General features: G+C 36.2%; 1 protein-coding gene and 1 pseudogene across 4 annotated transcripts; both read left to right on the top strand.

The window, feature by feature from the left end:
• The first annotated feature begins 10291 nt into the window (after positions 1 to 10291).
• Positions 10292 to 10793, top strand: LOC102143115 (acyl-protein thioesterase 1 pseudogene; annotated as a pseudogene).
• Positions 10794 to 39568: 28775 nt separating this feature from the next.
• SLC13A1 (solute carrier family 13 member 1) lies at positions 39569 to 133375 on the top strand. 4 transcript variants are annotated; one of them, XM_065542519.2, is made up of 16 exons: positions 39569 to 39693; positions 48865 to 49000; positions 58352 to 58480; positions 67576 to 67712; positions 70205 to 70392; positions 70978 to 71035; positions 71117 to 71165; positions 92740 to 92891; positions 110793 to 110912; positions 115861 to 115959; positions 116390 to 116491; positions 119628 to 119734; positions 122054 to 122163; positions 126098 to 126259; positions 128055 to 128192; positions 132437 to 133374. In XM_065542519.2, exons 3-16 carry the CDS (start codon positions 58445 to 58447, stop codon positions 132596 to 132598), a joined length of 1620 nt encoding a protein of 539 aa, XP_065398591.1. In that variant the 5' UTR covers positions 39569 to 39693; positions 48865 to 49000; positions 58352 to 58444; the 3' UTR covers positions 132599 to 133374. The 4 variants fall into 4 exon arrangements, with proteins under 4 accessions (XP_065398591.1, XP_073891990.1, XP_065398590.1 ...); XM_074035889.1 differs by lacking the exon at positions 132437 to 133374 and adding an exon at positions 129977 to 131198; XM_065542518.2 differs by lacking the exon at positions 48865 to 49000 and having other exon boundaries at positions 132437 to 133375.
• Positions 133376 to 144179: the final 10804 nt, after the last annotated feature.

The raw sequence follows: 144179 nt of genomic DNA, 5'->3' as shown, positions 1-144179 counted from the left end.
ATAGACATGAATAAGATGAGTTCACAGATGAATGTAAAATTACAAGGTCAGGGAAGTCCTCCTGAGGAAATAAATTGAGATTGAGGAATAAACAGGAATTAACCAGACATAGAAGGGAGGGAATATCATTATTGTCACAGGCAAAGGAAAGGGCAGGCATACTGGAATGCTGTATTTGGGGTGGAAGCATGGTAACTATAAAGAACTAAATAAAGAGCAGAGCCACTGAAGCACAGGGACTGATAGCGAACATAATGTATGAGGAGGCTGGGGTGTGAGCTGGGGGAAGATCAAGCAAAGATTTACAGACCACTGGGCAGTTGTGTCTTTACCTTAAGGGCAAAGGAAAGTTAGTGAAGAGGGTGAGAGGGCAGTGGTGGATCAGACTTGCACAATGTGGAGAAAGGATTGGAAGGCAGCAATAGTGAGTTCAGGAAGATCAACTGGGAGACAAAAGGTGATGGTGGTAGTTTAAAAGAGGGTTGTATTGACAGTGTTGATGGGGTGAAGATGCAAAGGTACAACTGGATGAATTATAATGCATTCTCTGAGGGGACTATGTTCTGGTAGAAACACTATGGGTTTAGTTGAGGTATCTTGGATAATCCATGGAAGAATCTCAAGCAGTCACCGAACATGTGTTTCTTGATCTGAAGGAGGGTTCTGAGCTGGGCATATATATTTGTGACTCTATTGTGGAAGATCCACAGGATTCCAGCCTAATTCTAAAAGTGGAAATTATCTTAAGGCCCTTGTCTCAGTGGTCCAGCCACTATCTGCCTGAGGCCAAGATTCTGCCCAATATATATCCTCACCAATCAAGGATAACTGTCTGTGCTATTGATGTTTAGGGGTAGTAGGTAGGAAAGGCATATTAGAAACATTTCTACCATAATTTGATCTAAGAAACATTTAATGAATATCTGTTATGGATGAGGACTTTTACTAAACAACTCAGGAGTTGAAATTTGAGGTTTGGGATCTCTCCTGTTGTTAAATTATGTGAAATCAATGTGTTTGGTTCTCAATCAGTAATCAGTGATGACAAAAGCATGTAGGTATGTTTTTTATTATCTTTATAACATATCTTCTTCCTAAGTAGAGGAGAGGAATATCAAGGCATTGAAAACTCGGGTCAAAAGGATAACCAATATGCCAAGACCCTGAGAAATCACTCTAAGCAAAGGCAAGGGAGTTAGGAATAAAGAAAAGAGATGGATAGTTGCTTGTACAAGATTTGCCCAGGCACTATATAGAAGATTATATTTAGAAATGCAGTGCTCATATGCACAGAGATTTCATGACCACTCTGCCTTCTTTATTGGCATTTTTCATTAGAGTACCATTGATTTTAATACTCATGCCAATATACAGTATATTTCCATGTAAGGCAGAATTCCTGTAAGGAATTTGAAATGATAGAACAAGTGTCTTCAGTGCCAGTAACAATAGCATATATAGTATTATTTGGAAGAAAACATGTATCTGATAAAAGACTTGTGTTGAGAATATATAAAGAACATTTACAACTCAATAATGAAAATAACAGGTAAAGTAGAAAGACAAACATCCTAATTTTTAAAACTAGACCAAAGATTTAAACAGAGACTTCAAAGAATTTTTATAAATTACTAATAAGCACATGAAAATATAATTAACATCATTATTCTATAGGGAAATGCAAACTTAAACTGTATCAAAATACAACTACACACCCATGAGAATGATCAAAATTTTTTAAACTGACAGTACCAAGTGCTGACAATAATGTAAAAAGCTGGAGCTCATACTCTACTTGTAGAAATGCAGAATGATTCAGCCACATTAGGAGACAGTGTGATTGTTTTTCATTAGGTACTTTCCAGATGACTCAGTAATCCCACTTTTAAGTATTTACTCAAAATAAATGAAAACATATCCACAAGAGAAGTGTACGAAAATGTTCATAATAGTTTTACTCAAAATAACCAAAAACTGGGAACAATCTAAATGTTCATTAGATGATGTCTGGATAAACAAGTTGCATCTGTAAATGTAATACTATTCAGTAATAAAAAGGAAAGAACTACTGTTACATGCAACAGTGTGAATGAATCTCAGAGCCATTATTGCTACATATAAGAAGCCCAGCACAAAAGGCTATTGTATGATTCTATTTGTTATGAAATTCTAGAAAAGGCAAAATTATAGAGACAAAAATCAGGTTAGTAGTTATCAGGAGTTGGAGGATACAGGGAGAGGACTGACTGCAAAAGGGCATAAGAAAACTTCAGGGTGATAGCTGTTCTGCCTTGATTTGGTGCTGGCTATATGTCTGTACATATTTCACAAAGTTTATCAAAACCTATAGTTAAAATGGGTGAATTTAATTGGATTCTAGTTATACTTCAATAAAACTAATTGTTTTTAAAAAATAAAAAAATAAAAGAAGGGTACTCTTGGTATAAGAATAGACAAATTCATCAATGAAACAAAGTATACACCCAGGTGTATATGAAAATCAGTATATGAATGATTAAGGTAGTATTTCAAGTAATTGAAGATAAAATGGAGTATTTAACAAATGATGTTAGATTAATTACTAGTGAATGAAAACAATATCTAAAATAAAAGCCCTGCCTACTCCTGATATCAAAGTGTATTTTTATTTGTATATATTTAAATATTTAAAAAGTAGAATGAAATAAAATTAAAATTTCCTTTCAGGGTATACACATGTGTAACAGAGCATCCCCATAATCCTCAATATTTAAAATAGCATATAGCCAATGACCAGGAACAAAAAATGATCACTCATGCTTGCTGGACTCACACTGGCCAGGTGTCAGAGACCAGTACAAACTCCTCAGCCTGGCCTCCTGGCCCTACACTACCTTTCCCTTTTTGGAAAAGTTATTATTTTCCAAACTTCTGGCTTACTTTATCCTGCAATGTACTACACAATTCCTGGGAAAAAGAAAATGTCTCTAAAGAATGCTTTGTGTTTCCTGACTCTCTTCCCGATTATGCCATTCTTTCCCCAGGAGTTCTGTCCATTTCTCCTTCCTAAATCCTACTCATTCTTCAGAGCTAGCTTTACCTATTGTTTTTGCTAAAATTCTTCCAAAGTAATCTAATCCTCAATCTTATCCTCTGAATTCTGAAAGCATCAACTATCTGTGAATTTTAGCACTGTATTTTTAGTATATATATATAGATATATATGTATATTTGATTTTAACATATGTATACACATGCACATGTTGTAATATGATATAATACCCATATGTAATTATTATAATACTTTGTATAAGTTACTATATAAACAATTCTTGTAATTATTATTATTGCCATTGGTGTTTATATTCTTCCTACTCAACTGCAATTGCTTTCACAGATGTGACTGATACCTTAACCCGGCATTGTTTTTGTGTCCTTAGATAGAAAGCCTCAGTGTGTGTTTGAGCGGAAGGAATGTCAGAATGTGTGGGCTTTGGCCTGAAGTAACCAAGCTTTAGGGGATAACTTGCAAAAATATGGAAATGCCTGAAATGCTTTGTTTATTGCAAAAAGGACAAATAGCAGAAATAGCAAGTCAGGCAAACAAGAAGTTAGATTATGGTCCTCAAACCCAGAAGAAAAGAAATATCCAAAAGTTAGGTGCTGGGAAAATAGTATCTGTGTAAGGTGCTTTCCTATAACAACCAATGTCCTATTTAAAAACTATAAAGAAGTGTACTGAAACCCAAACCTCTTGTAGTCTGGTGTTGAGAGGGAAGGGATGGAACAGAAGAAAGAAAAGGAGGGAACATAGGGAGAGGTGAGGGAGGAAGGAAGGAAATAATAGAGGTTGGCCCAGTCTTCAGAAAATTTGTACCTTACAGAGCAACTGGGAAAATGAGTAGCACTTATGACTAAGATGTCTGAGCCTGAGGGTTTGATCCCTGGAAATCACAGTCTTAAGAGGAGAATTTCTGAAACCTGGGGGCAACAAATAAGTGAAACATTGCTGAAAATAATGTAAAACTTTGTTATTACCCTTCTGTGCCCACTGACTATAAAAAAAGGATCAATATGAAGAGTTATGGTTTTTAACTTTTAATGTCCTAAGTTTAAAAATGAAGTGGTAGAATCCACACATTGCAAGAAACTTTTGAGTATAAATATAATAGTTGTATTGTGAGGTTCTCTGAAATACAGATAGAAAGTCCATCAATATTTCAAAGGTAAATTTTTCTCTTTGAGCATGTTTAATGAGAACAGAATTATGTCTAGCTTATACATCACTGTATTCCTGTACCCAGCCTAGTTCCTTATATTTACTACATATACTCAAGACATATTTGCTGACTGTGAATGAACGAGTCAAAATTGACTCAGGATTAGTATGTGGGCCTAATTTACTTGAGCAGTCAACCTACAGAGCAAAGTCTCTGGTAGGCTACCTTCACAGGAGGTGATGATCCTATTGGGATATGAAGAAAGTGAGAACTATTGATCCAGTGAGGTCCATGTCTGCTGATAGTTTCAACCTCAAAGGCTGTCCTTGTTTGGACTCAAGGATCTGTTAGATAAGTCCAGCTCTCCAGTATGAGAGCTTTATCCACTCAGCATAACCTCTAAGAAGACTTGCACTTCCCCTGGTCATTGTAGTCTCCCTGTTAATAAAAGTTGCTGTCTCCTTGAAAGCCTCTGATTTTCTTCAACAAGCTCTTTCACCTGACAAATTATAATAACCAACATTTATGGAGAACATATTACATGCCAGGGTTGTCTAAGGTGTAAAACACTATGGGGTAGATTCTTTTTTTTTTTTTTTTTTTTTTTTTTTTTTTTGAGGCGGAGTCTCGCTCTGCCGCCCAGGCTGGAGTGCAGTGGCCGGATCTCAGCTCACTGCAAGCTCCGCCTCCCGGGTTCACGCCATTCTCCCGCCTCAGCCTCCCGAGTAGCTGGGACTACAGGCGCCCACCACCGCGCCCGGCTAGTTTTTTGTATTTTTTAGTAGAGACGGGGTTTCACCATGTTAGCCAGGATGGTCTCGATCTCCTGACCTCGTGATCCGCCCGTCTCGGCCTCCCAAAGTGCTGGGATTACAGGCTTGAGCCACCGCGCCCGGCGATTCTTTTCTAATTATATTTTATGCTAGAAGTGTAAAACCCTTGAATCTGGATTAAAGGATAGAGCAGATCTGGGACTTAAAACAAATGCATTTTTTAACATGATTGACATATAATAAGCAGTTATTTTATTAGTACAAAAATAATACAGTCATTTTTATAAGTCATATGACATTCAGCTTAATATAGACCAGGTGTTATTCTAAGCACTTTAACTTAATTGGTTCTCCCAATAAGCTTATAAGAAATAATATTATCTTCATTTTTGACAATAAGAGTGAGTAACCTACCTGGGGCCACATAGGTCTTAAATGGAGAAACTAGAATGTAAACCCAAGAAGCTTGAAGTAAGGGCCTTCACTCACCACTACCATGTACCATAACAATTCTGTGTACCTGTGCTACCCTTCACCTTTGTACCATGAGTCATACAGCTGTGAATACCTGCTCCACGCAAGAGCCAAACTTGGAAACAATAAGAATAGAAAACAGAGAAGGGATCCCACAGGGCAAAGCAAGCAGGCTCCAGGGTACAGGAAGTGAGCAGAAAGTGAGACAAAGTGGGCAGAAGGTGTGGATTCTCTTTCTTGTCATTTGCAGGTGAGAGGATAGGCAAAGGCAATTGGTGAGGACAAAGGTTAGATTGCCAGGAGGTGATAAATAAATAGAAACTGAGAAAGAAGAGAGCAAAAATACTTTTATGAAAACTAGAGATAAAAGAGATAATTAGAATGTTAATTTGAAAGTGTAGTGAATAGAAAGTGGGTTTGAAACTCGCAAGGTTCAGGGAATAACAGGGGTGAATTAAACATGTATGTAATCAAACAGATTGAAAATGCTAGAAAGAGGGAATAATGCATAGTATGAAGGCCAGTGGTGAATGTGGTTGTTTTAGAAAGGAGAACATATGTGTCATCTGCCAACATTAAAGCAGGGAAGTGAAGAGGTGAGAATATCGAACCATTTTTGAAGTGAAGAGTAAGAAATCTATCTTCTCAATATAACCTTATTATTGAATACCTGGAGCTATGCTTTATGGATACAGGGTTTTACTATATATAGTTCTACTAAGAAAAATAAGCAACTCATCTTCAAAGACACTATACAATGAAATAAACACACCAAAAATAGACCGTTTTTTCCTCATGTTGAGGGATCGTAACATTAAATTTTCCTCTGGCTTCTAAAACATTACTTGCCCCTTGCATTCTTTCCTTCAGCATATACAGGACTTTTTATCCAAGTAAATGATAAACTGAATCTCTTGCTTCCTCCTCTTTCCTTCTTTTCAGAGCTAACCATGTCACCGAATCCATTGGCTCATTACTGACCCTTTGAGACACTGCAGTCTGACGTCCACCCCCATGTCCTCAGTGACCAGATGAGGTCACTCACAACTTCCATCCAAGGACACATCCAAGGAGTATTCCTGTTGTAACTCACCCTGTCCTTGATCTCATCCTCTCTTGATGGTTCTTCTCCCATTTCTCTGATGGACCTGTGTAATTCTCGTATGATTTTCTATTCCATCTGCTCACTAAAAGCCAGTGTTCCCTAGGGTCCTCTTATAGGTCATAATATGCAACTTTCTGTATATATTAGGAACATAACCCAAAAGAAAGAAGCTTGAAGAGGAAACTAAGTTGTCTAGTTTCTGTAAGTAGAAATATATGCTAAACAAGAAGAAGAAGGGACAATGTTGGGATGATGAAAATTCTGGGAACTTTAAATTAAATAAGGTAAATTTAAAATGATTAGAAACCAAAGATAAAACTGTCACATAAAGACGCAGAAAGTTAGGACAATTTTTGGCACTTTTGTGTGACTGAACTGGAGATTATGGACAAGGCTGAAGAGTCTAGGTCTGTTCAGTTTGGGTCAGAAGACCTGATCAGGCTTCCTGGTCCACACCAGGCTAATGTTGCCACAGAGGTCAGTAGAGACTCCAAACTCCCTCTAGTAATGACCCCTTCTGAAAACTAGACTTCTTAAAGATGCTGATAAAAGCTATATTCTATATTGCTAGGAAAAAGCATATATTCACATAGATATGAATTCACAAAGTGTACAGAATTTTACCCTAAACTATGGAAAGCTCCAACTTTTGCAGGCAGGCAGAATGCCCCACACGTTAACAAGCTTATTTGTACTTTGTCCAGAAGTCCCTACTGATTAAATCATTGCAGTTCTTGGAAATTGATTTTTGAAAAAACTGCACTTTGTTCACTTGTGTTCCTCTAGTTACTATCCTATTCAGCTGCTCTACATTTAGGGCTAAAAAGGAGACAGTGATTGTCCTATTAACATATGTCTGCCTGATCTGTGAAACTCTGACATGTGTTTGGCTTCAATTCACAATAGATCTCAATTCAATTACTCTCTCACAACCAAATACTTTTGGAAAGCTTTCTCTATGACTGAAATACTGTTGTATTATCCAAGAGGGAAAAAAGGATGTTTAATTTTGTCAATAATAGATCATTATATGTTTCTCTCACTCAATAGAGAATGCGTTGGTATAATACATGGAAGTCATTGTCTTTCTTAGGGCATTCCCTTCTCACTCATATCTGAGGAAAATACGGTCTGGTGATGACAAGTACTTACTTCAATAACAAATGTTCATCTAACCACTCATTCAAAAACCCTTTTTTCTGTACTCACCAAAATGCCTGCTATGCTAGATCCACAGGCTACGAGAATGAATAAGAAAAGTTCTTTCTTTCAAAGGGCTGAACCTCCTAGCAGACATAGACATGCATATATTTAATACATGATAAGGACACAGTATAGTAATCAGTGGTTGTTAACCTTGGTTTCATATTAGAAACACCAGGGAGACCTTTTAAGAAATGATGCTGGGAAGAGGTTCTGGTTTAATTGGTCTGGGGCAGTGTCTGGACATCAGCATTTGTTAATGACACCCAGGTACATCTAGTGTGTAGCTTCTGTCATAGAGGAAAATACAAGGCACTGTGAAAGCATTTAGCATTTACCAAGGACCTAAAATAAATGTCTGGGGATGCAATCCCTGAATTGATTCATTCAGTGAAGGAATATCAAACTGGAGAGAAGGCTCTCCCAACCAGATGCATCAGCACATGCAATAACATGAAAATGTGAGGGCATATAGTGGGTTCTTCACTCTTTCACTCAAATACTTACTGACCACCTTCTATATCCAGGTACTATCCAAGGACCTAAGATCTAGGCCCCGTAACCATACAAAAATCACCCTGCTCTCATACAAATTATAGTCTGATGATAAATACTGACATTGTACCATTAATTACAATAATGTTTACATTACAATTTTGAGTATTTCTATAAAAAAGTTCAGGAAATAGGTTCTAGTTGCATCAGAACCCAGTCACTCTGGTGGGCCAGGAAGTTTTATATGAGGAACTGATATTTAGGCTGAAACTTGAAGGATGGGTAGGAGGTGGTCAGTAGAAGTGGAAATGGGACACAGAGAGTTGCTGGCAGAGAACAGTGTTGCAAAACCTTAATGAGGAATGCATGGCCAGTGGGTGCTCAAAGCACAATGAGTCAGGGGAAAGTGGTGGAGGGTGAAGAAGGAGAATGTTTCCTTGGGTGGTCAGATTTTCCAGGAACTTGTAGGCTGTGCTGAGTCCTGAGTAGATCACATGCTGCACCAGTGACACATCTGTAAGCGGATCTCTTGGTAGTTAAAACAGTATTTTCACAAATACCTCAATGTCTGAAATATAGCCCTGTCTTTTAGATAATGTTCAAAGATGCTAGTTGACTTGCCCAAGTTTACACAGCTTAAAATCAATCTGCAGAACAAAGATTAGAGCCCACGCCTGGTGACTCCATGTCTGAGCCTCTTGTCATCATATTACAACTAACACTTTTGTTTATTACACTACTTATATGCAACTAAGGAAAGATTGTTTTGGTAAATCTAGACTCACTTGTCTAGGTTTTATGACAGTACAAAGATGTCTGGAGCACTTTGTTGTTTGTTTTTATAAGAATGACAGAATCAAAAGATGAAGGGCAGATTTTTCAGGTCATACAACAGTAGCTAGTCAGAACTGTCTAGATGAAAGGAATCTATGAAGACAGATCTTTGTTCAGAGCTGGAGGGACCTCATTTACTCAAACTGCTTGTGAGAGGATATGAACACTTATGCTCCTTAGGCCCAAATGTGAAGAAAAGAAAGCCTTCTTGTCTAAATTTTTCTGATGAAAAGGAGCTTTGTCAAAGGTCCTAAGGACGCTATGGGAGCACTCAGGAAGCAGGCAACACATAGGCAGGCCTTTACACTGCTCCAGAGCCTCACCCTGCCTGTGTATCTTGGCCAGGGGCAGGGGTAGGGGCTGGCAAAGCTCAGGGGGTGGTTACGGAGCCGCACCTGCCAATCAAAAGCTGCTTCCACTTTGCCCAGGATCATGTTCACTAGCTGCCAGATTTCTGATGGGGACAGATCAGAGCCACAAACTCCCCCAAGTGACCCTTCCAGGAAATTTACATAGTGTTTGCCCAAGTGGAAAAGATTCATGTAGATGTGGGACAAATAGCAATTAATCTTTCTTGTCACTTTCTAACAGTTTGGATTGGATAGACTGTAGCAGCGATCACCTTAAAACAATGCAGAGATAAATGTTCTCTATAGACACTACATAGGGACACAAACCACGCATTTAAATAAGTAAACCACTGAAGAGCCAACCCCTAACTAGATAGAACTAAATACCAGGAAAAGTAACATCTGGTGACATGTTAAAAATGTCAAACTCTTAAATATTTCTATCTATATTCTAAATTTGCAAAATCTTAATGCATATCTATTCCAGAGAATAGAAGCCAAATACTTTTACATGTGGGTGAGCATCTCAATTCCTGGAATATAGCCAACGGCTTCTGAAATACATGATGATGGCGCTTGAGCGAGCACCTGGGTGAGGGCTGGCTGGACTTCCAGCTCACCGGCCCTTGGCCCACGCCCGCTCCACTTGCACAGTCCACGTAGTGGGTGGATGTGTGGCAATGCGTGTCTGCTCTGCAGCCCACCATAGGGTCTGCTGCCCTGAAGGCCACAGCAGTGGTGATTTTTCTTCATGGATGGGGAAATATTGGGCACAGATGGGCAGAGACTTTGCAGGTATCAGAAGTTCATATCAAATGTATCTCTCCACATGTGCCAATTGTGCCCATGACATTAAACATGAACATGGCTATGCCTTCTTGGTTTGATGTTATTGGGCTTTCACCAGATTCCTAGGAGGAGGAAACTGGAATTAAACGGGCAGCAGAAAATGTAAAACCTTTGGTAGATCAAGAGGTGTAGAATGGCATTCTTTCTGACAGAATTATTTCGGGAGGATTTTCTCAGGGAGGAGCTTTATTTTTATGTACTGCTCTTACCACACAGCAGAAACTGGCAGGTGTCACTGTAGGTGACTGCTGGCTTTCACTTTGGGCTTCCTTTCCAAAGGGTCCTATTGGTGGTACTAATAGAGATATTTATATTCTACAGTGCCATGGAGATTGTGACCCATTCGTACCCCAATGTTTGGTTTCCTTATTTTTTTCTTATTGTTTTATATTGGTAAATCTAGCCAATGTAAACTTTAAAACCTGTGAAAGCATAATGCACACTTCATGTCAACAGAAAATGATTAGATGTCAAGCAATTCATTGATAAAATTCTACTTCCAATTGATTGACTTCACTAAGAGTCCTTGTATAGAAGTACACCAGCAGTATTGTAGTGGAGTATACACTTTTTCCAATGTCTGCTCTTCAAACTTCTAAAGTTTTCAGTGTTAAAGTGTTTTGCAAATACATACCAGTGACACCTTATAGGAAATTTATCCTATGTCTCATGAAAAATTAAGGATCTTTTAAGCTTATGTACTTATATTCTTATAATATAGCTCAGAATATACTCATATTAAAATAGGTGAGGTAGCTAGTTTCTTTTTTTGCAAATATAATTCACCAAAGTAATGAAATACTACAGTCAGATTTTTTATTACATCACTTGAAAATTGCTGATATGCTTAATGTGAATTTGTTCAGGTATAAATGAGCAGTTAAGATATAAACAATTTACGCATTCTATGACTTTGTCTATGGATTTATTCCAAAATTGCTTAGTGTCTGTCTTTTTACATATGTATTCATATATATGTAATGATTATCATATATAAGAAGAATAAGGTGGCATTACACTAGTCCTCGTAATAGGGATAATGCTAAGTGTCAATAAAGAATAATATTCCTCTCTTCAATTAATGGCCCTTTTATTTCGGGAACAGGCTTTTCTCTTCCCTGATATCATTTCTATTTAATATTGCTTTCTCCTCTCAAGAAAAAAACATGTTCTTTCTTTATTGTCCTTCATAGCAGACCAAACATTGCTTCCCTGCCATAGACATTTACTGTCAACCCATGCTATGACTTGACATTCTGAATCACAAACATAAGGTATTTAAAATCTATACTTACTTCATAAAGAAACCAGACATTACTTAAAACTCACACTACTTATTTCAAGTAACTATGCCTTAGTCCAAATTTAAGCCTATTTAGTTATTAGAATCTTTAACCCACATAACAGGAATAATTATTTCATTTTATTTTATGTAAGCAACTGAAAAAATAATTAAATCATATTCTAATATTTTCTGAAAAATTTAAGGCTGATCCTGAAAACTAATTTCTAAGATAATTTTATCTCCTCATAGCATAATTTGCTTACTTGTTTTGTACATGTTTAAAGCCAACTGCTATAGAAAATGAGCAATCCATTTAAAATTTTGCTTTATATCTCTCGCTTTTTTTTTTTTTGAGACAGATTCTCACTCTGTTTCCCAGGCTGAAGTGCAGTGGCGCAATCTCAGCTCACTGCAGCCTTCACTTCCCAGGTTCAACCGATTCTCTTGCCTCAGCCTCCCAAGTAACTCGGATTACAGGTACCCGCCCCCAAGCCTGGCTAATTTTTGTATTTTTTTAAGGACAGATGGGGTTTCACCATGTTGGCCAGGCTGGTTTAGTACAGATGGTGTTTCACTATGTTGGCCAAACTCCTGACCTCAAGTGATCCACCCCTTCAGCCTCCCAAAGTGCTAGGATTATAGGTGTGAGCCACCATGCCCGGCCAAAATTTTGCTTTATTTATATCTGCCAATAGACTTACTTGAAATTTTCACCTTAGTAAAATGATTTTTTAATTAATTTTTTGTGCAAACATTAAAAATAGCAATAATTTGATTTTAGATAGTCAAAATATCCAGATTACTTGTAAAAACTATTTTTAAAAATTTATAGGTAATAAAGGTTAGTCAGAACCCGGTATATGTGGTACAATTACCATGCAGTTTTATATGTAGCAAAAATGTGTGCTTAATATTTCTGGCTTGTATTAGTTTTTCTACTGTATTCCAACTGACCAAAACAATGTTAAGAATGAATCTTTACACATGAGTGCTAATTGATAATGGGAACAATTTAGTAATGGACTGTATAGGATGTTAACAATGAATCCATATGTTTATATCTAGACTCAAAAATTTTAAACATTCACTTAGTCATTTTGTTTACTTTAAGGAACAAAAACTTGTTTCAGTTGTAGAAATCAACAAGATCTTATTTACAGCCAGAAATACTCTGTTGAAATGTTATATTGTTATGTGGAAAAATTTAAATGTTTTTCATGATTTCTATGGACGTAAAACAAAATTTAATTCTGAAATAAATAAATAAAATCTCATTTGGTCAGCATTGTTGAAAAACAAAATATCCGAAAAGTGAATTTCTAGATCACTGAAAGTAAATCTTTTAAATGTCAAAATATGTATTCCTCTGTTTCCACTTTTGCCATCCTTTAACATAATTGCCCTTCATTTTTCCTAGTTCTAGTTAAGATTAGCATTCTTCCTGTCTCTCAGGTTAGGTTCCATTTGGCTGTATTATCTCTTAGATCCTTTATCCAATACATTTTCTGTTCTATAGAGCTCACTTCCTAAAAGTTCATGTTTGGTTTTGATTTCTCTTTTCCATTCCCACTATCAGCAGAGTTCACATATCACCTGAACTATTGCAGAATGTTTTGAACTCTTCTCAAAGTTGCCTGTTTTCAATTTGTCATTAATACTATTGCCAGATGAGGTGGCTCTCTGCCACAGCAGCCCAATACCTTTGGGCCTTACTTGCAATGCTTGGAGAATCTCTAACACCATGGGTCCAACCTTCCTCAGGTAGAATCAGAAATCTACCTTCTCCAGATGCTCAGTAGCAATGGCAGAGGCATGAGACCTTGGCTCTATTAATTAGATTTATTCATGGCCCACTTGGATTGAGAAGTGAATAGATGGAGGAAGGACGTTCCCTGTAGATTATTTTGCTGGCTAGTGTTGTGGAAAGAGGTTTGGTTCTGGCAAAAGAGTCACGGTAGCATTCAGTGACAGCAGCATCTCAGATGGCCATTTTCTGCAGAGTCAATTCTGAGCATGATTTGGGGTGTCATTCCTCAAAGCAGTCTTGAGCTTAGTCTCAATTCTCCCACAGGTTCCATGAATCACCCAGTATCCATTCAGGAAAGTCAGCTGCATTTTCTTTCCTAGTAAATCCAGATTAACCTTTCTGAACGGTAAGCCTGATTATACCACTTTTCTTCCTAAACTCCTTCAGGACTCCCTAAAGCTTACATAAGAAAATCCAGAATTCTTAACCTGGCATTTATAGGTCCATTGTCATTTAGGTTTCATTGACTTTTGTAGTCTCTTGCCTGTCATTCTCCCATGCAGATCCTGTGATCCGGGCATACCAAACAACATGTAAGACCATGTATGTATCTTTTATCTTTGGTGCTATACCTTTTGCCCGGATTGCCCTTAACTCCACTCCTGTATTCTCAGAAAATGCCCCATTCCTCCTTCATGTCTTAGCTCACCCCGATCTTAATTCCCTAAATCCCCATGGAAGAGTTGTGTAATTTTTCCCTTTGTGTTCCGACCATGTGTCTTGCAAATCTCTATGTTAATACCTACCACATTGCTGAAATTATTTGCTTAGATTTTGGCCTCATGTACCAGGATGTAAGCATCTCACAGGTTAAGAATTATGTATTGTTCATCCTTGTAGGCCCACTCCTAGCACAGTTCCTGATACTCAATTTGAACTTTACACATTGTAAATGAATAGATGATTGAAGGAATTTACTCACTCCTTTTAGTTCATCATGCTTCACTTCTTTCAGAGTATCCCACTTACACCCCACCTAGTCTCTCCAAATCCTTTTTTTAAGATTCCACCAAATCTCAGGGGATCTGACGTTTCTACTTCTTGCCTGCAAAGTCCTTCCTCCAGATGCTCTCCTGGAAACAGCTCCCCAGTTAACAAGGTTGTTTCAATGATCTCTTTTGTCCTAAGCATCTCTGTCCTCCCTCCTCTTCACACAGTATATTTGACCACTACCTCTTCTGTGTCCAAAACGTCCCCTAAAGGGATTTTGATTAGTCTTGAAAACAGTTTCTTAATCTTGTTCACACATTGTGGTTTCTTTTAACTATACAATAAACTTTTGAGAATAGTAACAGTATCTTATTAATCTTCATATTCCCAGCACTAATTAAAACCTGGGAAATAAAAGAAGCTTAATAAAAGCGTGGTAAGTTATCTAAATGTTGCTACTACACATTTTCTGGTAAAAGTGCTATTGTGGAAGGTTTTTTTTTCTTGGTCTTTTATCTTTCTTTCCTTTTGCCCTTTACTCTAAGTACTCTTTCACTGAAAGGGAATAAATCTGAAGTAGTGGGGTTTGAAATATAGTTTTTAAGGGGATGAATGAATAGAGAGACAAATGGAAAGAATAAAATACTAAAAAGATGCTACTTCAAAAATTAGAAAGGGGAATGTAAATTGGTATAGCCACATGGGAAATACCATGAAGGCTCCTTTAAAATTAAAAATAGAATTACTATATGATCCAAAAATCTTACAGGCAGGAAATAAAATGAGCATCCTGAAGTGATATCTGCACTCCTGTATTCATTTTAGCATTATTTACAACAGCCAGGATATGGAAACAACCTGAGTATCCATCAATGGATAGATGCATAAAGAAATTGTGACACATATATACAGTGGAATATTATTCAGCTATAAATAGAAGGCAATCCTGCCATTTGTGACAACATGGATAAAACTGGAGGACATTATGCTAAGTGAAATAAGCCAGACCCAGAAAGACAAATACTGTATGATTGCACTTATATGTGGAATTCTAAAAGGGTTGAGCTTAGAAAGACAGAGTAGAACAGTATGCAGGGGCTAGAGGAAGGTGCAAATGGAGAGATGTTGATCAAAGGGGATAAACAATTAGTTGTACGATAAAAAAGTTCTGGATCTCTAGTGTAGAGCATAGGTGGTGATGAATGTGTAATCACTTTGACTGTGGTAATCATTATACAATGTATACATATATTAAATCATCATGCTGTGCAGTTTGAATCTATTCAATCTTTATTTGACAACAAATATTTTAATTTGTTGATTAAAGATAATAATCAATTTTAATTTGTTGATTAAGATAATAATTACAAGGGGCTGAAATTCAAAATCTGAACAGACCAAAAACAAGTAATGAGATTGAAACTGTAATAAAAATTCTTCCAGCAAAGAAAAGCCCAGGGCCCGGTAGCTTCCTGCTGAATTTTACCAAACATTTAAAGAGGATGAATACCAATCCTACTTAAACTGATCTATAAAATAGAGGAGCGAATACTTCCAAATTCATTCTATGAGGCCAGAATTAACCTGATATCAAAACCAGACAAAGACACACCAAACGAAGAAAGCTAATGAGGAACATTGATGCAAAAAATCATCAACAAAACATTAAAAATTCAAATTCAACAACACATTAAAAATAACACTCATCATGACCAAGTACAATTTACTCCAGGGATACAAAATGAATCACTTATGCAAATCATTCAAAGTGATACATTATATCAACAGAATGAAGGACAAAACCCATACAATCATTTCAATTGATGCTTAAAAAGCATTTGATAAAATTCAACATCCCTTACCGATAAAAATACTAAAAAAAACTGGGTGTTGAAGGAACATAGCTTAACAAAATAAAAACCATATATAACAGACCCACAGCTAGTGTCATACTGAATGGAGAAAAACAAAGCCTTTTTTTCCAAAACCTGGAAGAAGAGAAGGATTATCACTTTCACCACTCCATTGAACATAGTACTAGAAGTCTTAGCTAGAGTAGTCAAAAAGGAGAAAGGAAAATAAAGAGTATCAATGTTGGAAAGGTAGAAGTCAAATTACCCTTGTTTGCCGATACTATGATCTTATATTTGGAAAAACCTAAAGATTCCACCAAAAAACTATTAGAACTGATAAACTCAGTAATGTTTCAGAATGCAAAATCAACATAAAAAAATCAGTGACACTTCTATATGCCAACAGAACAATCTGAAAAAGAACTCAAGAAAGAAATCCCATTTACAATAGCTACAAATAAAGCAAAGTACTTAGGAATAAACTTAAAGAAGTGAAAGATCTCTACAATGAAAACTGTAAAACATTGATGCAAGAAATTGAAGAAAAACAACCAGAAAGATACTCTGTGTTTGTGGATCAGAAGAATCAATATTGGTAAAACATCCACACTACTCAAAGCAATCTATAGATTCAGTGCAATCCCTATCAAAATACCAATGACATTCTTCACAGAAATAGAAAAAAAATCCTAGAACCATAAAAGACCCAGAATAGCCAAAGCCATCCTCAAAAAAAAAAAGAACAAAATTGGAGGAATCACGTTACCTGACTTCAAAGTATAGTACAGAGCTATAGTAACCAAAACAGCATGGTATTGGCATAAAAGCAGATACATAGACCAATGGAAAAGAATAGAGAACCTGGAAATAAATCTATACATCTAGAGTGAACTCATTTTTGACCAAAGTGTCAATCACATACATTGGGGAAAGGGCAGTCTTTTCTGTAGATGGTATTGGGAAAACTGGATATCTATATACAGAAGAATAAAATTAGACCAGTGTCTCTTGCCATATACAAAAATAAAATCAAAATGAATTACAGAGTTAAATCTAATAACAAACTATAAAATTGCCATACAAAAACAATGGGGAAACTCTCCAGGACAATGGACTAGGCAAGGATTTCTTGAGTAACACTCCCACAAGTGCAGGCAACCAAAACAAAAATGAACAAATGGGATCACATCAAGTTAAAAACCTCTCCATAGAAAAGGAAACAATCAGCAAAGTGACAAACTACAGAATATGGGAAGATATTTGCAAGCTCTTCATCTACAGGAGATTAATAACCAGAATATTTAAGAAGCTCAAGCAACTAAATAGGAAAACAAATCTAGTAATCTAATTAAAAAATGGGCAAATGATCTGAATAGGCATTTCTCCAAAGAAGATAAACAAATTGCAAACAGGTATGTGAAAAGGTGCTCAACATTATTCATCATCAGAGAAAGGCAAATCAATACTGCCATGAGATATCATCTCACCCCAGTTAGAATGACTTTTATCCAAAAGTCAGGCCATAACAAATGCTGACAAGGATGTAGGTAAAAGAAAATCCTCATGCACCGTTGGTAAGAATGTAATTTAGTGCAACGCCTATGAAGCATAGTTTGGAGATTCCTCAAAAAACTACAAATAGAACTACTTTATGATCCAGCAATCCCACTGCCAGGTATATACCCAAAGATAGGAAATCAGTATATTGAAGAGATATCTGCACTCCCATGTTTATTGTAGTGCTATTCACAACAGCCAAGATTTGAAACCAACCTAAGTGTCCATCAACAGATAAATGGATAAAGAAAAGTTGGTATCTATACACAATGGAGTTCTATTTGGCCATAAAAAAGAATAAGATCCTGTTATTTGAAACAAGTGAAATAAGCCAGGCATGGAAAGGCAAAGTTCACATGTCCTCACTTATTTGTGGGAGCTAAAAAATTAAAATAATTGAACTCATGCAGATAGAGAGTAAAATTATGGTTACCAGAGCCTGGAAATGGTGGTTGGGAGAAATAAGAATGGTTATTGGGTACAAAAATATAGTTAGATAGAATGAATAAGATCTTGTTTTTTAGTCCAGGCACAGTGGCTCATGCCTATAATCCCAGCACTTTGGGAGGCTGAGGCAGGCAGATCACTTGAGGCCAGGAGTTCAAGACCAGCTTGGCCAACCTGGCAAAACTCTGTCTTTGCAAAAAGTGCAAAAATTAGCTGGAAGTGATGGCATATGCCTATAATCCCAGCTACTTGGGAGGCTGAGGCAGGAGAATCACTAGAACCCAGGAGGCGGAGGTTGCAGTGAGCCGAGATCATACCACTGCAGTCCAACCTCAGCAACAGAGTAAGACTCTGTCTCAAAATAATAATAATAATAATCATCATCATCATCAAGTATTTGATCGCACACAGAGTGACTATACTTAACACTAATTTATTGTACATTTAAGAATAACTGTGTAAAGCAGATCACCTTTCCCAATGTCATTGGGCATCATCTAATCCACTGAGGTCCTGAAGAGAACAAAAACGTGGAAGAGGGAAGAATTTTCTCTCTGCCTGACTGTGAGCTAGGACATTGGTGCCTTAGTTCAAGCTGCTATAATAAAATACTGTAGATTAAATTGCTTAAATAACAGAAATTTATCACATTTCTGGAGGCTAGAAAGTTTAAGATTAAGGTGCCAGCAGATCCAGTGTCTGGTGAGGGTTCCCTTTCTGGCTTTTAGATGGCTGTCTTCTCATTGTTTCCTCATGTGGTAGAAAGGAAAGAGCACACACTCTAGCGTCTTTTAGTAAGGGCACCAATCCTATTTATGAGAGCTCTACCTCATGACCTTATATTACCTCCCAAAGGCCTTACTTCTTAATACCATTACATTGGAGGTGAGGAGCTTAACAAATGAATATTAGCAGGACACAAATATTCAGTCCATAGGAATCAGACTCCTCTTGTCCTCAGACTGGAATTTTACCAGCAGGACTGCTGGTTCTAAGGCCTTCAAACTTGGACTAGAATTTACATCAATTCTCCTGGTACTCCGACCTTCAAACTCAGACTGGAACTACATCACTTGCTTTCCTTGGTCTCCAGCCAGCTTGCAGATCATGGGACTTCCCACCCTCCATAATCGTGTGAGCCAATTAATTCCTTGCAATAAATCTCAATCTCTCTCTCTCTCCTCTCCTCCCCTATATTCTATTGTTTCTCTGAAGACCCTTTTCCTAATACAACCCCCTTTAAAGTCATTTTGGAATCCTTAAATACTTATTTGTTTCCATTACTTTTATACTTAATTTTCCAAAGCCCCAATCTTAGCATCACTTGTAGAGTCCAAGGGTAGCAAGGGTTAGCTAGGATGTGGAGAAAGGGCCATATTGTTGGTAGAAATGTAAATTGGTACAATCAATATGGAAAACAGTATGGAGTTTCCTCAAAAAATTAAAAATAGAACTACTATATGATTCAGCAATCCCATTTCTGGGTATATATCCAAGGGAGATGAAATCAATATCTTGAAGAGTTATCCGTACTCTTATCTTTATTTTAGCATTATTCACCAGAACCAACATATAGAAATAACCAAAATGTCTGTTGATAGACAAATGGATAAAGAAATTGTGGTGCATATATATAATAGGATATCATTCATTCTTGAAATGTAGGAAATTCTGCCATTTTTGACAACATAGATAAACCTGGAGGACATCATGCTAAGTGAAATAAGCCAGACACACAAAGACAAATACTGCATCTTCTCACTTATATACAGAATCGAAAAATCAAATTCACTGAAGCATAGAGTAGAATGGTAGTGCTACGAGTTGAAGAGAAAAATGAGTAGATGTTTTTATCAAGAGACACAAGATTATGCAAGATGAATAAGTTCTAAAGCAAAGAAAAATGATAACTGCTAGGTGATGAATATGTTAATTAGCTTGTGATTATTTCACAATGTATATTTATATCGAAACATCAACTTAAATACCTTAAATATATACAGCTTTTATTTATTAATTGTACCTCAATAAATCTGGAAGAAAAACTATACCATGTTCTCATAGTACATTTTTGGAGAATAAATTTGTGTTTTTAAAAATATGTTATTTATGATAACATGTAATGAAGTTACTACTTTTGGTTTTTAACAAATTGCTGAACTTTTTTTTTCAATTTTGTATTCAAATACAGTGATTATTAGACAATTTTCACGTAAGAGTGTAATGATTCCTAAGAGTAAATGTTTGTGAACTGCTGATAAGGCTTTTGATACTTTGCAAATAATTCCACATTTATTATGTGATTTTGAGTAGTTTTATCTTTTATTAAATCAAGACATGATTCACATACTATAATATTCACCCCTTTAATCCATACAATTCAATTATTTTTAGTATACTCACAAAGTTTTACAATCATCACCACTATCAAATTCCAGAACTTTTCATAACCCAATAATAAACCTTGTACTCATCAGCAGTTACTCCTCCTATCCCTCTTTCCCCAGCCCCTGGAAACTGCTCATACACTTTGTCACTGTAGATTGACCTATATTAAATATTTGATATTAAGAGAATCATAATATGTGGCCTTTGTGTCTGGCTTGTCTTAGCACAAGGTTTTTAAGGTTTATCCATGTTGTAGCATGTATCAGAATTTCATTCCCTTTTATGGCTGAATATTTTATTGTACAAAAATACCACATTTGTTTATCTATTCATTAATTAAAGGATATTTGGATTGTTTCCAGTTTTTGATGCTATTATGAAAAATGCTGCTATGAACCTTCATATACAAGTTGTTGTGTATACAGATATGTTTTTATTTCCGTTGAGTATATACCTAAGAGTGAAATCACTAGGTCATAGTATAACTTTATGTTTAACTTTTTGAGGAACTGCCAAACTGTTTTCCAAAGAAGCTGAACAATTTTTTGTTCACAAGCAGTGTATGAGAATTCAATTTCTCCATGTATTAGTCCATCTTCACGCTGCTGATAAAGACATATCTGAGACTGGGCAATTTACAAAAGAAAGAGGTTTATCGGACTCACAGTTCCATATGGCTGGGGAGGCCTCATAATCATGGCAGAAGGCAGGAGAAGCAAGTCACATCTTACATAGATGGTAGCAGGCAAAGAGAAAGAGCTTGCACAGGGGCACTTCCATTTTTAAATCCATCAGATCTCATGAGACTTATTCACTGTCACAAGAACAGCACGGGAAAGACCCACCCCCATGATTCAACTACCTCCATCCGGATTCCTCCTACGACACATGGGAATTCTAGGAGTTACAATTCAAGATGAGATCTGGGTGGGAACATAGCCAAACCATATCACTCTATATACTTGCAAACACTTGTTATTGTCTGCTTTTTTTCATTTCAGGCATTTCAGTGGGCAAGAAGAAGTATCTCACTGTGGTTTTGATTTGCATCTCCCTTATGGCTAATGAGCTTGAGAATCTTTTCTGGACTTATTGGCCATTTGTGTATCTTCTTTATAGAAATGTCTGCTAAGATCTTTTGCCTATTAAAAGTTGTTTTTTTATATTACTGAGCTGTAATTGTTTTTATATGTATTACAAATACCAGACCCTTATCAGATATAAGATTTGCAGATATTTTCTCTCATTTTTCAGGCTCATGTTTCACTTTCTTGAATGTCTTTGAAGCTCAAAAGCTTTTAATTTTAATGAGGTCCAATTTGTCTAGTTTTTCTTTGGTTACTTATGTTTTGGGGTCATATCTAAAAAAAGAATGCCAAATTTAAGGTCACAAAGATTTAAATCTATGTTTCTTCTATGAGTTTTATAGTTTTGTCTCTTACTTAGGCCTTTGTTCCATTGTGAGTTAATTTTTGTATATAGTGTAAGGCAGGAGTTCCACTTCATTGCTTTCATGTGAATATCCAGTTGTCCCAGTCCAATTTGTTGAAAAGACTATTCTTTCCCCCACTGAATTGTCCTGGCCCCCTTATCAGAGTAGTTTTACTTCTGCCTCAATTTTTCTTACTTCCAAGTTAGTCTTGATTAATTATGTCTTTTGCCCAAGTTCAAAGTGCACATTCTCAAACAAAGAAGTAACTCCCAGGAAATTAGACAAAATATTTGGCAACAAACTCAATTCTAGGAAATGGTTTAACTCGATGTCTATTAAAATATCTTCCGGGATAATCAGTCATAGCAAGCTACTGGCTTTGTAAGAATATGAATAATTCTGTGTAAAAATTAACTTAAAGTTTCCCTTATCTTATGTAGACTGGATTTCCTAAGGTCCTATTAGTGGGCTGTGCTAAAAACTGTCTGATGCAGCAAATTTTTCGACTACTTGCTCGGATTGACTTCAGGTAGCTTCTTTTGTATTAAGTTTTTTTTTTTTTTTTTTTAAGAAGTGTAGCCACAAAGATTAGAAATGCATTGCTACAAAGAAATATCTGAAGCTGGGTAATTAATAAAGAAAAGAGGTTTATTTGGCTCATTGTCCTGCATTCTGTACAAAAAGCATGGTGTCAGCATTTACTTCTGATAGGGGCCTCAAGAAGCTTCTAATTATGGCAGAAGGCAAAGGGGAGCCAGCTTGTCACATGGTAAGAGAGGGAGCAAGATAGAGAGGAAGGGGGTACCAGGCCTTCTCAAACAACCATATCTCATGGGAACTCATGGAGTGATAACTCACTCATTACCCTGAAACCAGTGCCAAGCCATTTATGAGGCATCTGCTCTCATAATCCAAACACCTCCTACTGGGTCCACTTCCAACATTGGGGGTCACATTTCAACATGAGATATAAAGGGGACAAAACATCCAAACTATGTAATTAATAAACAGCTAAAGAGCATCTCCCAACATGAAAGAGTTTGCCTATTAGCTATTATAAGAATACATTTGCTGAGTTAACGATACTAGGCAGCAAGGAGCAAGCTTAAGATGAAAAGAGGCTTTCAGACTTTCATGAGGCTTTCAGGCTTTCCGACCAAGGGAGCATAACATCACAATGACAGATAAACATTAAGCAATAGGTTTTTTTTATTTTATTATATATTTTTTAAGGAACTTGTGGAATAGGGGAATAGCAGATAATTGCCATGAATGTTTTAGGTATGGAGAGAATACTGATGTTAGATTAAATTAAGCTAATAATAAAATAAAGTAACTCTCAAACATGTGCTATCATTTGGGGGAAGAGATGTAAACAAGGATTATACTTTTCTTAAAAGGGGGAAATCAATCCAATAACATTTCTTAACAATGGTTTGGATAGTAAGACTTTTGGTAGAACTGCAGTGTGTCAAGGCAAAGTCCCTCTATTCCCTGCCAACTTGTTTTATCAGAGTCACTTTCAAATGGATTGAGACAGAGTAATGCAGATTATGGAGATAGGGTAAGCACTATGACTGCTTAGCAGCTACACTGTCACATAAAGGAATAGAAAGAAAGGTCTGAAAAGTGTTTTTAACACATTCAAGTTTGCCCTGTTTACTGCTGCAATGGTATAGTTAGATGATGAATTTGAGTTGCTCAATAGATTTCTTCAGAATTGGAATTTAATAAAAAATTATTTGCATATTCTGAAAAAGTTGATTTGGCCTTGGCTTCCAAAGTTGTTTTGAACTGTGTGTTTTTTTAATTTGTCTTTATATATGTCTCAGAGAAGGTAACTGAGAATCAGATTGGTAAGCAGGTGCTTTTTAAATTCCATTTTCTCTAACATTTTACAGTCCTTCTCTCTTAGTCCATTTTCATGCTGCTTATAAAAACTTACCTGAGCCTGGGCAATTTACAAAAAAAAAAAAAAAAAAAAAGGTTTAATGAACTTACAGTTCCATGTGTCTAGGGCGGCCTCACCATCATGGCGGAAAGCGAAAGGCACTTCTTACATGATGCTGGCAAGAGAGAAGACTTGTGGAGGGAAACTCCCATTTAAAAAAAAAAAATCAGATCTTGTGAGACTTATTTACTATCATGAGAACAGCATGGGAAAGATCTGTTACCATGATTCAATTACCTGCTAGCAGGTCCCTCCCAGAACATGTGGGAATTCAACACGAGCTTTGGGTGGGGAAACAGCCAAACCATATCATTCCACTCTTAGTCCCTCCCAAATCTCACGTCCTCACATTTCAAAACCAATCATATCCTCCTAACAGTACGCCAAAGTCTTAACTCATCTCCACATTAACTCAAAAGTCCACAGTCCAAAGTCTCATCCAAGACAAGGCAAGTCCCTTCTGCCTACGACCCTGGGGAATCAAAAGCAAATTAGTTATTTCCTAGATACAATGGGGATACAGACATTGGGTAAATACAGCTGTTCCAAATAGGAGAAATTGGCCAAAACAAAGGGGCTACAGAGACCATGCAAGTCTGAAATCCAGCAGGGCAGTCAAATCTTAAAGCTCCAAAATGGTTTCCTTTGACTCCATGTCTTACATCCAGGTCACAATGATGCTAGAGGTAAATAAGCTACCATGGCCTTGGGCAGCAAGGCTGCTGTGGCCATGCAGGGTGCAGCCCTGCTCCTGGGTTTCACAGGCTGATGTTGAATGTCTGCGGCTTTTCCAGGCATGCGGTGCAAGCTCTTGGTAGATCTACCATTCTGGGGTCTAGAAGATGGTGACTGTCTTCTCACAGCTCCACTAGGTGGTGCCCCAGTAGAAACTGTGTGGGGTCCCCAACCCCACATTTCCTTTCCTCGCTTGCCTAGCAGAGGTTCTTCTTGAGGGCCCTGCCCCTGCAGCAAACTTCTGCCTGGGCATCCAGGCATTTTCATACATCCTCTGAAATCTAAGTGGGGGTTCCCAAACCCCAGTTCTTGTCTTCTGTTCCCTCACAGGTTCATTACCACCATGTGAAAGCTGCCAAAGCTTGGGGCTTGTACCTTTTGAAACCACAGCCTGAGGGCTACATTGGCCTGGGATGCAGGACACCAAGTCCTTAGGCTGCACACAGCATGGGGACCCTGGACCCAGTCCGTGAAACCATTTTTTTCCTTCTAGGCCTGTGAAGGGAGGGGCTTCTGTGAAGACCTCTGACATGCTCTGAAGATATTCTCCCCATTGTCTTGGGGATTAACATTCAGCTTCTCATTACTTAATCAAATTTCTGTAGCTGGCTTGAACTCAGAAAATGGGATTTTCTTTTCTATTGCATTGTCAGGCTGCAAATTTTTCAAATTTTATGCTGTGCCCTTTTAAAACTGAATGTCTTTAACAGCACCAAAGTCATCTCTTGAATGCTTTGCTGCTTAGAAATTTCTTCTGCCAGATACCCTAATCATCTATCTCAAGTTCAAAGTTCCACAGATCTCTCAGGCAGGGGCAATATCCCACCAGTCTCTGCTAAAACATAACAAGAGTCACCTTTGCTCCACTTTCCAACAAGTTTCTCATCTCCATCTTAGACCACCTCAGCCTGGATTTCATTGTCCATATCATTATCAGCATTTTGGTTAAAACCATTCAACAAGTCTCTAGGGAGCTCCAAACATTCCCACATTTTCCTGTCTTCTTCTGAGCCCTCCAAGCCGTTCCAACCTCTTCCTGTTACCCAGTTCCAAAGTCACTTCCATATTTTTGGGTATGTTTTCAGCAGTACCCCACTCCTTGTACCAATTTACTGTATTAGTGCATTTTCACGCTTCTGATAAAGACATACCCAAGACTGGGCAATTTACAAAAGAAAGAGGTTTAATTAACTTACAGTTCCACATGGCTAGGGAGGCCTCACAATCATGGTGCATGGTGAGAGGAGAGAAAACTTGTGTAAGGAAACTCCCCTTTTTAAAGCCATCAGATCTTGTGAGACTTATTTGCTATCATAAGAATAGCATGGGAAAGACCTGCCCCCATGATTCAATTACCTCCTACCAGGTCCCTTCCACAACATGTGGGGGAATTCAAGATGAGATTTGGATGGGAACACAGCCAAACCATACCACCTTCCATCATAGATATAAACAAAGAAAATGTCCTCTCTTCCTTTTCCCTATGTATGTCAAAGTTGTTAAAGTGAATGTCATACTGAGGGCAACAGTCAAGAAAGGAGGACCTCAGAGCAGGTGTCTAGCTGTTGGGAAGATCACCTGAAAAAGGTTTAAAGTCTGTGTCAGGCGTGGAAAAATAGAAGAAACACCAGTTTGGGAATCGGAAAGAAGAGATCTCAGAACAGTCCAATAATTTTGGGAGAAGCTTTAAACCTACCCCAAATTCTAAAATCTAGGCTTCATGGCTTGGAGAAATCACCCATTCCTAAGGTTCAAAGAGTCAATGAAGTAATGTCTACAATACAAAATACTCAGTTGTATTCATCAGTTCTGGCACTGCTATAAAGAAATACCTGAGATGTGTAACTTATTTACAAAAAAAAAAAAAAAAAAAGGCTCATGGTTCTGCAGGCTGTACAGGTAGCATGACTGAGGAGGGCTCAGGAAACTTTCAATCATGGTGGAAGGTGAAGGGGAAGCAGGTATGGCTTAAATGGCTGGAGCAGGAGGGAGGGGGGGGGATGCGCCACACACTTTTAAACAACCAGATCTTGCAAGAACTCACCCATTATCATGAGAATAGCACCAAAGGCGAAATCCACCCCCATGATCCAATCACCTCCAACCCACATTGAGGATTACAATTTGACATGAGATTTGGGCAAGGATATGGACCCAAACCATATCACCAAGAATCTATGAAACACCAGTACACATGAGCTATTATCAAAAATGAGCTTTTCAGATTTCCTAATAAGGTCAATATCAATGACCACTTTTATTAGTCAGCGTTCTCTAGAGGGAAAGAACTAATGGAATATATATAAATATATATATAATATATATAATATATAATTATATATATAATATATAATACAATTCTATATATATTATATAGAGAATATATAATATATATTTATATTATGATATATATAATTATATATTATTAACTCACATGATCACAAGATACCACAACAGGCCATGTGCAGGCTGAGGAGCAACGAGAGCCAGACCAAGTTCCAAAACTGAAGAACTTAGAGTCCGATGTTTGAGGGCAGGAAACATCAAGCATAGGAGAAAGATGTAGGCTAGGAGGCTAGGACAGTCTCTTTTCACATTTTTCTGCCTGCTTTTCATTCTAGCTGTGCTGGCAGCTGATTAGATTGTGCTCACCCAGATTAAGGGTGAGTCTGCCTTTCCCAACCCAATGACTCAAATGTTAATCTCTTTTGGTGACACCTTCACAGACACACCCAGGATCAATACTTTGTGTCCTTCAATCCAGTCAAGTTGACACTCAGTACTATCCATCACACCACTGTAGTAGTCTAGATATCTGATTGAACGCCTAAATAAAATCAATCAATTACATTCTTACCTTATATTCCTAAAAATATCTAAGAGCATTCAAAGGGTACATACAATGGAGAATAAATAAAAATATGTTAGGAGAATAAAGGAAAGGGCAAAAAGGGTAGAAAGAAAGTCAGAAGTGAAATCAACACTCAGATGCAGGCCACAGGACCCTTCAAATGAACAGAGATGGACAAAATCTTAGCTCTCAGTTTCAGGCAGCCAGTTTGAGAAGGGAATTCACCCATGTCGTGAGTCACAAGGTACCCAGCAAAACCCCCAGGAGCCATATAGGGAATCTTATCTCTGTGGATCTTCAGAGAGGGGACTTTGTAATAGAGTGAATAGTCTCCTCAACAACATCCACATAGCAAACCCAGAGTTTTATTCCATATAGCTATTTTGAAAGTCACCATTCTAAAAACTTTATGTGTATTTTCCCACTCAGATTCAAACAACCTTGTGAACTAGGTCAATTTTTATCTCCATTTGAAGGGAAGAAAACTTGGACACAGTTAATTAATCCATTTTCACACTGCTATAAAGGTACTACCCAAGATAGGATAATTTATAAACAAAAGAGGTTTAATTGACTCACAGTTCTGCATAGCTGGGAGGCCTCAGGAAACTTACAATCATGGCAGAAAGGGAAGCAGGCACCTTCTTCACAAAGTGGCAGGAGAGAAAAGAGTGAATGGCGAAGAGCCCCTTATAAAACCAGCAGCTCTTGCGAGAACTGACTATCACCAAAATAGCAAGGGAGAAAACCACTCCCATGATCCAATCACCTCCCACTGAGTTTCTCTTTCAACACGTGGGGATTATGAGGATTACAATTCAAGATGAGCTCTAGGTGGAGACACAGATGCAAACCATACCAGAGAAGTTAAATGACTTACACCAGCTACCACATTCAGTAAATGATGAAGGTGGAATTCAAACACAGGCATTCCAGTTTCAGAGCTGATCCTTCAAAATGAGTCAAATTATTCAGAAAAAACTATTTCATAAGAGAGTCATGCAAGACCATCTATGGAAGTAGCTCTGTAGTACTGTGGCTTAATTCTTGAATATAGCAGAGATTCTCAAACTTCAGCATACACAGGAATCTCTTTCATAGTTAACAAAGCTGCACAGGGGATTTTAATTATGGTAGACCATTTAAAAACCTTAACTAGAGCAGTGATTTTTCTAACATTAGAATGAACTAGAGTCACCTGGAAGGCTTGTTAAACCAGCAATCCCGCCCTCCTGACCCCTCCTCCAAGTTTCTGGTTCAATACACCTCATGGGGCCTGAGATTTACATTTCTGACAGATCCCCAGGTGATATTCATGGTGTTGATGTTCATGTTGGTAGGACCACAGCCTTTGGGCAATCATCATTAGTGATATTCTAAACAGTATTATTTGTTGATAAACAGTGAATATAAAATTTTAAATTAAATTAAAATTTTATTTTCTGAGAAATATATGGTTCCGTCTTTTGTTATTGGGATAAATGCTAAAAAATAGACTCAGTCCTGGTGCATAGCACATGGCCTGTAGACACGTAGGCATTTTGCTTTTAAAAGATTGGTGCAAAAGTAATTGCATTTTTGCCATTACTTTTAATGGCAAAGACCGCAATTATTTTTGCACCAATCTAATATAAGCTAAAAATAAAATCCTAAGCCCCTCAACCAACTGAATGGATACCTTTCTTGGCCAAGGGGACCCCAGAGAAACCTTAAATACTGAGTTTCTAGCCATGACTGGACAGGAGGTCAGACCTCATTATACCCACTCCCTTTTACAATTTAGACACAACAACTGACCAGCATTAACGTTAAAATAGAGATTATAAGACTGGCAGAATAGATTCTTTGTGGCAGTAAGATACCAAATCATAAACATGACCTAAGGCCATGCCATGCAAGGGTTAGGTCATGAACCCCTGCACTTAAAGAATAAACTGTGTTCTAACTGCCACATGGTTTTTCTTTTGCTTTATCAGCTGAACAAGCACTGACCTTGAGATAAGCAATATTGAAAGAATTGTAGCTCACTGCCAGATGATGACTAACCGACCCCTTATTCCACAGCTCATAACAACAGCTTTAATCGAACAAGGTACTGATTCCTGCAACTTTCCCATGATAAGAGACAGCAAACCAAGGACTGGTTCTGGCCAGTTTACACACTTGAGTGCCTTCATGTCTCTACTTCGTCTTTTGACCTATAGGGCATACTTTTAATACATTTAAATGTTAAGTCTTCTAATGGGTCCTATGTAACGTTTATTCAATATATATGCATTAGGACCACCTTCATGAATATTCATAACTCCTCCTGTAACCTGTTGAATATGTATACTTGGCCAAGATATTCAACATAAATCCCTGTTCCACCCTTCCCTCCCTTGAAGTGCCTGCTAATGGCTTTGACTGGAGGTGATGCTTCTTAGCCTGTAAGAATGGCCAACTTGCAGGCTGTAACCCTTTATAAGAAATAAAGTCTCCTTTCTGAATTTATAAATTGTGTGATTTTTAAGTTAACACTTTCAAGATAAGGGATTATACTATCTGACATAAAGTCTTATTCAACTGTTACACAGCATGGCCTTTTGGAAGTCACTTCCCACTCCAAGCAGTTTATCAACATATTCTTTCCAGCCACAGAGAAGACTTTCCCTAAAGACATTTTCATTAGTATTTATTTCTAGAAATTGCAAAATATTTTGAATGATGAATAGGAATTTCATACATGGACAAAGCTTGGAAGAATGTCTCAGGCAGAAGACAGAGGCTTGGAGGTGTAAGAGCACATGTTTTATTTAGGATTGGTTTGGTTTTTCTTGGGTAGGGTGTGCTTTATAGACAAGCATGAAGTGTGATGCAGGCTGGTGTAGGGAAAGAGGCTGATGATATAGGCTGGCATTAGAGTCTGTAGGGTCTTTTAAATTATGTAGGAAGACTCGACTCTCTCCTTTCCCAAGTGGAGAGCTCTTGACATGTCTGAACATTCTGTTTCTTTTGAGAAGAGCCCTCTGGTGGATTGTGGAGCATTCAGCATTGTGGAAGTTGTCAGGAATGGATACAGAGACCAGTTAGGAGACCCTGGAAATAGTGAGAGATGATGAGAACCTGAACAAAAACAGTGGTCATGGGGATGAAGGAGATGACAGACATTCAAAGGCAAGTAAAATCGAGAGCCCTTAAGGATGGAAGGAGGGAGGGGTGTGAGCGAGAGGAGAGAACCAATGTAATGTCCACATCTCTGATTGATGGGGTCTGGGTACCTTCTTGGTGCTATGACCAGGTGATCATATATTCCAGTTTGCCTAGGACTTTCCTAATTTTAACACTGAAAGTCCGGTGTCCCAGAAAATTCGCAGTCCTGGGTAAACTAACACAGTTTGCCACCCTAGTGATGAAACTGATGTCCTGGTCCTTGAGATCACTACCCGGCCCTTCCATGGCCACTAAACTGCCCTCTACCCCCTTCTCTGCCAAGTTTTCTAAATTAATGCATTTGTACCCTAGACTCCATTCCTGATCCAAGAACAGAATACCCACTGGTCAGGACAGCTGCTTGACTCTAGTACAATCATCTAGGGAGCAGTACCTCTACATAGCTTCCTCCTCTCAGTGTCTGCACCCTCTCTCTCACATTCTGACCGGAAATATACCACAAGACAAGCTTCTTGGAAGTCTCTCTAGCCCCTCTGACTTTAAATATCCTCACTTCTGGAGTCTTATGCTCTGTGTCCTCCTCATTAGTTGGCAACAAATTATGGTGCATATATGAAGCCAGAAATAGTAGAGTTAGAGGAAGAACACTAGCTTTGGAGTCAAATAGATCTGAATCTGGACTTTGAGTGAGTGAACTCAAGCAAGGTACTTAATCTCTTGAAGCCTCATCTATAAACATGAGATTGTTGTTGGAAATCAATAATATGACAGATACAGAATGCTAGCCATTCATCATTTGATTTTTTCTTTCTTAGGTCTTTATAATTTTAGATGTTGCCTTTTTCTCAAAGAGTCTGAAATAAATTCATTGTCTCAGCCTTAGTCCTTCCAAATCCACACTCCTTCTTTTCTCAGCAGCCTCTACTGAGACCCCTGGAAGGCTGTTGCTGAGTCTGCCCAAAACATAACATTTCTATAGGAGGAAGAAGAGTGATTGGGAGGACATATATTAGTAGTTTCCAATACTACTATGGTCACACTAACTCCATATGTGTTTTGTTGAGTGTCTGATTATGGAATCATACATGCATTCACCCATGTTTGGTTCTGATGTCATTTCCTTTCTGGAAAATATAGTTCTAATTTTTGAATAAATTATTGAAGGATAATTCTTCTTTCTTTGGAGAAATCAATGATACAGTAAGTATAATTGCTAATTCTTCTTATTCAGACAAATGCATATTTCAAAGTATAGAGGAGGAATTAGTTGGTGAAGCTGAAAGTAATTTATGCCTTAAAAAACTGTTTATATCCTTTTTAGTATTTATGCTAGTCAAGGAGTAGAAGGCTTTGTACAATCAGCCGAATAACCCAAACTTCTGGAAGGTTTATTTTATTGGAAATGTGGTTTTGTGCTCCAAGACAGGAGATGGGTAAATAGCATCTTGACAGTCAACAACATAAGCATTATTACTATTAACTCTATATCAGTGAGTTAGATGTCAATCTTGGGGCAGATTCTAGAATGGACTACTGAAAGGAGACAATTCTGTATACTCAAGTGTGAAAGGAAAATATCTTGGGCGCCTAAAATCACTAAGGAGAACTGAAGCTGGAAATTGCTTAGGGCAAACCTGCCTCCCATTCTATTCCAAGTTATCCCTCTATTTGATGCCTCTACTGAGATAGATGCATATCTGATTGCCTCCTTTGGAAAGGGTAGTCAGAAACTCAAAAGAATGTGAGTTTGTGTCTCACCTATCTGTGACCTGGAAGCTCTGTCCCTGCTTAGCATCTTCCTGCCTTTGCTTCAAGTTTTCCAGCCTTTCCAGATTGAACCAATGTCCTTCTTACATATATTGATTGATGTCCCATGTCTCCCTAAAATGCATACAACCAAGCTGTGCATTGACCACCTTGGGTACATGTCATCAGGACTTCCTGAGGCTGTGTCACAGGCACATCTTCAACCTTGACAAAATAAACTTTCTAAATTAACTGAGACCTGTATCAGACTTTTCTAGGTTCACACAAGTTAATAGTAGTACTCAAAAGCTTTCTAGTAAAAGAATTTCAACTTGAAAGAATATACTTGAAGAAGGGAATCTGTTGAGTATAATATCAATGATTTTAGATTAAAATGTAGAGGACACTATTACTAAATATGTGCATAGCATACATGTGATAAATAAGTCATGGCAATTCAAAGCATGTGTACAAACCTAACAAGATGAAAACAAGAAAAATGTGCCATATTTATCATTATGACAATGTAGAGATTACTTAGCTTTAATACATAAAAAAATTTTTTTGAATGTTTATTGGATAATAAGCTCAATACGTTTCTGCAATGTAAAAAACTCATGCAATTTTGCCTGCATTGCTATGAGAATCATGTCCAGAACCAAGGAGGTGTCAGTGTACTCCTGCTTTTTGCTGCCAAACAGAATCTGAAATAGAACATTCAACTCAGGAACTCAGCCAGAGTCAGAGAGATGAGTGCTCAGGATAGTGAAGAGATTTAAAATTTGAGATATGAGGAATAGTTGAAGCATATGGAAATGGGAGGACTTCAAGTATATAAAGACACATGGAAGAGAAATTCAAGTTCTCCCTCTCATGGTCCCAAGAAGCAGAATTAAAACAGTAGATGAAGCTACAAGAAGACAAATTTTGTCTCAATGGCAGACAGAAAGTAAGTCTAACAGAGAGGAAAGGAGGTATTTAAATATGAAATGAGGAGAAATGAGTCATCCATCAGTAAAGGTATTGAGAAAAAATGGGCTCTTTGACATGGATATGACATGGAGGCCTAGATCAATTTTCCAAACCAAAGTTACTGTGGTTTTCAGAAAGTCACACGAGGCCAAGACTCTTGCCATGAGAACTTGTAATTATTTTAGGGACTATGAAAATGGAGATGGTTATGCAAAATAACAGAGCATTCACAATTAATTGCCTCCAATTGCATTTGTCTTATGCTCTACTAAGTCACTTGGAGTTATTTGCTGTGAATAGGCTGTCTTTCCCTTGTGGAGGCACAGTATTTTATTCATATCAATTCACTCACTAGAAAAATCTGTATTTGGGTCCATTTTATTAACCTCATTTCTTTTAAAACCTCCTGGAGATGAAATTATTCACTACTATCAATTGTTTATCTGGGACAAAAGTATAAATCAAGCTCTGTCCTCATGGCCTATCTGCCAATTAATGTGGTTTAATGTACAATGATAAAAGTTGAGAAGAAAATATTGCTCTGAAAAATGTATCTTTTAGAATCAACGATAAGGAAAATGGATAAAAATGTAAGTATAAAGGACTCGTCAGAATAAATGTTGGTATGTTTCTTCGTGAGGTTGTAAGGCACACATTTTCTTTAAATACTGAATTTTCTTCATAAGCAACCAGTTTGAACCAAAAGCCACCAACCGCATATAATAAAAGAAGCCAAGTGGTGAAGAACAGTGAATGTTGTAGCTATGCCAACAGAAAATTACTGTGAGAGGGCAGCCTGGCTAACTTCCTATATTCATGTTAATAACATATTGTCAGCTAGTCTATGCTTAGGTAAAAAAAATTTCCAAAGATGGGTCAGCCTGACAGGAAGCTGGATTGTGTCAATGTCATTTATTACACTTAAAATAAGTTCACCATAAGAATTATGTTAACACTTTATCTCTTCATTGTTATCAGGGACGGGAGATGTTCCAAAGAGACAATATTTTTGGTGGTGAAAATGGCAGGAGAAATATTAGGGTTGTTTTTTTTTTTTTTCTGAAAGAGAAAAATGAACACATTTGGCCATGAGCAACAGTGAATTTGTAGCAGAATGGAGATGACCAGGGGAAAATGTTTCCTTCATTAATTTCTTTAAACTTGTTTTTTTCTAGCTATAGTCAAAAGCAGTTTCTGACTGGCTAGTCTGAGTTCCATGGAAGCCTTCTGACTTGACAGGAGGAGTGGACACTTGGATCAGCTGGGATTATAGGGTATTTCTCCATGATCCATTTCTATGGATTTCCATTTCTAAGAGTCCTAGAATCACAGCAGTCATCACCCAAGTACTGATGTAATAAATGCCATATCCAGGGGTCCTGGATTCATCTCTGAATATGCTAACATTTTCAGAAGGATTACAATACAGTTGCCTGTGTCAAGACATGACTGTGACACCAGGTGGCTGTGCAGGGGAGGGGGACACAAGCAGGAAGAGAAGTGGAGCAAACAGTGTTCTAGACATTTGAGAGTAGTTTTACTCAACTTCCCTTTTCTAATAGTATGTTAAGTGTCCTGGAATGTCCTTTCTCTTCCCTTCTCTACATTCCTAGCTCCTTGAATTTTCCTCTTTCACTTCCCAGAGAACCCAAGATTAAAATATGGTAAGGCTCGGCCAAGAGAAAATTATTCCTCCCCACCCTGATGGAGGGTGTGGCCAGTGGTGTCTTGGCTTCAGAGCTGACATATTCTGGCAGGTGCTGTTATTGCTAGAAGGAGGTCTTCCTGTTCAGGAATTTGCTTTCCTTTTCAGTTCATGAGCATTCAGGTCTTCACCTTGCAGGACACAGTTCAATCTTCATCTATTCAGTCAGTCATTTATTTCATTACACTGGAATGATAATTATTGAAATTTTGGTTAATAATAAATGATGTCAATTTAAGTTTTAGGGACTTGTGTATAAATATACAGTCTCTAGGGTAGATTATTCTACCCCAGCTAATTATTTTATCCTTTATCTTAGGAAATGAAAGTAAAAACTAATATAGTTAATCGACATCAACCTGGAAATTTTACTATATACATAATCTACATGTTTTTCTTTCATCAAGAAGACTCAATATCTTAAGGAATAGAGAGGTGAGCAGAAAAAGAAATGAAACTCTGAAAAGTGCTAATGTAAATGACTACAGGATGCTACTCAGGAAAAAAGATCATCTTAGTTTTAACAGTATCTAAAATGTTTGAGGATTCAGCTCATATACTCAAAGAGTATACCCTTCACAGCGCAGTGCTTGTAAGTTATGCAATTTATGAAGGTAACCAGAGTATATAATTAAGGGTACACTGTGAGTGGGTTTTTGCATTTAAGGGCTAGTCAAAGCTTAAGAACAAATGAATGTTGGGAGAAAATCTGGCTTACATTTTTTGGCCAATAATCTCAACAATAGCAATTGAATAAACCTGGGATGCACTTTGAACTCTAAAAACCCTAAGAGTGAAAATAGAAACACATAATTGAAGCAAACGCACTGTCTTTTTATATACAAATGCACCTGGCTGTTTTCACCAGCATAGTAAAACTGTATACTGAGTATGTACACTTTTTCATCTGAGTGTTTATATGTATGGGTATATTTGCAATGGGGCAAATATTTTCCATTGAAAAGCCATATCTCATTGCAAATCTATATACTCTACTGACAAACTGCTTGAGTAAACCATACTATATAAACAAGGAAGCTAATTGGTTTCCATTTATCTATACTCATAGGTAAGTTTAGAGAAAGTATTCTTTGAGTATTTACTTGTACCCAACACTTTACTAGGGATATAAGTGATGCAAAGGAAGTAGTCTGTACTTCCTTGTACTCAAATAATTAACAATATTACAGAAGATGTAAGATTTACATGCATTATTAAAATAGTAAATAACATCAGTCTACTCATAGGCCACAATGTGTCTTACAGATATTATCTATGATTTTCAAACTTTACTGTGCATTAAAAATTACACAGGGTGCCAACAAAACGTGAAGGTTTCAAAGTCACATTTAGATCCAAAGGGGCAGAGAATCTGCATTTTTGTCAAGCACCTGATACTATTTGAATACAGTTGACTCAAAGACCACCCGGGGTGTGTGCATGGAAACTCAAGGATCGGGGATTTGGGCAAGCACTGGGATTGTTAGGATGGTTTTGAGATGAATCTACAAGGTCAAACTTCAACAATGGGTAGCATTTAAAACAGAGATGAAACCATATTCTTGGAAGAAGGAAAGGCTTGAAGAACACAAATTTGGGAGTTAACATTATAAACATAAGCCTAAGAAAGAGATAACCAGAAGGTAAGCCTGAGATAAGCATGTGAGACAACTGGATAAAAACTAGTTTCCACTCCCCTCAGTTGGTTAGACAACTCAAGCATCTTGGACAATCTAACTTCTTTACTACCAATAAGAAACCCTTCATTTCCTCTGTGCTTGAACCTGAGTTTCACATAATTTACGACCATCCAGAGGGCTCAGTGGCAAACCTCAGAACTATAGTCCCTAAACTAACCAAACCAGGTATCTCCATACAAATTCTAGACTTGAAGATTTAGTGCTTAGTGCCAAATGATTATTCATGATGGTAGACCTCAAACGTAGTACAAGAAGCATTGCCTTAGGTGCCAGAAAGAACTGGATTCAAATGAATGGTTTTACCATTTAGTACCTGGGATATTTTACTTTACCTCTTTGAATGTTAGTTTTCAAATCTATAAAATATAAATAATAACAATACATATATACAACTTGTATCAAGTTTTGAAGATTAAATGAGGTACTAAATGTAAACTCTCTGGGACATAGGAGGTAACTATAACAATGAATGAATGAACAATATTTGTGATTGTTTCGGTAAACATGTTTTTTAATAAAGGGCTAGTCGAAGCTTAAGAACAAATGAATGTTGGGAGAAAAACATGTTTTTGTGAAAATCATGTTTTAAATGAACTGATTCATGATTATGTAATGGTGTGATTCAGTTTAGATAAAACGTAACACAATTATGATGTAGTAAGATTTATGATTTTCTGTACAAAGAGGTGAAATTTCACAACTGTGACTAATTTGTTCTAGGCATGGAACTAGTTAAAGCGTGATGTGATTTGAAGGGTACCTTAAGATATGTATCCAAGGGACCCCGAAGTCTCCCTTAGAGTTTCATTCCCCAGTGACTCTTGCAGAGACATTCAGCTCACATAAGTCATTCATGTTTAGTGCAAATTATTTTATTAGATTTTTTCTCTCGGTGACAGTGAAGAGAAAACCACTGAGGAATAAGAGGTTGGCTGAAGGTAAGGAGAAGGTGAGGGCATTTTGTAATAACGAATACCCATAGAAGATTCAGCTGGCTAGAGCCGAGACCATGAGAACAGGGTCCTGGAGCCTTCCTCTGGTGAGAAATGAGGACCTGAAGAGACTAGGGTACAGAAAGGAGGGACTGACAAATGTCAAGTGCTTTTCCCTTAGCCTCTGTCTGGTTCCAGTTCCCTACACATAGGCTCTCATTTCCTTTAAATGTCACGCAAATGCCTTTTCATTTTTCGGTGTCATCTCACAAAGTAAAATCCTCTAAAATGAAAAAGTGAGACTCAAATCATCTCACCAGGTAGCTGAAGGAAATCTGAGAGCAAAAATGGTTTCTTCAAAAAGTAGTAGTTTAAAAAAAAGCATGCAATGAACTATAGAACTGTACAGGGTGTTAATGGAAAAAAATAAGTACTACAACTGGTTTGAGTAAATCAGTTCATAAATTAATTTTAACACTATATACTATTGTTACCTATTGTCACTAACCATTTATTACTAATATCATTTGTAATTATCCTTTCATCTAAGAAATTCAAGATATAATAAGACTTTCTGGTTTGGAAACTTTTTTTTTCTGTTTACTATTCTGATTTTCCTGAATAATTATCCATAATAGATGCTTAGAAATTTAAATTTTTTACAGGAAGAAATGCTTTCTCATTTACATTAATATGGTGAGTACTGGTGAGAGAATTGTTTTTCTTGATGGAAAGAGAATGCAGAGTTATATTAGTATGAAATTAGAAATAAGACCTAAAAGCTAACTATAGATTACATAAGAGTAAGGCTATCTATGTCAAGAGAAATTGACTATAAATTCTAGTAGGGCTGGGAATGTGTTTCGTTTATATCTAAAGCTAAGTAGTAGTTGCTAACTTGAGGTTTTCTGTACCATCGATTTACAACGCAATGTGAAACAAACCAGGGTCCTTATCCCTGAGGATTTTCAAAATACATCCTCCATATTACTGTTGGAAGAGTCTCCATCTTCCCACATGCTCATGTGGAGACACCATACACACACACACACATATACACACACACCACTTGAATGTCCCTAATCACTCATCTCTATGCAGATTCTCTGATAATTATGAAGTCTGTATCAGCACAACAGTATCAAGTCGAGCCTTCAAAGGTCTTAAAATAGAGGGTTTATATAAAACACTTTATGGTTATTTTTGTTTCCTGTTGAAAGAGACAATAGGATCCAAGAAATACACAGAACTTTGCTTTTAAACAAAAAGGACATTTGCTATAAATTTTGTAGAAGGCTTTGCAATACATTGTCCAAGAAATCCCTTAAAAATCCATCTCTAAAAAAAGTTTCCCTTTCACTGCCATATACTGAAATTCAAATTAGTTGTTATTTCAATTTACACACTAAAAACATACTTCCTTAGAAAGGGCCATGGAGGCTGCCTGTGGAGACTCACTCATGGCACCACGACAATGTGGTAACTACTCCAGTTAGGGACTCTGGAAGTCAGAGGACATCAAAAGGGGTGGAGGCGCCTTATTGTGAACAAATGACCAGCTTCATGGTTTTGCCTTCTCCTAGGCTTGTCCAGTCCATATTTCAGTGAATGTGATCAAAGAAAGCAGGGTTTCTTTGAAAAACCAGAGGAGCAAATGGTCTTTGATTTCTCATGAAAACTCTTGGGTTTATCTCTTCGTGTTAATTGTGATAGTAAAACAGTAAAAAATGAGATTTAATTTTAACTTGTGTTGGTCGATATAGGGCAGTGAGTGAAGGTGACGGGCTGGAAAAATATTAATCCAAGTTGGTTATTTAACATCTGCTTTATTTGGAGGAGGACACTATTGAAGCCACCTGCTCAGAACAATGAAATTCTTCAGTTACATTATGGTTTATCGCCGATTTCTCCTCGTGGTTCTCACTGTGTTGGTTTTACTGCCTCTGCCCATCGTCCTCCACACCAAGGTGAGTGAAATTGGAGAACAGACTAGTGGATTTCCTGACTTATTTAATTGTCCTTTATTAAAACTGTTTGCTGTTTAACTGCCTGGCTCAGAGCTGAATGAGTGTTGACGCTTCATGCCTAAAGTCAGGATGGTTGTACATGATGCTTTGTCCATTTTCTCCCTTTTTAATAATTAACATTGGTTGATTCTTAGTATGATTAAACATAATTAAATAGAGTATTCAACCAGAATTGTTCTCTGCCTACCAGCTAGATGAGAGGAAGAACAAAAGAAGCACAACCTTTGAGATTTTGCAGTTCAAGTTGTCATTCTCCAGGGTGCATGCAGGGCTAGTGCAATCCCTTCCCCTGAGAATAGGCAGCAAAGCAATTGCTGGGGACAGAGGTGGAAGAACAAGGGAAATCCTAGGTCCAGCACAGACTAATTTACTTGTCAGCTCTGTGGCTTGGTCACAGAACTTCCTGGAAATTTAGTTTCCTTGTGGGAAAAGAAGACATTGAAAGCATAGAGTAATTTCCCTTGGTCAATCAGAAAATCTAATAAAGCGTTGTACCATGTTCTGATAATTTCAGGTTTTATTTCATTGTGGTGTACTTGTAAGCATTTTTCTGTTTGATTTTTAAGAGTAGTCAGGGTATTAAGTCCAGAACAATAAGCTCAAGCATGTTTAATTTCTTGGGAAAATGATTTGAATCAGCAAACATTTAACGAGCACCTTCTCAGTGTCAGGCACAAATGTCACTTGGTAGTAAGAGGACAGGCTTTGGAGCCAAATTCTCTGCTTCAGGTCCCAGATTTACCACTTACAAACTGTGTCACCTGGGCATGCTACTTAATGTCTCTGTGCTTCTGTTTTCTCATATGAAAGATGGGGACAGTAGCAGGCTTGTTGTGAGAATGGAATGAAGAAACGCTCATCCAACACTTGGAGCAGTGCCTGACACACAGTAAGAGTGCAGTGGCAGTCTCCCTGGGTGTGTTGACTCCACAGGTGGGGCAATTCCCAGCACTCCATTATACACAGTCCCTCCTCTTAGTGGGAAAGAACACTGCTGATGCTCTCCTCTAACAGGTACTCATCAAGGTTACACCAGTCTGGGTTATAATAGAATCATATTAACTATAATATGGTGGTCCCTCCAGCCTCGGTCAGAAATCTGTGCCAGTGATCTTGCAACCTCTGAAGGGAATTCATGTGAGCTAATAAAGTCCTTTTGGACACTGTCAAGGCCTCCTCTACCTGCAAAGCTGGAGAAGGGACTGGCCCCTGCTGTGGCATCCATGGGTTGTCTCCCACCAGGTGCAATCTTCCAGCTGCAGCATTCTTGGCTGGGTCTCTCCTTGTGCTGAGGTCTCACAGAGCTACATGGAAGGAAGGGAAAAACTCCCCACCCCTTTTGGTCCAAAGTTCTTCTAAGTCCTCAAATTCTTACAGAATTTGTAAATAATAATAATAACTAAAAGACCTAGTCAGCTGTTTTTGGCTTTGTTGGTTTTGTTTTTCAAATTCTGTGTGACTAACCCTTTCCTTCCCACCCTGCTACTCCCACCCCTGGCTACTTGTGAGGTCTCCTATATGAATCTCTGGCAGTCCCATCAGATGACAAATTCCAGCACAGAAATAGGGCTCTATTCTGAATTCTCACCCCACTTCCCTGCCAACATTATGATCTTCACTTTGCAACTCTCCTGGTCCCATGAGTCCTCTAGATTTGGCTGAATCCTGTCATGACCATATCCTGGTTCATACCTGGAGCTCTGCTATATTTTAATATTTTTGAGTTAGTCTCAGCATAGGTTCTTACTTATGGCAGAGAAAGTAGGAAATTAAACTAGTCAAGACAAATTTAGGTCATGACTACATATCATCTGTGCTGATCTTTTAACGTATAAATGCATGACAATTTGATTATCCTCCATAATTTTCAGAGAAATGAATATAAACTCTTTGAAAAACAAAATGAGTAAATAAATCAAAACCAATCATTTCAGTACATGATTCATTAACTGGGAAGTGTATTATTTTTAAGAAATGCGGCCACTGGTTATTTTTTCCAAGGTGCTATGACGAAAGAACATTACATGCAGGAACCAGGTGTCTGGCACCAAGTTGCATCTGGTGAGCTGGGTTCCTCTTTCCTTTCCTCCTAATCAACTCATTTGTTAAAACTCAATTAATGTTAATGGAGGATTTATTCCTAGTACAATAACATGATTTTATTTGTTGGCCACTTTAAACATATATTTAGTCATTCAATAAACTGCTAATTAAACTGAAAGAGTATTATTTTAACTGTTGCTTACAATGAAAGGAAATTTTTTTGTTAAAGAATGTAGGCCTTTGGAGGGTATAAAATTTAAGGAGACGTTTACTTTAACATAAATGCAAGTCAATTTACTGTTAACTTTTAGCTTACTAAACTGGAGGAGCCTATGCTTCTAAAGATACAATATTAGATTAACTAAAACATTCAACGGAAACAAAAATCCAAGCTTCTCTTTCAAAACCACAAGAAATCTACAGGATATAGAGCCAACAAACAATGAATTATTGACTAATTTCTTTCCTTCATTTTCCTACTGGTTATTGAGTTGTTCAATAGACTGGCCTTAACTTCTGTCTTAATTCCATCTAAAGTCAAAAAAGTGTCATGAATGAAGAAAGACCCTAACTGGTTTTTCAATGTATTATTAACAGGGAAGGAGAATAGACTGATTTGCATAGTCTGTTTCAGGCATTCTGCTAACTACTTTCCCCAAATTATCTAATTTAACCTCTATCACAAACCAATAAACAAGTACAAATGTGCTTCTCGTTTTACATTTGAGGGAATTGATGCTCAGAGACATGGAACTCACCAAAGGCCACCTACATGCTCCAGAAAGTAAATTTGAGCTTGGGTCCTGTCAGAACTCAGAATTCATGCTTTAAAAGTGATTTTGTTTTAGTCTTTTGTATATTTTTGAAGATTTACTCTCTCATGGCTTGTTAATCATGTATCAACCACACAGGCATTGCTGTTCATGAAAATGCTTTAGACAGGCCAAATGGATGAGTTATGTTTTAACCATTTCTTCAATTGACCTCATGGTACACAATGTCATTAAGGTAGAAAGTTGCAGTGATTCTAACCACTGAAGATAGGCTTATGAGAACTGAAGCTATAAAGGATATCACTTGCTGGGTGTCCCAGAGCCCCAGTTATTTAAGCCGGTCAATCAGTTTGTCAGGATACGGTGCCCGTTTTCTCCATAATTGGGTACAAATTAGAAATAGAGACAAAAACAGGCAAGCAGCTTACAAAAATCTGGTTACATAGATTTTTCCAACCAACTTTTGTCTGACTCTAGAGCCAATGATGTTAATCACAACTTGGTATCTGTGTCTTTATAGCTTCCATGGTCATAATAAATATATTCCTAGTACATTGGTGTGAATCTCACTTTGCTAATGAAATTCCATTTTCTTATTGATTTACACTGAGCATCAGAAATTCTTTTTGTCTCCTAAACATAATGGTAATCTCAGTCCTTACCCAATTAGTAGTTAATGATCAGTAAACAAGTCTGGAGTGTAATTGCTTTTTATTTGAATGAAATAATCACACTGAGTTTTTCTCATTTTGGAGAGAAATTTCTTTAAATATTTGCAGTTAAAATCTTGGTAAAACTGGTCTTGTATACCTGGCATAATTTCAGTAATATTCTCTGTGGAACTTTGTTCTTTTTTGACTATTTTGTTAATTTTTACTCTTTTCAGCAGTCAATACTATTTCCTTATTTTTCCAGTTATTGGATTATCTTTGTATTTTTATTCATGAAACAAAAAGAAGGCCAGATTTGTTAGAAGAGAGGAAAATCAAACAACAATATATTATATTTGTAGAGTGCAATTCTTCCAGGTACACCTACTCCATCTAGCTTACTCATTAATCAGGACCCCTTTTTAAGATCAGGAGACAAGGAAACAACTACACATGTACTGAGCAGCATTTCTTAGTTGATGGGTTGTAAAACCAGTACCAAATTTTAATTCTTTCTTCAGAAAATATTTTGGATTTCTCTAGAAAATATTTTATATTCTAACTTTGAAAGTCACGATATATTCACTTGAAGCATCATGACTTTCAAAGTGAGAATAGAAATAATAATAAATAAACAAAATGATACATAATGAGAGACTTATGTTGCTAGACATAAAAATAAAATAAACAGATGGGAGAAATATTATTATAAGGAAATATAAACTTTAAAAAGTGAAGCATCCCCTAGAAGGAGGAAGTGGTAGGTTGAGAAGTTTGTCAAAGAAAATGAAAATGAGTGGGAGATAATTTAAAAGGACTGTAAGTGAAAGAAGAGGGAGGAGAGAATTCTAAGAAAACAAAGAAGTTTTAAAGGGCCAAATAAAATAATTAAATATATTAACGGAAATAACTGATACTGTTTTAAATGTTGGCATAAAAATATTTTAGGGATTTAAGATAAAGAAGAAAATTCTATAAAGTGCAAGTAAGTGAATATTTTGGACACCAAAGAGTGAAGAAATGATGAAGAACAAGAAAAAAATAGAAATCATGCTAATAGCAATGTGGTAGCTCAACAAAATCAGAAAATCCAATTTTGATAATATATTTTTATTTCACAAATATTTTACAAGAACTTTCCCAGCCCAAAGTGTTGTGCCAGATTAACTGTGTGATATAAGCAGAAGTTTAAAATGTTTCTGTCTTTAAGTAGCTTGCAGAATTACTGGGAAGTCATTGTATAGGATGACAAACATTAATGGCAAAAGAAGGTTGTATGTAAACGCATGCCAAATAATTTAAAGAAATCATTTGGGTTATGAAGGTGTAATTAAAAAGTGGATAAACCACTAAGGATTCATCATCCTCCAGCCTCTCTGTTCCCCTAACCACATGCAGTCCCACTTGCCCACAACCTGCTGCTCCTTCTGTTTTCTTTATGTCAGAGAACGCCACTACCCTTCACTCCATTCACAGGCTTGAAAGCTGTGTGTCATCTCAGACACTTCAAATATCCACAAGCCCCCATCACTAATATGGTGTTTCATCTCCTTAATCTAAATCCTCCTAAATCTCCCCTCTCAATCTCATCTTCTCCTCTCTTTCCTTTCCTGTTGGCACTGCTTTCCTTGAAGCTGTCTTTATCTCTTTATTCCATAGACCATTTGTTTTTTACACACTTTCTCCTACAGTCTCTGGCCAGAGTACTATTTTTTAAATGCCAACTCAGTCCTATTGTGAAAAATCAAAATTCTTCAATGGTTCCCTTTTGCCTATAATGGAAAAATATCTAAACAAAAGATTGGTATGCTGATGGATACTTATGACTTTTCATTTATTTGTCCTAAAAGCCTCCACCACACAGTCCCCAATATCTATCTCCCACATTTGCATTTTCCTCTTTAACAATACTTCACTATTTGCAGTTTCTAGAATGCCTGTGATTATTCTTGTCTCTCTGCCTTCACATATGCTGTATCCTCCTCCTAGAATGCCCTCTCCTCTTGCCTTGGAAGGAAGGCTCAGGCTGTGATGTAAATGGAAGATCATCCTCAATGCTCTCATTGCATCATGGATACATTGGCCCCCATTACAGTGTGTCTTCCATTTTGCTTTATCTTTGTCTCTCTCTCCAGACTGTAAATATCTCAGGAACATGGAGTATAGTGTTTAAATTTCTGTCTCCTCCAGCACCAAACCCAGTGCCTGTCACATAGTAGATAGTTAATAACTGTGTTGGGTGAATGGATGATCTTGCATGGCAGAAGGATGTAAGGTTTTGGACCTGGTAGGAAGGAGAAAATGCAGGAGAAAGAGGTTGATGAAAGGAAGGAACTTCGATAGAGTGAAAATAATGATGAAAGGACAGAACAAGAAGAATGTAGGTGTAACCAGAGGCTGTCCCTTCCACAAAGCTCTTTCTTCCTCCCATAGTATGTTTTATACCTTGTTTGGTAACAATAATAAATGTGGATGCCCACTGTGAGCCTCATGGTGACAATTAGAAATAGTCATCCCCATTTTACAGAAGAACAGAAACTTGGAGAGGTCAAGAAATGTGCTCAAAGTCACACAGTCCACAAAGGGAGCAAGAGGATTTAAATACAAATCTGTCTGACTTCCAAGCCCATGATGTCATTGCTTATTTAATGATATTTATATCAGATCTTTAAAAGCTGTGCTCAGATTGCCTTACATCATTGTTCATGCATTTGCAATCACGAAAGCACATGTTGAGGTGATGCCTCTCTCAGCCTGGATCACGAAGTAACCTCTACCCATGATGGACAAATAGTATGAGTAAGAAATAATTGGTTGTTTTAGACTGCTGAGATTTTGGAACTTTTGCCACAGCATAGCTTATCCTGTCCTGATTAACATAGCATATTCTGAAACATTCCCCAAGTGACTCAGACATGCTACCCTTGGCTCACTTTTTTTTATTTATAAAATGAGCAAGGCTCTTTTTAAAAAGTTCCAAATGTTCCCCAGATTCACCTGCGATACTTGTGTAAAGTCACAAACTCTTAATGTGAAGTGTAGGATGCTGCACGTTGAACAAACTCCCCAGGTGATTCTGGAGCAGATAGTTCATGGATTGCATTTTGATCATATCCAAATGTATAGTCAGGTTGGAGAGCTGATTATTTCTGTATCTTTTTCCAGTTCCATTGTGTAAAGAGTACGAAAACAATGTGTCTCAGGTGCTGGTTAGGTGTGGAGGTTGAGTGGAAAGGAGGAACTAAAAATTTCCCAATAACTGGTATAGTGGGCCATCAATTGGTTTTCTCTGCTATCCATTTTGGCTAAAAACAAAAAAACAAAAAGAAAATTAAAAAAAAGCTAGTTATTTCTCCTTGACTTTGTAGTTAAGCTTATTTTTACTCTCCATATTCCAAAATGAAGATATTTTAAAGCACTTTAAACTTTGCAATTAATATAAATTGAGTCTTTTTATCACTGCTGCAGTAGGGGTAGGAATACCAAGAACCATACAAAGCCCTTCACAGGCTCTGTCAAATAATAATGGTGTTTTTCTTGTAGCACAGAGATTTAGAATGCATGATTTTTCTCCTTTTTTAATTGCTTTGTGTTCTCTTTAGAAAATCGATTGCGGTGATTGAGGTCTGTGATTGGCTCTGCTTTTCTCACGCTGTGCTGAGAAGAGATCATACCCACATACGTACTAATTCATCAGCCAAATTACTCCCTAATATCAGTCAGTATGTCATTTAAAGAAGCAGAAGAGATGAAAAAACTGTATTTTAAAGCCAACTTATATTCTAATTCCACGTGGGGCTATAATTTAAAAGAGAACCATGGTGATTTTTAAATATAATCAGCCACATTTTCTAAGATAACTTGACAGTCAGAACTTTGTGAGGAGGAAAAAGTCATTATCCAAATTGCCTAGTCATAGCTTTCTTTGCCTTTTTCACCCCTTCAGCAAGTGCCCTAGCTGTGCACTTGAGGTGGTTAAGATGAGATATGACTTTGATATTGTTAATTGGGGGCTGGGTAAGTGGGAATGTCTGTGATGGAGGATTTAACCTATGCGGGTAGACATTTTAGTTCCAATGCTGTTTGTTGGCAAGAGAGATGAGGGCTGCAGGAAAACTGTAAACATATTCACCCACTGGGGCAGGAGGCAAAATATCCAGTTCCAGGAAAGGAGGGGAGAACAGAGAAAAGGGAACAAGACAAAGAGAAAGAAATTTCTATGCTAAGGAACTTTATGCCTAACATATAGATTTAGTGTTTTATAAGATATATAAATACAAACAATATTAGAAAGAAGAGAAAGAAGAACCTTACTCACTCAGAAATATTACTGACCATATACTCTATGCCAAGTACTGCTTTAAATGTTGGGAACAGGGTAGTAAATTTTAAAAATATATACTATAATAGAGTTTATACGTGGACAAATCTCAACTCTACCACACGCTAGCAATGTGATCGTTGAACCTTAGTTCAGCATGGAATTACACTATGTACACCAAAGAATCTTGGTGGGGGTTAAATAAAATGTCACATGGAGTGCCAAGTGTTGTATCTGACACATGATAAGCATTCATAAGTATTACTTGCCCATACTATAGTCATAAGTCAGAGAACAGATTTATCTGTCTACTTACCAAATATTTTCACATCTTAAATAAGTTTTTCTATATATAAAGTCTATGATTAACAGTCTAGAAGAGGTTTTAGACAATTAGGATCCTCCCTTCCCAAGCTCCTTCTCCATTGGAAACACAAAGCAAATAAAGATCTCTGTAGATCAGGATGAGAAGGAAGAGCAAACAAGTGGCATGAAGGTGGAAAACTGTGGTTGAAAGCACTCCCATGACATTCAGAGGCCAGAGCCAGGTTAAATGCCAGAAACTAAGGGCTGGAAAATGGTTTTCTCAAACCTGTGAAAGACAGAAAGAGCTGGATTGACCGCTGGCTGTGGTGGCTCACAGGAAGCAAACACTGCCCAGCTTCCCAGCCAAGACATCACCCATACTACCCAACTCAGCTAGATGACTGGATCCATGCTATGCTGGCAAGAAAAGAACTCTAGGGTGTCAAGATAAGACACATATGAACCAGGAACTAGGAACTGACTGGAAGAAACTGTAAAAGTGATGAGAAACAAGGAGTGCAGAAAAAGAAAACACAAGAATAAAGCTACCACTCAGAATAAATTTGAAAATAAAATTTCAAAATACAATAAGACACTAGAGAAAGACTGACAAAATCTGCTCGGAAGAAATGAAAATAATAGGGAAATCAACAAGTTAGAAAAGGAAAAACCCCCCCAAAAAAGAGAAACAAATTATTTTTCAAAATATAAAGCAAAAACAGGAGAGTATAAAATAAGTCTAGTTAGATATCCTGGAATTTTGACACTGAGATTTAAAAAACAAACAAAACCCTCAATAGATGTGCCATGTTTGAGGCACCTGGGTGGTCCTAGTTAACCAGCTTCCCGAGGGGCAACTTCTCCTTTTTCATTTGATTCATGTCAAAGATGAGTCTTAGACACTCTAATGCTCAACAGCTCATTCTCAACAGCTTCTCCTTTTTCGTTTGGTTAATGTCAAATATGAGTCTTAGACAGCTTATTCTAATGCTCAACAACTTATTCTGACTTTTCCAAGATAAAGATGAAGAGCAGGCCAGTGGCATGGGCCAGATGCAGTCAGATGACTGACTGACCAGGAGGGCCTCCGTCCAGTGACCAGTCTCAGAATTTAAAGGACACTTCCCCTTTACTTATGCTTGTATTCAGCCCAGGTGAGTCACCAGGCATTTCTATCATAAAGGGAGTTTAAACAATTCTTGAAAGAGTAAGCCTTTTTTGTTTATGAAAGTTGCATCTGAGGTAGCCTTGTCTCCTGGAAATTCCCAGGCCAAGGTTGGAAATCCCCAAGCCAGGTTGCATCACATTGCTAAGTGACACTTAGTGTCAACCCTACTATGTGACATACTGCTAAGTGACATGTAGTTATCAGCAAGATGCCTGAATAAGCCTTATGGCTATCATTAATCTTATAACCAAGGTATGTCTCTTATAGTATACTACAAGATGAAATAAACTTTAAACTGAGTATCCTTGAAGATATATTCAGTGAACTGAGAAAGAATACTAGGAATTTGCCAAAAATATCAGATAGAATATAAAAGGATATTTTAAAGTGAGAGAATCATTTGGAGAATGATTTCAGAGCCCCAACATATGTATAAAAGACATTACTGAAAATGAAACACTGGAAAATAAGTCATATTCAAAGTAAAAATTACTGAATTCTCCAGAATTTTTTTAAAAAGATGAGCTCTCAAATACATTTGTAAGTACAAACAACTTAATTAGATATTAGTCCATATTTAGGCACATCATGAATGAGATTTCAGATTAAAAATAATGTGATTTTTTTTAAAGCTTCCAAATAGAGAAGAAAAAAAGCCTCCAAAAGGATAATAATTAGATAAATTTTCATTTCAACAATAATGAAAACATCTAATAAATATATAACAGACTTTTCTGGAGAAATCTACAAAATATTATAGAAGAAATTTAATAGACACCTGAAAGAATAGAGAAGTTCATAGATAAAAATACTTAAAGCTGTGTCTTACTCCATAGATTCTGTGTAATTTGAATGAAAATTTGAACAAAATTTTTACAACTTGAGATAGTAATTTTAAAATTCAAAAGAAAGAATGAAAATCTAACACTTTTAAGGCAATTAGAAAAACATATAAGATGAAGGAGTTGTTATACAGATTGTAAACCTTATTGAAAAGTTAGAAATGTTAAAAGAGCATAATTCTGCAAGAACTGATTTTTAGAAGGCAGCAGTGGGAGAGGGAGAGGACAAAATAAAGAGACCAGAAGCTTGTGTGTCTGCATTTGAGAACTTCAGCATAGAAAATATGTAGCAACATGAATTACTAGGCAAAAGATGAGCTCATTCAATTTAAAAAGCATGGCACTTTGGCTATTCATTTTGAGGAAAAAAATGTGTTAGATTCCTATACAAAAAATTAAAGCTCTACACTTGAAAAGAATTTAATCTTAGAAAAAATATGGAAATATATATAATACAGAAAGATTTTCTTATAAAATATGGTAAAAACATGAAACAACAGAAAAGAGTTTAAAAATCACTGTATTAAAATTAAAATCCTCCTGTCAATTAAAAATACAATAAAGCAAATTTCATAGACAAGCCAGAGACTAAGAAAAAATGTTTACAAATACATAGTTTATAGAGAAATAATATTAAGAATCTAAAAATAACGCCACAAATTCATGAGATAAAAGAAATAAATAACCCAACGGAAAAGTGAAAAAGAACTATAAATATAGAATTTGCAGAAGAGAAACAATTATGTTCAATAACTGTGAAAATACTTCACTGGTATTCAAGAACATGCAAATTAAATAAGAAGAACTTTTCATACCATCAAATTGTCAAATGAATAAATTAATCCAATATACCAAGGATGGTGAAATGGAACTTCTGAACATTGTTGGTGTTAACAGAAACTAGTATGACCATCTCAGATAGCTTCTTAGTTCATTTTTATACTGCTATAAAGAACTGGGTAATTTATAAAGAAATGAGGTTTAATTAACTCAGCATGGCTGGGAGGCCTCAGGAAACTTACAATAATGGTGGAAGGGGAAGTGAGGCATCTTCTTCACAAGGCAACAGGAAGGAGAAGTGCCAAATTAAAGGGGAAGGGCCCCTTATAAAACCATCAGATCTCATGAGAACTCACTCACTATTATGAGGACAGCATGGGGGAAACTATGCCCATGATTCAATTACCTCCACCTGGTTTCTCCCTTGACATGTGGGTATTATGGAGATTACAATTCAAGATAAGATTCATGTGGGGATACAAAGCCTTACCATGTTAGATAGCAAATGGGCAATATCTAGTAAAGTTCAAATGGAGTCCTTCCCATTTGAAGTTCTGATGCTAGTTTTCTCCACTAGCTAAGACAATCTATTTTCCATAGACATGCATGTGGAGATAGGTACAAAGATGTCCATAGCCTTATAATAGTAAAAAATTGGGGAAAAATCCAAACAAACATCAATGGAAAAACAGAAAAATAAATGGTAAAATGTTCATAAAAAGGAATACTATATCTGTTTAAAATGAAGTATCAATAGATCTACATGTATCAACATGAATGTATTTGAAGTACATAAAATATTGAGTGAAAAAAGCAAGTTGCAAAGTGACATATAGGGTAAACCTTAATTTTAAAACCACGTGTTATTAATGTATTAATGTCTGCATGTAGTATAATCACAAAAACATAAATGGAAAGGATACAAACCACATTCTAGACAGTGGTTAACTTTGGGAATGGTGGAGGAGAAGGCAATGAGGGAGTGGTCTTCAACTTTAACATCAGTCTTTAACTGAATATGGAATGTTTTATTTGTTTAAAAATAATTTAAGCAAATGTGGCAAAGTGTCAACATTTGTTAAATATGATAAGCTGTACAAATGTTTGTTGCATATTTTTACTATGTTCTAAATATTTTATAATTTTGAAAATGCTTTTAAAGAATACATGCCAAAAAACTTCTAATACATATATTTTTTAATGCAAGGGACCAGGAACTGTCCATACTATAACTTCATGTCTCTAGTAGTGTGAGGAAATCTTATACTAGGAAAGAAGGAGCTGCTATGAATGAGCCAAAGAGGTGCAGTGTATACACACAGAGCAGGTATCCAGGGTTAAGCAACATGACATTTCATATGATCTAATGGAATTCCACCTGGTTTCTACACAACTGCCTCTGTCTGGCTAGGTGTGGCTTGTTTGCTGAACTTCTTGATGTTAACTGTTGGAAGTGATAAGAAGTACAGAGATTTTTAAGCAGAAAAGTAGTATTTTTGAGGAAGTCCTCTGGACTTTTTTTTCTCTCTTTTCTCTTTATTTTGAGAAGGAATCATGATTTTTTTTTTTAAATTGTAAGGTCAGTGGTAGTCATAACTATAAATCATTACAGTCATGTCCTTCATGATAAATAAACAAGATAAAAGTACACATTATTTTTGTTGCTATTATTCAGTTTAAGAACTCATAATACTAAAATACTTCAGAACAAAATGTGATTAAAACATTTACTTATTATGGTTTCAGAGTAAGTTTTAATAAAGATATCAGATGTGTCAGCAACTTCCAGCAGAGTTGGGGGGTAGGTTGTGGGGGAGGAAGGATTAACTCATACTCTTAATTGACAACTTGTCTTCTTTTATTGCTGTTTGACTGTTGTTCTCTTGAGGAGGTAGTAGTGGTAGTGATTGTGTGTGATGGTGGTAAACAATTTGTGGTGGTTTTGTTTCTTAGGAGTAGGAGGTCTGTTAAGAAGGTGAAGAAAAAGAGGAAAGAGACAAAATTTGGAAGAAATTTACAAGAGACAGATAATATAGCTTGAAATAATGGGTCACTCTATGAATTTCTAGTGATGAAATGAAGCTACTTTATTTTCTGCCTCAAAGCCGGTCCTAAAATCAAATATCTAGGATCTCTTTTTAGTTGCAACACAGTTCCACAACTTCTGAGTAGTTTTCTTCTTCATCAGAAGAACTTGTCCACCAAAGATTACTCACCCTCATATTCTTTGTGTGCGTGTGTGAATAGATGTGAGTAACAGAAAAGAAGAAAATGGTTGTTTTCTTTTCTATCTCTTGTACTTTTCTTCTTCTTAGCAAGACTATTCACAGATCTTTGATTTTAAAGTGAACAAATAACCCTATATACTTTAATAGGGTCGTTTTTAAAGAAAATACTTGGTATTGTGTTTGAATTGACCTTCTGCTATTTAATGCCTAAGGACTTTGAAGGGAAAGAATGCTTTCCTGCATTCTTTCACAACACCAAGCATGACCAAGAAAAAAAATCACACAATAGAGAAAAGGAATTGTAGGAAGGAAGCATTCCTGGGATGAACCCAATAGGATGCTTGTTTAATTTATCAGCCAAAGAGGGACAATTTTGAAAATAAAAGGAAATACTAATGAGAAAGGAAACTTTACAACAACGCTGTCCTGAGAAAATTGGAGCAGATGGCTATCCTGCCCATTAAAGAGCACTCAAACAATCCTAAAATTTGTATTGAAACAAAAGGCCCCAAATAGTTAAAGCAATCTTGAACAAAAAGAACAAAGCTGAGGGGCATCACACTACCTGATTTCAAAATATACTGCAAAGCTATAGGAACCAAAGCAGCATGACAGTGGCATAAAAACAGACAAGTGGACCAATTAAACCACAGAGAAACCAGAAATAAATCTGTACATTTACAGCCAACTGATTTTCAGCAAAGGTGCCAAGAACACACAATGGGAAAATGAGAGTCTCTTCAATAAATGGTGTTAGTAAAACTAAATATCCACATGCGGAAGAATGAAATCAGAACCATATTTCTCACTATATGCAAAAATCAACTCAAAATGAATTAAATAACTAAATATAAGACCAAAAGCTATGAAACTACTGGAATATAAAACATGGGAATAGCTCCATGACATTGGCCTAGACAATGATTTTTTGGATATGACCTCAAAAGCACAGGCAACAAAAGCAAAAATAGACAAATGGGATTACATTATACTAATAAAACTTCTTCACTACAGACAAAATCAAGAGTGAAAAGACAACCTAGAGATTAGGATAAAATATTTGCAAACTATTATTCTGATAAGAGATTAATATCAAAAATATATAAGGAATTCAAACAACTCAATAGCAAGAAAGCAAATAACCCAATTGAAAAATGAGCAAAAAAATTTGAATGGACTTTTCAAAAGAAGACATACAAATGGCCAACAGGTACATGAAAAATTGCTCAACCTCACTCTTCTGAGAAATACAAACAAAAACCACAGTGAGATATTATCTCACCCTTGTTAGAATGGCTATTATAACAAGTGTTGGCCAGGATGTGAACACTGTTTGCAGAAATGTAACTTAGTACAGCCATTATGAAAAACAATATGGCGGCCGGGCGCGGTGGCTCAAGCCTGTAATCCCAGCACTTTGGGAGGCCGAGGCGGGCGGATCATGAGGTCAGGAGATCGAGGCCATCCTGGCTAACACGGTGAAACCCCGTCTCTACTAAAAAATACAAAAAACTAGCCGGGCGAGGTGGCGGCGCCTGTAGTCCCAGCTACTCGGGAGGCTGAGGCAGGAGAATGGCGTAAACCCGGGAGGCGGAGCTTGCAGTGAGCTGAGATCGGGCCACCGCACTCCAGCCTGGGCGACAGAGCCAGACTCCGTCTCAAAAAAAATTAAAAAATTAAAAAAAAAAAAAGAAAAACAATATGGCATTCCTTCAAAAAATTAAAAATAGAACTACTGTATGATCCAGCAATGTCATTACTGGATACATATCCAAACGTATATTGAGGAGCTATCTGCACTCCCATGTTTATTACTGCACCAGTCACAATAGCCAAGATATGGAATCAACCTAAGTGTTTATCAACAGATGAATGGATAAAGAAAATATGATATGTATACACACACACACACACACACACACACACACACAAACAAACACAAACACACACACACACACACACACACAGAGGATGGAATACTATTCAACCATAAAATGAAAAAAATCCTGTCATTTGTTATAACATGGATGAACCTGAAGGATATGTTAAGTGAAATAAGCCAGGAACAGAAAGACAAATAGCACGTGATCTCACTCATGTGGAATCTAAAAAAGTTGATCTCATAGAAGTGGAAAGTGAACTTGTGGTTTCCAGGGTCTGGGGAGATCAGGTGTCGGGACTGAGGAGATACTGGTCAAAAGATAGCAGGAATAAGCTTGAGAGATTTATTATACAACATGGTGACTGTAGTTAATAACATTTTGTATTCTTGAAAAATGCTAAAAAGAGTGGATATAAAGTGTTCTCAGCACAAAGATAATAATGATGTGAGGGAATGCGCATATTAATTAGCTAGACTTCGTCATTCCACTATGCATAGATACTTCAAAGCATCACGTTGTACATGATAAATACAGTACATACAATTTTACACGTCAATAAAAAAATAAGGTTTTAAAAAAAGAGCACTCAGAAGGGAGTAACTCTGTCTTCCTCCTTTTCCAGACCTTTGGTTTTCTTCAGATGTGAAAAAAGGGGACAATTTCCACAAATTATGGGAAGGCAGCTATCAAAGACAATGCAGATATGGTGCTTTAGCTAGCTGCAATTATAATCCACTGGGACTCCTATGAAAAAATACAAAATGTACATATGTGTGCAGGGTAAACTCCATGATGAGACATAAATTTGAACTGCAAATCAAAAGGTGGACAAGTTTTCCAAATGGGTTATACATTCAGGGATTCAGCTTAGGCAAAAGGAAACTACTTGGAAGCAAGTTTCTGGAACCAGATTTAAAGATGAAAGGGAAGGTCTGGAAAAGGGTATAGCCCAGTACTTCTCAAACTTTAGCCTAGATAAGAATAACCTTATGAGCTTGAAAATGCTGATTGATTCAGTGTGTCTGGGGAAGGTCTTGATGTCCTACATTCCTCACAAGTGCCCAGATTATGCTGACACTGCTGGTTCATCAACCTCACAGAGCAGCAGAGGGGAGAAGTCCAAATGCGCAATCTAAGTGTTGATTCTTGAATGACAAAGCAATATTTGAAAGGCAGAGCAAATAGGCAACCTTTTTCCTACCAGATATTTTACTAAAATGCTGACAAAAGCTGAGGATGTAGGAGAATAAGTGAATTAATATAGTAGTACTGTATAGAACTGAAAAAATACAAGTCAGTCTCTAAAGGTGACGGAGAACTGTTGCCATGGAAGAATATGATCCCAATGTTACCAAATATCTCAGTTTGTTAATAGAAGGAATTCAGACTTTACTTTTAACACTAAACCTGCTGATTTGTAAATCCTGACTCAAATTAAGCACAAAGACTTATAACATTGTGAATCAAATACAAAGAATTGCCTTGCTAGACTTGTCCATCAGCTTGTGACTGCTTCATCCAAATGATCAAACACGGTCAAACGATCTAGAATGTGAGCACAGGCAGGCAGAAACTAGCACGTAAAGGATCTGGGGGCTTGCTGGTATACCCACTGACTGAACACTATGAATTAGAGTTCAGAGAAAGGGATGCATTATGAGGAACAAGGATCAGAACTCAAATATCAAGAAAGTGTGTAAAGAAGATTCTTTGGATATAGAAAACTGATGTCAGGAGGTGTTGCGATAAGACATTATAGTCAGAGTGAAGGTGGATTTGAATGCAAAATGAGGATTCTTCAATTGTTTTCAATAAACAACTAAAAGTCACTGACTTTTGGTTGATTTAAGTCAGGACTGAGCTACTTAAAATACGGAAGGAGTCTGGGCCAGGTAATAATGTGATTCTTGAAATTTTGCTTTTTATTCTGTCACCAAAGTTGTACCATCTGAGTGGACCGTGACTCTCCACCCAAAGACCCATGTTGACATGGATGTTCAACACTTATGGCAGGGGGTGTATATGGTGAACAGAACCAGCTAGCACCTTGTATTCTATTTACTTTTTGATGTTTTAGCAGACCCTTATAGATTGGTGCTCCAGACAGTTGTCAGGGTGGCTAGGCCTCTACTCTGGCTTTATGCAAGGGAGTGCCAAATGCAAAATGGATTCTTGGAAAGTGACCTGATATTGGAATAGTTTTGCCTACAGTGGAGGAAGTGAGTAGAGGGGCAGATTTGAGAGATATAATGATTGGGGAATAAATAGGATCAAGATAGTGGCTAGTTGTAACTAGAGAGCAAAATAAAAAGTGCTCCGTTTTATCTCTGCAACCTAGGTTCTTACAAGTATGATGGAAAACATAAAGTCATAAGAATGAACTTTCAGGCTACCCATGCATTCTCATTAAGAGAAAATGCACAACCTTTCTTCCATACTGGCATTTTTAATTAAGCTAGTATTCACAATTCTTTCTAGAGCTGTTTAGGAAGATCCAGTCAAGGCTCAGCTTTGTTTCGTTGTTTTATTGTTTATCAAGATGGTAGAAGCAGACTCTGTATGAAACTGTCAACATCAAAACACTTTTATTCTTTCTCCTTTAAATAGATAACACAATAAAGATATTGCCTAATCCTGGCTTATTAAGGGTATGTTAGAAATGCACTGGAAGTGTAGGGATGCTGGTCAAGTAAACCCCAAGCCCCAAGGACTCACCCTGAGCCAGGTGAATCAGAAAGCAGCAGTGCTACACATAAATAAAAGCCTAAATAAATAGCTTAATTCAACCTAAACAGCAGTTCTTATAAATTTTTCAAATGTAACTCAGAATTTGCAGAGTAAGCAGTGTGAGAGCAAAATAGCGCCATTTGATAGCTGCTAACCTTTACTAAATACTTAGAACATTCCAGGTGATTTCATACCAAAGTTATCTATATAAGTTAAATATAATGATAAAAGTTTGACCATCTCTTAACAATGCCCTAAAACAGGAAAATATAGTTTTATACTAAGCAAAGCAACAGATCCTATTAAGAGTAGCATTCAGGCTCATCCATGCCACACAACTTGTCATGTCTTTTCTCTGAGACGCAGTACTGCAAAGGTTACTCCTAGGTTGGTTTTCTCCTTTTAGTTAGAAGGAGAGGAAGGCAGAAGTGCTTGGGTCCCACTCAACCAGACACTAAGGAATGCAGTTAGAAGGTAGGTTCCTGCCCCCAGGGGAAAGGCTGTAACTTGGCTATTTCTGTACTCCAGAAGTATGGGGGAGTGCATTTTACAGGCCAAATGAAGGTGAGTACAAACATCTATATACACTAATCTGAGCAAGAAGATGGACTAGATGATGTTGTCTATTTTGAGGGAAATGTGAAATAAATGTAATGAATGGGGATTTTTTTCTGTCTTTAGTTTTTTATGTTTATTAAATTTTGCTTCTTAGAACTTCTAAGAAATGAATATTTGGGGGCAACTCAAAGATGCAGAGGTCTTCGGATCTTCTTACTTTCTCTGTGACATGGCTCTATTAAGCAAACATGTTTGTGTTTGAATGTTGACTTCTCCGGTCTCATGATATCACCTTTTGCTTTGCATTTGTTCTTACCAGGAAACAGAATGTGCCTACATACTCTTCGTGGTCGCCATATTTTGGCTTACAGAAGCATTGCCTCTGTCGGTAACAGCTTTGCTACCTAGTTTAATGTTCCCCATGTTGGGAATCATGCCTTCTAAGAAGGTAAGTCCTCTTGCCAAAGTCATAAGTTGATTCCCTGTTTTGTACTGAGATTTCCATTGAGAAAAGTTATTTTTAAAGGGAGAAACCATCCCGTTGGTAAGGTTCCATGTAAGTCCCCCAAACTTCCAACTATTTCTCCTCTCTGGCATTCTGCATGTGTGCCCACCTTCAAAGAACAAACACAAGCTGCAACTTCTTGATTCATACATGTCAGTAGGAGAAATGTATGTCCCCTCTTCTCTCACTGACATCTATGCCTGGCGCCTCTCTCTCAGAAACAGGAAAATTTGTTGACATCCTCCATAAGCTTTTTATATTCAGCAGAATTCAGCCTCACGGTGTTGGAAAAACAATTTTGTTTTTAATGAAGAAAAAGTTTCCCTGTTTTCATTTCCAGAAACCCGCCATTTACAAAGATAAAGCCAAACTAATTTTCATGTATAGCTCCAGGAGTTTATTCATGCTAAGAGGTGTTTATTGGTTCTATACAATCTAAGAGTACCCATCTGAAGAAAGTGGATTTGGTTTCCCAAATGCATTGAAAACAGTCTCCAGCCACCCAGAAAACAACTATCTAAACCACAGCTGAAACAGTCTCAAGAGAGATGTTAAGTTAGAGATGCCAGTCAGTGCAGTTTATCACCTTTGGACTTCCATCTTCTGCCTGGGTCTAACATTGCTCTCTTGCGGCTCACCCGTCTTTCATTTTCTTTTTAATTAACCCTTGATTACATTTCTTCCTGTGAAAGGAATGGTTCCCTTCTTTATTTTCATGTCCTTCTTCCTGATTTTGGAGCCCCAGTAGATCTTTTTGCACTTTTTATCCTCTCCGCTCCTTTTTTCTACCTGGGTTTTCCCCTCCCACATAACTTTGAGTCTTTTCTATCTAATGACCATTGATTTGGAAGAGTGGCCAGGGCTGCACTTCAGATCCTCTTGCCTCCAGACTGACATTCTGCTGCCCCAAGGAATCTCAGAGCTATAATCTATTAAGCATCTTAAATGCCTCAACATGCTCTATGGCTTTCAATATCGGGAATTAAAAAAAGAAGGGGTTGATGAGTTGTTAAAAATAGGGTGTCAAATTTTTAACCCCTGTCCTACAGGCTTGGATGGTTCTGTGTCCAGAGATAGGTATGTTTAAGAGTTATACATTTGTCTCTTATGGTTTATTAACAATAAAACTGACTAAACTGACTGTTAAAAAGAGGCTGAAGTAGAAGTGAGATTCACTGGACTCATGGGGCATTTCTGTAACAAGCTGTTACGGGAAGAGACATACAAACATTAGAGGGAAGCAGGAGGAAAGAGTACCTGGGAAGGGCTGACTTCGTAGGAGCTGCCGAGGATATATATGTCTGCCTCTTTCTGGTGTGTAAGGGCCTGACTAAAGGCAGCAAAATTGTAGGTGCCAATGGCAGTTTTGCATCACTCTGACTGCAGACACCTGCCCAGCAGTCCTTTATCCCCAGACTAATTTAACAGTCATAGAATCTTAGATTTGAAAGGGAATTCATCTTGGTCACTTCTCCCCCAGAACAGGGATCCCATCCAATATCTCTTACAGATGAGATCATTCAGAAAGTGTTTAAAGGCTTTCTGGATTATGGGCCTCTAATATCCCTTAAGGAGATACACATTATTTTTGAATAATTTTAACTCATAAATAACTCAGCTTTATTGAGCCCACATCTGAAACTCAGTAACAGACTCATTAAACTTATTTCTAACATGTAGAACTTCATAAACAAACCTCACTTTTTTGCATGACAGTGTTGCTTGAATTTGAAAACTAATATCATTTCCTCCTTATTTCTTCCCACCTTGAGTCTTAGTGGTTTCCAGACCTCAACTCCCATCCTCAAATCTGCCATTTCCAACTCCATCAACACCACCATCTTCTTTTTTCTTCCTGAAACTATCTCTAGTTTGTCAATGAGACTTAATAATTAAATGAGTTAATAAATGTAAATTTCATTACATAGTAAGTACTCCATATATGTTAGCCAATTGTATTATTTATACATTCACAAAAGTGAATAGATGATTCTAGAAATATTTGGAGTGTTGCAAAGGTAAATTAGCCTATCGTCTTACCTATGGCATTTCAGCCTAAGTTTGTTTTAAACTTTATGTGATTCTCTTCACCTTGTAAGTTTAACTGGAACTTGCAGCAAATCATAGTCCTCAGAACTTTTAGTGGAGAAAACTGTTCTTCAGAATTGCGATCCTTTTTCCCAACAGAGTAACTTACCTTTTCCTAATAAGTTAGCTGACCAAAGCTACAGTCTATTATGAATCAGCTAGAGATTTAGTCATAAGGCCTGAGCTTAGAATTTGACATTTGTTGCCGATTACTTGGAGGACCCTGATCATGTCCTTTAATAACTCTTTTTTTTAATCATCTGTAAGTAGAATATGATAATGCTACATAACCCATTGTTGTCAAGATCAAATTAAATAATGTATGTTAAACAATGATACAAACTAAGTATCAAGCATTCTTATGAGGTTTAATATTCACAGTTAAAGTTTGTTTTGAGAGTTTTAAACTATAATTCCAGGCCACTGCAGCATCTTTGAATCTCAGATCTGTCACTGAGTAGGATACCATGTCATTAATGCCCTCATCTAAGTTTAGAGCCCTAAATACCTCTCTCTTTGGCCATCATAGTTATCACTTTACCTATTTTTTAAGCCAATCCTAAATACTGGTATCTTGCTGAGCCCATTACTATATTTGAAGACTATCAACAAATGTTAAACTTTTCTCGTATTTGTTGAACTGAACCTGAAACGCTAAAGTATGTAGAGTATGTTCAATTTGATATTTCAAAACAAGCATTAATATTATTGTCATCAAAAATATTTATATATAAATTTTACATATATGAATGTGAAAATACACATGTACAGATATATATATATACACACATATATATACACATATATATACATATATATATATTTTATATATATATATATATATATATATATATATATATATAATGTCATGTATTTTTCAGTGATTCAATAGATATTCACCTGGTAGTACCCTTCCAGGGATTTGGGAACATACCAATGAATAAAAACAGGCAAAATATTTCCTATCTTTCTAGAGGAAAGGAGGCAATGAATAATATATCTGATAAATAGAAATATTATACAGTATAGTGAGCTAGAAAGGTAATTTTGTGTTATGGAAAAAATGCAGCAGGATAATGGGGACCAGAGAGAGTGGTAATTTTAAATAACGTGGTCAGGTTAGACCTCCTTGAGATAGTGATACCTGAACAAAGACAGGAAATGAAGGAGTTAGCCATTTGAATATTTGGAGAATGACTATTGCAGAAGAGGTAACATCCAGTGCAAAGACCTTATTGCAGGTACATCTGCAGTGTAATTGGAAGAGAGTAACTAAAGAGGAGAATGATAGATTAGGTCAGGTAAGTAATGTAATGAGGCAATGGAACAGGCAGGGTCAAACTAGGCCATTGCAAGATTTTAACATTGAATAAAATGGGATCCTCTGAAGAGTTTTGAGCACAAAAGTTACATGATCAATTTAACTTTGATTTTAAAAAGGATAATTTGGGCTGCTGTGTTGAGAAACAAGACAGAAAGAAAGAAACAGTAGGTTATTGCAGTAGGTGAGAGACCATGGTAATTCAGACCAAGGGCAGTAATAGAGATATCGAATGTCTTGTTGATAAAATGTGAAGATAAAATCAGCAAACTTTCCAGATTGATTAGATATGGCATATGGTTGGAAGAAAAGTGTCAAAGATGCCTCACAGCTTATCTGACAATTGGGAAAATGGAATTGCTATCAACTGAAATGGGAAGATGATGGGAAGTGCAGTCTTACTCTAGGAGAGGGGCTGATACCTAGAGTTCAGTGCTGGACAGATAAGTTTGAAATACTCAAGTGAAGATATTGAGTAGGCAGTTGAATACAAAAGAGTCCAGAGTTCATGGGAGAGAGCTAATCTGCAGATATAAATCTGAGATTCATCAAAATATAGATGGTATTTAAAGCCCTAAGACTTGATAAGATCACTCGGGGAGTGAATGAAGATAGAAAAACAAAGAGGAGAAAGAACTGACCTCTGCATAGCTACAAGACTAAGAGGTAAATGAGAAGAGAAAGCACTAGCCAAAGAGACTAAGATGAAAAGGTTATTGAGGTAGGAGGAGAACCAGGAGAGGGTGTGAGCCTGTAATCCAAGTGAAGCAAGTGTTTTGAAGATGAGGCAATGACTATGTGTGTCAAATCTGCTGATAAGTCAGTTAATGTGAAAACTAGTTATTGACTATTGGATTTAGCAAAACAACCTAATAATTAACAAAGCACCTTTTAAAAAATATTATATCATTTAATTCACAAAGTTGGTGTGAGGTAATATTTAACTTTTAGAACTATTTATTGATTTGTAGAAAGGTTGCTGAACCGGTAAATTACATAACTAAGAGAGAACTCAGGTACTCTGATTGCAAAGTCCGTGTTTTTTGATGAAATCCTATTCTGAAACAGAAATATAACTATGTTTATTTTGCAAATAGATATCAAATATTGTTAGAAATTTTATTTGACATATCAATTTTGCCTTGAGAATAGTTATATTTATCAGTGTAATTTACAAACCAACAGTACCTTCTTCTATTACCTCCTGGACAAGTAGGCCATAACAAACACATCTGCCTGTAGCTAATGTTTCTACTCAAATATTCTGACTCTGATGAAAACCATAGAATAGGTACTACAATGAAAACAGAGAATGTGAAATTTTTTTCTGAAGTTTAATTTTATTTGGACTGCAGGCTATAGTTTGTTTGCATGGTCTATTGAGAAAACTGGCAAACTGTGGGCCTGAGGGCCAAATCAGCCTGCTGCCTAATTTTTAAAATAAACTTTTTATTAGAACAAATCCATAGTCATTCATTGACATACTGCCTTTGGCTATTTTGTGCCATGACAGAGTTGAATAATTACAGTGAAGACCATATGGCCAACAAAGTCTAGAATATTTATTGCTTGGCCCTCTACAATATGCTTACTCCTCATATAACCCAAATCAGTAACAACAAGAATGTCTCATAGTCTTGGACTTCTTTCTGTGTCTAATCATTTACTAATAATGGCTTGCTTCTATGTATTTATTTGTATTTTTAAGTCATTCTGCATTTATTCTTTCATTTCATTCTCAGAGTATTGGTGAATAGGGTATCTTAGCCCGTTCAGATTGCTATAACAAAATACATTAAGCTGGGTAAATGAACAACAGATATTTATTGCTCACAGTGCTGGAGGCTGGGAAGTCCAATATCATGGCACTGGCAGATTGGGTGTATGGTAAGGGCTTGCTCTCTGCTGCATCCTCTCTGCTGCTCTCTGCTTGCTCTCTGCTGCATCTTGCTGCTGCATCCTCACATGATGGAAGGAGCAAGGGAGCTCTCTCAGGGCCCTTTTATAAAAGCACCAATTCCATTCATGAGGTTGGAGCGAACATGTTTGGTTCCTTTTAGGTGCCAACATATGAATTTGGGTGGTAGACACCAACATTTAGACCACAGCAGTCAATAGGGCTTATTTCCATGAGCCAAACTGCAAAAGAGATAAGGGAAAATGAAAACTTAAATATTTATTCATTTTTCAATAATAAACTCAAGGATCAGGTCCTGTAAGAAGATTTTCCAAATCCCTCTAGGAAAAAAATTATCACCCCACTTACTTTTAAAATCTGAATTATATTTTGGAGAGGTTTCATTCAAGCACCTATAATACTTTATTGCACTTTTTGTTAACTTGTTTTTTCTCATCTAATAGCTTGTAAGCTCCTTGAGTGTAGGGACTTATTAAATTTAACATCTATTGAGTGTCAATTTGTGCCAGGCATGTGCTAAGTCCATAAAAACAATTATTAATAAGATACATCTGGCCTTCAAAATACATCTAGTGTAATAAAGGGGATAAATAAATGGAGAAATTATCAATATATAAATTAAGAAGTACTATAAAAAGGGAGATATTATCTAATCCAGTTTAGGTTCCTAGGGAAGATATCTTAGAAGAATTGACATCTTCCATGAAGGAAGATTAGAAGTATCCAAGACAAGGGGAGAGGGTCATTCCAGGTTAAATTACAAGCAAATGTTAAAGCACTTCTGTGTTTGGGGAACTAAATACATAGGAAGAAGTAGAGTGGAGTGGCAAAAAACTAAATTGGAGAGGTGAAATGGGACCAGATGATGAAGGGTCTTTTATGACATGTTGAAAATATTGGATTTGGTCTTTAAAACTATGTGAAGGTCTTAAAAACTATACTGAAGAAGTATAAGAAGGACAATTATGTGACCAGATTTACACTTTAGAAAAGGGGCTATGACAATGGTATGGAGTGGATCAAAAGAGATCGATCATACAGCAGCCAAGTGAGAAATAGCGAGGAGCTTAATCAAGGTTGTCATGTATAAACAGAGAAAAAGGGACAAATTTTAAAGATATGAAGGACCTAGGAATAATAAGACTTATATTGGAAGTGAAAAAGGAATCATGGCTGACCTTTAGGTCCCTGTCTTGGGCAACATTTACATTAACCACAAAGGGAGAATGTGTTTGAAGGATGGGGAGTGAGAAGACGTATGTTGAATTGTAGGTGTTTGTGGGAAATTCAAATGGACATAAACAGTTGGACATATCAGTCTGAAACTCAGAAGACTTATCTGTGTGGAAATAAAGACCTCGGTGTAGTCAACATTCATTTAACAAATATTCATTGAGTGCCCCCATGTATGTGCCAGGCATTATTTTAGTCCTATAAAGTTGAATCCTTCAAATTCAGTCATTGGATGGATAAAGCAAGAAGACTATAAAGACTATAGACAGAACCCTGTGGAATACCAGCATTTTGGAGGACCGAGATAACTGGATTTTCAAGTCAGAAAAAAAAAAAAAAAATTCAGAGGCAGGTATAGAACCAGCGAGAAAAAACAAAACAAAACAAACAAACAAAAAAAACTTCCTGACTCTGGAGGCACTGGTAAATTAATATACTGAAATACTTATACCTAGAGTAAGAGTTGAAAGAGTTAGGAGCCTAGGAGATAGAGGACAGAGTATAGAAAATTGGGATTTGAGAGCTCACAGACCATAGCTTATTCATTGTCCCTCCCTCCCTGATTCTTTCAGTGCTATTTACCAAGCTCTCCTACTGTGTACCAGCATTATGCTAGGTGCAAAATACGTGATGGTTAGCAAAACAGAGTCCTGGTTTGGCTAGCAAAACAGATTCCTGGTCCTCATGGGACTTTATGGTATAATACAGAAAACAATAAGCACATAAACAAACAGTATTTATGTAATATGTATACTATGAAAAAACCAAACAGGGCTCTACGATACAGAAAAATAATAGGACCTAATTAGAAAGGCCTGATATTCGAGAATTGAAGAGGTGCAAGGAGGAAAAAATATATGAAGCATTTATTAATGTATTCTCTGTTCCTATAATATTTTTGGTACATACAGATAATTTTTCAGTGAGTAATAAATGAAACAGTAAGGAAATTGATATAATTATTTTCTATTATCCAACTACTACAAAATGTAAAGAGATAGATATAAACCTTGAAAAACATCATAAATGAACATTTAATACAATATAAAAGTTGTCCACTTGCATACTTTTAATTTCAAGGACAATTATCAATTTTTGCTTTTTATTGAAACTAAGCCAAGCTTAGCAAGTTATGTTAAAAATGCAGATATAATTTAATACAGCAAAATTATCATAAGAATTGATTTTCCTTTTTGTTATTTTGTAACATTAGAATGGTTTTATTCCAACCCTTCCATTCCTTCTATTAGCTATTGTTTGATTTTTTTAGAGGGGTATTTACTCTTATAATCCTCTTTTCAGCACAGCCTTGTGATTCAGTTTAGCCAAGTGTTTCTTAAAGTTCTCTTGAATACCAGTCCCATGAAGTGCTCCACCTAAAAATTAAATAAAAATGTTTTTAATAATTAAATAAATCTGAAAAATATGCAGGATATGCTATCCCCCTGTTTAAAAATGACACTATACACTATTGTTTAAAGGTTTTTGCAAAGGCCTATAGGAGAGAAAATTCTGGTATTTCAAAATTCTGTTTTCTCAAGTTAGTCAATTACACAATGCTTTAAAAAAAAGATTATGTACCTAACGTATTTCAGAGTATTCTTTAAGAAGTACTGCTGCAAATGGTTGCTTAAAGTTCTAGGTTCTTTACTAATCTCTGAATGGTATTGACTGAAAATGGCTTAAAATGTTGAGTTTCATTTGAGGGAATTTGTTGAATTATTATTTTTTTTTTGAGATGAAGTCTCACTTCATCACCCAGGCTAGAGTGCAATGGCACGATATCGGCTCGCTGCACCTCTGCCTCCTGGATTCAAGCAATTCTTCTGTCTCAGTCTCCAAAGTAGCTGGGATTGCAGGCATGCACCATCATGTCTGGCTAATATTTTGTATTTTTAGTAGAGATGGGGTTTCACCATGTTGCCCGGGCTGGCCTCAAACTCCTGATGTCAAGTGGTCCACCTGCTTCGGCCTCCCAAAGTGCTGGGATTACAGGTGTCAGCCACCATGCCTGGCCTTATAAAAAGTAATTTCGAAAGTAAAATAATTCAATATATAAAGGCGTGACTGCAGTTGCAGCATAATGGGTCATGATGAAGACAGTAGCAAGTTGGAGTTTGATTGAAAACTTTCCCAAATCACCGTCATTGCCATTCCACTATAGATACATAAACAAATTAACCCCAATAGAAAAGCACTTGCCTGATGTGACTCATAGAAGGCACTTACCTGATGTTACTCAGCTATTTAAAAACCCTGAGTACTCTTTTTTCTGTGTACTTTTCCTTAACACCATTTCTGAGTAAGAATATAGAATATGTCTAAATTTGTATTCAAACACGTCTACATTTTTCTCAACAAAATAGAAAGATTATGCGGTTGAAGGTCAAAGTTAACAGCAGCATAATAATGTCTTTCTTGTGCAATGTTATTTTTCCCCACCAAAGTAAATAATCATGGGTTTAATTGTTATTTCAGGTGGCATCTGCCTATTTCAAGGATTTTCACCTACTGCTAATTGGAGTTATCTGTTTAGCAACATCCATAGAAAAATGGAATTTGCACAAGAGAATTGCTCTGAAAATGGTGATGATAGTCGGTGTAAATCCTGCATGGTAAGTACTGCATTTACTGCTTCCAGTTTACCTGATGAACAAACCATTTTTGTGCATAGCAAATAACCAAATAAGTAATTCACGCCCAGGAAATTCTTTGTATCACAGTCAGACTTAGGACATTTTTTTTCCTCTGCAAATATGAAAGTGATACAAAGTGTACTTGAGTTGTAGGAGGGGAAAAAAAACAACTTTCACTGCAGGTCTAGTTACAGGGTGGTTGGAATACGTGCACACAACTTTCTCATCTTTTATGCATCATAGAAGTCAAAGCTGAGAGAAGCTTTGAACCTCAACAGATAAGATTGATAGACTTCAGAGTAGATTTTCCTCCTATCTCGTTTATTTGGCTGATTACATATTCAGAACTAATTCAAGAGCGTCCTTTATCATCAGGGAGGATGTTACAAACCAAAGACAAAGACATTACTGACAAAATACAAATGTGTGAAGAAAAATTCCAAGGTGAATATTTTTCTTTTTAAACCAACTGTTGCAAAGTGAAACAATCAATTAAGACATTTCATCTATAGAATATGAAATCACTCATTTGACTGATAAAATTAATTGACTATTTTGGTTTTATTTCACCTCTTGCTAAGAACATGAATGTAAGCTAAAGAAAATTTCCGTTGTCATAATCATTTGCATAGTGGCATTTTGCATTAAATCCTTAGGTGTTTCTTCCCTTCTCATCTTTCTTTGAAAATCAGAATATTATATTGACTTATATTGCATAATTCATTCTAGGGCATAGCCACATCTGTGTTTTCATTTATGGTGCAAATTGTTTTGCTAAATACAAAAGAAAAAAATCAGTGACTCAGATGAGACAAATTTTCAATTTTTTTTGACTTAAAAACTGTATAACACATATGTGTTTAAGACATGTTGGCCGGGTGCGGTGGCTCATGCCTGTAATCCCAGCACTTTGGGAGGCCGAGGTGGGCGGATTGCCTGAGGTGGGGCGTTCAAGTGCAGCCTGGCCAGCATGGTGAAACCTCGTCTCTACTAAAAATACAAAAATTAGCCAGGTGTGGTGGCAGGCACCTGTAATCCCAGCTACTCGGGAAGCTGAGGCAGGAGAATTGCTTTTACTTGGGAGGCGGAGGTTGCAGTGAGCCAAGATTGCACCATTGCACTCCAGCCTGGGCAAGAGAGCAAGACTCTGTCTCAAAACAAACAAACAAACAAACAAAAACAAAAACAAAATGACATCATCTCACTCTTACAATGAAATGGGGCTCCCTGCCTTTTAGGGTGCTATAGAAATGTATCTCTTTTTCCTGACCCTCTGCTCGCTGTTCCAGAGGATGATGTGTAATGCACTTCACAGTTGGGCAGAAGTTCTGACCATTATGTCACTAAGCGGCTTTTCAATTTAAGGCATTTTCACCATCCAGAAGCTTTATCTGATCCCAGCATTTTTTATATGAAGATTTATTGTCTTGATAATGCCTTAAGAAGTTAAAAGTTCTTAATTTTCTTTTTTTTTTTTACAAGAACCATTTCTTGTGTAAGCAGATTCCTAATACATTTTCTTCTTTTTGGTTGTATGCATTGAAAATGTTCACCTTATCTGAGTCTGAAACTTACAGTGTGGCATTGTTCTTGTACATCTGTTTTAAAAGGGTGTCAGATTATTTCACAAATTGCTCTATATAGAAAGGTGTGCTTCCAAATGATTTTCTAGGCCCGCCTACTCAAAAGAGATAGTTTTTTCCCCAAGTGTGACTTTGAAAGTTTATAGATATGGCTTAAAATTTTGTAGTCTTAGGTATATTATTTTTAAGGAGAATAACTACTCTTTTTGTAAAAGAAGACAATGTATGTGCCCAGATCTTGACAATAGGAAAGGATATCAGATTCAGGAGAGCATATATTATAGAATATACAGAAAATTCAGAAACCTCATTTTAGTAAATGACTTGCACTATTTTCTCCACCCACCTTATATTGAATCAGTATAGTGAACAAGTAAAAAGAGGCTTTATAAATATTAATCTTTCTTCATCCTTGTACCTCCCTGACACCCCTATGAACAAACAAGAGTTATGGCTAAAAGATAAAAGAAAAAATAAGCGACCTTAAATTCGAAAGTTGATTGCATTTTCATCTTACTAGCATTTGAAGATAAGTGGTCAGCTCTGAAAAGCATTCAGATATTGGTGTAATATTATAAGCTGTTATGTCATATAACCACCTTGCAGTTTGTTTAGGTTGAATCATTTTTCTGTTTCTGAAGAGAAGATTTGCATGGCTCCCTGGCAGACAAATCTCTTAAGAACTCCACTTTTCCATGTGCAGCTTTGATTTCTACCTGGCTGTCACTGTACTCCAAGTTCATCATCTGGGCAGAATCTTAACCTTCCACGTTTTGAAAGACTTAATTTCCCAACTCACAAACCACATCTTAAACATCTTCCAGTTAAATAATACGGTGCTAGTTAAGCTAAGAGCACAGATCCACACTAACGGCTCTCTTGTTTCAGGCTGACTCTGGGGTTCATGAGCAGCACTGCCTTTTTGTCTATGTGGCTCAGCAACACCTCGACCGCTGCCATGGCGATGCCCATTGCAGAGGCTGTAGCACAGCAGATCATCAATGCCGAAGCAGAGGTTGAGGCCACTCAGATGACTTACTTCAACGGATCTACCAATCACGGACTAGAAATTGATGGTATCGCATGTTGATATGGCCAATCTGGGGTTTAGTCATTAGAGCAATAGACATAAACTCAAGAATTCTAAGTTGCATTTTGAATTAACTGTCCATACATGCATGATGTGAATTTAACTTCCTCCCTCTATAGTTCTCAGTATCTACAAAAATAGTTTTCTATAAATATTTTACCTAAATTGTTACATTTCTATTCGCTTGCAAAAAGAAGAATGCCTTTTCTATCCCTCAGCCAGACTGATGGAACACTCTCTCATGTCTTTATCAGTAGACCTCCAGGTTACTCTTTCCTGTCCTGAAATGGCTTTCCTGCATAATACTGGGAATCTTTAATTCCTACATTCTGTTTGGATACAGCATCAAATTTCACTGTGATTATTTCTGGCTCTGACAAACTGATGCAGTGAAAAAGTGTTGGGAGAATATTTGTATTTATAAAATACTTTAAGATGAATGTGATGTTAGTACACAGTGAATTTTTAATTTTCAATTTCTACTAATGCTTCCATTTTTGCATCCACATACAGGCAAACCCAATGATAACCCCTTATTTACATTGTTTTTCTTTTATTTAATGTTTTGCAGAAAGTGTTAATGGACATGAAACAAATGAGAGGAAAGAGAAAACAAAACCAGTTCCAGGGTAAGGAATGTTGACATTTTGATTAGGATTTTTCCAAATTCTATTTTAATAAAATTATAACTGGATCAATTTGTTTTTCAGATGCAATAATGATACAGGGAAAATTTCAAGCAAGGTGGAGTTGGAAAAGGTACATTAATTTGATTCTTTCTAAATAATTATATACAAAATTATATTAGAGCTATAGTTAGATACATATGCATTTTAAAACCTGTCACTTGCTTCCTTCTCTATAAATTATTTTGCTTGACTAAGTAGTAGCATGGTGTAATGGTCTGATAAGCTTTCATGAACAGACGGGAATCGACATCCGGATAGGAACCATTTTATGCTCTGAAAATTAGTATCATTATTTTCTCTTTTTATCAGAATTAGGATAATGGCAGTTAGCCAAGGTAGTTTAAAGAAATATAATTCCAGTCTCAGAATATTGCTTCATTTTCTTTTTTTTTTTTTAACTTTTATTTTAGTTACAGGGGTACATGTGCAGGTTTGTTATACAGGTGAATTGTGTGTTTTGGGGGGTTAAGATACAGATTATTTCCTCACCCAGGTAATAAGCATAGTACCCAATAGGTAGGGCTTTTTAAAATCTTTTTCTTATTGAAATCTTGCTGGCCTAATAGCCTGATTTTTATTAGGAGTATCATCATCATTTCTTCCAGGTTATGAACTTGGAGCAACTCCTATTCATGTAATTACAAATCATTATCTTTAGTGCTTCCATTGACACTAAAAAATTCAGTGCAGAATTCATGAGTTGCTTCTGTCAAATACAGGTGGAGGAGTTGTAGCCATTCTAGATATTAAAAGAGGGAAGAAGATCTTTGTAAACTATCCCATAGAATTCATTTCCCCAGAATAAATCAATATAAAAATACTATATTAGATTGCACTGGGAGCAATATACCTCAAGACCTGAAAAATAAATCCCGCATAGAAATAGTACTATAGTAACTACGGCATTAGGAATAGGAAAGTGGAACATATATTTCTTCATTCTGGCCATGGAATGCATTAACATGTAGCTCAACAGGAAAAAGAAAACCCTCTTGTTAATTACAGAAATCTTCTAAGAAAGAGCAATTTCTATGTAAAGAGAAAATGAATACAAAGATACGTTTTAAGCCATTAGCTACAGAATATATTATGGGGTTTTTAAGATGGGAATTGCATATATATTTATGAAGATACTATCTTTAGAGATAGAAGTAATTCCTTTAAAACATGAAAAATTAACAGTATGCCAGGTATGCTATAGAATAATACATTAGAAATGGGCTTTAAAAACTGTTGTGAAAATTGGCACACCTAAACAGAAAGAATATACATGCACTCAGTAACTTTCTCATGGTCATCTTTGAAAACCTAATTTTCTATCATAAGGCCAAAAGTTTCAGTCAAAACCCTTCAAATTGATTTGCTATCCAGATACTGTTCCAGGCATTGTAAGCTCCTTATTGTAAGCAGCTCAGAATCTAGTGGAGAAGATGGACTTATAAAAATAAATCTGACATAAATACCACAACAAAGGCATGCACAGAAGCCAACACTTCTAGACAGGAGCAACCAGTTCCATCTGGGAGTATTGCAGGGAGGGCGTATAATGTAAAGACATCTGAGTCTGGGAAGATGAGAGGCGAGCGCGTGCAAGCAGAAGAGTGCGAACTCATGAATGCAGGAACGTGTCTACCTTGTCAGCACTTTAAACTCTGGCACATTCCCATTGCCTGACACAAAGGAGGTATTCAATAAGTGGTTATCTTTATCGATTAATGAATGAGTGAAAGCAAAAGAGTAAAAAGAAGACGCTTTCTAATCAGAGAGTACAACTAATTCAAAAACCCAACTAAGTAAAGAACGGGGTTTTTCAGGAAACCTTTACAATGCAGATGCTAGAGATGAGCTGTTGTGGGGAATAAAATTATGGTATGGCTTTGCGCAGGTTATAAATATCTCTTCATCAAATACAAGGGAGTTTAGAGTTGATTTTATGGAAAACACAAAACCTTAAAGCTGCGGGGAAATATGGTAAGTTCTGCCCTTGGGACAACCGGAAAGTCAGTGGTGAGCTTTTTGATTAACTGAGCAACTGAGCTTTTTTATTAATTAGACATTGGGGATGAGGGAGAAAAATGTAGGAGATGCCTCCACTGCTCTAAACTAGGGAGTGATAGATTGTGATGCCATTGATTAGAATGCAGAACTCAGAGGTAGGAATAACCTCTCAATGGAGAAAAGTAAGATAACAGAGATGCATTTTTGGCAATAAAGATTAATATCTGAGTTTAGGAGAGGAAAGCGAGGCTTTCGAATGTTGATTCTAAGGTCTTTCTGGAATGCAATGCACAAAAATTTAGCTTTATCTAAAAACAGGAATAGTTTTTTGCTGCACTATTCTTTATAAGATGTGCATGAGATCATTATTTTATATATTGTACATTTACGATATGTTTTGATTTTTAACAATTACAGGTATATTTTCATGAATAAATGTATATATAGTTTGTGTGGCAATTATAATAAACGGTAGCTGTTCTTTGATAGATTTACCTTATATAATTTAACACTGATTATATGGAAGAATGTATATCTACTTCATCTAACCATAAAATGGAAAAATATTTATACTCATGATCTATTGATCTTATGCTTTCTTCTTGAAGTAGGTGGGATATTCTATTGAATTAAAATAAATCCTGTGAGGTTTGACTTTGAATTTGACCTACAAGTCAAAAAAAAAAAATACAAATATTACTCCCTTTTTGGGGAGAGTGGTATAAATTAAATTTCAGAGAGGATAAATTTCCTTCAGTTCAGCTCTGATTTTGATTATTTCTTGCCTTTTGCTGGCTTTGGGATTGATTTGTTCTTCCTTCTCTAATTTTTTCAGTTGTGATGTTAGGTTGTTAACTGGAGGTCTTTCTAACTTTTTGATGTGGGCATTTAGTGTTATGAATTTCCCTCTTAACACTGCCTAACACTCATGACATGAGTTTACCTATATAACATATTTGCACATGTATCCCCCAAACTTAAAATAAAGTGAAAAAAGGAAAGAGAAAGAAAATAAAAGGCTTAGTTTTTTTTTTTTTTTTTTTTTGGTAATCTGCATAATTTTGCTATGTTCCTGCAATAAAATAAATAAAATTTATTTCTAATGAAATTACTATAATTTTATTCATTTGAAGCACCATTTATTTAGTACAAAGCTAAAGATTTTAAAATTTTAATTGAAATCTCTTTACTAATATAATTAAATTAATCTAAGCTGATCAATAAGCTTACTTCAATTTTTAGAACTATAATATTTCCCCCCAAAGGCAATAACATACACTGATCCATATAAAATTTAGTGTGTAGTAAGTAGAAAGCTCTTAATAAGTAGAAAAAAAAAATAGCCCCCAAATAAATTCTGTACTTAGCAATGGCAGTAATATTAGTTAAGAAATATACATTTAACATTTGCTCAATGTCACCTTTTCAACAAGACCTACCCTAACCTCCCTATTTCATTGCAGCCACCATATCCCATATCCTTTCTCCTAATCCTCATGACTCTACCCTACTTTATCCAAAGCATGTATCACCTTCCTACAGAATATGTAATTTGCTTAATTTTTATTTATTTTGTTCATTGTCTTCTTTCTCCACTAAAATGCAAGGTTCACGGGGCAGAGATTTTTGTCCATCTAGTACACATCACAAATATCTTGAATAGTGACTGCTCTGGAGTAAATAGTAAATATTTGCTTATTAAATAAATAAATTCATTAATATTTTTATCAAATGATTACAATTAGAGTAAAATAACTCATGTTGTATGTAAGCTACACTAAGTGTCCAGTGTCTAGTTAACCATCAGGGAAAATTCAGAGAAGTCACTATGGACAACATAACCATTAAATTAAATACTGTTATTTTTGGCTGCTTAAAAAAAAACAAACTACACGAAGCAAAGAAACAAACTGATAAACATTTAAAGTCAACACTATGATTGCCATTCTAACTGGTGTGAGATGGTATCTCATTGTGGTTTTGATTTGCATTTCTCTGATGGCCAGTGATGATGAGCATTTTTTCATGTGTCTGTTGGCTGTATGAATGTCTTCTTTTGAGAAATGTCTGTTCATATCCTTTGCCCACTTTTTGATGGGGTTGTTTGTTTTTTTCTTGTAAATTTGTTTGAGTTCTTTGTAGGTTCTGGATATTAGCCCTTTGTCAGATGAGTGGATTGCAAAAATTTTCTCCCATTCTGTAGGTTGCCTGTTCACTCTGATGGTAGTTTCTTTTGCTGTGCAGAAGCTTTTTAGTTTAATTAGATCCCATTTGTCAATTTTGGCTTTTGCTGCCGTTGCTTTTGGTGTTTTAGACATGAAGTCTTTGCCCATGCCTATGTCCTGAATGGTACTACCTAGGTTTTCCTCTAGGGTTTTTTATGGTATTAGGTCTAACATTTAAGTCTCTAATCCACCTTGAATTAATTTTCGTATAAGGAGTAAGGAAAGGATCCAGTTTCAGCTTGCTACTTATGGCTAGCCAATTTTCCCAGCACCATTTATTAAATAGGGAATCCTTTCCCCATTTCTTGTTTCTCTCAGGTTTGTCAAAGATCAGATGGCTGTAGATGTGTGGTATTATTTCTGAGGACTCTGTTCTGTTCCATTGGTCTATATCTCTGTTTTGGTACCAGTACCATGCTGTTTTGGTTACTGTAGCCTTGTAATATAGTTTGAAGTCAGGTAGCATGATGCCTCCAGCTTTGTTCTTTTGACTTAGGATTGTCTTGGAGATGCGGGCTCTTTTTTGGTTCCATATGAACTTTAAAGCAGTTTTTTCCAATTCTGTGAAGAAACTCATTGGTAGAGGAAACAACAGGTGCTGGAGAGGATGTGGAGAAATAGGAACACTTTTACACTGTTGGTGGGATTGTAAACTAGTTCAACCATTATGGAAAACAGTATGGCGATTCCTCAAGGATCTAGAACTAGATGTACCATATGACCCAGCCATCCCATTACTGGGGATATACCCAAAGGATTATAAATCATGCTGCTATAAAGACACATGCACACGTATGTTCATTGCGGCACTATTCACAATAGCAAAGACTTGGAATCAACCCAAATGTCCATCAGTGACAGACTGGATTAAGAAAATGTGGCACATACACACCATGGAATACTATGCAGCCATAAAAAAGGATGAGGTCGTGTCCTTTGTAGGGACATGGATGCAGCTGGAAACCATCATTCTTAGCAAACTATCACAAGAACAGAAAACCAAACACCGCATGTTCTTACTCATAGGTAGGAATTGAACAATGAGATCACTTGGACTCGGGAAGGGGGACATCACACACCGGGGCCTATCATGGGGAGGGGGGAGAGGGGAGGGATTGCATTGGGAGTTATAACTGATGTAAATGACAAGTGGATGGGTGCTGACGAGTTGATGGGTGCAGCACAGCAACATGGCACAAGTATACATATGTAACAAACCTGCACGTTATGCACATGTATCCTAGAACTTAAAGTATAATAATAATAATAATTAAAAAAAAGAAAAAAAATAAAGTCAACACTGGATCAGATTGCTTTCATTTTGGGTAGAAAGACAAAAAAAGTAGTTTGTAACTAAACTTTATCAGCTCTAAAATTCTTGTTAAAAAACTGCAAAGTTCTCATACAGGTAATAATGATGATAATTTTGCTGGTGGTGATAAAGACTAGATGTTAGTGTTGAAGATGATGGATATTTAGTAGTCCAGGATCTTATTTTAAAGTATTTGTATCAAAGAGTCACATTCCTATGCTGCATATCTAAAAAAGAGATTTGTCCCATGACTTAACTTTTACGAAGTTCTCTTCTCATGATAGGTCATGGCCCAAATACTAACTGAGCTCTCTATTTGCCCAAAATAAAGTGGTGAATAGTTACCAAGCCAATAAATCCCACAGTATCCCCTAAAAGTAGCTGAAATATTTGTGAGAAGAAAAGATACTGGGAGAAGAAAGGAGTACCCTAAAATTACACTGACAGTACCTGAGGGAATATATTTGTCAGGTTCCATTGGGGTAACTGGTAAACCAACCACCACGCATAAAATTTCCATGGGAAATGAGTTCTAGGTATCCAAAAATCCATTTGTAGATACCAAAGGAGGAATAAAGTTCCTAGTTCTTTCTCTCCCCTGCAAGCATTAGTATCATTCAAAGAGACACCCCAGAGTTTTACATCAGCTCAATTTCTAAACCTCCAGGCATCTACAAATGAAAGCGACGGGAAAATCAGTACACTTTTAATGAAAAATCTGAGATAATTGTTTTTCATTAATTAATTTAACTTGTAATTCCTCAAAGGGAAAAGTTCAAAGAAAAAGTATCCTTGAACAAATTGCATCTTGCTTTTAATTAGGTATTGTTTAGTTTGGGGGTGAAAATCCTTATGGTTGAAAATCCAATTGTACAAGACAACACTTTTTAATGTTCTCCAGAAATTCAAAGGAGTCTTGTAAGTACAGTAATAAACATGGTTCATAATATTAGAAACTACAGGCATTAGTTCTGCCAAATAAGGAGATGTTAATTCTGGAATATCTGGCTCATAGATCAGATATGAAAAAGGTATTTTAGCTTAGATCACATAACAAACACCAGTTGGCTCTCCTTCATTATTCTTCCATTTTCCTAAGCTGGGAGAAATTGGATGGCAAAGGCAGTAATTAGTCCTGCTCAACCCTCACCTGACCCAACTTAGGTGTCTCCTTTTATTCATGCAGTGGTTTATACAGAATGTTTATAGAAGAGGTAAGCAAGGAGAGAGAGGGAGATTGTCACACACTCTTTAGGAATCACAGCAACAATCTGTGAACGTGACCTCACTCCAGATTTCAATCTTTATTAGAGTCAAAGTGCTATCTCCATTGATGGCCATTCTTAGTTGTGTTCTCACAAAACATTTTTCTATTAAAGAAACTATTGATTTTTGACAATATCGTTTCTCCCATATATATTTATTTTATGAAATACAAAAACTTAGTTCTTCGCATTTTGTGTTATTAAAATATTATCTAGCAAATAGCATTGCTCAACCATATTGGCAATATCTGTACTTTAACTCTACAATAAGTCCCCGCACTACATAACTTATTTGAATACTATATTTTGTTTCTTGAAATACTCAACAGTGTTCTCCTATGCATCTTCTAGTGGTATTTTCTACAAAAAGAAATATGTTTATTTTGTCTCCAAATTGATTTTTCTGTATTTTGATTATGAAATATTTCATGCATATATGCATTTATAAAACATGACTAAACATTTTAAGGAATAATAAAATGAATAAGATGATGTATACCACATCCCAGCTTAATAACTAGAACGCGATTTCTAAAATCTACATGAGCCTTTCTCTGATTCTATCTCTTTTCCTTACACAATCACCCCCAACCCCTTGTCGAGTTAGCTATAGTCCAAAATTTTGTGTTAATCATTCTCTTGTTTTCTTTTGGTTTATCACCTGTACTAGTTAAGGTATGGATTGGTCACCATAGCGAAGACCAAAAATAGCAACAATTTCAACAAGATAGAAATAGGCTGGTATGGTGGCTCCTTCGTCACCATGCCCCTGACTCTTTCTATCTCTTCTCTGCCATTTCCAGCACTGGAACCTTGTAATTCAAGATGGGTCCCCCATCTCCCTCCGTCCATTCTGTACCCCAGCTAGCTGCTCAAGGAGAAAGTGGAAGGCATATGTACTTAAAAATTATTCTATTACTCTCCTGGATTTAAGAGTGTTCAGATTTTCTATTTCAACATCAAACAGTTGCATTTTTAAAAAGAAATTTATGTGTTCCATGTTAAATTTACTGCTGTGTGGTAGTTTATAATATTTTCTTATATCTATTTAATTTCTACAGTATTTATAGTTATATGTCTTTATTTCTAAAATTTTCCTTGTGCCTTTAAAACATTTTTCAAATAATCTTTCCAAACTATATCTATTTTTTTAGTCTTACAAGTCTTGTCAAAGAACCAACTTCTGACTCTTTTCACCCTATTTAATGTATATTTCATATTATTATTAATAGTTTTCTTTATTACTTTGTTCTGTCTACTTTATTTGTGTATTTATGCTCTTGCTCTTTTGCTAATTTTTAAAATTTGACCTTTACCTTATTAGAGTTTTCCTCTCTTCCAAAGGAAGGATTTAAGGATGTGAATTTGCTTCTATTACTTTAGCTATTTTCCATATTTTTCTGTTTTGTGTTTTCGGATTTCCATTATGCTAGCTTTTTTTACTCAAAAGATGCTTAGAAATGTGTTTTGAAATTTAAAATAAATTAGATTTTTAACTACTTTTAAATTTTTTCTAACAATTTTTCTGGGGTCAGAAACTGTGGTCTACATAACAGTTTTCCAAAACTTGTTGAAGTAGCTTTTTGAACTAGCACATGATCGGCTGTAATAAATATTTTTCATTGTGCTTAAAATAAATTGTACATTTTCAACTAATTAGGTTCAATGTTTCCCAAAACTCTGTAAGATCAAGTAGCTAGTTGTGCTTCTCAAATCTCTGTGCCCTGACCAAGTTTTGTCTCTTTTTATTCAGCAATTGATGAGACTGTTTTGTTAAACTCTCCCTCTATCATGTGGATATTCTGTTTCTTCTGATGCTTCTGTCAGTTTTGGTTCCTCTGTATTGTTAGATTATGTTATTTTGAACCCATTTAGAATGTTTCTGTGTGTGTGATTGATTAACCTTTTATCATTTTGTGCATCTCTTCATCTATCTTAATTTTTTTGGTCTTTGAGTTTATTAGTTTATTTGTCTGCTGATAATACAGGACTACCAGCTCCCCTCCTCTCCCCTCCCCTCCCCTCCCCTCTCCTTTCCTCTCCTCTCCTTTCCTTTCCTGAGACTGAGTCTCACTCTGCCATCCAGGCTGGAGTGCAGTGGCACGATCTCAGCTCACTGCAACCTCCACCTCCTGGGTTCAAGCGATTCTCCTGCCTCAGTCTACCAAGTAGCTGGGATTACAGGCACCCGCCACTACGCCCAGCTAATTTTTTGTATTTTTAGCAGAGATGGGGTTTCACTATGTTGGCCAGGCTGGTCTCGAACTCCTGACCTCATGATTCACCCACCTCGACCTCCCAAAGTGCTGGGATTGCAGGCATGACACTCCCAGCTTTTATAAGGCTAGTATTTACCTGGCATTTCCTCTATGCTTTCACTTTCAGTATTTCTGTGTCCTTATGTTTTAGGTGTATCTCTTTTATTATGTTTGAAAATTTTTACCTTTACCTGACATGTTTTATCCATTTAAATTATTTGTGACATTGTATATTTAGAATAATTTCTACTGCCGGCTTTTTATTTTTTCCAAATATTCTTTCTATCTTTCCTTCCTGCGTTCCTATGCAGTTATTTTCTTTTTTTATTCCATGCTACACACACACTTGTACAGGTGGTCTATTCTACGCTTTGTGTCTGTTTTAGTTGTCCTAATCATTTTGCTGTATTATTAGGCAGCAAGGGTTGCCATAACAAAATACTACAGAACTGTATCTTAAATAATACAAATCTGTTGTATTTTCTGCCAGTTTTGGAGGCTAGCCAAGTACAAGATCAAGGTGTTATCTGGGTTGGTTTCTAGTGAGACCTCTCTCTCTGCCTTGTACAAGACCACCCTCTCATTGTATCCTCACATGATGTTTTCTCTGTGCACATGCAGTAGAAAGAGATATTTCTGGTCCCCTTTGCTCTTTTTATAAGGACATCAGCCCTATCAGATTAGGCACCCTTCTTTGTTTAAACTGAATTACCTCTGTAAAGGCCCTTTTCCAAACAGAGTCACTTTGAGTGTTAGAGCTTCAACATATGAATATTGAAGGACATCATTTAGTCATTAGTATCATGTCTACTTAATACATAAAAATTTAAAGATAATCCATTTTTTTCTCCTGAATGGTGTAAAGACCCTAGGATATTTTGACTTAGACCATCGCTTTCTATTCACATGCTACTATTTTCCAATTTTTTAGTTCTAGTCTATTATTCCTCCATAAATTACATACTTGTATTATTTTTTAAAATCAGTGCTCTGCAGAGTTATGTGCATATTTATTAATATCTTTGTTCACCATTGTATTTTGCTTCTCAGACCCCCTATCTGGGGTCATGTTCCTTCTTCCTGAAAATACTATTTGAATGTACTTCACAGAGTGATTTTGGTGTTAAATACAGAGTTTTTGTTTGATAGAAAGATGATAATTCTTGAATCATATTTTTATAGTTATAGTGTGCTAGATAGGTTATTATTTTTTATTTTGCACATCGAAATACATTTATATATTTCTACTGCATTTTGGCTTCTTTTTTTCTATTTAAAAGTCAGCTAGCTACCAGTCAAATTATTATTCGTTTGTAGGCAATCTCTTCTCTTTGGTTGCTTTAATGATGTGTGTGTATGTGTGTGTGTGTGAGATAGAATTTTACTTTGCTATACCTAAGTGAATATTTCTCCTGAATCTGTGTATTGATCTTTTCCAACAATTCTTGCAAATTATCAGGTGTTATTTTTCAATATTCAATTGCCTCATCCTAGTTCTCTGTATTCTCTCCCTCTGAGTCTCCAATTAAACATGCTGCACTTTCTCACGGTGTTTTCTAAGCTTCTTAGCTAACATCTGTTTTTCTTTTATGTGTTTTGCTGAACTTTATCATGAATAGTAACTTCTGATTTATCTTCCAGCTAATTAATTTTCTCTTTAGCTATGTCTATTTTGACCTATTTACTGAGCTTTTAAATTGTTAAATTTAATTATGTAAATTCTATTTGTCTTGTTTTAAGATTTGCCTATAACTATTATAATCTTTTTCATATTTTCAATTCCTTCTCTAATTTTATTAATCATATGCAAATTTAATTATATTTTGTGTCTGTGTCTAACAGCTCTGAAGTCCTTGTGGGTCTCTTTCTTTGACTTAGTTTTTATTTATTTATTTATTGCTGGTTCTCACTTTGTTTAATTATTTTCTTGCATGTTCAGTACTTTTAAACAGTGAATTTTTTTAGTTACTATGGAAATTCTTTAAGTCCTATGTTGCAGCTGCTTCTAAGAGTTTTCAATTATATTGCTATTTCTCTTTAATACACACAAAACATAAATTAATGCTTTAGGAAAAATGCTCATGGTTAGGAATTTTTAGGGCATATTGTTTTCCCTTAAGTCAGCATGATATTTTCTTTCTACTTCTGCAAAGGATACCAGCTTTATATGTGTTTTCTTATATGATTCCCCACACACATTTGACCTGGGGCAATATCTTTTATACCAAGCTCTCCTTGCAACATGATAAACTGAAATCTTATTTTAAATCCAGCTTTAAAAGTATTGTTGCACTTTAAAATATTGTTTTAAATATTTTAAATAGCATCTCATTTAGCAGGGAATCTGATTTGTCATGCTGCTGGATAGACAAATATGCTATGTTATTATATTTTGTTTCAGTCATTTTTACAACTAGAAAGAGCAAGGTTTTTCTCAGTGGCACACACACACAAACACACACACACACACACACACTTTTTCCTAAGAAAGTACAAGGGAAGCTTCTAAATAGTTAACATTTAGGACAATAAAATTTTGTAAGTAAATACTGGATTTAATCATGACTTTTAACATTTCTAAAAATAGAGTTTATTTATAAAGAGGACTTATGTCCTTAATGCTACATTTTAAACATTTCTTTATTCATCACACACACAATAAATGTTTATTGCTTTATAAGCATACCCAAATTCACAATATGTAATAGTTCTTTATTAACTATGGTGGATATAAATTCTATTTCAAAGAGTCTTATCGATAACTTCAATTTTACTAACTCCTCTAAATTCTTCAGGTTATTACTGATTATATTTTCACCAGATCTTCATGAAGAGTTCATACCAGCTGTAAGGGGAAGATCCTCTCCTACATTTTTTTGCTATTCACTTATCTAGTACTTTCATTCAATATTTCTTTACAGAAATAATCTTACAGACATTTTAAACCATTAGAACACTATAGGAAGGCTGGTTTAATTAAATAACATAATCTGTTATTCACTTAACTGAGGACCTTTAAACTCAATATGCAGACAAAAAGGACAGGTTCCCACTGTCTTAATTCCTCTGTGCACTATGGAACTTCCAGTCTTCTGTTCCCTTTTTAGTTACATCATCTACCAACATAGGGACCACAAAAGCACCAAGGTCAAAAGTGGGCATTAATTAGTAGTAAATATTTATTTCTTTATTTTAAAAATGTAAACAGATAAATATTGCATCTTCCATTAAGATGGCAGGTTAAATAGGCTCATTTGTTACTACTGTTCTAAGTCTTCATTAAAACAAGAACAAATAGACTTTCAAATATAATCAAAATTATATAAACATCAAGAGAAGACATGACAGCAAAATCATTTTGGAAGCTGGAAAGTAAAAGGTTGAGTGGAAAATAACCCTGTTATCCCCAGTAATCCCATGGAAGCTGAATCCTAAATCGATAATGAGAAAAGCCAATAAACAATTCAATTTCCATAGCAGCAGGCTTCAACATTTTTAAAATGTTGAAAAGCAGGAGGAAGAAAAAAATTGCTTATGAAGTGGTTAAATCTTCCACTTTCATCCCCAAATCCACATGGATGCAACAGCTTCTAATCCACGAAACAGAAACATAATCTTCAGACATGGTAAAACAGGATAAAGAGAACCAGATCCAGTTCTGGGCTGGGGGAGAGTGTCACAAGGAAAACAGGGGTACTGAGTGATAGTTTATAAGCTAAACGTGGAGGACCCGACCTTCTACCCACACTGGTCCAGGAGCCAGGTCTATGCCTTTCAAGTGTCAGCAGGCAGAAGGCCAGATGATGCTTCCTTGGAGAACACAATCAGAGTAAGAGACATGAAAACATTGACCTTAGAATTTTCTCAAAAAAAAAAAGGCCCAGTCAGATGACATTATAGTGAAGCTTACAGGCAACAACAAATCCAAAAACATGAGTGCAGAGCTTCTACACAGATATTCACTGCTGAAATGTGAGCAGACAACCAAAAATTCCTGGATATCTGATGAAAGCCTCAATTATGAAAGAGAGATTGCCAAATAAACAAAGAAAAAAGAGCAATCTGCAGGAAGCAGAGACTATGCAAGAAGAAGAAACTACAAAAAAGAAAATATCATTAATATAATCAGGGGGTAAACAAATAAATTACTCATATTTATGAAATACAAATAGTATTCTATAAAAGACAATAAAGAAGGCAAAAATATAAAACATGTAAATATAAAATAAAGTATAAATATAAAATATAGAGATATAAAAGCATAAATGGAAAATTCAGTAGACACAATAGGAAGAAACAGAATAAACAGGAAATAAGAGGAGTTTCCAAAAAGAACAGGAAAAATGAGAAGAGTATATAAAAAATTCAAGAAAGTTTCTACAATGGAAGAGTACAAGTTTTATGATTAAAGGACTCACTAAATGTCATCAAAATGAATGAAGCAGACCCACACAGGGCAGATCTGTTTTAAAATCTTTGAGATTTCAGAATACTATAAGATGATCCTAAAAGCTCTCAAAAAGGAGGGAACACTAATTCCTTACAAATGATCAAAAATATGAATGGCTGAATACTTCTCCCCAACAGCACGACTCAGAGACAGCAGGAAAACTGCCTTCAAAATTCTAAGTAACATATATTTCCAATGTAGAGTCAACATCCAGTCAGACTTTTGATGAAATAAGAGGGTAGACTTAAGTGTAGCTCTTTGCAGTTCTAGAGAAAAAATGACTAGATTTAGGACAGGAAGGGAGGCCCTGAAAGAGATGTCACCAAGACAATAAAATTGGTAGAATATTGATGTGAATTAGGTATCCTATCACTTGATTGTTCCAAGAGAATGTTTAAGCAACCAGGGAATATTTGGGAGTGATTCAGTAGCATGTACTTAAAAAAAATAAGCAAGTGAAAGAGGGAAAAGACATATTCTAACTTAGAGAAGAGGCAGGAAAAGTCACGTATATCATATTTCCACCTGTTAATAGAGCTCTAGGCAACATATTGAAAATTGAATTCTGTACTATAAGCAACGTTATGACAGAGCCATAATTGGAAGATGATACGAAGTATACATATTCAGTGAAGGAAGCTGTGAAATAAATCTGCAATTGCTGCCACCAGGTGGCAATAGTGAGTTACCTCTGGACCTGCAGGATTTCTGTTGTGACAGGTTCATTGTGATGATGTCATTGGATTCTGCATTTTGTCACGTCCTCGTAGAAAATTTTTCAGTTACTTGGAAGAAGATGTGGAGGGCATACTCCACATGTATGGTAGACAGAAGGGATTGAATAAAAACACAATAGGTTACCATTGTGGTAAAAGCAGTATGAAATAGAACTCAAATATAGTTTTAAAAATTCACCTAAGTATTCTGGAAGGCAAGTTGGTACAGGGGAAATTCACTGAGAGGGAACTCACAGACATGGATTCTGCTTTCAAGTCTGCGGTAATCAGCTGGGTCACACTTGAGACTCATTTTGCTCTTCTGAAATATTAGGTCTTTATACCAGATAATCTCTAACTACCTGTCTGCTCTAATAGTCTATCATTCCTTTACATGTTAAAAAAATATATATATATTTCTGGCTGTAAAAGTTACAAAAAGTATCAAGAAGGTGGAGGATACCCCTAATCGCATGATCAAGAAATAACTGTTGTTAGTATTTTGATGTATTTCATTTCAGTCACACACACACACACACACACACATACATATATATATATATATGTATGTTTCATTTCAGGCACATGTATGTATGTAGAAATATTTTTGCTTTAAAATTGTACATAATTTTGTACTTTTCATATCACATAAATTTCCTTATATATTATAACACAAGTGCTTTTCCATTCACAATATACCTGTGACAATGTCCTGTGGCCACAGGCTGAAAGTACAATCTGGGCAGAAGACTAAAGATTAATCTGCTGTGATACCTGTGATACCTGCCCGCTTTGTATAATTTCTGTACCACTAGTTGGCTCGATTATTGACTCATTTCAGGCTTTCCTAAGAGCCCTATTTTTTAGCTCAGTGCCCTGTACTACTGTCCCTCTGGTCCTCATGCTTTGCCCTTTACTTCAGTATCGTCTCTTCTACGAGTTCAGCCCAGTGAACACAAGCACTCAGCAAAAACAACGATAAATCTGAATGCATGGAGCTCATGTTTACTGGGTAGATAAAAAGTAGGGTGCATTCACCATTCCACTTCAAAAACTCTTCCTCTTAACCTTTAATTTGCATTATGATATATTAGTGTTAGCATTTACTGTAGCATTTTTTACCCTGAATTTTAATGCCTTTATAAATTGTCGATGATATTTGCATAAACATTAGCTCATGTGCAGTAACAATAATGTATATTTTAAAGGTCCTTATTAATAAAAAATGTATAGTTAATTCATAAGTCATAAAGCATGGCAAACATTAATCTGTTTCTGTTTTGATTTTTTGTTTTATATCTTCCAATGTCTTTTAATAATTCTCTATATATGCATATATTTTTCAGTTAAGCTTTTATATGAAATCCAATTTTTTCTTTATTTATATTTTTGAAAGTTTTAAGGTGGCAAAGAGAAATCATATAAACATTGCATATTTTAAGTTTCCATTCTTATTATCAATTTAATAATATTCAAATTATGCATCACTTTCTGGTTTGTGTTGAAGTCTTTCCTATAGTAAAATAGTTAATATTAAGCCCCAAATTTCAATTGTCACTTTGTATGATTCATAAGAATTTTTAAACTTATTTCCCTACCTTATTTACATACCACTTCTTTTGTGTCAAATTTCAATGGAATTTTTTATCATATGGAAAATACAAATGATTTCCATGTATAAATTATAAGGGAAAGGGAGACTTTTCTAAATTAGTTTATTTTGGGTGAAGCATAGAGTCCTTTGTGGGTTGACCTTAAAGTTAATTAGAAACTAGAAGGTAAATTACAATCCAATGCACCTGACGCTGCCATGCTAAATGCCATTTTCATATCTATGATGACTTTTAGTGAGTAGTAATTTTTTCCTTATCACGACTTTTCAAAAAGATATTTTAATAATGTCTCAAATAGCATGCTCATCTGTATGGAAGATGGCATTTCTTCTGTTCATCTTGGAGAAGAGAGAACGCTTGTACACTGTTAGCAGCAATGTAAATTGGTGCAACCATTATGGAAAACAATATAGAGATTCCTCAAAAAATTAGAAAAACAATAGAAGTACCATGTGATCCAGCAATCTCACTTCTGGATATATGTACCCCCAAAATGAAATCAATATGTCAAAGATATATCTGCTTCCCCATATTCGTTGCAGCATTATTCACAATAGCCAAGTTAGGGGAACAACTTAAGTGTCCCTCTATAGATGAAGAATGGATAAAGAAAATGTGGTCTGAGTTACTGTAATAATCCCTTTATGGTTGTCCTTGCATCAATTCTTGCCTATTTCAGACCTTTCCTATACACAGCAGCCTAAAAAAATGTACAAATGTATTTAAGAAATACGCAAACACAAGAAGACAAAAGATAATAAGTGTTTGCATATTCCTTAACTACATTTATATTTTTGTTTAAAGGCTGAAGTCTGTAGAATGAGTCTGTAATAAGCAAGAATTGATTCAAGAAGATCCATAAACACATTATTTTATTAACCTAGGCCGGAGATAATGTTGACTGAGACCAGGGTGAAAGCAGTGGAGATGGAGAAAATTGAACAGAGTCCAGGCATATTTCAGTAGATACAATTGACAGAATTTGATGGGATGAGGAAGATAATGTTTTCAAGGAAGACAAGCAATATATTATAGCAAAGTGGCTGAGAGTATGAGCTCTAAAGCAAGACTGTATGGTTTCAAAACCCAAGTCTGTCATTTTCAGGCTCTGGTACCTCGAACAATTCACTTAACTTCTCTATGTCTTTTATTTACAAAATGACGTTATAATAGTACCATAAAATGACGTTATAATAGTACCCACCTCATTATATTGTAAGACTTAAATGAATTAAAACATTTAATTGATTTTAACTTGGACCAGTGCTTATTACATGCTAAGGATGCTATAAGTATTTGTTACAATAGTGATGGTGATGACATTAGTTTATATAAGTGATCCTGACGAACTAGGTTTGACAAAAGAAGTAAAAGGCTTGGTCCTGAACATTTTCAGATTGGAGTTTTATTGCAGACATTCTCTCTCTATATATATACACACACATATATATATATTCAAATATATATATATATATAAATAAAAAGAGAGAGAGAGTTTTGTTTTGTTTTGAGACAGGTCTTGCTCTATTGCTCAGTCTGGAGTGTGGAGTGCAGTGATGCAATCATCCTCCGCCTCCCAGGTTCAAGAAATTCTCCTTCCTCAGTCTCCCAAGTAGCTGGGATTATAGGTGCCCGCAACCACACATGGCTAATTTTTGTATTTTTAGTAGAGACAGGGTTTTACCATGTTGACCAGGCTGGCCTAGAAATCCCTGACTTCAAGTGATCCACCTGCCTCGGCCTCCCAAAGTGCTGAGATTCCAGGCATGATTATGTTGAACAGGCAATTGGATACATGGGTCTAGATGGAGGATCCTGGCTGAAGACAGAAGTTTGGTGATCTGGCATAAAAATAGTCATTAAATCAATAAAAAATAAGATTTTTTAAAGGAGAACCATTAGAGTGAGGAGAGACAAGGGCCTGTGACAGTTTAAAGAAATTCCAGTTTTAAGGAAGGATGGAAGGCAAAAAAAAAAAAAAAAAAAAAAAACCTGGCAAAGGAGACAGAAAAACAGGCAGAGATAGAAAAACCCAAAGAGTGAGATATCACAGAAACTCAAAGCAGAGTTTTTTCAGTAAAAAGAAGAGATAAACTCTTTTAGATGCTTGCAAAGGGAACTACAAAGTTGAGATTGAAAGGTTCCTATTGAACGTAGCCCTGAGGAAATTACTGATAATCACAGGAAGTGCATTGTGGGTGGAATGAGGAGACAAGCTAGATGGAAGTGTTTAAGAAAATGGAGTCAGTGAATGTAAACAACTCTTTCGAGTAGTTTGGCTGTGAAAATGGAGATGAGGTAGGACAATAGTTTACTTGAGTGGAGGGTTAAGAAGTCTTTCTTGTTTTTCTTCTGTAAAGATGGCTCAAAAATAATTAAATGTTGATGAAAATTCCAATAGTCTGTAGTGGAAGGGTTCTGAGAAAACCTGAGAGTTCAGAAACAAGAAGTTGGAGGAGAAACATTGACTCTATTAATTATGTAAAGAACAAGAAGATGGGGCAAATGCAAGTAGGTTTCTACATTTCACAGTGATACTATTATATGCTGGCTTCTATTTTCTCTGGGAAGTAGGAGGCAAAGCTACTTGCAAAGACTGAGAAGGACCATTAAGAGGGATGTATAAAGATGATAAAGAAGGTTTTATATTTCCTTGTGGAAACAGGTAGAGTAATTTGGTTATGCAAACACGCTAGGGTAGAGAAGCAACATCATTACAGCATTGGATGTTTGTGATCATGAATGATCCCATCTGCTTTACTGTGCATGTAATTTTTAGCAACAGTAGTTGGCTACTCAGAAGCAGACATGACATGGAGAGAGAGAATGGTTGGGTTTATAAATCAGTTGGAATTTTCACAAAGAACTACCATTTAAGAAAAGACAAGAAAGAGAGTTCGGAGTTTTGTTAAGACAATTTATTGAAATGATGTACCATGGAATCTCAACTGAATAAAGATGGAAGTAAAGAAAGGAGAGGACCATAACTGGCCATAACTACATACTTCATTAACCTAGATTTGCCAGTGCAGTTGAAGGACTGTAGAGATAGAATTAATTCAGCAGCAAAGTTGGAAGAAGAAACTGTAATAACTATGCCAATTTATTGATAACTAGGATGGTTAAATGATACTCTTTCTACCCCTGAGTAAATATAATATCAACCACACACCTTAGGTATTTTTGCATTTCATTTCCACAGGACTTGCAAGTGAGGTGACCAAAAAACAGTTTTACACTCTTAAACTTAGTGTTTAAAATGAGAAGGCTGAGAGATGGTCTGCTTATGGAGAAAGTTGTAGTAGTTCCCTAATGCGCCGCTCCCTGCCACTTGTACCATCACAGTTGAAAGAAGGGAAGAGTCTCCTACTTACCAAGGTGCAATAGTTGTTAAGAAACTACTACTCACTTTGGGAGGCCGAGACGGGCGGATCACGAGGTCAGGAGATCGAGACCATCCTGGCTAACACAGTGAAACCCCGTCTCTACTAAAAATACAAAAACTTAGCCGGGCGAGGTGGCAGGCGCCTGTAGTCCCAGCTACTCGGGAGGCTGAGGCAGGAGAATGGCGTGAACCCGGGAGGCGGAGCTTGCAGTGAGCCGAGATCGCGCCACAGCACTCCAGCCTGGGCGACAGAGCGAGACTCCGTCTCAAAAAAAAAAAAAAAAAAAAGAAACTACTACTTACAGAACTTATTATCTACCACCCTAGACTTAGAAAAGGTCAATGGATTAGTGTTTGACACATTCTTGAAAAATTAGAAAGTAAAATGTCATGACTGAATTTCCTTACCTAATCAAGTTTCAGTTGCACTGTCACTGACAACACGACAGAGGTGACTATTTCCCTTGGACCATACGAAGGAAACATGTGGGAGGACTGTCATTTGGGATCATTTGAAAGACAACTTCCTCCAGGAGGGGATTTTGACAGCATAAGTTGATCTCACTATAAAAAGACCAGGCAGACTATCACATGCAGACACCATGAGTGTGTCATACGCCACCAGGCAGAAGATGTGTGTTACCTACATAGAAAGAACAACAATCTGATGTTCCTATTTGGATAATAGGAGTCTCATAAAATCCCATAAAATTGCCCACCAGAGGGAGTAATTTCAAACATTCACCATGCCTGGAAAGTACTAATGCCATTTTTAAATTAATAAACAGTCAAATAAGACCTCTCCTAATCCTTAGCACTCCTCTCCTGATCCTGTTCTTCTCTTGACATTCCAAATGTTGAAGGTTTAGAAACTGAGTGTAGCAAGTGGTGAGAAGAATTGGAACTAGGAGAGAAAGAGAAAGTCAAACTCACAAACCTCCTTCCAGCTATGGGCTTTCAAGCAGGCCTGATCTAGGGGACAAGAGAATGCTTAAGTTTAAAATGTGGGATTTTTCTTATTAAATAGGGCACTGTTTATTTTAACTACTCAAATGAAGCTATTCTTCTGACTAAACATAACTGAAAAACTATTCATTAAATGAAATGACCTTGAAAAGTTATTGTTTCTTCTTTGAATTTCACCACAGGAAGAGGAAGAATCAAACCAACAAAGTGTGTTTACAGGGTCATGGATGAGAGAAAGAATGAAGTTGCTTTTGGCTTGCACCCTAGAAAGTCATCTCGTAACTAAAACACTTACATTTGGTCTAGTGGTTCCCCAAGTGAAACCATTTCAGGATGTGCCATTGTTCAAGGTGTAACTACGGGGGTGGGGTGACTGAGGTGGAGAACTGAAAATTGTTGGAAGTAAGATCAAAACTGTGTGGGGCCAGGATATTTAAAGGGCTATGCATGAGCATAGTGTAGTCATTATTCAGTCGCTGACAAGATTTGGAGTAAGGAAGATGATTATGTGCTGAGTGCAAATGCTATCTTAAATGACAGCAGTGGGTGACCAGGAGATCAAAATATAATGGTCAAAGGAATGGGGAGAGAAAGAGATATCCAAGTTACATGATTCTTAAAAAAAAATGGATTTATTTTTTGTGTGAGTGGAGGATTAATGTTCTGGAAAAGACAGTGGGGAGCAAAGAGGACACTGACTTATCTCTCAATGCTGAGGTATATGGTGTTGAAAACATTCAATTTCAGGAGTGATATCGCCTGGGAACCATCCATTAAGGTGCATCGGTGGGAAACCTTTCCAAAAGAAGTTTAGGGACTTATTAAGTATGTACCATCAGTATCAACAGAAAAGCTTTGGGAGTAGTGGCGAGAAGGGAAGACATGGGGGAAGAGTTAAGTAAGGGACAAGAAAGAAGGATGAAGAAATGAATGAAATTGGATTTTTAAAATATTTCAGTGGTTTCAGCTTAAATACTGTTATTGCTACATCTGCATTGATGGAAAGATAAATGCTGTATTAGTGAGCTCACATCACCATAACAAAACACCACAAACTAAGTGGTTTAAAACATAAAAATTTATTTCTCACAGTTCTGAAGACTGGATCAGGGTCTGGCAGGGTCAGTGTCTGGTGAGGACTCTCTGCTGGCATTACAGACAGCCACCTTCTTGTGACTTTCTCCATAGCAGAAACAGAGAGAGAGAGGAATCAAGCTCTCTGATGTGTCCTCTTATAAGGACATAATCCCATCAGACCAGGGCCACATCCTCAAAGGAAGGGCCAGTATCTTCCAAATCTTCCAAATGAGGCCAGTATCTTCCTCATTGCCAAATACTATCGTGTCAGGAGTTAGGGTATCAACATATGAATTGGTGGGGGTGGTGGGACACAAACATTCAGTCCATAACAAATATAGAGCAGTTCTCATGGTACTTTTTTGTTGTTGTTGAACAGAACTCAGGCATGGGAACCAAATATCGAACAAAGAAGGGCCACATGATATGTAAACTTATGTGTTTGTGCATTGCCTACTCTTCTACTATTGGTGGACTGACAACAATCACTGGTACCTCCACCAACTTGATCTTTGCTGAGTATTTCAATACGTAAGTAACCTTATTGGATTGGTGATTTAACATATGGGCAGCACACAAATTGTAAAAATTATTCTTACCTGGGATTCAGAGAATCCAAGTACAGAGATGTTATGTTAACTCTCCTTTGTTCCCCTTCAGGACATCTATAGGTCTACAGACCTTCCTCTGTACTGAGAGTTAAGTATTTAGGAATACAGAGTTAACTTGTGCCAACAGATTTCCCAGGTCAGCTCAGAGGAGATAACTCTTGGCTGACCACTCTAAACAAACAGGAAAAACATTTTTCATTGAAAGTAATACCACATATGATAGTTAACTAAAGTGGAAGGGAATTATTTTCTTTGGATAATTTATGTAGGGTTTGGGGACCAACATGTGAACTTAAATAATGAATGGTAAACAGAGGTATTAATTATGGGAGGCTTGACTTTTGGAATTCAAAAAAGATTTGAAAGATTGAACAATTACAGTAAATGTCAGTAATAAAGTATTCTATAAACAGATATATGACTCTTAACATGTTTGGAACTGTGATGACAATCCACTGCAGAAAATGGGAATCTGTGGATTCAACAGGTAGAATACTTGGGTTAAAAAATCCTCAATTTGCAGGTACTTACACTGTGAATTATTTTACTTACTTATTTGTTTTGTTGAGACAGAGTCTCACTCTGTCGCCCAGGCTGGAGGACATTTGGTGCAATCTCAGCTCACTGCAACTTTCGCCAAGTGATTATCGTGCCTCAGCCTCCTGAGTAGCTGGGATTACAGGCATGCACCATAATATCCAGCTAATTTTTGTATTTTTAGTAGACATGGGGTTTTGTCATGTTGGCCAGGCTGGTCTCAAATTCCTGATCTCAAGTGATCCACCTGCCTTGCCTCCCAAAGTGCTGGGATTACAGGCATGAGCCACTGCACCTGGCCATATTGTGAATTTAACAACAACAAAAAGGTCCATGATTCTCCCAAGACTTATTTTTTTCATATGTAAAATCGTCATAGTTCATAGGGTTATTGTGAGAATTGCATAAAGTAAACTAAGTAAAAATATTTTGCACTATGTAAGTATCATTGAAACAATAGTATGAAAGTCCATGGTGTCATATAAGCACTCGGACTGGTTCTACTAAAAGAACAGATAATAACCAGAATTTCAAGAAGATAGACAGGATTGAGAAAGCGTAGGAACAGGATTTGAGTTCACAGAACAATTAGAGTTCAGAGGCAGGAGAACCATGCTCCGCGAAGTAGATTCATAGACTCTAGGAATTTTCTGAAATTATTTGCAAAGTGCAAAGTGTTGTGCATGCATAGATTCGCTAAGAAATCCAAGACTCAAAAAATGTCAATCTCCATTCTAGAAAGAATGGGTGTTTGTGTTCAAAGAACACTGGTATAGGAGTTTAGGATCAATATTACACAGACCTCCAAGAGTATCGTTTCTATGAATACACATCCATCATGTACACTCCAACTACTGATTTAGAAAACTTTAAAAGGCTTTTGATTTATAAATGAGAGGCTTCAGAAATTCACAGTACCAGTGAAGACTTATCTAACGGATCCCCTAATTCAAGACAGGAAATGCACCTGACATCGTTTTTAAAATGACTTATATCCTTTGTCATGAATTCTCCAAGGGAAGAGGTTCCACATCTTAGTTCCCCTCTGTGAATTTCTTTTTCTAATATCTAGACCAAATTCTTATGCTTTATTTTTGTTGATATTAGAGAACTGCTGGTTTCCATCATTCCCATGAAAGCAGTTGATACAGTCAATGTAATTAATATTGAAGTTGTTTTGGTCTTTGTGATCTTGCAGAGTATATCAACCAAATTTTGTTTAACTTTTCCCTTGATTTATTGGATGCACTAATCCATTTGTAATGACAGATTAAGAGCATTATAGCACTTTAAGCAAAAGGTTTTAGTAACTATTTTCACTAGTTATCTAATCTTCTACTTCTCCTAATCATGGGGATTCAGCCAAAAAGTCCTTTAAATTTAGAGAATGCTCAAAATATACTTTGAAACATAATATTGTTTGTCTTCAAAAGGTTGTCTTTATATTAGAAATTATATGCAAACTGGAAAAAATTCAGAGAATTCTTTTATGATACAAAATACCAGAATAGAAGGGAAAATAACCTTATGTGAAAAAAACATAATTGATAGTATTAAACAAGTGAGGTATTTATTAAAATTTTGCTTAAATTTTGGCCCTACAACACGGTAGCATTTCAAAGCAATAATAAAATGGAATGCATTAAATTTCAATGGAAAATATTATAGAAGCTTAAAATACATAATGCCACCTTTTCCTCCTGATACTACTTGTAAACTTTTAGAGTAATACCAATGATCCTTTTGAACAATTTCATTTTAGAGACTTGCCAGCTCCAAAGGATGCATGAAACCTCAGAGTTAATGGCTTCATACCATTGACATTTACAGAAAGGTGCCATCTTACAAATAAACTTTTGGAGGAAGAAATTATATAACATATTTTGAAGCCTTATATTTCTATTCTTTTGATATACATATAATGTTTCATATAAAATCTCTTTATATATAATGTATATATAATGATATTTAAAATGTATTTTGTGTTCCTTTTTACATAAAGCAAACAAAAACAATGAATTCTGAGAAAGCTAAAAGTTATTCAATACACATAAAAACAGACCTTCATTCATTCATTCAATTAATAAGCATTTCTTGAGAATTGACAATGTGCAATGCACAGTTTTGACTTATTTTGTACAATGCAAGAAATAAAATCTGCCAGGAAGAATATTTCATCCGATTGTCTAGACAAAACATAAATATGAGAAAAAAATTAAAATGTAAAAATGTAGAAGTATTTTTTTTTTTTTTTACCTATAGGTGAGAAGATAGAGAGACGTATTGAGTCCATGCCAGATAATTTACATACATTATAGTGTACCTGTATCCTGGATATCCTTGCTATAGAGGTGGTATATAGTCAGTGATTAAAAGCCTACACTCGGGAGTTAAAACATCTGTGTTCAAACCTCAACCCTTTCACTTACCAGCTAGGTGACTTTGGACAATTATTAAACTCTCAAAGCCTGTTGCCTTTCCAAACAAATGAGGAAAATAATATGATCTCTCTCTTAGAGGATTGTTTTGAGTTTTGCATAAAATAATTAGCACTTAGTGCCTAGGACAAAGCATGGACTGAATAAATATTGGTTGGCCAGGTGTGTTGGCTCACACCTGTAACCCCAGCACTTTGGGAGGCCAAGGTGGGTAGATGGCTTGATTTCAGGAGTTCAAGATGAGCCTGGGCAACATAGCAAAACCCTGTATTTATAAAAATACAAAAATTAGCTGGTATGGTGGTGCACACCTGTAGTCCTAGCTACTCGGGAGGCTTAGGTGGAAGGAGGCTTGAGCCCAGGAGGCAAAGGATGCAATAAACTGAGATTGCACCACTGCACTCCAGCCCAGGTGACAGAGTGAGACCCTGTTTCAAAATAAATAAATAAAATAAAATAAATGTTGGTTATTGTTACTACTAGAGTTGAGAAAGTTGAGGTTCAGTTTAGCAGATTGAAGACCAAAACCAAAGCCAGCCAGACCCTTGAGGCTGCCTCCTTAAAAGTTACCTTCCTAGAAACATCACAGAAGGTGTGTCCTAAAAGAGGGCTGTAGCTATGTCCCACATACCTTGGTTACTACAGAAAATGTGTCCATATGACTTGGAATAATCTTAAAAGAGGCAAACACCACATTTATGGAGAAAACGAATGAAGATAATTCATTAAATCAAAGTACCAAAAAGTCTGTAACTGTTTTTGTTTTGTTTTGTTTTTTAGGGAGGAGTGAAATAGTCTGTGTATGTTTTGCATAGTTTAGAATAGCAGTATTAGATTGCCACTGTAGAAGTCTGGAGACAGGAAACCAATTAGGAGTCTGTGATCAAAGTGCCAACAAACGATGAAAGGCAGAACTAGGCTAGTTGTGAAGTGATAGGAGGATTTGGACTCAAGACACTGCAAAGTCAGAAGGTTGTAAGTAATTAGATATGAGAATTTAAGTGTAAGGAGGGGTTAGGGCAACTCTGGGGACTTTTGTCCATAAGGTCAGATAGATAGTGATGCCATGAACTTCTTGAGAAGACATGGGAAGGTGCAGGTTCACTGGAGAAATTAATAAATTTGAATTTGGACACATTGAAATGCCTGCTGAGAACCTATCCACAAAGTGATTTTCAACAATCATTTGCAAATGCATCATTTGAGTTCGTTATAAATTTGAGTGTCTCTCTATATGGCAAATAGTAATTTTTTGAGCATGAAAATGGTCATGTAGGAAAAAATGTTAAAATAATTGAGACATGGATAGACTCTTAGGAAATATTGACAAGGAAGAGGATGAGCAAAGTTAATCGAAGTAGGAGAAGTATCAGAAGCATATGGTATTTTGAAAGCCAGAAGACCATTTTCAAAATGGAGGATGAGTCAGGGCTTGTACAGTAGTAGAAGAGAGGCATGTAGGATGATGGCTGATATTTATAAAGTATGAAATATTTCTGACATTCTGATTCTTAGAATCTAGTAGTAGCGGTGGCACCTAAATTCTTAAATTCCTACACTCCCCTATCATTAATTCACCATTAGCTTTAATAAATCCTTGCAACAGGGTATTCTGGAAATAGTCTTTGTTCTACCACCTCTTGTTGTAATTATACAAATTCATTAGGTTTTCATTGGCTCTTCCATAAAGAAAATCCTGTTTGCTTAATGCTCTCTACCTGGTTCTTATCCCACTTTGTTCCACTGATACATTCTTCCAGTCATCAACTAACATTTTCTAACACTACTGTCAATAAATACTATCTTGTAATTAAGCTATTACTTCCTACTCTGGTTCTTGAAAAATCAGCCATTTTGTTCCATTGAACCCTTCGCTGGAGTTGCCTCAAAAGCCACAGCTGGGGAATTTCCACAAGGGAATGCCCAAACAGTCCTGAGATGGGGCTAATTGAGATTCCAAAGAAAGAAGAATGAAATACCAGGGTGATTGGTACAAGCATATATTAGGGGAACTTACAGAGTGCAATCCTCTAGAGGAACAATGAGAGAAAAGGAATGTTCCACCTGGGTGCACCCACTTCAAGGGGATCAGAGCGTAAAGTTTAAGGAATTTGGCTTGGGGCCAGGGCCAATTTCTTTTTAGTAAACCTAGATACATTTATTAGTGCCTGGGAATGTTCAAGTCCCCAGTTTGGGTTCAAGCCTGTGGGGGGAAATAACCTGCAGATGGCTGGGTCACACAGAGGTCAAGGCACTCTAATTTTCAGTCAGGACTCAGAAAGGAAGCAGAGGGAACTGGGGGACCCCACACCAGCCAACTCTGTCAACCTCTTTCTCTACTTTTGTGGATTCAATACCATTTGGCCCTCTGTTCTGTTATTTCTTAACCACCATTTTCATTCCTTTTAAAAATCATAACCTATGTTTACTCTTCCATGAGCTTGTCTTATTCACACATGCACATTAAGGATTACACCACCACCCTTGAAAATTACAAGCTTGTAATGACTGAACGAATCATTGTCCTATTCTTCTATTAGCCCATAAAGGATACAAGTAGGTGATTTCATTAGTCGGTTTTGTGCTACTATAAAGGAACACCTGAGACTGGGTAATTTATAAAGAAAAGAGGTGTATTTTGGCTAATGGTTCTTGAGGCTGCACAAGCATGACACCAACATCTGCTCAGCTTCTGGTAGGTCCTCAGGGAGCTTCCAGTCATAGCAAAGACAAAAGGGAATCACATGGCAAGAAAGCAAGAGACACAGGGGAGAGACCTCAAACTCTTTTTAACAAGCAGATCTCCTGTGAACTCTACCACAGGGAGGGCACCAAGCCATTCATAAGGGATCCGCCCACATGGCCCAAACACCTCTCACTAGGTCCCACTTTCAACGTTAATGAACATAAATTTAACATGAGATTTGAAGCGAACAAACATCCAAACTGTATCAGTGATCAATAAACATCAGTAGAGATGAACTGTATTAAGACATAATGAAGTACTAATTATTCTTGGGAATCATCTAAATAGCTGAATAATCTTTTAGTATCAAAACAAACCTATGAAGAGAAATATTATTAGAGACTATTACTACTTTCATGGTAGAGTGGTTTTGACGCATCAATCTCATCAAATAAATACAACAGCTATTGGCTAAACATACACACAAAAGATCTACTGGATAAAGAATGGAAGATTATCACAAAAAAATTTCACACCTTGCTGATTACCAAATTACATTTTTTGGTTTATAGATATCAGCTGTGAAATCTACGGGTAGGGAAAGCATGTTGGATGAAAGCTGTATTATCAATGATCAACACAGTCACTGTTGCTAACTGTGTTTTACATCACTAATTAGAGAGTAAGAAGATAAACTTATTATGGTTGACCCTTGCACAACACAGGTTTGAACTGCATGGGTTTGCTGATATGAAGATTTGTTTAAAAAAATGCTGTTGGCCCTCCATATCCACAGGTTCCACATCTGCAACCAAACACAGATAAAAAATACAGTATTTGAGGGCTGTGGAACCCGTGGACACAGAGGTTCAACTTTTCATGTATATACATGGGGATTATACTGACTTCGGGAGTTGAGTATTTCTAGATTGTGGTAACTGTGGGGGTTGCTAGAACCACTCGCCCTCACATATGAGGAACAACTACCTAGCAATAACCACTTTCAAAGATTACTATGATTTTTTCCTGCAGAAATGAGCAATATATACTTCTCAGTAATAATTCCTCTGGTAAATATTATGGAAGAAATTTTAACATGGCAGAGTTTGAACTTAGACCTCAATTCAGATTTCAAGCCCACCATATATTAGCTTAACTTCTGTGACTATCAGTTTCCTTTTCTGTAAAATGGGGATGATACTAGAACTCACAACATTATTGAAATAATTAAATGCCATAATACACATGTGGCTCTAGCAGAGGGTCTGGCACATAGTAACTTGTCAATAAGGTTAGCTGTTGTTATTGCCACTGCTCTACTTTTGCCATTGCTGTTAAAAATCTCGGCCTGGATCATGAATGATAAATATTTAATATTTTGAGGAAAATCCTCTGGAAGTACACACATACAAATTAGAAAGGTAGCTTTATCTCAGAGATAATCAAAACTGACTTCAGTCAAAAGGTCTATAGTTTGTGTGGACACTAGCATACTGTGACCCTTAATGCCCAAAATCTGTTCCAAGGTTATAAATTTCCAAGACTACATTCATTCTTTTGAAGCTATGTTCTGGGTATTTCCTAGGTATTAAAGTTATTTGTTTTTCAGTGGGGCATAAGTTGCATATAACATATAAGTTATATGCAGTGACAATGACTCTTCCTAAGAGTCAACCTTGATGCATAAATGTGCTTTAGGTCAAAGCACATCTCCGTGTTATGGGGCATCATTTCTACAGTTGTTTTAAAATGCCACGAAAACATGAAGGCTGTACTCCAGCCTGTGAATGTTTTGTAATATATATGGTATTTTCTCTTTTTACCTGGGGGCTGAAATTGAGGATATGGTGGTTTAATGGACAGAGGTTGTGTTTTAAACTCCTCCTGGGTTAAAAATACAGTTTGATTACACAATCTGACTTTGGGCAATCCACTTAGCCCCCTAAGACTCAGTTTCTTCCTGTGTAAAATAAAAATTTAATGCTTTCTTCACAGGATTTTTGATAAAATTAAAAGTGCTTAGCTCATCTGCTCATTCCTACTTTCTACCTAACTTCTAAAACTAACAGTGCCCCAAGAGAAGCACTTCACTTCTAAATCTCCATTAGTCCTCAGATTATCAGACTCATTTCTGTTTGTAACACCACCTATGTGCTGATAACTACCAATTTTATATCTCTATCCCTGTCCTCTGCTCTGAATTTCAGACTTATTTATCCAGCTGCATTCCAACATGACCACTTTGAAAACTGAGGGACATATCAAGTCATCACATCCCAAAACAGCATGCTTGATCTGCCACCTCCAGCATGCATGATCTGCCACCTCTCCCCTGCCCTCCTGCCAACCCGACCTCCCCTCAGACTTCACCATTTCAACATAATGACATCTTTTCTCTATTTCCTATGTTTTATTCCAAGTATATATAAAATCTATTGCCTTCTGTTTATCTTCACATGTAAACTAAAATCTACTCCACTCTACCCTACTTCAGAGGAACTTTCTTTGTCTTTTAATAGGTTTCCCTGTGTATTCCTCTTCTACTGCTACCTTACAAATGGCAATCAACTTAGTGGCTTAAAACAGCACACATTTATTATCTCATTATTTTTGTGAGTCAACAGTTCAGGCAGAAAGGGGCAGAGCAAGATGGTGGAATAGAAGGCTCCGTGGATAGTACCCCATGCAAGGACACCAATTTAACATCTATCTACACATAGAAAAGCTCCTTCATAAGGACCAAAAATCAGGTGAGCACTCACAGTAGCTCTTTTTAATTTCATATCATTGAAAGAGGCACTGAAGAGGTAGAGAAAACAGTCTAAAATCACAGATGCTGCCCCTCCCTCATTCCCTGGCAGTGGCAGCATGTTGCAGAGAACATTCTTGTGCTATGGGGAGGGGTGGGGGAAAGCAATTGTGAGGCATTGAAATCAGTGCCGCCCTGTCATAGCAGAAAGAAAAACTGGACCAAACTCAGCAGATGCCCACACACTGAGAGAGCATTTAAACCAGCCCTAGCCAGAGAAGGAGTGCCCATCCCAGCAGTTGGAACTTGACTTCCCACAACCCTCACCACTGCAGGCTAAAGTGTTCTGGGTCCAAAAATAAACATGACAGGAAGTCTAGGTCACAAAAACTACAACTCCTAGGCATCTCCTAGTGCTGAACTGGGCCTAGAGGCAAAGGACTTGTGTTGGGGGAATGTAGTCTACTGGGACACCAGACAGGGCAGCTAAGGGAGTCCTGACATCATCTCTTCACTAATTCCCGGTTGCACAGATTGCAGCTCCAAGAAAAAGACTCTTTCCTACTGCTCGAGGAGAGGAGAAGAGAGGAGAGGGAAGAGTGGAGAGGACTTTGTCTTGCATCTTGTATACCAGCTCAGTCACAGCAAGTTAGGGTACTGGCCCCCTTTCCAGGCCCTAGTTTTGGGACAACATTTCTAGACACCCTGGGCCAGAATGAAATCTGTTATCCTGAAGGAAGACTCAGTCCTGGGAGGATGCATCACCTGTTAACTAAAGAGCTGTTCGTCAGCCAGGCGTGGTAGTTCACGCCTGTGATCCCAGCACTTTGGGAGGCTGAGGTGGGCAGATCACGGGGTCAGGAGCTCAAGACCAGGCTGGCTAACATAGTGAAACCCCATCTCTACTAAAAATACAAAAATTAGTTGGTCATGGTGGCACAGGTCTGTAGTCCCAGCTACTCGGGAGGCTGATGCAGGAGAATCACTTGAACTTGGGAGGCAGAGGTTGTGGTGAGCCAAGATCATGCCACTGCACTCCAGCTTGGGCAACAGAGTGAGACTTTATCTAAAAAAAAAAAAAGAAAAGAAAAGAAAAGCTCTTGGCCCCTGAAAAACCAGCAGCAAGACTCACATACTACATCAAGGGCTTTGGGTGAGACTCTAAGAGATGCTGGCTTCAGGTGAGAATCAGTGCATTCTTACCTGTGAGGGCTATGGGGTGAGACTCCTGCTGCTTGACAAAGCAGAGGGAAAAGTAAAGGGGACTTTGACTTGCACTTTAGGTACCGGCTTGGCCACAGGGGTGGAGCACCAAGCAGGTTCTTAAGGTCTCTGATTCCTTGACTTGGTTCTTGGATGGCATTTATGGACCTGTCCTGGGAAGGAGGGGGAGCCCACTGTCCTGAAAGGTGAGTCCCAGGCCAGGCAGTATCCACACAAGCTGACTGAAGAGCCCTTGGACCTTAAAGGAACATCAGTGGTAGCTTGGCAATGCTCCCCATGGATCTGTGGTGGCAGTGGACACAGGGTGAGCTTTCACTGCCTTCAGAAAGGGGAGGGAGAGCGGGAAGGACTATGTCTTGTGGTTTGAGTGCTAGCTGAGCCATAGTACATTAGAACATCAAGCCTCACTGTATATGTACAAAATAAAAATCAAGAAACTAAACCATATCACTAGAGAAACTCACCTTGACTAAAAGCTTCCTTTTAGTGAATGAAGTAGAGATAAAAGAAAAGACCACAAGACAACTAGAAAACAAATAACAAAATGGCAAGAGTAAGTCCTTACTAATCAGTAGTAACATTGAATATAAATGGATTAAACTCTCCAATCCAAAGACATAGAGTGGTTACATGGATAAAAAACAAGATCTATTGGACAGTTGCCTACAAGAAACACACTTACCCAATAAAGACACGAGTTGACTGAAAATAAAGAGATAGAAAAAGATATTCCATGCCAATGGAAACCAAAAAAGAGCAGGAGTCACTATACCTATATCAGGCAAAATAGATTTCATGACAAAAAGTATAAGAAGAGTCACTATATAGTGATAAAGGGGTCAATCCAGCAAGAGGATATAATAGTTGTAAATATGTATGCAACCAACATGAGAGCTCCCACATATATAAAGCAGATATTATTAGAGCTAAAGAGAGAGAGAGATAGAGAGAGAGAGATAATAGCTAAAGACTTCAACACCCCACCTTCAGCATTAGATGGACCTTACAAACAGAAAGTCAACAAAGAAACATTGGACTTAATCTGCACTATAGGCCAAAAGGATCTAACAGATATTTACAGAACATTTCATCAAATGGCTGCAGTATACACATTCTTTTCCACAGCACATGGACCATTCTGAAGGATAGACCATATGTTAGGTCACAAAAGAAGTCTTAAAACATTCAAAAAATTTAAATAATATCAAACATCTTCTCTAACCACAATAGAGTAAAACTAATAATCAAATACAAGAGGAATTTTGGAAACTATAAAAGCATGTGGAAATTAAACAATATGCTCCTGAATGACCAGTGGGTCAATAGAGAAATTCAGCAGGAAATTGAAAATTTTTTTGAAACAAATGTTAATGGAAACACAATATATCAAAATATATGGAATACAGCAAAAAGCAGTACCAAGAGGGAAGTTTATGGCTCTAAGTGCCTACATTAAAGAAAAAAAAAGAAAAAGTTCAAATAACCTAATGATGCATCTTAAAGAACGAGAAAAGCAAGAGCAAACCAAACCCAAAGTTAGTAGAAGAAAAGATCAGAGTAGAATTAAGTTAAATTGAAATAAAGAAAACAATACCAAAAATCAACGAAAACAAAGAGTTGTTTTTTAAAAAAAAAGTTAAACAAAATTGGCAAATCTTTAGCCAGACTAAGAAAGCAAGAGAAAAGATCCAAATATGTAAAATCAGAGATGAAAAAGAAGTAATTGTAGCTGATACTGCAGAAATTCAAAGGATCATCAATAGCAACTATGAGCAGCTCTATGCCAATAAATTAGAAAACCTAGAAGAAATGGACAAATTCCTAGACATGTACAATCTATCAAGATTGAACCATGAGGAAATCTGAAACCTGAACAAACTAATAGCAAGTAATGAGATTGAAGCCATAATAAAATTCTTCCAGTAAAGAAAAGCCTGGGACCCAATGACTTCACTGCTGAATTCTTCCAAATATTTAAAGAAGAAATAATATCAATCCTACTCAAACTATTCCAAAAATACAGGAGGGAATAATTTCAAATGCTATGAGTCCAGTATTACCTTGGTACCAAAACCAGACAAAGACACATATAAAAGGATACTACAGAGAAATATACCTTATGAATATTGTTGCAAAAATCCTCAATAAAATACTAACAAACCGAATTCAACAAATACATTAAAAAGATCATTCATCATGACCAAATGGCATTTATCCCTGGGATGCAAAGATGTGTCAACATATGCAAATAAATCAATGTAATAATACGTCATAACAACAAAATGAAGGATAAAAACTATATAATCATTTTAATTTATGCTGAAAAGGCATTTCATAAAATTCAACATCCCTTCACAATAAAACCCTGGAAAAATTTGTAAAGAAAGAAAATACCATAACATTAGAAAAAAAAAAGAAGAAGAAGAAGAAGCTGTATATGACAGATGACAGACCCACAGCTAGTATTATACTGAATGGGTAAAAAACCGAAAGGTTTTCCCCAAGATCTGCAGCATGAAAAGGATGCCCACTTTCAACACTGTTATTCAACATAGTATTGGAAGTTCTAGCTAGAGCAATCAGAGAAGAGAAAGTTAAAAAGGAACCCAAATTGGAAAGGAAAAAGTCAAAGTATCTTTGTTTGCAGATGATATGATCTTATATTTGGAAAAAAATTAAAGACTCCACCAAAAAACTATTAGAACTGATAAATTCAGTAAAGTTGCAGGATATAAAATCAACAAACAAAAATCAGTAGCGGATCACGAGGTCAGGAGATTGAGACCATCCTGGCTAAAACGGTGAAACCCCGTCTCTACTAAAAAATACAAAAAACTAGCCGGGTGAGGCGGCGGGCGCCTGTAGTCCCAGCTACTCGGGAGGCTGAGGCAGGAGAATGGCCTGAACCCGGGAGGCGGAGCTTGCAGTGAGCTGAGATCCGGCCACTGCGCTCCAGCCTGGGGGACAGAGCAAGACTCCGTCTCAAAAAAAAAAAAAAAAAATCAGTAGCATTTGTATATGCCAACAGTGAATAATCAGAAAAAGAAATTTTAAAAAGTAATTCCACTTATGAGAGCCCCAAATAAAACTAAGTACCTAAGAATTAATGAAAGAAGTGATAGATCTCTGTAATAAAAACTATGAAACAGGGATGAAAGAAATTGAATAGGACACCAAAAAAATGGGAAGATATTCCATGTTCATGGATAAGAATTAAAAGGTTCATACTACCCAAAGCAATCTACAGATTCAAGGCAATCCCTATGAAAATGTCAATGACATTCTACACGGAAATAGAAAAATAATCTAAAATGTATATGGAACTACAAAAGAACCAGAATAGCCAAAGCTATCTCTAGCAAAAAGATCAAAACTGTAAGAATCACATTACGTGACTTCTAATTATACTGCAGAGCTATAGTAATCAAGACAGCATAGTACTTGTATAAAAACAGACACATAGACCAATGGAACAGAATAGAGAACCCAGAAACAAATCCATACATCTTCAGTGAACTCATTTTTTATAAAGGTGCCAAGAACATATACTGGGGAAAAAGCAGTCTTATCCATAAATGGTGCTGGGAACTCTGGATATCCATATGCAGAAGAATAAAACTAGACCCTTATTTCTTGCCATAAACAAAAATGAAATCAAAATAAATTAAATACTTAAGCCTAAGACCTCAAACTATGAAACTACTACAAGAAAACATTGATTAAACTCTCTACTACATGGGTCTGGGCAAAAATTTCTTGACTAATACCCCACAAGTCCAGGCAACCAAAGCAAAAATGGACAAATAGCATCCCATCGAGTTAATAAGCTTCTGCACAGCAAAGGAAACAATCAACAACATGAATAGATAATCCACGGAATGAGAAAAAATATTTGCAAGTTTTCCATCTAACAAATTATTAATAACCAGAATATATAAGGAGCTCAAACAACTCCATATGAAAAAATCTAATAATACAATTAAAAATGGGCAAAATATTTGAATATTTCTCAAAAGAAGACATACAAATGGCAAACAGGCATATGAAAAGGCATTCAAAATTGTTGATCATCAGAGAAATGTAAATCAAAACTACAATGAGATATCATCTTACCCCAGATAAAATGGCTTTTATCCAAAAGACAGGCAATAACAAATGCTGGTGGGGATGTAGAGAAAAGAGAACCCTCATACACTGTTGGTAGGAATGTAAATTATTAGTACAACCAGTATGGAGAACAGTTCAGAAGTTCCTCAAGAACTAAAATAAATCCACCATGTGATTCAGCAATCCCACTGCAGGGTATATACCTAAAAGAGAGAAAATCAGTATTTGGAAGGTATATCTGCACTCCCATGTTTGTTGCAATACTGTGTGTATTAATAATAGCCACGATTTGGATGCAACCTAAGTGCCCATCAACAGATGGATAAAGAAGATGTGGTACACATACACAATGGAATACTGTTTAGCCATAAAAAAAGAATGAGATCCTGTCATTTGCAACAACATAAATGGAACTGGAAGTCAGTATGTTAAGTGAAATAAACCAGGCACAGAAAGACATTATATGTTCTCACTTATCTGTGGGATCTAAAATCAAAACAAATGAACTAATGGTGATAGACAGTAGAAGAATGGTGACCCAAGACTCGGAAGGATAATAGGGTGTGGGCTGGAAGGTGGAGATGGTTAATGGGTACAAAATTAACAGAAAGAATGAACAACACTTAGTATTTGATAGGACAACAGGGTGACTATAGTTAATAATTTAATTGTATATTTAAAAATAACTAAAAGAGTATAAGTGGATTGTTTGTAACATAAAGGATAAATGCTTGAGGGGATGGATAATCCCATTTCCATGGTATGATTATTACAAATTGAATGCCTTTATCAAAATATCTCAGGTACCCCATACATATATACACCAACTATGTACCCACAAAAATTAAAAATTTTAAGAATTTTTTTAAAAAAGACTCCAGGCAAAGGTTAGCTGGGCTCTTGCTCAGGATCTTACCAGGCTGACAGCAGGGTGGCAACTGGACCTGTAACGTAGATAGAGGCTCAAGGTATTCCTCCAAGCTCATTGAGGTTGTCAGGAGAATTTGGTTCCTTGCAGTTTAATTACTGAGGTGTCCATTTTCTTGCTGGTTGTTGGCATGGGGTCACTCTCAGCTTCTAAAGGCTGCCCTCAGGCCCTTGCTACAGGACCCCGTCCTCTGACAACAGGACGTTTGCTTCTTCAGGCCAGCAGGAAACTCTCTTTTAAGGGCTCACCTGATTAAGTTAGGCCTACCCAGGGTAGTTCGTGCTTTTGATTAACTCTATCAATTGATAGGGACTCTAATTACCTAAGGAAAATCCCTTCACTCTTTTCACTAAGCAACCTAATCACAGGAGTGATATCTCATCATATTCCCAGATTTTACCCACACAGAAGAGGAGATTGTACAAGGCATGCACACTAGGCGGCAGGAATTTGGGTCATATTTTGGAACTCTGCCTACCACATCCTGAACATCACACGCTGTTTCCACTCTTGTTGCCTTCAATCCTGAGAATGCATCCAGGAGCCAATCTGTTTTAGGTCAATTACTAAGTAGATCATGTCACGTTACTAACTTACTATGTTCCAATTAGTCCTTATTGCATTTGTAATAAAATCCAAATTCTTTCAGACTGGCTACAAGGTTATATATGATCTGATCCCTATTGACTACTTCTTTCATGTCACACTCACCTTAACTCACTACCCACAGCCACAGTGGTCTCCTGTCTCTCCACAAGTGTGACAAACTCATTCCTAACTCAAGGACTTTGTAATTGCTATTTCCTCTGTCTGGAATGCTGTTTCCTAGTTATTCACATGACTGGCTCCTTCTTGCTATTTAGGTTTCATCTAAAACGTTACCTTCTCTGACGACATTATGTAAAATTTCCCCCTTCCCCTAATCACGTTTTATTACATCATTCTGTTTTATTTCCTATTTTGTTATATGTTTACATGTTTATTGCCTGTGTTCCCTACTTGAACATAAACTTCATGAGAGCCTGCACCAGGTCAATCTCATTCACCACTATGTCCTCAGTAGCTTGGAAAGCACCTGGCACTTGGTAGACACCAGTGTTAGGTAAAAGAAAAGGATTTCATCAGAATTAAATCTCTTAGCATAGTTCATGACAGAAGAAATCTGTATTTGCTTTAGACGCATGTTTGAAGTCTCTTCACTTGTAGGATATGAGAAAGAGTGGGAAAAGGAACATCACAGCAAAAGAAAATCCTTAGAGTATGCCATACATTTCTTTATTCGCTCAAAATATTCACTCTAGGTATAAGGGTAAAGGTTATGATTAAAGAGGCATAGTCCCATGTGGTTGTTTATATACTTCGATACTATTAAACTAAACAAAACAACAAAGTTTAACTTTTTCAGGCTTTCATTTTTCTAAAGAAACTATTCCTTCAGGCAAAAATTCTGAAAAGCCCGTCTTCAGTCAAATACATTTTGCAGGATTCTCTCCAGTGGGTAGAGAGAACTCTGCATACTGATTTCAAGATATCAGCCACAGATGGTGAAAAGTGAAATTAGGCTTGAGGACATGGGTCTAAACCTAATCCAAGCAGCATTCCTGAGTGTCGTTAGGTTGTATACAGAATAACATAGGTCATCCCGTAATCCAAGTCTAATGTTAATGGGAAATCAGCTTTTCCCCCGTTACTTTATTTTCCAATTGGAGACAACAAACATTTTTCAAAAACGAACAGTTTTCAGTAGAGCCTCATGGATGTGATAAAGCATTTTTCCATTCACCACACTGCCAATTTTCTAACATCTTTAATTATCATTTGTCACTTTCTAATTGCATAAATATGTAAGCTAATATTTGGATCTCTTCAAGGTAGATAAAAATTATCCTCAAGTTGCTAAAGATAATTGTAGGGCCTAGGGAGATTAGTAACTTTTCATAAGCTCAAAGAAAATTATTGAAAACCTTAGAAATCTAGAGTTTTGAGGACCCATATTATTAAGAACCATCTTAAAGTAGAAAAAGAAACATTCTAAAGTGAATAAATTTGCTACATAGATATAACATGAAATATTTTATTACTTACATGATTTTTAAATGATAAAAGACAAAGTATGATTCAAATAGAAAAAATGCAAATCTATATTTCTATAAAGTTCTACATATTTTATGACTTCAAGAATATTAAAATATGCTAACAATGTTTTCATTACTTCTGTATATCTTTGTTTTTCAGATTTTCAAATTTATCTCTGTGTTACTGCTTTTAGAAAAAAAGTAAAGACAACTATTTCTCAAATTTCCTATTGTTTCTCCGTAGTTATAAAATAGATGACTATATAAGAATTTATTTGGTATGAGACATTTTAGAACAATGAATGTGAGGTTACCAAAGAAACTGTGCTAGTGTCTGACCTTTTGTTGTTGCTGTTATTATGTGAGTTTAAAAGTTGAAAAATAACTAGGTAAGATAAAAAGAAAAGTTGTTGATTTCTTCAGAACTTTTAATTATTTTTATCTGGCTCAGAGTTATTCCATTTGACTGTGCCCCAAAGCACCACCTGGTTCTAGGAAGAAAGAGCTACCATATACCTGGTTCGATGGTTGCTGTGCTTTGAGGTAGAAGAAACAGAGGGGAAAACAGCCTTGGGAGATGACTTGGGCTGGATCAGAGTTCTTTCACAGGGCCAAGAATTCTAGTCACCAAGGTGAAATGGGAACAGACATTCAGTCCCATTAATTTTCACCCGTTCCCAGTTCTGCTTATGTGTCTTTCCTTGTTCATATACTGATGATTTGAGTAGTGACAACAAAACGCACACACCTCATGAACACCTATTTCTTGTGCATTTAATGAGTACCAAGCACTGCGCTGGGTTTTTTCCACAAGCACGTCCTTAAAGATTAAATATAGAGAACAAAAATCAAAACATATCGACTCTTGCTTTTATGGGATGCAGCGATAATTATGCAGTTACAGAATCAAGACAGGAGATAAGGGGTAAAAGTACTCTACTTAATGATGAGTATATTCCAGGACTTCCTTCTTGGACAGCAACACAGGAAAGAGGTGGACTGCTGCTTTCCTGTTACAATCTGAAATGATTCCACCTGTCTCTCCTTCCTTGAATATGTCTCCATGTTTTCACACAGACGCTATCCTGACTGTCGTTGCCTCAACTTTGGATCATGGTTTACATTTTCCTTCCCGGCTGCTCTTATCATTCTACTCTTATCCTGGATCTGGCTTCAGTGGCTTTTCCTAGGATTCAAGTAAGTAAATATTTCATGGTAATAGGCTAAAAAAAGGTGTCTAGGTTCCTAGTTCTTAGCTTCTTATCCGATGCTCTTTCCCCTATGCCATGCAGGCTACAAAATTAATACACACAAATACATATTTTAAGGATAAGCTTGAATCTCATTTAAATAATACTGACTGTGGAAGAGTTAATTAAAGATTAGAAAGGGGCCAGATGCAGTGACTCATGCCTATATTCCCAGCACTTTGAAAGGCCAAGGTGGGAGGATTGCTTGTGCAATCCTCTCTGAGTTCAAGACCAGCCTGGACAACATAGCAAAACCTTGTCTCTACCCAAAACAAACAAACAAAAACCCCCAAAAAACAACAACAACAACAACAAAAACCTCCCCCCTAAAAGGACCATCCAGGCATGGTGGTGTGCGCCTCTTGTCCCAGCTACTCAAGAGGCTAGGTGGAAGGATTGCTTGCCGGGTGGAGGTTGCAGTGAGTTGAGATCACACCACTGCCCTACAGCCTTGGCGACAGAGAATTGTCTCAAAAAACAAAATAAATAAAAATAAAGATTAAGGCCAGGCATGGTGGCTCATGCCTGTAATCCCAGCACTTTGGGAGTCCAAGGCGGTTGGATCACATTGTCAGGATATCCAAACCATTCTGGTCAACATGGTGAAATCCCATCTCTACTAAAAAAATACAAAAAATAGCCAGGTGTGGTGGCAGGCACCTGTAGTCCCAGCTACTCAGGAGGCTGAGGCAGGAGAATCGCTTGAACCTGGGTGACAGAGGTTGTAGTGAGTGGAGATCGTGCCACTGCATTCCAGCCTGGGTGACAGAGCGAGACTCTGTCTTAAATAAATAAATAAACACATAAATAAATAAAGATTAGAAAACAAATCATCTAGGTGCCCTTTGAGTCCTAAGATGATAAGATATTGAAGGGCATAAATAACTCAATCTGATGTCCAGCTTGTTAAAGAGGAATTTTAAGGCTTGCACCTCCACTTAGTTTAATGTGGGGATTTCCTTGGGTTATTAAGCTACTTACACTGTAACAAATAGGGCTTCCTGCATCATGCTAGCACCAAAATTGACATCCTTTTCAATATACCAAGTACAATAAAGATCTGAGGATGTTCTCCGTGGAAAGAATATTGCTTTAGGAATTACTAGACCAGGAATAAAATTGTGGCTTCTCAGAGGTCAGATAAGGGATCATTACAAGTCCAGACCCATTCTCAGTCTCAGTGTCTTCAATTGTAAGATGATAGAATTTACCCAGAAAATCAGTTAGATCCCTTCCAAGGCTATAATTCTAATACATCTGGGCCTAAATTGAACACATAGATGTCAAAGTAAAAAAAAAAAAAAATGTTGACCAATGGAGACCGACTGATGTCACTAAAATGTCAAATATACGCATTCAAAGACAACTTCAAAATATTATCTTGGCTGGGATCAAAGCTGGTAGTTCGTAAGTACCAATGAGTTACATGACTTAGATGGCAACCAGCATTTAAAATTATGAAGGGCTCCAGAGCAAAATCTAAAATGCAGCCCGTAATTTCTACTCATTTAACAATACTCCTAAAAGAAAGTTGAAGTCGCTGTATATCAAATCTTGAGTATTTTTTTTTCCTGAAAAACAAAACAACTCAAATTTATTTTTGTGGGGTTTTATTTAAATAATTTCAAGGACCTATGAATAAAACAGCATGTTATTCATCAAACCAGAGATACTGAAGCCAACTATGCATATTTCCTTTGAAAAGCGAAATGCTTTGGGAGGCTGGTAGGGTGTATCTCCTGAGGTCAGCAGTTCGAGACCAGCCTGGCCAACATAGTGAAACCCCTTCTCTACCAAAAATACAAAAATTAGCTGGGCATGGTGGCAGGCCTGTAATCCCAGCTACTCAGGAGGCTGAGGCAGGAGAATCGCTTGAACCTGGGAGGCGGAGGTTGCGGTGAGCCAAGATTGTACCATTGCACTCCAGCCTATGTGACAAGAACAAAAGTGAAAAAAAAAAAAAAAAAAAAAAAAAGAAAGAAAGAAAAGAAAAGAAAAGAAAAATGCTGAAATCAGATGAGGTTCCATGCCTGTGGCCATGGTTTCCATTCCTAGTTATATGAGGACTGACATTCTCCCCTCTTGATTCCTCTTTCTGCTTTTTCTCCAGAATTGCCATGGTTTTATTAGTAGTGAGAAGATGGTACTGATGATTTAAAAAATAATTCTATCCAGATTGTGGGAGCAGCATGTGGCAGTCCTCCTGCTGAAGCAAATGTGTAGAATGTCACTGACTTCAGCAGGTGGGCATCAATGGGGAGAGGCCAGCTGCATACTAAGTGCCCCTTTCAGGAAATCCAAGCCTTTGGGGACTATTCAATTGTGCAGGTAGCAATGCAGGATACAGGAGATGGCAATCCCAAGTCAAAAGAGTCTCAGGTTCTTCATTGCTACATTTAATGACTTTATAAAATATATATGCAACCATTGTCATTATTTTAAAATGGCACACCACTTAAAAAGGAGAAATTAAGAACATAAAAGGCAAATATATTGAAATGTGCTCTCAATGAGGAAAAACAAAATCCCATGAAATGCATACACTAGGTAAAGTCCGGAAATCATGATCAGTGATATGTTTAAACAGTCCCCTTGGTGTCCACTATCTGTTAGACACTGCACAGCTTCATGCTCCAGCTAATTTTTCAGTGTCCGTTTCCGTCTGCCAAGGTGTTTACCTCCAGAGATTTTAGATTGACAGATGGAAATTATCAGCCACTCCCCTGGCAGACTAGCATACATTCTGATTTGTGTGTTGGCTATTAACACAGTTAACTCACCCATTATAAATGACCCCAACATACCTGAGAAGAGGAGCTCATCTGTCAGTGCCATTGAACTTATGTAAATGGAGAGTTTGATGCATTGTCATAGGCTTTGTCAGTTCCTTTGTGAAGGCATTAACCTTCATTTGTAGCAAAGCCAATTTGGCTTTCGACTTAACTATTTATTGTCTGCAACCAAAATGATAAACTACATATGCAAGGTACTAGGTGGAAAATTGTTTCTAAGGAGACTCATCTCTTTCTTTAACTATGATTTTCTCTTCTACAGATTGCTCCCTAGGTGGCCCATAGATTAGTTTCTTACAATAGTAGTATTTATGTTATGACTCATGACAAGGGGTAAAAGTTTGAGACTGACACTAGTCAGTAATTTAACTGAGATTGCAAAAAAGCAATTATTTCCTAATTGATCATAAATGTTGCACTGTCCATTCACTCACATTCAGGCATTGAGGTGTATGCACGAGGGTGATTATGAATGTATAGGCTTGCCCCAGCTATTTTACAGAAGAAAATGTCCTTTCTGTCTATACTCACACAAAATGTAAACTAACTGAGCTACTCACAAACATTCCAAGAGATAATCCATAAGAATCTAGCCATTTTCTCATTTCGTTCTTCCTCTGGAAGAATTTTTTAAAAAATCTACATCTAGAACAGTATTTCACAAAAACTGTTCCGTTTTGAAGACACTGGTCTTCAGGACAGAAAATTAGTAAGGAAAGAGATCACTAAAACAAGCTGCTGAAAACGATAAAAAGTGGCAGTTACTATTGGAAATAAACAGGAAGATTATGTTGTGGGTGCTTTTAGGACATATGACTAGAGAAACTTAAAGAAAAAATGTAATAGAGTTTTACTTCTTTTTTAAATTTTATCTTAAGTTCCGTGATACATGTGCAGGATGTGCAGGTTTGTTATACAGACAAACATGTGCCATGATGGTTTGTTGCACCTATCAACCCATCACCTACATATTAAGCCCCGCATCCATTACCTATTTATCTTGATGCTCTCCCTCCCTCCACACCCCTGACAGGCCCCAGTGTGTGTTATTCTTCTCCCTGGGTCCATGTGTTCTCATTGTTCAGCTCCCACGTATGAGTGAGAACATGCGGTGTTTGGTTTTCTGTTACTGTGTAAGTTTACTGAGGATAATGACTTCCAGCTCCATGCATGTCCCTGCAAAGGACATGATCTCATTCCTTGTTGTGGCTGCATAGTATTCCATAGTGTATATGTACCAATTTTCTTTATCCAGTCTATCACTGATAGGCATTTGGGTTGATTCCATGTCTTTGCTATTGTGAATAGTGCTGCAGTGAACATATGCATGCATGTATTATTATAACAGAATGACTTATATTCCTTTGGGTAAATACCAAGTAATTGGAATGCTGGGTCAAATGGTATTTAAGGTGAGTTTATTTTACTTCTAAGACTAGGCTTAGTCTCTGACCATGATCAGTCCCCACACTAGTGTAAAACTCAAGTTTAGCATACTTTGTGAAAATTCATGGATCTGACCCCAACTGTCTCATACATTTGCCAAAGGTACTATTGGATTGATGGGTCAAGTATTTACTTTGTATATTCAGAGGTAGCAGTGTTCAGAGATAGCAGACCAAAGAAAACATCTATGATCACGTCACTCTCCCTGCCCTCAAATAATTTAACTAGTGGGCTAAAACTTATATGCATGGAACAATTAACAACCAAGATACACAATAAATACATTTTAAATATATAAGATCCAGTACATAATAAAATGTTAGTTAGAGATAAGTAGCACATGGCAAAATTTCAATGGTACAAAATAACTTGGAAAAAGGAAGAGATTGGTAAAGGACGTCACAGAAAATATGCAATGAAAATAGAACATGAAAAAGTGAGCAAACCAGGCAAAAACAGAAAAGACAGAAGACATTCAAAAAAGGAGATGGAGATAGAGGTGAAAAGCACAGATATCTGTTATTAACAGGTAGATTCATATTGCATGAAGGGAAATTCATATTGCATGAAGATGATGACGTTTTGCAAAAATATCTTCCTTACAGCGAGGTGGTAGTAAAAGAATTTCTTGTTTACGGGCTTAATTATTCTTTGCAGTTTTAAGGAGATGTTCAAATGTGGCAAAACCAAAACAGTCCAACAAAAAGCTTGTGCTGAGGTGATTAAGCAAGAATACCAAAAGCTTGGGCCAATAAGGTAAGACACACACACACACACACACACACACACACAGAGAGAGAGAGAGAGAGAGAGAAGAGAGAAATGCTGTTTATACTGCAAGTAGCTGTTGAAAAGCAAACAAGCACATAATTGCAGCAAGATATTCATAACACTTGATTAGGGCCCCAAATTTGCTAAGCTATGGAGATTACAGACTATAACTCAACATGATAAAACACATACCCTGCTAACTAAAATTTGCCAGGTAAAATGAAAAGAAGCTGAGAGACCCCAAAGAGGAGTAAGGGCTTTTTCAAACTGCACTGATGCTCTCAAATTATTGACACATCTAGTTCTTACAGTGTTTAGTGTTCTACTGAGCTCACTCCTGACAATAGCCCAAGGAATTTCTACAAATGTCCTGACTTAGAAAATAAGAAATGATGCCGTTGGAATTTTTCCACAGGTATCAAGAAATTGTGACCTTGGTCCTCTTCATTCTAATGGCTCTGCTATGGTTTAGTAGAGATCCTGGATTTGTTCCTGGTTGGTCTGCACTTTTTTCAGAGTAAGTTTTGCATGCTATGTTTGTCAGCCCTTCCTGTTTTATACTCTGCTTCTCTCCTATGTGGTTCCTGTAATTCTGAAAGATTGGATGAGGTATTTTTCTTTCTTTCCCTTGAAAAGATATTTTAAATTCTAATATTTTCAGGAAAAAAATTATAAGGAATGAGATCTAGGATAAGAGCACAGGAAGCATAACCATACTACTTACTCTGTTACTAAAAGGCAAAGTCCATTAGACAAAATTATTCCCATCCCTACAAAATTAGAAATCTAATATGTAGAAAGGCTATGTTCTGTGGTAGTAGGGAGCATAGATTTCAGAGCCACACTGCTTGGGTTCCATTCCTGATTCATCCACTTACTTTAGACAAGTCACTTAATTCTCGGTGTCTTCATCTGTAAGACGGAGATAATTATAGCATTTAGAATAGTGCTGGCCTTCTCCCTATAGGAAGTGCTATACTAATGTTATTATGTGAAATAAGTACCACTCAATGCCTCTTAATAATCTGATATAAATTTATATTATGTGACTTTTACCCACTTTGTTTTTTAATTCTATGGAGGACTATTTGTTTGGTTTAATATCTTGTCTTTTTCTTCATTTATTTACATTTTTGCACTGGTTCACTATAAGTTCAGCCCAGCCTCCATTTCATAGATAAGGAATTTCTGAAGAAATAATAAGACTGATTTTAAAAGCTGATGCTAGAAGCTAGGTCAGAGTTAATTTTATATCTCAGTGTCTTATACACCAGTAGTCAATTGCTGAGTCGTGTAAAGTGAGAGGGAAGAGTACAGCATAATTTTCTAAATTAAGGACCATCCTACATGTCAAAATAAATAATTTGGTTGTGAGATTTGTGTTCCCAATCTTTCACTGAACTACTCTAATTTCCAAATTCAGCACATGTCTTACTTGAACTTCCTATCTCACATTCCCCAGCAAAAAATAATTTTTTTTTTTTTGTATTTTGGGGTATAAACCAAAATTGTTTAGGTCATATGTATTTTGCCCACATAGAATAAAGAAATTCTTCCCTCCTTGAATCAGAACCTTCTGGTTTTATAGGCATTGCCAATGTTTCTAAAGGGTGCGAAGTCTGAATCCAAATTCCTAATGACCGCACAAGTCAAGCAATGCAATATGGTGGTATGTTTTAAAGGATCGGCTTCATTTTTATAAACTGTTTGATTCCCTTAGAAATAAAACTTCTCTTTTTGAGAGGTTTAGATATCCAATTATTTAAATCAAATTATTATGTAATATTTAATTAGTACTTTGTGGTTTTATGGTAGGATCTAGATCAATATAAAAAATAATGCTTTCCCCTTTTAAAATCCAACTTCTGTCATCCTAGACAGGGAGAGTCTTTATCTAAACACCAGTGTGTAAGAATTAAATGAAATCAGATGATAGTTAAGAAAGCCCAGGCAGAAATCCCAATAGGAAATTCAATATAATCAGCTTCTAATTTCTGTTTCTTATAGGAAGAAACAGGAGATGTTTTGTTTGTAGAAGGAAAGCAGTGTATTGGCTGTGAGCAGGCACTCATGCCACCTACAATTCTGAGAGAAAACAATAGGAAAGGAACAAAGGTTTGAGAGAGGATGGGATTTTAAAATATAAATCTAATTGACAAACCCAAAACAAATAAAATTTGCATAAGCTTAATAGTTTCTAATGCTGAGACAAACTAACTGCTTTCCTGACAAACTAAATATAAGTTATAATATGATAAGAATAATTTTAAAGTACTTTGAAAATAAATTATTTCAGTATTTATGCCTTGATTTAATTTAATGTATATATTTTGTAGGATATATTTGTTATGTAGAGTTTCAGGCATTAAGAATTTCTAAAGCTAACATGATATATCAATATTTATAGCTACCACCTAATGTTTTCATTCCATCTGTTTGTACCTGGACTGATTTCAATGTGTCTTTTTATATAAAACAAAATCTGGTTACATGATGCCTGGCCCAATTTGCCAAACATTCAACCAAAAATTATACTGAAATAAAAGAAACAAGGTATAATAAAATTATAAGTATCGGTCCAGTTTGTAGGATAAATTATGGTAAGGTAGATTTTTAACTAATAATGAAAGAAAATGTGTCTATACTTAAAGAAAGTAGACTGCTTTAAAAATTGCTAGATTGAGAAAGATACAGCATTTGTTTGGCTTTTTGGATTTTTCAAGTAAATTATAGAAGTAGAGAAGCTTCTGTAGTGTGTACACATTACTGAGTTACAAGATAGTAAAAGAATCTTTAGCATGGTACATATTTCTTCTCAGGCTACAGAAATGCACTAGTTAATATTGCTGACTTTTAAAACTAAATTATAATTATTAATACCTGTTTCAGTTACACCTGGTCTCCAGGTTCTTTACTGTTGAGACTTCTGGGAACCTGTCTTATTTGTTACAACGGTCTGGTGATTCTAAGACCCCGTCTGTTCCTGAATCAGCCTTAATTTATACGGTGATCGTTTGTGAGCATTGGCTAAACCACTCCAACAATTAATATTCTTGATTGAATTTCATGTTGTACAAAGCATTAAGTAGGTTGTTTTCATTTGTATGATATAGTTAGAGCCTATAACCACAGAAGCAGGTGTGATATCTCAGAAAACAGATCAATTCCTTTTCACAATTTATAGAAGAGTTTTAGGGGATCACAGAAACATCATGCCTTGCCACAATTTAATAGAAGGATGCTATAAATCAATTACATGGGGCTTTCTCTGCTCTAGCAATGTTTCAACTTCAAATCTTGATCAATATAATTAAATTAAATAATTCAAAGAAGAAATTGTTTAACAAATTGTAAGCTTATCTAAAAGGGAAATTTGCCACTTTGGCCTAGTATGTCAGTATATGTATATGTGGTATTGAAAATAAGAAGAGACATATGGGAACAATAGGACTACGGTCTGAGATTATTGTTTTTAGTGTTATGTCATTTAATTGGGAATCCATATATTTTAGGGCAGATTATCGAGAATAAATAACCTACACCACCTAATACTGATAATAACCTACTACTGATATGTTATTAGCAAAATTGGTGTTTTAGCTCATTTAAATTCTTGATGCTATTTTTAATATACGTATTTGTCCCTTTTACAGGTACCCTGGTTTTGCTACAGATTCAACTGTTGCTTTACTTATAGGGCTGCTATTCTTTCTCATTCCAGCTAAGAGATTGACAAAAACTACACCTACAGGAGAAATTGGTTGAGTATCATTTATAATTCTGCATAAATTTAACAGAAGAGCAAAAATTATAAAATTCCATTGGTTTCGCTTGGCACCTAGAGCAGAAAGAAAGTCTATGCTGGCACAACCCCTGGCCTAGCATGCCCTATTTGCAAACTGCAATGCTATCTTCAAGCCAGCACGTCTTCCACCTGCAAGACAGATCATCTTACTTTGCAAAAGTGAGAAGTAGATTTCCTTTTGTATCATGGCTAGGGCTCTGCTACAAGCAATACTATTTGACCCATGGTAAACCCATTTCAAAATTAATCTTACTATTGGCAAACATAGGAAAAAGAAATTGGAAGACACTGCTTCATACCTTGGTAATGAATACACAGGTTCTAAAAAGGTGATGAATTTCAAGAGAAAGATTATTTACATTCTCAAAGTAGTTCTGGAACAAAAGCTAAATCAACCTCATACAGCCATATCCTAGGATCACAGCTAAAATAAAAGGGCCTTGTGTGGTGGCTCACACCTGCAATCACAGCACTTTGGGAGACTGAGGCAGGAGGATCACTTGAGGCCAGTAGTTTGAAACAAGCCTCGGCAGCATGGTGAGACCCCAGCTCTTTCAAAAAATTTAAAAAATTAGCCAGGTGTGGTGGCACACACCTGTAGTCCTAGCTACTCTGGAGGCCAACGCAGGAGGATCACTTGAGCCCAGGAGTTGGAGGCTGTAGTGAGCTATGGTTGTGCCACTGCTCTGGGCAACAGAGGGAGACTCGGTCTCTAAAAATAATGATAGTAATAAAAATAAAGAAAAGGTATTCCGCAACAGCATTCATTGTATTTACAACACATGAACAAAGAAGTGTGCACATCTGCCTGAGCATACCATCCTCTCAACACACACTCACTTTTTAAACACAGGATTCATCCATGTCTTTGCTTTACAACGCAGCATGTTTTGAGTAGTCAGATTCCTATCTTGTCAAGGTGGGACAACTAATTTGTAATTGTCTGGAAATAAACTAGTAGACTTGTGGTTTTGTTTGTTCTTATGGGGATGGAACTGGGATTTATGTAGTTGTGTTGGCCCACCTGATTCTTGTCAGAATCCATAAATGACTAATGTGTCAGATTTCCAGGACATATGTGACCAGCACAGCAAAGAAACAAATGTATTTTGTTTTTCACTTGAGATTAGAATATCTCAATGTGTGTTAAGGAGGTGATGCAATATGGAGCATTGATTCCTATGACACCCCAAGGACTCTGACCATTGCAGTTAAAGCCCTGAGGTCCGGTGGTGGCAAGTCTGAGGAATCCATGTTTGGCTTTAGCTTCCCTGGTTTCCACATCTGAATTCCCTCCCTTAGAAAGAGACTTGCTGCTACCCACCTTTCTCTCTCCTCTCATTCTTCAAAACCTCTTCTCCCTGCTAAACTCATTCATACAAGACTTAAAAATGACAAATAATACATAATATGTTAAATTTTAAATAAGAGGCACATTTCAGAGATGTTTACATTTTAACAAGATATATGACCTTAAAGTAAGAAACCTGGTGACATAATTTCAGTCATCAGTGAGGATGGGTTAGGTTTGGAATTGGGGGAAGGTGATAGGAAAGAAGCTGATTAGTAAACTTAAAATCTTAACATGTAGAAGGCTGCCTGTTATACACATGTTAAATGGGCAGAATATGTCCTTAAATGAACTTATTTATCAACAAAGCAATGGAGAGGTCAGAAGCCAAAAGAGAAATCTTTATGATAATCCTTTTGTAAGCACTTTAAGGACCTCACAAATAATACTTTATTTAATCTGAATCCTGAATCATTTTTAAACTGAAATCTTGGTGAATCTATCATGATCCTCCTTATGACTAAAAATCTAATAAAATGTTCAAATATTAATGGATATAATTAAAATGCTACAAGATGCTCTTAGAACCAATGGAATATTATGGACATTTTGCATAGCAAAGAATACTATAGTCTAATACACTGTGCTATTCACAGTTGGCAAAGATGTTAGTGGAATGAATAAATGAATGAGTGAGTGAATGAATGAGTACAATTATAAGTGACAATGTTATAATTTATTGAAATATATTCTATAATATTACGAGAAGGATTTTTCTAAGTTATAGAGTTTTTTTCTTTTTTATAGTAGAACGTTCCATCTAGTCCAGGTGGAAATTACTCAAACTCCAGATTAATTCCCCTCTTTAAAAACAATATAGGAATATTACAAACTTCCTGTAAGATGGCTACTTAGGATGCTGAAGTAAATGTCATATTGTAATATTTTAAGCAATGTGTAACTGTAGGATTTTTGTTTTGCAGTTGCTTTTGATTACTCTCCACTGATTACTTGGAAAGAATTCCAGTCATTCATGCCCTGGGATATAGCCATTCTTGTTGGTGGAGGGTTTGCCCTGGCAGATGGCTGTGAGGTAATACTCTGTGTGTAAGATATTTAACAATTAACTAGACTGTTCAAAAGAAGAGCACAGAGACATTCAATCTTTGGGCATATTCAATTTCACTCTGTCATTTTAATGTTGCAAATTTTGCTAGCTATGCCGTGAATATACCACACAAATGAGGTGAGTTCAGAGTTCAAGAAATGTTACAGGCTGCAAGCAAAAAACATAGTTTTTATGGTGCTCAAGAATGTCAAAAGAAATAATAAAAAAAGATTAAAATTTTAAATTTATGAAATAGTATTAGAAGACTAGTAAGGAAAAATGTATATGAAAATATGTAAAGTGACTCCTAATGAAATATACTTTTTGTTTGCTTATGCCTTTACCTTATTTCATGATGAATTTGAGTAGCTCTTGGACTTCAGTATATCATGATGCTATTTGCTGTTAAATAAAAAAGAGAATTAGAAATAATATTAGCATTAAAGATACTTAGTAAATGTTTATTGAATAAAGTCTGGAGAAAAATTCACATAACCCTTTCTAACATTATATTACATCTAATCTTAGGAAGAAATAAAAACACCATGAGATGTTGGTTGACTTTATTTGACCTATCTATCTAGCTGATACAAAGCAGCAGTTTGAGAAGGCCCTCATCCCTCGTAATTGCCCTGGTCTTTGTAGAGTTGTTGGAAGAAAATTATCTTCTCCCAAAATTCCATGAAAATTGATTACTCCTAGATTAATTAAAAATGACTCATTCTGGTTTCCATAGACTTATTTGAAATATTCAAAGCTTATGGCTCTTCCATTTCCTTCCTCAGTCATCAAATTGAACAGAATGGTGAGAGAGGTTCCATGTTCAGCCCTTTGACTCCCAGGAGGTTAAATTTCTATGCTTCTCAAGACAAATCACTGTCTCTCCTCTTCTTCCTGAAGAAGAGGAGTAACTTACTGGAAAATACTCCTGTGCTTCTAATTTTATTGACAATTTTTCAGCACAGAATTATGTGTCTGGATTGGATCCTAGACACTCAAAGTGATTTTGAAAGCATCAGCCAGACCCTAGCATACAAATCTGAGGAAATGAAAAGGTGTGGACTCAGTCTGATGCACAAGGTTCTCTCAGTAGAAGAATTTGAGAATCCAGAGAGGGAGGTCTAGTTTGCTATAAAAATCTCCGTATACAGAGCCAAATGTCTACAGGATACCCGGTATAACTCTACCTCTAAGTGGCCAGATTGAAGCCATGAGCTTCAAGGGTATGGCTGTGGACAAATATCCCCCTAAAAACTGGACTGTAAAAAATTTGGAGGCAATTATTTTTCAAAACTTTTATTCCAAATTGTAATTAGTCTGGCAAGTGTCCAGAACCAGATAACCTTTCTAGTTGGGAACAGAACAGTGAAACAGCAACTACTGTGGAATTCACCTCATTGAAATTACTTTTCTCTTAAATGCCCCTTGGTTTTTGTTTTAACATGATTTCTTTCTCATGAGCAGATAGACAATTTCAAATTCTTATCAGTGAATATCTGCTCTTCAATTTCCATACATTCCTAAAATTTTCTCTCCTAGGTTAAACATGAAAGATTTATTTTTTATTTCAGATATCCGCTAACATTGCAATAACAACAAAAACATGTCAATCCATAAAGACTATATGACAGGGATAAGAAAAGGCAAGAAATGTTGATCATATTTAGAACATGGAAAGAGGACATTTGAGAGGAACTGACTTTGTACAAATAGAAAAATAGTGAAATATGAAACATACAGCCTGGCAAAACAAAGAGCCAACAAGAAACATGCTGGTTATCTGTACCATCCTGGCAGACCTCAGGAATTGGAGGCAACAAATAACTCTGAAAGCTAGAGTAAAAGCCAGAGCTGAATTTGGAGGATGGCTTAAAAAGTGTATAAAAATCTATGGGCCTCCCAGATACTTTCCCCAGTCCTGCTGTTGTTCTCTATCCTCCCTGATAGAAAATTGAGATTTACTTTGTAGCAAAATTGAGTCAATGAGACACTGGCTCACAAAGAGGTAAGAACATTAGAACATCAATCCAAAATGTTCAACAGTCAACTAATAGGCATTTCATAAAAAAGAGAAAAAAAATAGAAAGGAAGAACATTTCCACAAAATAACAAAAGAAATTTCTTAGAGCTAGAGACTTTGAGATTCTGGACTGAGAGAGCTACTAAGTACCCAACACCAAAGCACTTTATGTAGAATTTTGGAACCGTGGGGATGAAGATACGATTTCAGTGGCCTACAGGTAGGGGAAACAATATGTAGTATAATCATTTCCACATCTCATTAGACATAGATAAAACCTATTCTTAAAGTATACCTATTCTAGGATTAATTTTTGTCAATGTGACTAAAATGGTGGATAATCTTTTTCTACCTAAAAATCATAGGCAAAAACAAGCAGATAAACAAAAATACAAGCCAAAACCACGCATGATATCTGGTACTCACATCTGGGAATTTCTGTGCCAGCTTTTGATCTGAGAATATACTGCTCGTAATTAGAGTATTTCTTATGCCACTTCTAGTTGTCATAAAGATTCATACATGCAATAGCTCATTGAAATTTCACAAAAGGAGGATTTTCCCTTCTATGTAGGGAGAAACACAGACCAACATACTTGCTAATCTGAGTATAGCCAGTTTTTCTGCACTATGTATAATGAATCGAAGAGTAGAATATGATCAGGCTTCTAAAGAATCCAACTGGAAACCACAGGAAATGGAGTAATGGCTTAAAAGTGTGGAGTTATAATTATTTTGAACCTAGAATTCTACAAATGCAAAACAATAAGAACAGTGGGAAAAGAAAAGCAAAAGGTTTTCAGCATGCAAAGACTCTTATACCAATTCTCAGGAAGTTATAAAAGGAAATGCTTCCCCAATGCAAAAGAGTAGATTAAAAAATGATTCCCACAAAGTGGGGAGGAGAAGGAAAGTCATAATATGATAATAAAGAGGGGTCCCAGAACAACAACAGTTGAATAGATTTAAAGGGTTTTAAAGAATAGATTTAAAGGGATTTAAAGAATAGATTTAAAGATTAAACTAAGCCAAATGGAGCAGGAGGAGGAAATATTCCAGAATAGATATTGCTATGAGGGAACATGAAATGACACCAATTACCTGATATGTTTATCTATTTGTGGGGAGTTTTTTAGTTTTAATTTCAGATGAATTAGTGATAGGTACTTGGAAAACTAAGCAAACAGAATGATCAGATAGTTATTTCTTGTGGGGGAAGGAAGAGTAGAGTAAATGTACTGATAGTATGCTAAGTGGTATAGCTATGAACAATATTTATTTAATCATAGTGGTAAACATTAAATATTGATTTAACAAAAAATGTTAATATGTGAGTGTGGAGGAATGAAGAAACAAAAAATATGTGTTTGGTGGATGGTGTAAGAGAGCTGAATTATCACATATTAGAAAGTCAGCAAATAATGTCTAAATTTTAAAAGTAAGCAAAAAATCATAATTAAAATATTATTTTAAAAGGTAACTATGAATACCTAAATATAGCTAGTTATAAATGGCTAATAAGGGTTGAAGGTTGTTGCCTCTGCAGAATATAACTTAGGAATAGAGAGAGGTAAATCAGAAGGCCTGCTCTTCTCTTAAAGCCCTCTATATGATCTATTAAAATATCCACATATATAAATTAGATAAAATTAAAATGTAATTGAAAAAAGTGGGACTACATTTCAAACCTAAACCACGTTCATAGTGTTAAAATAAGACTGAGCAATAGCTCCTTCCTACCAAAGCCACCCAGACCTATCAAACCACAGAAAAATGAGAGATTAAAATTATATTTTAGAAAGTGAGTTTTCAAAGCAAATAATGCTTTTTATGGATTTTATTGTGTCTGATTACAAAGAATTATTCATGAATAACAAATATTGCAAATTTGTTTTTTAGGAGTCCGGATTATCTAATTGGATAGGAAATAAATTATCTCCTCTGGGTTCATTACCAGTATGGCTAATAATTCTGATATCTTCTTTAATGGTCACATCTTTAACTGAGGTAGCCAGCAATCCAGCTACCATTACACTCCTTCTCCCAATATTATCTCCATTGGTGAGTATCTCATTTATTCCCATTTTTACTCTTCTTTTTTTTTTTTTTTTTTTTTGAGACGGAGTCTCGCTCTGCTGCCCAGGCTGGAGTGCAATGGCCGGATCTCAGCTCATTGCAAGCTCCGCCTCCCGGGTTCACGCCATTCTCCTGCCTCAGCCTCCCAAGTAGCTGGGACTACAGGCACCCGCCACCATACCCGGCTAGTTTTTTGTATTTTTTAGTAGAGACAGGGTTTCACCGTGTTAGCCAGGATGGTCTCGATCTCCTGACCTCGTGATCCGCCCGTCTCGGCCTCCCAAAGTGCTGGGATTACAGGCTTGAGCCACCGCGCCCGGCCTTACTCTTCATTAAGAGCAGTGTTCTGCTTTGGAATGCTGGTTCTCAGGCTGTGATATGGAATCTTTTTTTATCTAAATGGGCCTCCTGTAAGTAACTTATAGGGTGATCTTTATTTGTATTAATGTTTTCAGAGGACCTTCACTCTAGGTAACTGTTTTTAAGTTTTCATGTTCAAGCAGCGTGATGTTACTTTTTCTCAGTCCAGTTTTTTCCTTTATAAATAAGAGAGACGGTCAGACAAGATCCATTTCAGATATAAGACGTGGAATTCAGTGTTTGCTGGTAACTTAAGTATTTAGATCTCTACCACTGACACTTTTGCCTCTCAAACATTGTTCCTAAATTTCTGAGAAGTGGTTAATATAAGTGATTTGCAAATGAATGAAAAACTAGGCTCACACTTCAGGCTTCAGGCTTAAATATCTTTAGACACAGTTTTCTACTGCCCAGGGAATAATTTTTTTTAAAAGTAAGGGGTTTGCCGAGAGAGAGAGAGAGAGGGAAAGAATGTCTTTTCTTCTTTTCTCCATTTAGGTAGCAATTACAAGAAACAGCTTTAAGTAAAATGTTTTTCTTATTGGGATGGATGGGTTTGGTGAAAGGAAAGCACTTTAAATTAAGAAGAATTGTCTTTCTGGAATTGTGCCGCTACAAGCTCAAAGGGCATATGTTGGTGTTCTTAAGCTGCAGATTGAAAGTAGAAAACATGTAGGCTGTGAATATTGGTACAATATCATTTTGTATTTTTTTCTGTTGTTTTTTCTAATTGTTCTTAACATGGAAGAATTAGAAAATTATGTGTTGATTTAAGAATGGTAGTAACCTTCCTATGTGATGATGCCTAAGCAAATCTTGAACTGCATATATCACAGAGGCAGTAAAGTTAGTAGTGTAATGAGAAGTGCTAGAGCCACAGGGACTTGAGAACCTATTTGAGCTCTGTTGCTCACCAGCTGCATGCTCGGACAAGTTACTTTAGCCTCTCTGGGCCTCCATTTCTTTATGTTATTTGAGGTTATAGTAACCATCTCATAAGATCATTGTAAAAATTGAATATATATGACATTTATTATATTTTGTATTATATATGAACTATATTATGTGTAACTATATGAATATATACATGTATGTAAACATTTAGCACAGCACCTAGCAGTAGATAAGTAATAAATGATTGCTCTTTTTATTTAGTTTCTGGAATAAATAATATTTTATTTTCTAAATGAACTGGACTATAATGTTTAAGTGGGCATCCATAACTATACAAACAATAAGAGGATGAGGTATTTTCTTAAAAATATTCTTCAAGTTATAACTGCAATAATGTGTATAATTTTATGTCATTATGTTTCAACCTGCTTCTGGGAAGGCTTATTGTAATACATTTGTTCATTTTTTTATGTTTGGTGTCTACCTTCAAAATTTTACTCAGACTCCTTTTTATCTCTTACAACAGGCTGAAGCCATTCACGTGAACCCTCTTTATATTCTGATACCTTCTACTCTATGTACTTCGTTTGCATTCCTCCTACCAGTAGCAAATCCACCCAATGCTATTGTCTTTTCATATGGTCATCTGAAAGTCATTGACATGGTGAGTTAGCTGAAAAAATACTATCAGAACCAACACACATCTTGGTGTGTGCCATGTCTTGAGTTATCTTCCCTTTTAAACACCAGTCAACCACCAGGAAAAGCATGGCCTGAGTTCTGTTTATGAAGGGGTGTGCATGACTAATCACAGAATTATTTTCAAGAGTGATAATCAGAAGTGAACATGCCATTAAAATTTATGGTCACAAACAGAGAGATGTTGAAAGCATCAGTAATGCTTTGGAAGAAGGAAAAGAGCACTGAACATGCTCCACACGACAGCGTAAACTTACAAGTCAACACTAGGATCCAAACTGATCTAGGCAAAAGGAAGAAACAGGGTTAAAGAAATCCAGCAACCAAAACAACACTGTAGTTTGCTATCACAAACATTTATGCGACCAACATTTCCTCTGAATGAGACACGGGGTCAGTGCCTGACTGATGAAAAAGTATCTTTCTTGTTTTGATTTCAATACCAGGACCTAACATGAAAACACAAGCAAACAATAATGAAGAATTTCACTGATAAAGCATGCACATTTTTGCCAGATACAAAAATACTTGCAGAATATTCAGTACTTTATAAAAACTGGCTTGAGAATATTCTAGTAGTTTCCACATCTTCATCACCTATTTCCAAACCAACCCAAACGATAATATAGCCAAAGTAAATTCAGTGAGCTTCCTATGCAAAATACAGTTTCAAGGCAAATCCCAGCTCCCTTTCTTTCACACAGACCGCTGTTCCTAAGCCCCTGCAACATAAACATTCTAGAACTGCCTGTACACAAAAATAACATAATATCCATTTGGTAAGGAAAATGTGCACAATACAATATAAGTAATGCCGGATGTATGTGTATTAAAAAGGATAAAACTAGGATTCTGAGATAAACAAGTGGCTGGCTTGCATGGACAGGGAAGAGGGCATCTGTTATCATCCTTGCTCGGTATTCCTCTTTGGCTTCAGAGTTCCATGTTTTAATGCAGAGAATGCAGGAGTAAGCACATTCTCTCTGTAAAAGGGCAGATGATATTTGAGGCTCTGTGGGGCCATCTCTGTCACAACTACTCAACTCTGCCATTGTATCATGAAAGCAAAGAAAATATGTAAACAAATAAGCATAGTTGTAGTCCAATAAAACTTTATTTACCAAAACAAATCAAGGGCAGTAGTTTGCCAATTTTTATTTTAATAGATACAAAGCAACTCTGAGATTGTTTAATGGACTGTAGAATAATGATATAAGAGCTAAAACCATGAGAACGCTAAGAAAGATATTAAGGTTAAATTAATAATCATGTTGAGCAAATATAAAAGATACAGTTGTCATATGGTGTCCTGAATCTTATTCATTGAAATATAAAACCACAAAACTGAAATTCTGATTTAACATGAAATGGCAGATTTCTAAGCGATTTTCCTCTAATCAGAATTACTTAGGTATATTCCTAAGAGGAACTTCTCTAAGAGTCTTCAACTCAATGATGTTTAGTTAGGGACAGATTTTTCTCTTGCTATGAATGGAGAAGAACCCCTGGATTTAAGAAATGATGAGTTAATGGGTGCAACACACCAACATGGCACGTGTATACATATGTAACAAACCTGCACGTTGTGCACATGTACCCTAGAACTTAAAGTACAATTTTTTAAAAATGGCAATTTTTACTAATCATTTAGGATGCATGTAAATCCAGCATATACTTTCTACAACAGGATTCTAATCTCCTGTAGGCTTTCTTTTGGGACACTGACATTTATGCTTTTTCCTGTTCAAGGTTAAAGCTGGACTTGGTGTCAACATTGTTGGTGTTGCTGTGGTTATGCTTGGCATATGTACCTGGATTGTACCCATGTTTGACCTCTACACTTACCCTTCGTGGGCTCCTGCTATGAGTAATGAGACCATGCCATAATAAGCACAAAAGTTCTGACTATCTTGTGGTAGTTTCTGGAAGGCATTAATAATTGACTGTAAAATGTGGCTGTAAATAACTAATGACACAAATTTAAATCAGTTATGGTATAGCTGCTGCAATTCCCATGAATACCGGAAACCTGCTGTTATAACTCAGAGTCAATATTAGTTATTGTGGTGCAACTAAAGACCATCTATGTGCCTTCATCAAGAAGCCCACGTTTGAGATTTTGCTCATGAACCATCTGCAACTTGCTTCATCATAAGAATAATTTATAACTTGACCTTTAAAGAGATTAGAGCATTTGTTTCATCTTACAGCTGGAATTCAATGTAACATTTTAAATGCAATTTATTATTTCAGAAACTTCCCATGAAACTAAAAATAGAAAATAAGATATACAAGTTAATTCGGTACTTGGATAAATCATTTCTGCAGTGTTGTTCAAGAGAATTTGCTGAGAAATCAAAGCCATGGTCATCTGGTGACACAGAGAAAAGTTTAATCTAAATGATATGTGCACTTCCTCATTTAAAAAATCCAATTGGATTATTCTTAATATATACATGTAATATGAAAGTTGAGATTGAAGCAGTAATTCCAAAATTATGGCTGAATATACTAAATAACAGAAAACTTATAGATAAGATTTATTTCTACTGAACTCTACAGTTAGAGTAATATAATTCATACTTTTATGATATTGGCACACTGAGAAATTCATTTTGTAGAGCTATGGATAAGTCTTGCTATGATTTGCACTATTAATACAGTATTGTTAGAAAGGAAAACTAAACACTATAAAACTATTAACACAGTTTTGTATATGAGTAACAACTTTGCTTAAGTGTTTATCTTAGTTCAGAAATGCATAATGTCATATGTTAAAAATAAAGAGATGTAGAAATCTAAATGAATTATCACTGTGTATACAGACATAGAAAAATCACATAACTCCATTATGTAAACAGTGCAATGAAAAAAGGAAAAAAATAAGGAAAAAAAGAATAAGAATGAAAACTGCTGACATATTACAAAAGAGATAAATAAATCATTTAAGAGCAAATCAAAAAGAAAAAAACTAAACATTTAAACAAAAGTAGGATAAGAATAGTCTTCTAGAAGTCAGAATGTGAAAAAGAGTGAGTTTCCAATTACCCTGATGTGACCATTACACATTGTATACAGGTATCAAAATATCATATACACCCCCAAAATATGTACAAATATTCTATATCAATAAATAAATTTTTAAAATAGTAAGTGCTATTGGCATTCCAAAATTCACCTAAAGGAAAAATGATCAAAAACAGAGTAATGTGCACAGTTAGCAAAAGATGCAGATGTTATATCATAGCAATTCTCACACTAAAAATACAATGAAAGACAAAGCAAAAAATAAACCTTTGCTATTTTTAATCTTCATTGGCACTTTCTAGATGTTACTGACCTTGTCATTTTTTATTCAAATAAGATTATTTACAAACTTATTCTTGAAACTAAATATAGTAAAGAGGGTTTTTAAAATAATATTTCTTTTTAACATATACATTATTAATTGTCCATGTTCATTATGTATCTATATTTATTAATGGGCCAATGCAAAAAATTAATCATTTTTTCAAAGAAAAATTTGTCCATGTAAAGCTTAAATTATAATATTGCTGCTTTGTATAACTCTTCTATGTTTATTCTATTCACTTGTTCCTTTATATTTTACACATGTATTTAAAATCTGCAGTATTTATTACATTTCTGCTTTTTTCTAGTCATTCAATTTATCACTGCTGAATTGCATCAGATCATGGATGCATTTTTATTATGAAAAAATAAAATGACTTTTCAAATTATAATAAGTTTTGGTCTCAATAAAATAATGTAAACATTTCAGCTTGGATAACTTTAATGAATTACTTCCAACAGCTGCCAGCTGAGTATATGAAAAATAATACTTAGTGAAAATTTGTTCAATTGAGTGGTATAGTTCTCTTACCACAGCTTTATGTTTGACATATCAAAAATAACTTAAATGACCCATTTCACATTTGTTCCATTTACATTAAAGTTGTCAAGTTCTTTTATTTTGAGAGTTGCATACTGTCTTTGAAAGTTTCCAGAAGCAACTCTAAACAGATGATCAAAAATCCTTTGTCCTGCCACTCTATGGTAGATAGTGTTTTTGTCATTATCTTAATCATTACTTAGAGGTTAACTAGAAATCTTTGTCACTTTGAATTTCAACATCTTCCTTAGGATTGGATCTTGTCTAGATAATAGCAGCAATTGTACTAAGTGCCTACTTACTGTCTGTTCATACAGGCATTTGGAAGGCTGCACTGGCATATGTATATCTTTCACTCACCTCAACTGCTGCTGTACAAGTCAGCATCTCTACAGTTCAGACTTCTTTTCTCTCAGATGTGTGCAATATTTTCACCATGGTGTCCAAAGCTTTCTTTTTCCAGCCTGGGAGGTACATAATTTTAGACAGTAGTACTAATGAATATTATTAGCAAATACTGACAAAACGATATCATGGCACGTTGATTGTATCTTGACATGTGTACCATGTATTATTATGTGTCAAGGAGTATTAGATATATTACTGTATCTCTATCATGGCTAAATATAAGAGTCTTTGTGATGGCATTTCTGTTCTAAAATTTTATTGGTTTAGTTAATGAATTTTATTTTTGCTTGAGTATGTGGATTTTACCAAATGAAAAAATTTTAGTAGGGCAAGGATTGGATTAGGAATGCTAGAGTAAAGCTGAACAAACAGTGTCAGTTTTATTATTCTAGCATAATCTAAAAAATGAAATAGTTAAAATTATTACTCCAGGGCAGTATTAATCATGTTATTTCTAGATGAATCAAATTGTTCAGTAAAAACTTACTAGGTAAGTTTTGGGAATGCAATACCAAAATCCCAGGCCCCCATTATAGAGGCAAGACCATATTAATCAAGAAGTAAACAGTAAAAATAACATATAAGGGAGGCAGAAATTAAAAGGTTTTTCCAAATATGGGAATCTATATTTGTCTGGAAAGAAAAAAAACAGGGTTTTAAAAAAGAAATAAAGGGAAGTTTCTTACTGATAGTATAGTGGTACAGATATGGGGTGGGATCTTTCTGAAGCTAAATAATAAGAAATACTGGATAACACAATTGTGTCTACAAGAAAAATTGGAAGTCCTCAGAAGAGAAAGATGAAGCACAAACAAGAATCCAGAGATTTAAGCAAGAACTGAAGGTGGTAACTGCTGATCCCTAGAGATCGCTTAATGGGTTCATAGGCATAGAAGACAAAGCTAGGGTCTAACCAAGTTAAGGCTGGATGGAAACCAATGTAGGGTTAGGATCCCAAAGGACTATATTCTTAGTGAGAGTGTGAGTTAGGGAAAAATCTCACCACATAGAGGAAAATATCAGGAGAACTTTCATATTTTGGTTTACACACTAGGTGGAGGAAGCCTAAAGTCTCAATACCAATGTGTGTGTTGGGGGCAGGGCAGATAACAGAGCAGGGGAAAGAGTTGGACTTAATCTGAAACCCTATTTTAAAACAATTTTGAGTTGGTAGTATTCTCAAGTACCTGGGAAAAGAAGGATGACCTTTTTCAATCAGGGGCTTAAAAAACTACTAAGGCTAAACTTCATGTGAGATTTTAATCAAAACTTACGAATTATATCAGAACATAATGCACAATGTGCAGGAGCCAAGATAACCAAAAGAAAGAGATCCAAGTTACAAGGGCAACAGATATTACAATTATCAAATATAGAATATAAAATGAGGATGTATAATGTTTGGAAACATACATATGGTAAACAGAATTCTAAAAAGGTACCCCTAAGATTTCTGTCTAGTGGTTATTCAATCAAACACTAACATACGTACTGCTGTAAAGGGACTTTACCGATGTGATTAAGGTTACTAATCAGCTAACATTAAAATAGAGAGATTATCCTAAATTATACAGGTGTGCACAATGTGACCAAATGAGCACTTAAAAGCAAATGAAGATGACAGAAGAGTCAGATGGGCAAGATGAAACACAATGAGAAGTCAGAGAGATGTGATGCATAAGAAGGCTCAAACCACAATTGCTGGCTTTGAAGATAAAAGGGACTGCAAGCCAGGGTGTGCAGGAAGCCTCTAGAAGTTGAGAATGACCCCTAGCTGAAACCCAGCAAGGAGACAGGGACCTCACTCCTACAGTTGCATGTGACTGAATTCTGCCAACAACCTTCATGAGCCTGGGAGCAGATTCAACCTAAGAGTCTCCAATAAGAAATGAAGCCCTGAAGACACTATAATTTTAGTCCCACGAAACTTGTTCTGAACTTCAAATCTACAGAACTTTAAGATAATAATGAGTTTTATTTTCAGCCTATATATTTGTAGAATTTGTTAAAGCAACAATACAAAACAAATACAAATAACAAACTGTGAAAAGTAACCAAAGAGAACTAAAAAGGTATCAGAAATTTTAGCAGTGAAAAGTATACTAATTTAAATTAAAACCATAATAGATTAAATAGCACATTATGCAAACCAAAAAATAAAGTGTGTGAACTGGAAGACACATTCCAACACATTAATGAGAATACAGCACAGAGAGAGACAAAAGGTGGAACTCTGAGAGGGAGGTTAAGAAAAATAAATTGAGAATGGGAAATGTAACAAATATTTAATCAGAATTCCAGGAATATACGATAAAAAGAATAAAGGAGGCATAATCAAAAATATAGTGACTGAGAATTTTTAAAATATTAATAGGAGAATCAGTTTTTCCAAGACTGTGGATTAGAGGCTTTCAGCATGCCTCAGCCACTTGGAAATATCAAAATAGTACATAAAGATCAACTCTATGAGCTTTGATTCAGGAAAGAAAATGGGAATTCACTGAAATAGCAAAGAACACCCAAGACCCTGGGTAGGATAAAGTGGGCAAGCAACCCCATGATAACATTTGGCTGATAAAAATGAGTGAAGCCCCGGTATGTGAGAGGAACTGTCAGTTACCCTCTGTGACTCACCTTTTCACTAAGGTTCTATACAACCCAGGCCAAGGGAGAGCACCCTGTTTCTCCCAATTTCTGGAGCTAACTTGGGGAAAGGCTGAGAGATGAAGAGAGGGAAAGACATCAGGAAAAGCAGCAGGCATTCTCCAAGACCTGAGACTGAGAAAAGGATGCCATTTTTAATCCAGGTTCATATACAGTCATCACTTGGAGACCTGGCAGTGGCAGTCATGCAGGCATTTTCATCTAAGGTCAGAGATTGGAGAACTTGCCCTGGAGTAGGGGAAGGGCTCCCATGTCCAGAACTGAGTGGCAAGTATGGAGAGTGCCCTAGCAGTAGGTACTGAAATTAGGTTCTCTCCCACCGCAGGACTGGAGCAGGAGGCGAATTGCTGAAGACAAGGTTTCTCCTGGTCAGTGAGGCTTGCAGCCAGACTCAGCTTTATGACTTGGAAATGGTCTCCGTGTGCCATTGCTGGGTGCCCAGCCTGTTCTCTTGGTCAGCTGGGGGACAGTGCTCCACCAGCTCTAAGGAGTGCGAAGAAGGTGTCCCCTCTTTCCTGGGGATCTAACCCTCAGTGCAGATTACCCTTAAGAAGGGGGTGGAGTGCAGCCCACTGAAGCACTGGGTCAGAGAAAACATGAGCACAGCACCAGCTGCTGAAAGTGGGCACCACCAATGCCCAGGAATGAACTTGGAGGGGGGGGTCATCCCTTGCTGCTTGCCCCTGCACCCCAGTGCACTGCAGCAGATAGGACAGTAGCTCTTCAAATTGAAACCAGAAGGAGTGTGGGCTAAAAGAGGCTGCTTCTTGGGCTTCTCCAATGACTCCACCCATACTTAAAATTAGAAAAAAATATTTAAAATTAATATGGAACCAAAAAAGAGCCTAAATAGCTAAAGTATTCTTAAACAAAAAGAACAAAGCTGAAGATACCACATTACCCAACTGCAAACTATATTACAAGGCTACAGTAATCAAAACAGCATGGTACTGGCACAAAACAGACACATAGACCAATGGAACAGAATATAAATAATGCTGGACACCTACAACCATCTGATCTTTGACAAAGTTGACAAAAATAAACAACGGGGAAATAACTCCCCATTTAAGAAGCAGTGCTGGGATAACTGATTAGCCATAGGTAGAAGATTGAAACTGGACCTCTTCCTTATACCATATACAAAAATCAACTCAAGATGGATTAAAGACTTAAATGTAATTATGAAAACCATAAAACCCCTGGGAGACAACCTAGGCAATACCATTCTTGACATAGGACCTAGCAAAGATGATGAAGATGCCAAAAGCAATTGCAACAAAAATAAGAATTGACAATTGGTACCTAATTCAACTAAAGACCTCTGCACAGCAAAAGAAACTACCAACAGAGTGAACGGCAACCCACAGAATGGGAGAAAATAACTTGCAAACTATGCATCTGACAATGATCTAATATCCAGCATGTATAAGGAACTTAAATCAACAACAAAAAGTGAACAACCCCGTTAAAAAGTGGGCAAGGGACAAGAACAGACACTTCTCAAAAGAAGACATACACACAGCCAAACCAAGAAGAATATGAAAAAGTGCTCAACATCACTAATCATTAGAGAAATGTAAAATAAAACCAGAATGAGATAACAGTCTAACACCAGTCAGAATGGCTTTTATTAAAAAGTCAATAAATAACAGATGCTAGCAAGGTTGCGAAGAAAGGGATCATTTATATACTGCTGGTGGGAATGTAATGAGCTCAGCCATTGTGCAAAGCAGTTTGGCGATTTCTCAAAGAACTCAAAGCAGAATTACCATTCAACACAGCAATCCCATTATTGAGTATACACCCAAAGAAATATACATCATTCTACCATAAAGACACAGGCACAGATATGTTCATGGCAGCATCATTCACAACAGCAAAGACATAGAATCAACCTAAATGCTCATCAACAGTAGACTGGATAAAGAGAATGTGGTACATATACACCATGGAATACTATACAGCCATTAAAAAGAATGGGATCATGTCTCCTGCAGCAACATTGATGGAGCTAGAGCCCATTATTCTAAGCATACTAATGCAGGAAGTGAAAACCAAATACTGCATGTTCTCACTTATGAGTGGGAGCTAAACACTGAGTACATATGGACATAAAGAAGTGAACAACAGACACAGGGCCCTACTTAAGGTGAGAGGGAAATGGTGTGAGGATCAGAAATCTGCCATTCAGGTACTATGCTTATTACCTGGGTGGCAAAATAATCTGTACACCAAACCCCTATGACATGCAATTTGCCTATATAAAAAAACCTGCACATATACCCTTGAACCTAAAATGAAAGTTAAAAAACTAAAAAATAAAATAAACTCCTTAAGAAAAATAAAGTGTCAGCAAAAGACCTAGAATAGACATTAAACTTAATAGTGTTCAATATCTAGTTCAGTATCCAGTATCCAGTCTGAAATAAGATTAATAATTATAATTAGGGTTAAGGTTAAAGCTTTCCTTTTTGATGAAGATTAAAACCAAAATGCCCAATAACACCGCTTTTATTAAACATTTAACCAGAAACCCTAGATAATGGAGTAAAACAGAGAAATAGAAAGCAATAATACACAATTCTTACTGAAATGGAAACAAGAAACTATCATTTTTATATGATGTGATTTTCTACATAGATAATCAAAATTATTATTTTAATGATGTTTCTACATACAATATACAGAAATTAATTGCATTTCTATACAATGGAAACAAACTATTAGAAAATGTAATTTTTAAAAAATATACTATTGTGCCTAATAATAAATTTAACATAATGTGAACAAAAACTTTATGAAGAAAATTATAAAACTTTAGAAAGACACTAAAGAAGCCCTAAGTAAATGGAGAGACCTATAATCTCTAGATTTTTAGTTTATGTGCCTCCTCCACATTCTTTTGGGAAGGGAAAATAAAAATAGAGTATTATATCTGTAGGCATGGTTATTTGTCAGTTTGTCTTTTAGGTCTTCCAAAATAAAAAAAAACTTTAGACAATCTTTATATCATGACTAAGAAATATACACTCTTCAAGAAAATACACAAGGGACTAACTCATAAGCACATCAATTACTTTTTAAAAAATTTCTCCAAGGCCTGCTCAAGTCTTATCATCCTTACATTAGAGTTCTTAAAAAGAAACTGTAGCTGATTGATATATACAATAACCCCATGATAAAAACACATTGTCATCTGCTTTTCTGAAACAGATAGTTTTTGTTATTTCTTCGATGATGGTTCTGTTCAAATACTTATGCCACCAGCTTCTATATATAGTACACAATATTTTTTAAATTGTTTCCTTCATTTTAGCTTTTAGGCAGGAAGACTTTCAGTTCACCTTCTTCTGGTCCATTCTTTTCTTCTTTATTCTTACATTGCAGAAAGTTAAAAAAAAAAAAAAGCTCAAGAATAATTTTGAGGTCCTGTTTTCTTTTAAATTAGTTATAACTAGATGAGATACTACTTTCTCCTCCAATTTTCACACTTAAAATTACTAAAGAAAAAAGGGAAATTGAATCAGGGTGTAGTTGAAGTGAGTTGCTTTCTCAGTCTTAAACAGCAATTGCTCCATAAACTATGTATCTTCATTAACTGTATTTGCATTGGAACCAAGATGTTGATGAATTGTATCAACATAGACCCACAAATCCTTCCTTCAGCCTGCCCCAGATAAAACCAAACAGACTTCCTGGCTTCATCCCTCAAAACTAATTGGCTTGAATTAGAAGATCTCCAAAGTAATAACCATGAAATGAAGACCTGACTTACTTAATAGTCTGGGATTATGAGAAAATCTTAGGGCTTTATAAACCTACTCAGCTTTTGGCTGTATTAACATGTTGTTCATTTAGTAGTTCCTCTTTCACATTTAGAGCAGAAATTTCCCTTCTTTAGTTGTTTTGGTAGTAATCAACATTATATAAAGGAAATCAATGTGGTTCCACTGAAAGAGTGCAGGCTTTGAACTCAGAAGACATTAACTCAAGTTTCAATTCCACCATTTATTGGCAGGGAAGCATTGAGTTAGTCAGATAACTGCTCCGAGCCTCATTTATCTAATTTGTGATATTGAATAATACGATTATTTTGCCCTACTCAGTATTCTTCCCTATCTCTTCCCACCATAGACAGGAAAGTCACTGTTATGGGATCATATTCCTGTGCATTAAGACTTGAGTGTATACAGCAATTTTACAGCCTTGCATTTGAGTGTCCAAAATGAAACTGCCTTTTTTTCCATATCTTCATATAATTTCACTCTCAAGCTGCAATTTGGCTTGGTAGCAGAACACTTAATCTAATGAAATCAAAGTCAGTTTAGTCATTTCAGTATACCTGAACTTATTCAACTTAGTTTTTGTTTTTTAGGTCCCCTCTCTTGCTCTTTTCTCCTTGCAATGTTCATCCAAGTGCTGTAGACCTTATGTATGAAGCTCCCAGTGAGTGAGACGCATCTGGTTTTGTGATTAGCAATTGTCCATGGTGGATTCCACTGAGATGTACAATTCCATGGAGATTATCTGAAATATATTATTCCGATGTTTTATCATCCACTTCTTATTCCAAGATCTACTCATGCTTCTTTGCTCATAAAACTCATATCATCCTGGAGATCAACATGTCTTCATCGCTTCCATAAGCCCTATTGATCCACCACTTCAAGGGCCTCTGGGACTTTGGATGCTCTGCACCTCTTTGAGGACTCAGGTGTCTTGGGAAGAAAGGTGCTTCCTGTTCTCATCTGTGCCTAGATGCTCATTGCCACTACTCTACTCTACTGCAAGGCTCCATGCCAAGTGAAAGGGAGAGGGAGTCTAAAGCTTGCATCTTAAACTCAGAGGAGTCAACTTATTAATAAGTTCATGGCAAAAATATTAGAAGTAACCATATAGCCAGAGAACAGAGCAAAATAGCCTAGCTCAAATGGGGACCAAAACCATTGTCTGTCTATAGTGGTGCCTATAAACACAGGATCTGGGGGCTGATTACCAGGACCAAAACCCTGCTTCACCACTCACCTCCTGTGTACCCTTAGATGCGTTATTTGACCTCTATATGTTGCAGTTTTCCTCATTCTTAAAATAGGCTACTAATAGTATAAGAATATCTCCATACTGTTATGAGGGTTAAATAAGTTAATACACATAAAACATGAGCAGTGTTGCCTATAATAAAATTCAGTATTAGATAGCAGTCTTACAACTGCTGTAATATTCTTATTCCTCAGTGAATCACACAGAAGTAATTGACTATATATCCACTAGGTTTGCTAAAACTCTTTCTTCAGAAGGTTGTTTAGCCAAAATCTCCTTAAAACTCCAGATAAGTGAATTTTATTTAAGTTAGAAAGGTTACCTCTAGTTCATAACACCTAAACAGAGATTTCCAGAGGATCATTTAATTTTAATTCATTTCTCCTTGGTTGAGAGAGAACACTGAAAGTAAGAGTGAACATAGTATATATTTAAAAAACGAGTCTCCATTTACAAAATTCAGCATGAAAAGAAAATATAGGAAAATTTAAACTCTGTATACAACACTAAACACAAATTCAATATCTTATTGAAATAATGTGGCATGTCGGTATAGACTGAGCCTCTCACTTCATTAACTCATCCTTGTCATTAGTTCTCACTTCAGGGATTTTTAGATAGTTCAAAATTCCCCATGTTGCCAGAGCTCCCTGGAGCATTGTCTGCAAGGTTGTTGATTTATTCCAGCAGCTGTAGTTCCTTACACCTGCTGAGCTGAACCTACCCTTTGACCCCCTCTCAGCGGCAAGTCTATGGTGGAGCCACTGAGTCAGACTCCATGCCTTTGTGGTTATTTTTCTGTAAAAAGAAAAATATGTATTGAAGATTACCAAAAGATTGGAAACGTCACGTAGCCTCTCCTTTATTCAAAGAAGATCAATTTGCTCTCATATTCATGCACAATAGCCAGCATTTTCATTATTCCTAACTTAGTTATTCTAATTGCTTCATTCTGCCCTTTTTTAAAACTTAGCTCATATTTCTTTCCTGACACATTCCCTCTCTTTTTTAAAGCTGTAAATATTCTTGGACTCTTCAGAGGAGTCAGATGCTGTTTATCAGAGTCTCTAAGAATAGTGGCCTCTTATAATACTCCTACATAAAGAAATCACAAATAGACACCTTTCTACATCTCCATATTCTATAACCTATGAATAAATTTTCAAATGAAGCTTGAAAGTGAAATAAAAACCTTACATTTATTGCAATGATTTTTAAACTCCAAGTCATCCTGAAAGAGAATGGGGAGAATTTTGGTGGAAGAAACTTTGGATAAAAGGAAGGAGATGTTTTGAAAACAGTACTTCTGATCAACCCAGATATGGCTGCCATGAAATCTGCTTCTGATTTGAAGAAAGATCCCAGGTCTGCAAAAAAAATTTTGTATGTATAAGATGTTGGGCTTTCAGACTAGCTTCTGGAGTCCTTTCTTATCTTACACGTCCTGAAAGAGTTTGTGGGCTTTTAGCACCTTAGACAATCTAAAACAAACTGTATACTAGAGTGAAAATTTTTGAGACTAGAACAGGAATCTAGTCTGTTCATGAACTCTAGTCATAATCAATAAATAAAAATTGGGATAGAAATGATATCTTAAACATTTGAGTCTCCAGATCGATGAACACACTATAGCTCTCTATTTAGATAGTGTTTAATTTTGCTGAGCAGCATTATATAGTTTTCAGCATATGGTTTTGCTCATCTTTAAAAATATTTTATATTTTTGGTGCTATTGTATTTTACTTTTCATACTACTATAAATTGTATTTGTTTTTAGCTTCAATTTCTGATTTTTGCTAGAATCTAGGAATACATTTTCATAAATTTATTTTGTATCCTGCACACTTGCTGAACTTTCTTATTAGATCTAGTTGCTTTCTTGCAAGTTCATAGATTTTTCTACATAAACAATGATGTTTCTTTGAATAAAGCCAGTGATACTTCTTCCCTTCCAACCTCACACTTTCATTTCTCATTCTTGCCTTAAGACATCCATGCCTTTTTCTTTATTTTAGTAGCAAAGCACCTTTTACCATTAATTATGAATGCTACCAGTAAAATTTTCATAAAGACTCTATAAAATTGAAGCAACTCTCTTCTATTGCTAGCTAGCTGAGACTATTTTTTTAATCAGAAATGAATGTTAGTATTTGTCAAATGCTTTTTCTGCATCTTTTGAAATGATCTTATGGCTTTATTTTTCAGTTTGTTACTGTACTGAATTATATTGAATTAAACCAACTTTGAACATGATACTTTATGAATACAATTTATATAGTGTTAGGTTTTATTTACTAACATTTTGTGAAGAATTTTTACATTAATTTTCAGGAGGGACATTGGTCTATAGCTTTCTTTTCTTGTTTTTCTTTTTTTGATCAGTTTTTAGTATTAAAGTAATGCTGGCCTCAGAGAATGAGTTAGGAAGCATTCTCTTCTTTTATCTTGAAAGGTCTGTATAAAATTTAAATCCTTTGACTTTTATTGAAATTTGCTTATAAAATAATATGGTTTATCTTGGTAAATACTCTGTGTGTCATTGAAAAGAACACATATTCTGCTATTGGTGGTGAAATATTGTAAAATGTCAATTGGTCAAAATAGTTGAGAGTGGTGTTCAATTATTCTATGTCCATACTGATTTTCTGTCTATTTGTTCTGTCAATTATTGAGAAAGGTGTGTTGAAATCTTTGCCTATAATTATGTATTTTTCTCTTCTCCTGGCATTTTTATCGGGTTTGACTTACGATTTTTGAAACTGTTATTCAGTGTATAAACATTGAAGTTTGCTATGTACTTTTTATAAGTTCATGCCATTCTCATAATGAATTTCCCGTTTCATTGCTAATATTCTTCACTTAACATACTTCACCTACATATATTGATATTAGTGTAACTATTTCAAGTTTTTAATTAGTTTTGGCATGAGTTTTCTTTTTATCCTTTTGTTTTTAACCTATTTGTGTTTTTTTAAGTGAGTTTCTTACAGGCAAATGTCTTGTTTTCTCATTTTCCAATTAATTCTGCCAGGCTCTACCTTTTAATTTGTGTGCTTAGGTCATCTATGTTTAATGTGATTTTTGATATCATTGCATCTAAACCTACCATTATGCTAGCTGTTTTTTTTTGTTCCAGGCTTTATTTTCCTCTTGTACTGCCTTCTTTTGGATTAATTGACTTTTTAAATAATTTTATTTTATTTTGTTTGTTGACTTACTTGCTGAATTTTTTTTAGTTGCTTGAGAGTTTATAGTCTGAAACTTTAACTTGTGACAGTTTAATTTAAGTAATATATCACTTCATGTATGATCTAGTTGGATATTTTTTCCCTCAAATCTCATGTTGAAATGTGATCCTCGGTGCTGGAGGTGGACCCTAGTGGGAGGTGTTTGAGTAATGGTGGTGGATCCCTCATGAATGGCTTGGTGCCCTCCCTGAAGTAATGAGTGAGTTATTGCTCTATTAGTTCATGCAAGAGCTGGTTGCTACAAACAGCCTGGCATCTCCTCCCCATTCTCTCTTACTCCCTCTCTTACCATGTGACATGCCTGCTCTCCCTTCAATTTCCACCATGATTGTAAGCTTCCTGAGACCTCACCAGAAGCAGACGACAGAACTAAGTTTCTTGTACAGTCTGCAGAACCATGAGCCAAAATAAATCTCTTGTCAATATAAATTACCCCATTTCAGGTATTCCTTTATAGCAATATAAAATGAACTAACACAATATATAAGAGTCTTACAAGACTCCGTTTTCTCCCTCACAATTTTACTCCATCATCACATACCATGTTTGTATCATAAACCCCAGGATACTTTGCTATTGTTTTTTCTTTAAACACACAATTATCTTTTACAAAGATTTTAAAATACAAAAATACCAAAAATCAAAATGTTTTGTCTATTTCTCCTCATTCTTTATTCTCGTTGGGTAGGCTTGTTAT

This window comes from Macaca fascicularis, chromosome 3 (genome assembly GCF_037993035.2).
Source record: "Macaca fascicularis isolate 582-1 chromosome 3, T2T-MFA8v1.1".
NCBI lineage: Eukaryota > Metazoa > Chordata > Mammalia > Primates > Cercopithecidae > Macaca > Macaca fascicularis.
Note: the sequence above shows the minus strand (reverse complement) of the source record. Positions and strands in the feature narration are given on the sequence as shown.

Excerpts from the sequence above, each read along its gene's own strand:
- SLC13A1 (XM_065542518.2), top strand. The coding sequence starts at position 39,595 with ATGAAATTCTTCAGTTACATTATGGTTTATCGCCGATTTCTCCTCGTG. Across the intron at positions 116,492-119,627 it reads TGGTCTGCACTTTTTTCAGA|GTACCCTGGTTTTGCTACAG; the intron begins GTAAGTTTTGCA and ends TCCCTTTTACAG. Across the intron at positions 122,164-126,097 it reads CCCTGGCAGATGGCTGTGAG|GAGTCCGGATTATCTAATTG; the intron begins GTAATACTCTGT and ends TTTGTTTTTTAG.